Below are 144,179 nucleotides of genomic sequence, written 5' to 3'. Positions count from 1 at the left end.
AGTTATAAAGGCAGATGGTTGAGATTTTCATTTATTTCTTCTTATTATTCATTTTGGCATAAGTGCCACTTTCTTTGTGGATTTAAAATATCCTCAGAATCTAAAGGATAGGCTAAGCCCTAGAAAGGACATCATTTAGGCTTTGCATACAGAGAGATTTTTTTATTGACCAATTATAATAATCTAAGGTATTTTATATTCATATATTATCATCATTCTCCAAACTTAATTATAATTGTCTGTGCTAAATACTTGTTTAGACCCATGAGGACACAAAGTATACAACTAGTTGGAATTTCAAAAAATAAAACTCAGTCAGAAGACAGGCGCGTGGCCTTCAGACATATGAAAAAATGCTCATCATCTTTAATCATCAGAGAAATGCAAATCAAAACTACTTTGAGATACCATCTAACTCCAGTGAGACTAGCCTATATCACAAAATCCCAAGACCAGAGATGTTGGCGCGGATCTGGAGAAAAGGGAACACTTTTGCACTGCTGGTGGGAATGCAAATGAATACATTCCTTTTGGAAAGAGATATGGAGAACACTTAGAGATCTAAAAACAGATCTGCCATTCAATCCTGTAATCCCTCTACTGGGCATATACCCAGAAGACCAAAAAGCACATCATAACAAAGATATTTGTACCAGAATGTTTATTGCAGCTCAATTCATAATTGCTAAGTCATGGAAGAAGCCCAAGTGCCCATTGATCCACGAATGGATTAATAAATTGTGGTACATGTACACCATGGAATATTATGCAGCCTTAAAGAAATATGGAAACTTTACCTCTTTCATGTTTACATGGATGGAGCTGGAACATATTCTTCTTAGTAAAGTATCTCAAGAATGGAAGAAAAAGTACCCAATGTACTCAGCCCTACTATGAAACTAATTTAGGGTTTTCACATGAAAGCCATAACCCGGTTACAACCTAAGAATAGGGGGAAGGGGGAAAGGGAGGGGAGGGAGGGGGGAGGTGGGTAGAGGGAAGGGGATTGGTGGGATTACACCAGGGGTGCATCTTACAAGGGTATATGTGAAACTTGGTAAACGGTCTGTAAAGCTAGTGAATGATGCCCCATGATCATATCAATGTACACAGCTATGATTTAATAAAAAAAATAAATAAATAAAATAAAATAAATAAAAAATAAAATAAAACTCAGTCAGCCAAACTGGAAATCCAGCATTTTGTTTTTTTCTGTAGTGAGTTAAACACACCATCCACAAATGAAATGCTTTGTAACAGGTAAACTCTTACGATATGTGACAGAAAAATATTGTATAATTTTTTAAATAAAGTTGATTTTTACAGTATTTGTGGAGTATTTGTCTTACATTAGGCATTGGGTTTATAAAAACACAGACTTAAAAATTCTAAAAGGGTACTTGCTTCTAAAAGACAGAAGTTCTTTAGGAAGGATAGGTCCATAGACTTGAAAAAGAAACTAAGATTAAGAAACTGGGGAAGCATGAAAATGCCAAATAAGTAAAAAACAGTAATTCAGGTGAAAAAATAATAATTAATTGAGAGCGAGGTAGCTGTAAAACTGATATCTTAAAGAAAATTAAATTCCATATGGACCTTAAAGGATGAAAAATATCTGGCAAAATAATAGGCATACAGCATTTCAACCAGGGGTAATTACTCAGAAAGATGCAAAGATAAGTTTCCACAGCTTCAAGTAGGAGCAGTGGGAGATCTGCATGGGGCTGCTTGGCAGACAATGGATTTCCATCATTAAATCCCCTGTCTCGAAAAATCATTGAAATGCTGGGGAAAAAAAGAAATTACAAAATTAAAACCACAAAGAAAAAGGTATCAGCAGTTGACCAAAAATGTTCAGGGATTTCTGTAAATAGAAAGTAGATGGGATAAGAATGACAGAGAGACCAAAAGAGAGAAACCCACAATCTATAGAAAAACGAACAAACAAACAAAAAAAAAACCCTGCTGAAGTGAGAGCTCTCTTCCCAGTGGAGATGAGAAAAAATTCCAAGCTCAAATTGAATGAGCACAGGGATGAAAAATGAATTGAAAGTTATTATCCAATCAATCATATTAATTTATAACATGTTATACTACATGTTTGTATATTAACTAATTAATTAGCTAAAGTAAATAACTGAAGATAATTTAATTAAAGATTAATTTATAAGGTAGCTGGAACAAAGATATTTTTCCCCATTCCCTTATGTTGGCTATCATATATAGTTGTTTGCATCTAGAATAAAGTTTGAAATATGCTCTAAAAACAAAATGCAAGATCTTTTCAGAGTGGATTCATAACTGTCAAGAGCTGAGAGGGCAATCCTGAAAAAAACTGAGAAAGTTCGCAACAGAAAAAGAGGAAGTTATTTTAAAAATGAAAGACAACATTGCTTGATAGTAATACATACTGAAGTTCTCTACCTTTAGTGTAAAGTCCTGGCTTGTCTTTCTTCTTTTTTTATACTAAGTGTGAAAACCCTTAAACTGCCTGTCTACCCTATGCCTACTAATCCCAAGAGGAAGTCTGTGAGGCAATACACTTCCCTCACAAAGTGCACACATTAGCTCCCCACCATGTAGGTATTTCCACATATTGGGGAAATATGTAACTGTGGAGGAAATTCATGCCATCTGACTACCAGTCTTCTTTGTCACTCAATGAGGAATTTGAAGACATCACCAACGACCACAGAATATTTGAGAAAAAACAAGAGCATGCAAAAGAAAGCTCAGGATAAATACATCAAACATCTGAACATCTAAATTTGGAGGGAACATATAATGAATAAAAAAGAAGCAACCTTTCAAACTTTTAAAATCACTGTCCACACAAAGATTAAAAAGAGCGTTACATCCACAAAACAAGAGCTAGCTTCTCCAAGAAAGAAAAAATCAGAATATTTACATATTAAAAGCATGATGAATAAAATAAAACATTTAATGTAAATGCTGAATCATAGATTGAACTATTAACCCAGAAAATAGAATGAAATATTTTTCCAAAGGATAAAACAAAAGGACAAAGAAGTAGATAATATGAAAAGAAACAACAAGCGATATGGATAACTGACATATGCCCAAAGGCATTCGACTGAAGTTCCTGATGGAGAGGACAGAAAAAAAATGTGATAGAAAAAAATAATAGAAGAAATAATGGAAAAATATTTCTCTGAATTGAGGGGTATGTCATTGGGCTTTTCTTTAGGGAACATAGACAGAATTAATCAGACAACAAGGGATTCCCCCAAGAATATTCAAGAAAGAACAAGAGAAGGTTTACTGTGGGATGGAGTCTTTATTAACTTTCTCTGTGAGGCTTGTGGTTCTCAACCTGGGAAGATGGGGCGGCTGGGGGGCAGGTAGATTCCTTCCCAAGCAAGGTCTGGAGATATTTTTAGTTGTCACAATTGATGGGGGAAGAGAAAACAATTAGCTTCTAGTGGGTACAAGCCAAAAATGTTACTCATGCACAGGATTACCTTCTGCAACAGAACATCTTTCATCCCAAAATATCAATAGTGCAGACATTGAAAAACTCTTGCTATTAATAAATGATTTCTCCCTCTACCCCTGAGAGTTCCCCAGCCCCAACAACACATGTTCTAGAAGCTCCTCCTTCTTTTTCCAACCTCAGGAGATTCTCATTATTTTTATAAAGCTATTTTTGCAGAACTTTGAGAATATCCTAAGAGTAAACAACATGTTCTGCTTGTTGTTTATGAGATAAGAATTTTTCCAGGAGGCACAGGAGGAAAATCACTCACTTTTCTTTTCCTTTGCCTTGATTGTGACTCCCAGAGGATGGTTTAACTTATGTGTTTCTTCTGGTGTCTCTTAGAGACTAAATGGAAATTCTTTCTAATTTCCAGAAATTCTTCACTATTGGCTATCTATCATGTCCTAGAGTTATGGGTTTATTCTTCTGTTTGTATATTTTTCATCATATCAATGAACTTTATGGAAACAAGAGAGGTAAGCACATATACTCAGATTGCCATCTTCAACTAAAAGTTACTGATTAGTTTTAAAAACTTACATCCACAAGATTTAGACAAGAAAGAATCACCAGTAACTGAAATTTGTGAATATTTATATTTTTTCAGGGTTTTTTGCTACAAAAATGATTAAATATGTTCCCTATATATTTACCAAAATTTAAATTTGACATTGACATTTTTCTGAGAGAAAATTTTTCTTCGTAGGATCAGTTCTTAAAGTGAAAACGTATTTTAAAGCTAGATATTAATAAATATTATCACAGTAATATTTTATAGTCCTTCAGGTATGAAGCACATTATCCTGTTTGAAACTCACAACCAGAGAAGTATTATGACCTTTTAATTGTGAGGAAGCTGAAGCTTTAAAAGACTAAGTGACTTTTGAGTGGTCTTCTAATTCTGTATATAACATAACTGCTGGTCTATCATACTGCTTTCTTCATTAGAAGAAGCAGAGTGTTTTTTTGTGTTTTGTTTGTTTGTTTTTTGACCTGTCCCAGTTGCTCCATTCCAGGATGGGAAGATAGACACACAATGATCCAAGCCGAGGGTCTTGTTCAGATTTTCTGTCTTGATTTGACTCAGTAGATGCCCCCTGCAGAGCCCGCTGCCCCTGAGTCCGTCACTAGTTCATTATAAACAAAATTAAAAATTAATAAATAAATCACAATGCTCATGATTTAGAAAAACTTTTAAGGAGCGTGAGGCATAAGAAGAAAAAACAAGCGTCAGACCAAAGAAAGAAAATAGTTTTTATTTATTGCACCCAGATGATGTCATCTTGGGTGCAATCCCTCCCAGTGTACATAACCTCACTTTTGTGCCTTGTGATTCGTTGTTGTCTTGCTTCTACCTTCATTCAGTATTGAGAAGTCAGAAAAAGACTTTTATTCTCAGTTCTTCTACTCCCTTAGCAATCCAAAGCTTTGCTCATTTAAGGACCGATTTCTAATAGACTAAAACTATGAGTTAACCATAACCCTATTTTTGCTTGAAAATCCAAGAATGTAGACTAAGAAAAGTCTTTTCTTGCTCTCCCTTACTAGAACTAGTCCTTGCATTTAACCCAAAGGGAAATACCTCTTTTTGTTGCTGACCGCGCAGAGTGTTGCTTGGTGAGAGGAGCTTTGCCACAAACTAACAAACGTCCACACTCAGAAGCCTGCAGGAACAAGAGAAATACTGCCTGTGTGAGCCTCCCATGAGAGAACAAAGATTCCTGCCTTCACTTTTCCTTAAACTGCTATCAGGAATAACAAAGAATAGTTTCAAATGTCTTCAATGTTTAATATATAAAGCAGTGGTTTAAAAAATACGTGCTTTGCATTATTGCGGTCTTCACAGAGCACCACAGAGTACAGATCAGATCCTCTGATCTTCTAGATAAAAGGAAAAGAAAAGCTCTAGTTCATCAACCAAGTAACGAAGTCTAGATTCAAATCCAGTTTGTGCAACTATGGAGTTTGCTCCTTAACAGTTTTTCAGGAATATAGGAGTTTCTTCAATACATTTTTCACATTCATGTTTTCCACCTCTGACATGTAAGCAGAGATGCCACTGACTTTTTCCACCATGTAGGTCAGAGCTGTAGATAAAAACATCGACATGGCTTAAATAAAACTGTTACTTTATTTGTTAATAACTTTTTTCTTTTGTACATTCCAGATTCATTGAGTTTTGTAGTGTAGACAAAGAGCTTGCATCTTCTGAGTAGTTCTTGACAGCAGATTGTAACGTAGATACATAATGATTTTCATTACCAGTCCTTTCCTTTTCAATTACTTTGTTCCTGGTAAAATTCCTTTCGTGTTCTCTTAGGGACCCAAAGCTCCTCTCTTCACACTGTCTTCTAGATCATTACTCTCCTCTCATGGCATTTCATGGGCAACTTGAGGCCATTCAATAGGCACGTCTTCAGAGCCTTTATTCTGCTAATACGGTGTATCATATTTATTGACTTACTGATGCTGAACTAGCATCATATCCCAGTAATAAATGCAACTTGATCATTGTGAATGATCTTTTTAAACTGCTGTTCAATTCAGTCTGCATTTGAACAACCTGGTTTGAACTGTATGGGTGCCCTTCTATGAAGATTTTCTTTGGCCTCTGCCACCCTTGAGACAGTAAGATGAACGCCACCTCTTCCTCCCTCTCCTTAGCCCAAGCAACATGAAGACAATGAGGGTGAAGACCTTTCTAATGAACCACTTCTATTTAAATAATAGCAAATATATTTTCTTATAACAGTTCTCTAGCTTACTTAATTGTAAGAATGCAGTATATAATACATTTAACATACAGAATATGTGTTAATTGACCTTGAGGTTATCAGTAAGGCTTCCACCAACATTAAAATACTTGTGGTCAAGTTTTGAAGGAGTCAAAAGTTATACAAAGGTTTTCAACCTGTGTGGGGGTTTGGCACCCCTAACTCCTGTGTTGTACATTCAGCTTGTGCAATCATCACCACTACCTTCTCCAAAATTCTTTTATTAGTCTTGCAGAACTGAAACTCTGTAACCCATTAAAGAATAACTCTCCGTTCTCCCTTCCCTCAGCCCCGGGCAGCCACCTTTCTACTTTCTGTCATTGTGACTTTGCTACTGTAAGTACCTCATATTCGGAGAATCATACTGTATTTGTCTTTCTCTGCCTGGTTTATTTCACTTAGCAGAATGGCCTCCAGGTACTTCCATATTGTCACAAATGGCAAGATTTTTCCTCCCTTTTATGGCTGAATAATATTATTTGCGTGTGCACACACACACACATACAAGGCACATTTTACTTATCCACTGATCCACTGATAAACATTTGGGTTGCCTCTATATTTTATTTCACATTTGAGCTATTACAAATAATGCTGCTATGAATACGAGTCTGTAAATACTTCTTTGATAACCTGCTTCCATTTCCTTTGGGTATATACCCAGAAATGGAATTGCTGAATCATATGATACTTCTATATTTAATTTTTTGAGGAACTGCCATACTGTTTTCCAAAGCAATGCTACCAATTTACATTCCCACCAACAGTGCGTAAGGGGTCTAATTTCTCTAGCGCCTCGCCAACACTTGTTATTTTCTGGTTTGTTAACGTAGCATCCTAATGAGTGTCAAGTGGTATCTCACTGTAGTCCTAATGATGAGTTACACTGAGCATTGTTTCTGTGCTTTTGGCTGTTGTATTTCTTCTTCAGAGAAATGTCTGTTCAAGTCCTCTATTTTTTATTCATGTTTTTTGGTTGTTGTTGAGTTTTAGAAGTTCTCTGTACATACTGGATATTAATCTTTTATCAGATGCATGATTTACAAATATTTTCTCCCATTCTGTAGCTTTCTTTTTTACCCTGTTGATAGTAAATTTTGATGCACAACTTTGAAAAATTTTTACAAAGTCCAGTCTGTCTATTTTTTTTGCCTATGCCTTTTGTATCATATCCAAGAAATTATTGCCAAATCAAATGGTGCCAACTTTTGGCCTATGTTTTCTTCTACGGGAATGTATAATTTTAGGTCATTTTGAATTAACGTTTATATATATGGTGTAAAGTAAGGGACCAACTTCATTTGCATGTGGATATTCAGTTTTCCTATCACCATTTGCTAAAAAAGCTATCATTTCCCCATTGCATAGTCTTGACCGCCTGTCAAAAATTCTTTGACCACATACAGGGTGGCCATAAAGTTCAAGTGCTATTTAAGGCAAAAACATTTAAATGATACAGGAACTGTATGGCCACCTATGTACAGATTTATTTGGGAGCTCTCTTTTCTATTCACTTCATGTGTATGCTTGTCTTCATACCAGTACCACACTCTTTTTTATTACTGTACCTTTGTAGTAAATTTTGAGAAGAGAAGTAGGAGTCCTCAATTTTGCTCATTTTCAAGATTATTTTGGCTACGCAGGGTATCCTGAGATTCCATGTGAATTTTAAAATAGATATTTCTGTTTGGGCCAAACATGTCATTTGGATTTTGATTGAGACTGTCTTGAATCTGTAGATCGCTTTGAGTAACACTGTCAAATTAACAAAACAAAATCTTCTAATCCATAAACTTGGGGCATCTTTCCATTCGTTTATGCCTTCTTTAATTTCTTTCAGTAATGTTCAGTAATTTTCACTGCATAAGTCATTCACTTACTTGGTTAAATTAATTCTTAAGTAATTTATTCTTTTCAATGTATGTCAATTGTTAACTTGATGTTATTGTTTTCTTTGCCATTTAAAACTTTCCTTTCTGAATTGTTCATTGTGACCATAAAGAAAGGTTATTTTCATGTGTTTCCTTCATGTTGTGCTACTTTGCTGAATTTATTTGTTACATCTAATGATTTTTAAGGAATCTTTTTGGATTTTCATATAAAATTATGTAACTTTAAACAGATAATTTTCTGTTATATTCCTTTTCAGTTCTTTTTAAAGCTTCCTTTTTAATTGTGATGCTTTTTATGTATTTTTCTTGCCTAATTACTCTGGCTAGAACTGCTATGATGACTAGAAGTGAAGACAGCAAGGATCCCTGCCTCGTTTCTTATCTTAGAGGAAAGGTTCAAGGTTTCACTACTGATATGGTGTTTCCTATGAGTTTTCACATATGATTTCCATTATGTTGAGACAGTGTTCTTCTATTCCTACTTTGTTGAATATTTTTGTCATAAAATGTGGTTTTATCAAATAATTTTGCTGCATCTATTGAAATGATACGAGATTTTCCTTTGCTTTCTTTGGAATTTCAAAGAAAATTGAAATTCTGGAGCTTCAGAATTTCTTTGTACTTTCTCTTCAGATTTTATACATCTTTATTTATATTTCCATTTTGTTCTTATGTCAATTTTCTTTGTTTTCCTTTAGTTCTTTGAGTATCTTTAAGACAAACGTTTTTAAAAAGTTTTTGTATAGTAGCTATGCATCAGTTTTTTCTGCTTGCCTATTTTTTCCTCTGAGTGTAAAATACTTTCCTGTTCCTCAATATGCCTTGAAATTTTTTGAATAAAAACTGCACATTTGAATCTAGCAACATGTTGATTCTGAAAATCAAACTCTTGCCTTTCCTCAGAGTTTGCTGGGGTTTTGGTTTTATATTGATTGCTATAGGCTGTCTATGCTAAAGTCATCCTTGATGTATAAACTTAAGGTCTTTTCAGGTCTTTTTTGAGCCTCTTCTTGTCCCTGGCCTTATGACCAGCTTGCTTTTGAATAGCCTACTGTTTTGTGGTTTTTGGCCGGGGCTGGGTTTGAACCCGCCACCTCCGGCATACAGGACCGGCGCCCTACTCCTTGAGCCACAGGCGCCGCCCATTGAATAGCCTACTGTTTTACACCTGGCTCTCAAAAGGGTAAAAGGAGAATAGTGAATGGGAAGAGGGTGCTAATCCTGCAGATCTCTAGGAAGCCCTCTCTTCTGAAAGGAAAGAGGCTCAAACTATGCAGAGAGGTGCAGCAGAAAGGATGCCTGCCCCTGTCCCGACCTCCATTATCAGAAGCAGGAGTCTGTGATAGAACACGGGTCTCCAGTTTGGGGGAAGTGGGATCCTTACTGTTCCCCTGGCTCCTATAAGCTGAGCATAGTTACTCCAAGAACACAAGCACTGGCTACGGGGCTGATGTGGGCGGGGGATGCACGGTACTGCCAAGCTAACAACTGACACTGAATAAAACTAACCACAGTTTACCATCCAAACCTTCTGGAAGTGGCAAACTTTCAATGGATTCCAGACTTCCAGAACAGTTCCATTAGACTGATGCTGCCAGTGTCTGGATGGTGAGATGAATTCCTGGTGCTTTTTACTCTGCCATCTTTCCAGATGAATTGTAATGAATACAAAGTACTTATAATAAATACAAAGACTTAGTGAAATGAGAATAGAATTTTCATCAAAATTCTTTCTAAATTGGAGACAAAATATGATATAGAACTGTTGTCTCACTTTCTTCACATCTATATAATTTTAGGTTATTTTCCTCCATGGACCCAAAATATGCCCATATATATTTGTGAATAAGTAGTGAAGAAAATTTCCATTTTCCGCATTAGTCCTTATGGGGCCTTCTATTTGGTGACTTTCCATCCCAAACAGTAGGAGTATGCTTCCCCTTTGGGGTTCGATAAATGCTTATGGACAGAAACGATTTTCCTTATCTGGAAATATTATCTGTACTGTACAAAGCATTTGCTCTCCCTATTTAGATTTTGGGGAAAAGCAAGAAGTAAAAAACAAGAAGCAAATATTATCAGAGTCACATCTGAAAAAGAAATGATATGTCCACAGAACTCTCTAAAAGAATCATAACCTGTCAGGTAGGAAGGAAATCAATGGACAAAATTGCAAAACTGGATGCAGTATCTGAAATGACTGGGTGTGTGTTCTGGTGGAAGGGACAAAACACATGCTCTGACCTGAGGGATTTTGTCCTCTGGTTATGATTATGAACAATGGTGGGGCAGAGAAAGGGGATTCTTCTCTCTTCTGGAAAATACCAGTTTCTTCCCTCTTAGAACTGAAAGGGTTTCTCTCCTTGTTCTGAGACTGCTGGGGAATTTCAGCTAACTCCTGTGGGGAAAGAGATGGAAACAAGCGCTCCGCAGCAATCCCACTAATCAACTGTGGGTTTCTAATGAGCGTCTATAGGATTCCCGTGGGTCCTACCCAGGCATAAGTGGCCAAAATAGAATAACCACATTTACTCACACTTACTCTACTGGCTGTTACTAACTGTAACAACTATTCATTTCTCTGAAGTCTGGTTCCCAACTGGCACGTGCTAGAGGGTAAGCAGCAGCAGGAGATCTTAGTGGCCAGGTGGCTTCCTTCCATGCTGGGCCAGTTCAGTAGCCACACAGGAGACCCATGAAATCAGATAACTGGAGACTTAAATGTAAGTCACTAGCAAACTTATTTGAAATCTCATCTATGTCACATCTGTCTAACCCATAACTCCCTCCCTCTCTAGCCCCTTCAGTCACCAAAACCAAGCTCTGTAGCCCTGGCTTCCCACCTTCCCTCTGCTCCTTCCCCTTCAAGTGCTTCTAATTCTGCTCTCTTTCCGGACCCTTCCACAGGTCTTTGGAATCTTCCATTCTGAAAAAAAAAAAGCAACCCCAAACCTCCTACATCCTTAAATTCCTGACCTGTTCCAGAGCTTGTCCTACACGCCTCTTAAAAGAAAAAAAAGTCATAAACCTAAATTTGACCCAAGACCATTCTTCTCATGCTCCCTCCTTTAATGGGGGCTGCAAGTCCTTCCGCAGCAGCATTTCAGGGCTGTGATCCTCGGGGCTCCCTACTGCCACTTCCTGCTCACGCACACTTACTTTTGTGCAAGAAGCCCCTTCTTTTAAGCTGATACTGTCTGGCATTATAACCCTTACCCCACACTTGCTGCCTCATCTTCTAACCATCAGACAATTCCCTGACAATTAATGAAAACACTGTCATCTGACCCACAGCCTTCATCCTCACCTATCCAGCATCCTGCCCTACACCTGGGTCCCCAGCTGACCTCCTCTAGGCCAAAAGTCCCTACCACATTCAACTGCTGCAGTTTACTTACAAAGTCACACCACGGGACTAGTCAACCCCTGGTATTAATTCCCTTCCAGAATCTTAAACTCTTGATGACAAATAACTATCGTAACATTTTTGTCCCATCAAAAAGAAAAAAAGAAAGAAAGAAAGACGTACAAAAGAAAAATCCCTCCACCCCCTCTATACCATTTCCTTTTCTTTTCTTTCAGAGCTCCATTCCTTAAAAGAATGTCTGTCCCCCACTTCACATTCTTTCTCCAGTCTGCTGCAGCTTCTGCCCCAACTAGTGAAACTATTCTCACTAAGGCCACATTGTCTTCCTAAACACCTGTCACTACTTCGTCTTTGCAATGTTTTCCTCGGTTGGCCATTTTGACTGCTTTTACTTCTCCTTTACTTACAGTTTTTCTCTCATTTCTCCAATCATTCTCTTAAAAATCAGTGGCAACCAGAGCTCCATTTGTGCTTACTACTGTACACTCTTCTAAAATGGCCTGTCCACCACCCATGTGGTGTACAAGGACTGCCCCATCTACATGAGGTTGGACACGTAAGTTCATTGAACTCATCCTAGCAAAAATGCTGCATATCTCACTGCTGAGTATCACAGGTCACCTTTAAGATACACCCCTTGGGAAGCTATGAATCAATGCCAGTGTCTAGTCCACCCTTCAAAGCAATTTTGGAACTCTTTTTCTGGAATTTTGGAATTCTTTTTCTGGAATGGAAATCACAGCTGACATCACACAAGATCTAATAATGAATTTCACAAACTCATCCTAGAAAAAGTGCTACATACCTCATTGCTGAACATTACTACAGTCATCAGATAGACAAGGGGAGTACTTCAAAGATGACCATAGTGATATTCAGCAAAGAGGTATGTTGCATTTTATCTGGGATGAATCCACAAACTTATTTGTCTGACCTCATACATCAACTCCATGACATTTTCTTGTGTTCCAACCAAGACTTTTCTTTGCCACTCCAACACTTCGGCTGGAATGTATGACAAATACATCAACATCAGCATGCTCGTTCTCCAGTTATTTATATTATAGATTATGCCACACAAGCAAGATACAGATGAGGCTTTCTAGACTAAATATCAGAGAAGTCAAAGTTTGCTTTTCCATTTCTATAGCTGCTTACTCAAGTATTAATCACATCTCACCTGGATTATCATGATTGCCACCCCATGGTGTAGTAAATATTGCCACTTTATGCCTTTATTTTTTTATACTTAAGCCCTTTCCTTCTGAGTATTCAAACTACTTAATATACACGAAACTTCTCAGGATTGGGAAAACAAATAATGATACCACCTAATATAAATTTAAACAGAATCTTTTTAAAACTGAAAATAAATCTTAGTATTGCTCTTATTGTTTAGTAAAAATTGTGTCTCTGCTTGTGACAAAAACCTCTTTATGTTATTCTAGCCTAAAGAGAAGCCATATCAATGCAGGTTATTTGAAAATAATTTTACAAACCACTGAGTTATTAGCATAATTTATAAAACATAAATTCATGAGTTTGTCACAATATTGCTCAACCCAACCAAACTGGAATTCTAACAATAAAAAGGGCATTTCCAAATGAATGGCGAAATCTTTGATAAATGAGTAAGTAGTATGTGCGGGACATCTTCCATTTTTCCCTGCAGGTCCTACATCCATTCCTCTCTGTCAGTTCCGTCCTGGGGCCTATTAGCCAAAGGAAGCAGAGAGAGAAGGGGGAGTTGCACTAGCTTTTCTCAGCTCCCTCCTTATATGGTGATTATTTTCATATGTCAACTTTGATGGGCTATACTGCCTAGATATGGAGTAAAACATTATTATGGATGTTTCTATGAGCATGTTTCAGATGAGACTTAGCATTTTAATTGCTGAACTTTGGGTAAAATAGGTTGCCCTCAATAATGTAGGTGGGTCTCATCTAGTCAATTGAAAGCCTGAGAATAATATAAGACTGACCAGCTCAAAGAGCAAGAGGAAATAATGGTTAATAAATGGCCTTCAAACTTTAGACTTCAATTATAAATTATAGTATTGGCTGTTCCTGGGTCTCTAGCCTGCAGTCCTTTCCTGAAGGGATTTTGAACTTGCCAGCCTCTATCATTACATAAGCCTTAAAAAAAAAAGCACGTGCACATGCACATATCCTATTAGGTCTGTTCCTGAGAAGAACCCTAAAACACCCTGACACATCTCTGAGTGTGTGGAACTAGGTGCATTCTCCCAACACCAATATTATAGATCAAAAAGAACAGCTCTTTCTCCACTGGTCCAGTTTTCTCTGGGTCCATCTATTGTCTCCTTTGTTACTTGGCCATAAGGGTGATCATAGTACCTGCTGTAGCTATTTGCTGGTGGCTAACCACCCCTCAATTCTCAACACTGCCCATTCCTCTGAGAGCAGTGTTTTCATGAAAGCTGTGGTTCTTCACTCAGGCTGCGTATTAGAGTCAGCTGGGAAGCTTTAATAAAAATCCTAATGGCCAAGCCACAAACAAGACCAACTGGAGCAAGCCTCTGGGGATAGACCACAGGCACCAGTATTATTCAAAGCTCCCCAAGCATGTCTAACATCCAGCCAAGGCTGAGAACCACTGTGGCAATGTCTCTTCATTGAACCATTTGAGATGAATTTTGTTTCAGCCAGAAGTTTGACCATTACACTGTCATCATCTAACATCTCCTTTAATAATTCCTCTGAAAGTTTAAAGAAAAAAAAATTTTCTTAAAATACAACAAGCATTTGTTACCAAGATTTTTCATATGACTATTTTCTATACTGCCACAGATTGCTATTTCACTTTTAAGAACTGTGACTCCTTTTTTTCTGTTTTTCTCCAAATGTTTTAACTCATGGCCCTATTCAAAACCTTGTCTCCCAGAGCTACCATTCTCATCCTCTTTAAAATATATATTTGTGTGTGCATATATATCCATCCCTCTTTCTAAAACAAGGCTGACCATATTGGCCCATATGGTGCAAATTTCAAATTTCTGTCAATGAATGTCTATGACCTATATGATAAGTAGAAACTCCTGGTTACATCTCTATGTCCATCACAATCTGACATTCATTATTCTTAGCAATCCTCACCTCCAGCCCCTTTCCAACATCATACATTCTAGCAACTATTATCTGTTCCTTGGACTCTCCTTGTCCCCTCACACATCCTCTTCATGGTGACAGACATCAATTCTCCTTCCTGAAACTCTTGTCTCTAGCAGCCTGACCCTTTGGTCTTTCAAAACTCAACTCAGATATCCCCTCCTCAATGAAAACATCTCCAAATCCTCTAATAAAGTTCATTAAAGGCAAACTATTACTATTTCTCTTGAGGACTCAGGGCTATTTCCTGAAGGATGAGATTTATAAACTGGGACTGATGAGTAAAGTATAAAGAGGGAGGGAGATGGGGAAGGAAGCTTAAGGCAGGTTACAGGAAAACCCAAAGATGTAGCATGCACCTGTGCTGTGTAATGTAGCACAGGTGTGATGAGCTGAGACTGTGTCTGCAGGAACAAACAAGGAAGACTGATGGGCATGGAGCCTTGAAAAGCCTTGTGAGGAGTTTTTCAAGGTGAGGAAAAGCCTCTCAGTCCTAACAGCAGTGGAGTGCACAGCTTTACAAACATCACTCAGCGCTATGGAGAATACATTGGAGAAAAGAGAGAAAAATCAGAAACACAGAGACCAGTAGTTGGCTGTCACAGAAATCCAAGTTCCTGGCCTGAACTAGATCTGTAGCAGTGAGAAAGAAGGTGTGCTGTTTTCTAGAAATTATGCCTTTGTCATGTGGAACTGTTAAGATTCAGGGTAAAAATCCAACACTTCTAGGGTTCTTTTGATTTATTTTGGTATTATATGAGAATGCACATTTCTTTAAAAATTAGTCAAATATTATAGAAAATCCTTCAAGAACTCAAATTGGACCTCCCATTTGATCCTGCAATCCCATTACAAGCCATCTACTCAGAAGAAAAAAAAAAACAAAAACATCATTTTCTCATAAGGACGTTTGTACTACACTGTTTATTGTGTTCAATTTATAATCACCAAAATTTGGAAAAAACCTGAATGCCCCCCAACCCAGGAATGATTAACAAGCAGTGGTATATGTATACCATGGAATACTATTCAGCCACAAAAAAGATGGAGACTTTCCATCTTTTGTATTAACCTGGTTGGAGTTGGAACACATTCTTCTTAGTAAAGTATCCCAAGAACAGAGAAACAAGAATCCAATGTACTCAACTCTAATACGAAGCCAGTAGATGAGCTAATACACGCCCACATGAGAGAAAAACTCAGATCAATTCAAGGTGGAGGCAGGGGAACATGGAAGAGGGGAGGGAGGAAGAGGGAGGGGGATGGCATCTAAGGGCTACAATGTTAGGGTGTGTGCAACAATTCTTGGGGGTAGGACACCATTATAAAAGGGACTTTACCTAACAAATAAAAACATTATAACCTAATTCTTTATACCCTCAATAAAATTATAAAAAATATTAGTCAGATATCTTCTTTTTTGTTTGTTTGTTTGTTTTTGTAGCAACAGAGTCTCACTGTACCGCCCTTGGGTAATGTGCCATGACGTCACACGGCTCACAGCAACCTCTAACTCTTGGGCTTATGCGATTCTCTTGCCTCAGCCTTCCAAGCAGCTGGGACTACAGGCGCCCGCCACAACGCCCGGCTAATAGTCAGATATATTTAATGACATATCAAACCAACTGTCATCAGCTGTGGTACTGAAAATAAAATTTCTTTGTTCTTGTCCAAAGCCCCTGTTCATAACAGCTTTTAATCACTCTACCCCCTTAATTTTCTTTCCACTCGGCAGGTTTTTCAGTCTTTGTCTTTATAGGCAGATATGTAAGCCTTGATAAATCTTTTGTGACTTTTATGTCAGTGTATAGAGTTGACATTTATTTATTTATTTATTAGAATTTATTTTTCACAATTACACCAAGGATGATTATTGTTAAAATGTTGGTGATAAAGAACAAGGGGAGATCTCTGCTTTTTGTCATGATAGGAAAACACAATTTGACCTTAATATCACTCAGAATTAGAAATCTGTCAAAGGATTTTGCTTTTATTCATTTAATATATGGAAAAATATTTACTATGAAAAATGTAAGTACTGAACATTTCTATTTTAAAATTGGCCCCTGAGGGTGTTACTTCCTAGAGTGTCATACATGTGGTAATGTAAACTATAACACTCAAACTAATGACATCATGTGACCATTTATAATGCAAATGTCATATAAGACCTTTACTCTCTGAGATCTACCTGAATGTCACTCAAACCATCAAATTGGGTTTGATGCTCCCAATCCTCCCTCTGAGGTCTGTAAATTTCCTTTTGAGGTTCCCATTGCTTCCTATTAAAATCTGTGTTGTCTGTTAGCCTGGCAGGGACTGAGACATGAAACTGTCACCTTTCTGATATCCACAAGAACCTGCTCACAACAAACATTCTATCAGTCTAGTAACTTCCAGGGCCCTGGGAAATTAACATTATCTGCAGAACAGGTTTCTTCCAACTCCTGTTCTCTCTGTTTTGTTCCATTCTCATCCTTCTGATCTCTTAATTCTGTCCTTCTCTGCTCCCTCATTTGACAACAACCATATTGGGATGGCACACACAATGACTGCTGACCCCCCAGTTAGGCCCATACTGTACCTGCAAGGACTTGCCTCATCTGAGAAATTCACCAAGAGTTTTCCATATAAATTCTGTTCTCCATCTACTAAGCAAACAAAATTATTGTACTGCATCACCTGTGGAATAAATGTGAATACAGAAAACAGCCTTGCTGAATGGACACTGATCCCTTACCCGGATCACTGTCTGTTTGGTGTTTGTCATTATCTCTCACCATGCACTCAAACACGTATCTGTCAGGCATCTTCTTGGGGAGAACTTATCTTCCATCAGGAAATGGATGACACTGAACAGAAAACCATGTTCTCTGTCTTTCAAGAAAGAAAAGATAAGAGGAGGGGGATGGATTGGGAAACTTTGAAACAATCAATAACTACCTGTTGGTGACATCCTAGGCATTTTACAATTATTACCACATTTAATGTGCTTTTAAGTTTAAGTCTTCACAACACATAAATACAAAAAATATTACAATCTCTCTTTTACAGCTGGGAAACCTGAGGCTGAAAGGGACGGAGGAACTATTGAATAAGCTAACTTGGAGCCTACATTTATTCTGCTAAAATTCTGAATTTAAGATTGGCATAAATTAATGGACTTATTTTCCATCCCTTCTGTCATAGCTATGATATCACTTTTCAACATAAATCCTTCTTGCATGTGCAAATCAACCAAAATTAAGCAATAATAGTTTGCCTTACTAAGAACTTAAGTTTATTATTGACCTAAAGATCAGAGTTTCAAAGTTCGAGTTTTGGGGAATATGGCTTATTTCTACCAGAGATAATAACTGGTGAAACTGTTAAATGTCTACCTACCAAGTCAGTTGTTTCTTTTTTTTTTTTTTGGAAAAATAATAAAATTTTATTTTAATGTAAATATATTGTGCATTTTTACTGAAGGCCTAGATTTTATAAAGTTTGTGGAATGTTAAATGTTTACTAGCTGGCAAAAGAAACTTTTCCAAATGGCAACTTCATCAATATACTTTTAAGTAGAAGCAAAAAGAGGCAGAAAGAAAGAAAATGCCTTAATTAACTTATTGTAATGTCATTAATTACAAGATGAACTTAGAAACTGAATGTAGATCCTGTATGCTAACAAATTTCTGTGACCTTCACATATGTACCCAGACTTTTACCACTCATAGTCAGCCCCAGACAGAGGAAATGACTCATCCTTTTTAAAAAATGGAAGTGTTAAAACTAACATAAAATATTCCATGACAAACATATTTATTTATATATAATATAGGAAGTGTGAATTTGTGTTTTTATAAATATAATCCATTTTCATCCCTTTGCTTCTTAAGTTTCTTTGTCAAAATTTCAGTAAAATATGCCCTTAACCTGGAAAATAAGTAGAAACATCTATTCTCAGGTTTAGTAAGAAGGTTTTGTGTGAAATTTTAAAACTTTACTTATTAAACATGGGCACCTCTTACAACACTGCAACTCCAAATGCAGCAAAATTCTCAAAACTGGTGAAAAGGAAAACCATGAGGTTTGATTACAAATAAAGTGTAACTAATTGAAAATCTTCAATTTTTATACTGGAAGATTTAGCTATTCTAAGACTAAATTTGAAGGGCTCACTTAAAATTATTAAACGGCAGACTGACCTCCCCCTGTGCATTAAGCGGGAAAAAGCCATTTTCAAGGAGATGGTACTCAGGACCCAGTTTCTATTTTTTGGTATGATAAAGCCCAGCATCACAGAAGACAGGAAGAATAGCTTCAGATGCATGCTTCAGAAAATAGCCCAAAAGGAAAAGAAATCTACTTCAAATGAAAGACACAAATGTTGGTATTGCTCCAAAAGAAGAATATGCTGTAAACAATTTCAAAAACAAGGAGAACAATGGGCTGATATTCAAAAAGAATCCTTCGACTTTTCTGACCTCTGATATTTTAATGCATGACACATAAAAAGCCATACAAAGCCATACATTATACAGTCATAGTTAATAAGCCCCCATGCAGGACGGGGAACCATCCTTCGAGAGAGACAAGGCGTGTATCAGCCTGCTTGTTACTGAAGGAACACGTGTACCAGGATCTGTGACACAAAGATCTTCAAAGCTTAGCTGACTACAGAATTCCAGAAGCACCCAGGTGTGGTGGCTCACGCCTATCATCCCAGCACTCTGGGAGACTGAGGCGGGTGGATTGCCTGAGCTCAGGAGCTGGAGACCAGCCTGAGCCAGAGAAGACTCCATCTCTAAAAATAGCCAGACGTAGTCGCAGGTGCCTGTAGTCCCAGTTACTCAGGAGCCTGAGGCAAGAAGCTCTCTTGAGCCCAAGAGTTTGAGGTTGCTGTGAGCTGTGATACCATATCACTCTACCAAGGGCAACAAAGTAAGACTCTATCTCAAAAAAAAAAAAAAAAAAAAAAAATTCCAGAAGTGAAAACAGTACAGTAAGGACCAAAGAAAGCTAAATTGCAAGCTGGGTTCTGTGGTTCATGATGGTAATCCCAGAATTCTGGGAGGCCCAAGCAGGAGGATCACTTCAGCTCAGGAGTTGGAGAAAATAGAAATATTTATTAGTCAGGTATCCGGGGGTGGCACCACTTAAGTCCCAGCTAGTGAGAAGAGGCTGAGGAAGGAGGATGACCTGAGCCCAGGATTTAATTTGAGGTTGCAGTGAGTTAATGATGCCACTGTTACTGTACCACAGGCAAAAGAGCTAGACTTTGCCTCAAAAAAAAAGGAAAAAGAAAAGAAAGAAAGAAAAGAAAAGGCAAGAAAACCACTAAATTTTACTAAAAACCAAAAGTATTACCCAGGGTAAGTGCCTGGAAGAAAAAGTAGTCACCTGAGGATGTTGGAGGTGAAGCAAGGCTGAGAAAAGGCAGGTCGTGCAAATGACAAGGTGCTTTGATTGGCCACGGTAGAGAGAATGCGAGGGTGTATTGGCTATGTCCCTGGAGTTATGGGATCTTAGTTTAAATAACTTTGTTGCATAGCCAGTAACAATAGGCAAGGTATTTCTTATTCTTGGTTCCTATTTTCCTTTCCTCTGTTCCGGCTCTTTTCCTGTAACTCCTATCTCAGTAGTGACATCACCTCTCCCAGTTTTAAGCAAGCCACAAACAAGAAAGTCATCGTGATTCTTCCTCCCAGCACCACACTTAATGTCTGCTTTGAAATAGTTGGAAGAAAGCTTCATGTTATTTATTGAAATGGAAAGTGATTATCAGTTACTACAGGGAAAAAAATCAATTTTATAAAAATTAATGAAAGTAAAGTAAATGTCATTAAATTTTAACAGAAAACTTTGTCTAAAAGGATGCTTATTTAGCAAATACCATTTGAGATAAAGACCAGCATCAACCTGAGACTTTCTCCTTAAATTAATTAGAGGGACTGATAATTGAAAGGAAAATGTTTTTGTTTTTTTTAAGCATGTGACCTAATATGATTTAATGCTTCATCTTTGTCCCACCAAAATGATATTCAGAGACGAGTCCGACATTTTTAAGCACAAGACTGTGGGATAAAATCCAAAGTCGATAGCCTGATGCTACCTCACACCAGACTGCCTGTCTGTATCATTTCCTGCCAGCCTTCAGGTCCCGTGCCCTGACTACATTCCTGCCATAGATGTAGCATTTGCCCCCCCTCCCCGCCATATTTCTTCATTGTGTCTTCTGGGAAAACTCCTATGTCTTTCTCAAGAGGTTTCACATGTGAAGTCTTCAGAGACCCACCCAGGCACCCTTCTCCTTAGCGTGGACAAGGTTGGCTCCCGGACCAAACACTAGTTAGGCTCTTCCAAGCTGGCTTCTCGACTAGGCCTTGGGTTAGGTTGGACAAACACTAATACAGTTTCTAACAGCTCAATGCGCCTTCCTTAGGATATTTCTATTCCTCCACCCCTTAAGAAAACTCAAGGCTTCCAAAAGAAATTATGGTTGTTCCAGCCAATATCCAAAGATAAAACTCCACTCTTCCAGTCTCTGGGATCAGCACGAGTTAGCAAACCTGGATGAGTTTTGCATGGACCAATCTCCCTTCTTGCTTCTTGTAATTTTTCATTTGCACAAAACTCTACTGCACCCCACCTACCTTTCTCCCTTCTCCTTCATTCTCCCTTTAAAACACTGAGCCACCTCTGTGCATGTTGAAGTTGCGTGAAGTTCACACGGGGCTCTTTCCCTATTGCACTAGTAATTATGAATTAAAATCAATCCTTGCCACTTTCATCAGCGTCCAGCTTGGTTAACCTTTGACAGCCTTCATACTGGCTTCTCATGCACTGCGTTTCGTTATTCATTTAACCCTTGCTCTCATTCACTCTGTTGTGCTTTCTGTGTTCCGGGAGCCCAGATCTTTCCCTCTGTACTGCCTTCTGTATTACAAATGGCAAAGTTCCTTTCACTCACAGGTTAATAAAGTAAAACAATTAAATCATATTTTGTCAGAAAGATACTCATTTACCACTGCGGTGGCATTTTCTTAAGAGCAATCTTTAAGTTTAGATACTTGTGTGAGCAGAAAGGGGCACCAAGTTGTCTGACTACCATGAACAGGGTCATGGGGAGTGGATCTGACACACTGCTTTAGTTTTGGTCTTAATTTCTAAATCGTAAGAGGAGCGTCACACATTGTGTTACATTGATAATGTACAAATAACATAAAAACCTTCATCAGTTTACTTTCCTTCTTTCTACGTTTTTTCTGTATTATTTTTCTTTTTTTTTTTTTTGTAGAGACAGAGTCTCACTGTACCACCCTCGGGTAGAGTGCCGTGGCGTCACACGGCTCACAGCGACCTCTAACTCTTGGGCTTACGCCATTCTCTTGCCTCAGCCTCCCGAGCAGCTGGGACTACAGGCGCCCGCCACAACGCCCGGCTATTTTTCTGTTGCATTTTGGCCGGGGCTGGGTTTGAACCAGCCACTCTCGGCATATGGGGCCGGCGCCCTACTCACTGAGCCACAGGCGCCGCCATTCTGTATTATTTTTCATTCCAGTGTTTTTGTTAAACCTCATGTCTTTCTCTTTGGGATTTCTACTTCCTTTTAAAATAACAATTGCCAATTATTTTTCAGATCTTTTGTTTCATATTAGTAAGAACGTTTCTATAATTTTAGCGTGAGGAATTTATAGGTAAGTTATGGGAGAGACTGGGTGTTCACTTTGAACTTAGTTTTGTTTTGTTTCTAACTTACAGGTAGAACTGCTATTTTACATAGAGGCCTGTTTTAACCCATAAAATTAAATGAACCATAACCCAGCAGTGCAAGAAGACACACGCAGCATGACCACATTATTTCTGAAAGCTGAAGAGTTGCCAGTCCGTTGATCTCAGACTTCACAAACCACACAGTTCAGTTCAAATTGGTTCCCTGCAGTAGCAGCTTTGAGCTTCTGCCAAACAGCCACTGCAGGACTTAAAAACACAAGATAAGGAGATGGCACATACGCGCAATTTTTTATAATGTCAATTTTACTGAAGTTTATTTCACTGCTTTTATTAAAGAGGTTGGTGTCATATTAGGCATTCTCTCACTTAAAGGCAGCACACAATAATTGCCAGAATAGCACACTATTAATACAAATAAAGCAAAATCAAATGTGAGGCCTGCGTGGGGGTTCCTCCTTTGCCAGTGAATTGCAAATGCTTCTTTCGATGTACAAGTCTCCTTGTGGGTTGATCTCTGGCAAATCAGAACTCCGTTTTGTTTTCAATTACAGCCTGTGCCAGCACTATCCACACTCAGAGTCAGTCCTAACACAACCTGGCAATATATTCAGAGCTTTAGCCACAGACATTAGCTGGAGTCTGGAATTACCCAAGCATATCTGGGCCCAGGATCCAGAGTGCCTGTGGAGTGTCCACCAAGCTGTAGCCACTTTCCTACACAAAACACGTTGTTACCTAAACCTCACTTTTGGGTGACTGTTTTTGTTTTTGTTTTATTAAATCATAGCTGTGTACATTAGTATGATCATTGGGCACCATACACTTGGTTCATAGACCGTTTGACACATTTTCATCACACTAGTTAACATAGCCTTCCTGGCATTTTCTTATTATTTTGCTAAGACCTTTACATTCCACATTTACTAAGATTCACATATACCCTTGTAAAATGCACCGCAGGTGTAATCCCATCAATCCCCCTCCCTCCACCTCCCCCCCTTTCCCCCTTCCCCCTATCCTTAGGTTGTAACTGTGTTATAGCTTTCATGTGAAGGTCCTAAATTAGTTTCATAATAGGGTGAGTACATTGGGTACTTTTTCTTCCATTCTTCAGACACTTTACTAAGAAGAATATGTTCCAGCTCCATCCATGTAAACATGAAAGAGGTAAAGTCTCCATCTTTCTTTAAGGCTGCATAGTATTCCATGGTGTACATATACCACAATTTATTAATCCATTCGTGGATTGATGGGCATTTGGGCTTATTCCATGACTTAGCAATTATGAATAGGGCTGCAATAAACATTCTGGTACAAATATCTTTATTACGATTTGATTTTTGGTCTTCTAGGTATATGCCCAGTAGAGGAATTACAGGATTGAATGGCAGGACTATTTTTAGATCTCTAAGTGTTCTCCATATATCTTTCCAAAAGCAATGTATTAATTTGCAATCCCACCAGCAGTGCAAAATTAGGCAACTGTTCTTGCAGACACTGCAGGCGGCCTTCACTTCTGATGCTGCAGCAGGTGCTGTAAGCTAAACCACCACCTGTGGAACAGGAACTCTGCTCCCAGACTAACATCTGGCCTTGAACTTCACGCCCTATTTCCTAGACACTGTCAGGAGTTATTCTTACAACTGACTAAGCCTTTTTCTTCTCTTGCCTGGAGGTAAAACCCCAGGATTGCCGGGAATTACTATTATCACAGTCTCCCCAGATTCCAATCCCTTCTAAATCATTCCTGGCCTAGAAATCCAATTCCACTACCCTGGGATATTGTGATTTGGAATGCTAATGACTCACCCCACTTTTGGACTTTTAATTTTAACCACCATTTTCCTCCTTATTTCTTTTCCTTGACAGATGTGGTATGTAAGACAATGTCAGCTTGAAAAAAGCACTCAATCCATACAGGAAATCTTGAATATAACTTTTTAATGTAAATTATCACCACAATTAATCTGTTTTGTGGTTTCTAAATTTTTTTTAATAAAAAAACTTTGCATTTTCTCTACCGAGGAAATAGTATAGTTTCCTTCCGTTTTGTTTTTCCAAAATGTGATAAGACACAGAGCAAGTTAATCTTTTTGAGAAGCCACAATATGCTACGTAGTGGAATGCCCAGCTAACACGTACATTGTGCAATTAACGTTGCATTATGAACTTGATTCTTTCTATAAACCTTTGTATTCTCTATATTATGTACTCCCCAGTTTCCATGGTAATGTGTTTGTTACCATGGAGAAACAAAAATGAATAACCAGAGTTGGACTTGAAGATATAAAACTTCCCTCAGTGAATAGTTTGCTCAACAGACCTTTAAAGAGGAAAAAGAGGAGACAGAAAATATATCTAGGTTTCAAGTTCTAGCTCGATGTTAAGAAATTGCTTCTGATCTTTCTTTCTTGACCTGCTAAGTAATAAGTCATTCTTTGTGTCATTAATATCAACTGTAAGTAGACTTTTTTCCCCAAAAGCAATTTTTAAAGTTAAATAAATGCCGTTTTTTTTTTTTTTGTTTGTTTGTTTGTTTCTTAGACAGTCTCTCTTGACAGTCTCTCGTTTATAGTTCCATGGTGTCGAGCTCACAGTAACCTCAAACTCTTAGACTGGAACAATCCTCCTGCCTCAGACTCCGGAGTAGCTGGAACTACAGGCTTCTGCAACAACGCCCCCAGGGATTGACAAGAGCCCTTTTGGGAGATGGTTTGATGGTTTGTTTTATTTTAGCAATTTGGTCCTTCTAGTAGCAATTTGTATTTTCCTGTTTTGAGAAGTTTTGAAATTTTGTGAAACTGTCTAAATCTAAGTAGACTTGATTTAAAAATATACTATGAGCTAAAACAGTAAGACCGTTTTAGCGTAAGGATTTTTTAAAATAAAAACAGATTTCTTTTCTCTCCCTCCCTTCCTTCCTTTCTTTCTTTCTTTTCTTCTCAGAATTTTCCTAGTGTACCTAATGCCAGTTTATGTCATTTGAAAAAAGGTTGCAAGCTGGAAAAGAATGTAAATTCAGCAGCTTTGGCATAACGCGAAGGAAAGTTAGTTAAGGCTAACACTGCGTGTCAAATTCCAAAGAACATTATGGTGGGACTTCGAACACCAGGAAAACACTTCACATCTACCTGCAAGCTCCCTTCAAGTGGCACCAACTTGACTTGTAAAGTGTCTGGGCTGCACAGCTCGTTGCCGAGCTGTCAGCCTCTCCCTGGCTGCTTACGTGGCCCCCTAAGCCGTTCACACGCTTTATAACTTAGATTCCTGCTCCCTCTCCGTTTGCTGCTATTTCTTTGTTGGCTGGTCTCTCACTTGGCCCCTGTGTTCCGCTGTTCCTGTTCTACAGTTTGTCATTTTTCTCAGGCCTCACCCTCGTGCATTACTCTCTTCAGAGTCTTTAGTATTTTTTGTACCACCCTTACTTGCAGCCTTCTTCTCTGTCTCTATTTTCATTCTTTCCACCTTTTCTTCTTCTCTTTACAACCCCCCTGCTAGAGGTCAGTGCCTTTGTTCTGCTTTTTTTTTTAAGGTATTGTTTCTGGGTGACTTCCTTTTCTTGCTCTGTTCATGTATTATTTTCTCCTAATTGTTTAAATCCCAGGCCCACTGACCATACCCCCCAGAGGATTGTGATTAAAGCAGTTTTCAGTATTTCTTTAATACCTTGAAAGAAGAAGAAAGAGTTGCCTTAGACAATACCATCCTAAGGATCAGACTGCTAAAAGAAAAAAAAAAAAAAACCATTCTCTTTGTTCCCTCTATAGGTTCCTAGGGAATAAAACCAATGAGAGCTGCTATTTCCTACACTTCTACATCCGGCCTTATTCTCCCTCTCAATCAAGTAGTGAAGAGTGGGACGCAAATTAGCCTATGTCACCCCTGCTGACTTGTGCTACTCAAGACGAAATAATTTTCACACATTGTATAGTAGGCCAGCAAATGGCAGGATAAAGATATGGCCTGGATTGATGGTAGTTTTGGGAGCACTAGTTTTATAAGGAAACAAGACATAAAGGTTTTTCCTCATAATTTTGTATGGCATTGGGAGCAGCAGGAGTTTCCATCATTTTATGTTAGTTATTCACATGAAAAATAGAGTAAAGTTTCTACAATACAGAGTTTATTTCTGACCTTCTCTTATCAAATGCCTATACACTGAATGGATTTCTAGTTTTTTTTAAGTTTTGGGAATTGGATGTCTACCTTCCTTTTATAGACTTTCACCTACCTTCAAAAATATGCGAAAGTGCACAGTAATGACCATGTGCAGGAGCTCATGGTCTAATTCTAGCACTCTGGGAGATGAGGTGGAAGCCTGAGCTCAAGAGTTCAAGAACAGCATGAGCAAGACAGAGGCCTTGTCTCTACAAACAGAAAACCTAGCTGGCATCATGGTAGGTAGATGAACCTTGTAGATTTGCTTGAATCCAGGAGCCTGAGGTTGCCATGTGCTATGTTGACTCCACAGCACTCTAGCCTGGGGCAACACAGTGAGACTCTGTCTCAAAAAAAAAAAAAGTGTGCAGTAATAGATTGCACATGAAGGTAAATGGTCCACTGAGGTTTACATGGATTGCACTGAACAAAAGAGATATGTATTTGTATATCTGAATTCTTCCTGGATGTATGTATATATATAAGTCCTTTTGTATAGATGCAGGTTCTTTATGCTTTTGGTATACTTGAAGTTAAATTTTAATATAGATTACATTTATTAAGTACCTAAAAGGGACATTCATCCAATATTTTAAAATCTATAAGTTCTCAGTCTTTTAAATTTATGGAAAAAGATTGATGCCCCATAATATATACTGTTTCATAATACTCAGAACCTTAGGCAATTAATTTAACCTACCATAGGTGGGAAATCTGTTTTGTTTTTTTCTCAGTTCATTGCTTCTGCATTTAATAGTGTTTATCTTGCTTAAAGATCCGAGGTTCAGGGGGTGGGGAGTGATTTAGAAATTAAATTACTATTATATAAAATTTTAGCTGAAAGAAATTGTCCGCATTTTCTTTGTTTATTGGTATAATTATAAAGCCAACACACACAGTCATGTGGGTTGAGTACGGCACGGCACTAACGAGTCATTCTCAAGCTGTGTAGGGGCTCATATGCAGTTCCATTTTGCAGCTTTCACTGAAACTATGTGGTGAGTTTATTCATCAGATGGAAAAAAAGTTTCTACTCTGATAACATTGAGTTAAACTTGGCTTTACTCTTTAAAAATCATGACATGTAACATTGAGATAAAATCCAGAGAAAACTTAAGAGAGCATCTAGTTCTCCTCTTCCATTTTACAAATAAACAAGATACTTCCAGAGAATAATGGATCCTGACCACAATTTTACCATCATATACACCCAAAGAGTCAAGATGAAAGCTGGTTTTCCTGACTCCTAGTATCAGGGGTATCACTTTGAGGACACCTTGGTGATTTAGAAAGTACTGCGTCTGTACCACACATATCCTACAGGTATGCATGTCTTCTAGGTTTTTTTGCCTAATTTTATTCTTAGACATTTATCTTGCAAACTACTAAAGGACTGAAATAATTTCTGGATAACTCTCTGTGTGCAGCTTTCTGTGTAATCTAATAACCTGCTAAATCTAGTAGAACCTCTGTAAGTTGACCACCTAAGGAACTCTAAGAAACTGGTCAATATACTAGGTGGTCAACACAAGGAACCAGGCTTACTGTACTGATACATACGTGTGGTACATGTCCAGTCTATGAAAATTAAGTCAACTTCAGGAGCTGGTCAAAATAAGGAGGGGGTCAGCTATGGAGGTTCAACTGCAATTTTTTGAAAGAGGATATCACCATTTTCATTGTCTAATGTAGCGGAAAATATTTAGAAAAGGAAATGTCCAATGCTTCTATGGCATCTGTATTACTACAATATAATTTTGGAACATTGACACTAAGTGATAGAAATAGGGTTTCTTAGGAACTAAAATGTCTACTTTCCCAGTATTGGAAAAGTTCACCAGCTTACTCATCTTCTCTATGGAGCTATTCTTCATTCATATCAAACCCACATTTTTCTTTCTGTTCTTTTTTTGTTACTCAATACCAATGTTTGGTTTTCGCTGTAGTATTTTATTTGTTTCTCTTCCCTTGCTGCATCTAAGAGTTTATCAACTCCTTGCATACTAAGTTTGTCATTTCCTCGTTTTCTTTTCTCCCTGATGCTGGCTGTGTGTACAGCTGATATGAATTGTATACCATGAGTTTAAATGTTAACAGAATTAATCATTAATGAGAAAATCTTTGAATAAAAATTACTATAAAACAATGTCTAGTAGTGATGGTTAATTTTTTTCTGCTAGAGTAATACATATTGATAGGAAGAACAATCTTGGGGTTAAAAGAAGTGCATTCCATCACAAAATCATGATACCTAATTTTAAATGTTTTATCCTTTATTTTTTTCTAGAACTAAAAGGACAGATGTGATCATAAACTTTCACGTAAGAGAACAATGAAAGAAGAGAGGAAGAACACACTGGTACTCCAAGAAGCTTCTGCCAGATGTTGCAAGAATGAATGAGATAATTAACCTTTTCTCTGAGGCTTTGTGTCAATTTTGACTGCAGTTTGCAGTTGCACAATGAGCATCTGGACAGTTGACATCTTTGTTATACTCTTTGAGCTCCTAAAAAGCAACCATTTTGTTTAAAGATTATTTACTTAATGATTAAAACAATTATGTAAGTGCTAAGACTAATTTATCCCATAACTTAATACCAATCCTATTATCTTCATAGATCTGGTTCTTTAACTAATATTCATGTCACCAATGACCAAATCAATCAAAATTAAGATTTGATTATTTGCTGGTATTAACATTCGAATCCATTTCTTTCCCAGGCCTAATTTTGTTTCTTGTATTTGCTTTGCACTGAACTTATTGTGCTTTAAATAGCCTGTTTTACGTAACAACTTTCAAACAAGATCATAAATTCTCATAAATACAGACTAAAGAATTCATAATCATAGCTCTTGGCCGCCACCTAAAGGTTTCTTTCTTGTTTTATTTTACATAAGACCTACTATGCATTCCTTTTGTAGTAAAATTGTTACCTTGTATTACTGCATGTTTCTATGTGAGTGCAGGATAAAGAGACTTAGGTCAGCACATTTACTTCACTTTTATGTATTTGAATTAGCAGAATATATAATTATATTGACTTTGTAATTTATTTGATACAAAAGAGCAATTTAATATAGGTCTTCCAGGTTGTCTGAATTTTTCATTTACTCAAAAATACTTCGTGTGTCCTTATTATGTACCACTCTATTCCTAGGCCAGTCTTGGAAATAGAAAAATACTCAAGTCACGGTGTCTGACTACAAGAAGCAGTGACTGATACAAGTAGCTGGCTTCTCTTCTGTCATCATCTATACTAGAATTACCATTAATTGGATGCACTGAATAAATGTAGGGAAACTCTGAACAAAGGTAAGTGTTTTTAATTTCCAACTTTCTAAGGTGAATTTCATGAAACACATATTTACTGAGCCATTGTTGAGTGTAATGTTTATGTTAAACTCCTCACATAAAGAACATTAATAACAGATGGAATTTCTTGATTATGCTGAAAAGTAAATGGGATATCAGAATTAGTGATATTCTGCTCTGTATCTTATTCTCACTCCATTTATTCTCCTCTTAAGAAACACTTGATTGACTCAAGTCAAATATCTCCAACCTCCTAGTGAGACTCTAAGTCCTATTTGGTGAATGGACTCAGTTCATTTATGAAACCATAGTAAAAAGTTAGTTATGAACTCTACAAACTTCTCATTTCAAAACTCATATGGATACAGCATCCATTAATCACCCAAATTCTTGTTAAACATATAGACATGCTGTCTTAGGACATGCACTTGCCACTGTAGACTCCATGGATTTAGTCCTTTTTTTATTTATAGAACACCATTCACCATTTCATTAATCCAAAAAGAATTTAATTGGCACCTACTATGTGCCAGATACCTGCTATTGTCAGTATTCAATAAAGTTAACTAGTCTTTGCCCTCATAGAACTTGTGAAGAGGACAGAAACAAATAATCAAAACATATTAAGATACTAGTTACAAAGGAACTGTGCACTGCATAACACTGGGAGCAGCAGACCCACTCCTAGGAAGCAGTTTGAAACTGAGACCTGGGGAATAAGAAATCAGGTCTGCCAAGAATGCAGAGAACGAGGTGGAGGGAATTGTGCATGTGAATCCCACATGCTCAAAAAGGGCCAAAGGAACTAGAACAGACTGAGCAGAGGGAGGGTCACTGGAAGGGATTAGAGAAGTAAGAAGGAATCAACTCATGCAGGGCCTTGAAAACCATGGCAAGGACTTGGGGTTTCATTTGAAAGGTGATGGAAAGCTGTGGTAGTGGGTTAAAGAAAGAAGTCACTTGATCTGATGGCTGAATGGAGAAGCCATTGGAGGTAGCCACAAGAAGAGGAAGACAAAAATCTATCCCAGAGGGCGGTGCCTGTGGCTCAGTCGGTAGGGCGCCGGCCCCATATACCGAGGGTGGCGGGTTCAAACCCAGCCCTGGCCAAACTGCAACCAAAAAATAGCCGGGCGTTGTGGCGGGCACCTGTAGTCCCAGCTACTCGGGAGGCTGAGGCAGGAGAATCGCCTAAGCCCAGGAGTTGGAGGTTGCTGTGAGCTGTGTGAGGCCACGGCACTCTACCGAGGGCCATAAAGTGAGACTCTGTCTCTACAAAAAAAAAAAAAAAAAATCTATCCCAGAGATACAGATGAGAGAGATGAGGATAATGGTACATGGATAGTGGCAAAGAGAAGTGGACACATTCATAATATATTTTGGAGCTAGACCCATTGGGAGGTGGAGGTAGATCAGATGGCCCCTTGGTTCCACTGTTTCTTCCCAGTTTGTTAGCATCTGCTGATATTACTTCTGAAATGCTGACAGTTTTCCATATTGAAGTTTCCACATTACATTTTATGTCACACTTAAGCTTTAAATTTAAAAATTTTTAAAGAAATTATTTCAATAGGATCATCAATTTGGACATCAAGAATAAAACATTTTTCATTTGGTATCTTCTATAAATAAAGTAGCCCACAAAAAATATTATAAATAATGACAGTTTATCTACACAAGCATCAAAGCTTATTTTATTTTAACTATTTTGAATGGTTTTTAATTGCTCAACACTCCCCTGATCTTTTCAACAGAATATATTTAAAATAAATTCGGCTTTTCAAAAGTTAAGGCTTATAATGTTTAAAAATACTGTTCCTCTGTAGCATAGTGGTACCCCTAATAATGGTAAGATATAAAGGCAGATTCCCCAACTCTGAAAACCTGAAAACTACCCTGCTATGAAATAGCAAAATATTTATTTTGTTGCTTCAGTTTTCCTTCGTTCTCATTGTGCCTAACTGTAGCATAAACTTCTGACCCATTCTAACTTGTTTTTCCTTTGCTGAAAGCTGGGAACCATTCTATGAGAATTTCATGCATGTTAATGTAAGTAGACTCCAAGTGAAGAGGGTATGAACTTTTACATTCTATTTTGATTGCACAAAGGTCTTTTTTACATGCCGATTTTTCAAGTATATTTTAGGTTGCTGAAGTTGCTCGATCAGCAACATTCAAGTCAGGGAAATGTCCCTGTACTAGCATTTTATTTCCCACATTTTCATAATCCTCCTAGAAAATGGAATTCATATCGCTATACACATTCTAATTTTAACTTTTTATAAATGATCTTTATGATACAACTTTAGCTACGTCATTATAAATGTTGATTTTTCTTTTGATGTCTAAAGTATACTTTTCCAAGGCAGCATAAAAGCATACAAAATTTAACAATAAAGCTAGACTAAAAAAAGATCCAAAGTTTTTGTCTTGGACTATAATGGTATCTCTTTTCTTTTTTCATTTTGACAAGGCGTGGAAACTAAAACAAATCAAATGTCCACAAAACCCCAAATCAGCAACACTATTTTCAAAGTGTCTTTTGACAAATAACATGTGCATGTTACAAACCCAAAGGCAATGTTTGAAATAGCTTTTCCAAATAACTACATTACTCAAAGCAATCTCTTTATCACCACCTTGATTCATGAAAGAAAATGTGGACATATGTGACAAAAATGTGCCAATGATTAAAGCATTAGTATAAAGACAAAAACATTCTTATCGTGAATAAAAATTTTGAGAGATTATTAAAAAACCAAATGCCAGATGCTCTTGCCTGACTTGCCAAATGAAAATCCTTGAGAGAAGAGTCAAGAAATTGGCATTTGAAGCAAGTATTCTCCAGTTGATTGTTACAAGTGTTCCTTTGAACAATCTTTAGATTGCATTGTGGTAGACTCCACGTAAATCATCTAAATGATCTGCTTTTTCAACTTTGCGATAGATTGGATTTTTCAAAGATGACTGACTATCCCTGTACATACCACCCCATACGCTCTTCCTGTTAGATGACATTGACAGATCTCCATCAAATACTGGGACTTACATTATCTCTTCTAGGATCTGGGAACACTTTTGATTACCATGGAAATAATGTTTTGTGACTTCTAAGACCAACTCATAAAATGTGAACCAGCTTCCACCTGGCTGACTTGGGATACTCGCCCTAGGATTCTAGCCACCACACTGTGGGTAAGCCAGGCAGCCGCATGAAAAGGCCACGTGTTGGGCTTTCAGTCTTAACTCCAGTTGAAACACCCATTGACAGCCGGTCATGAGCCAACAGACATGTGAGTGAATGAGCCTTTAGATAATTCCAGCCCCCAGCTTTTAGACCATCCCGGAGACCAAAGACAAGCTCTTTCACTCAATCTTGGTCAAGTTTTAAATTTGAGAATAAAATTAATGCTGTCACTGTTCTAAGCCGCTAAGTTTTACAGTGGTTTATTATGCAGCAATAGATAACCAGAACAAATTCCAAACACTTTGACAACCTCTTCAGATAAAATGTAAGGTCCCACATAAACCTTCATGCATTTCATTTTGTATTTAAGGATTTCTTATTCTGTCCATCCATATCCACCCATAGCCAAGACCAAGTTGCTGGGTCCTGCTTTAGGTAATTGCTCAGATCTGCGGTTTTCAATCAGGGATTATTTTGCTCCCCACAGAACCTCTGGCAAAGTCTGGAGACATGTAATGGTTGTCTCACCTGGGGGGAGGGGACCAACTGTTATCTAGTGGGTAGAGACTAGGGATGCTGATTAACATCCTACAGTTCACAGCACAGCCCCTCCCCAACACCAAAAAATTATCAAACCTAAGTATGCCATGATTGAGACACTCTAACCCAGATCTGGTCTATAGCAGTAGGGTACTCAGTTCTTACCCGGGACTTTCTTTGTCATCATGTAGGTCAAGGGTTCCAAACCAGGAATTGAAGACATAGTGTGTGTTGAGGGTAAAGGAGAGGATTAAGAATATCAGGATTATCCATGAGGACTTCCGGCTTGCCTGGTGTTAAATTCTGAATGTTTGTGTCCCTCTGAAATTCCTATGTTGAAATCTAATCCCCAATGTGATCGTATTAAGAGGTGGGGCCTTTGGCAGATGGTTAGGTCATGAGGGTTCCCATGAATGGGATAAGCACCCTTAGACAAGAGGCTCGAGGGAGCCCTTTTTTTGCCCCACCACCCTGTGAGGGCAGGGTAAGAGTGTGCCATCTATGAGAAATGAGCCCTCACCAGACACCAAATCTGCTAGCACCTTCATCATGCATTCATTAGGCTCCATAACTGTGGGAAGTAAATTTCTGTTGTTTGTAAATTATATAGTCTAAGGATTTTTGTTATAACAGCCTGAATAGACTAAAACAATTGGGCAGGTAGTGCTCAACTATGGCTACAAACCATAATACCATGGCAAGTTTCTTTTTTTCAAATACCAATCCTCAATCGCCAACTCTAGCGATTCTGATTTTAAGATTATGATTATTTTTCTATAGATTAGGCTTTTAAAATGTGTAGTTAAGACTCATAAGAGCAATGGTCCTTGCTGTACAATAGTATCAGCTGTGAGCTTGTATTTTTCTAATTTCAGGTTAATATAAGGTTATAAATGATTCGGTTACATTATTTCTGTTTGTTAGGTAAAGTCCCTGTTGTAGTTGTGTCACTTCCCCAGGGGGTGTGCCATGTACCCTTACATTGTGCCTGGTAGGTGAGAGCACACCAATTCCCCACTCTCTTCCCCTCTTCCCCCACTTTCCCCAACTTCTATTAATTGAGTTTTTCTCCTGTATGGGCTTGTATTTGTCTACCGACTTCATGTTAGTATTAAGTACATTGGATACTTGCTTTTATTTTTTTGTGATACTTTACTAAGAAGAATGCTCTCCAACTCTACCCAGATAAATAAAAAAGATGTACAGCCTCCATCTTTTTATGGCTGAATGGTATTCCATGGATATATACATATACCACAGTTTATTAATCCATTCATGGGATGATGGACACTTGGGTTGATTCCACATCTTGCTGATTGAGCTGCAATAAACAATCTAGTACAAATATCCTTATGATAAAACTATTTTTTTTTCCTTCTGGGTAGATGCCTAGCAATGAATTTGCAGTATGAAATGGAAGGTCTATTTTGAGTTCCTTGAGGATTCTACATACTTCTTTCTAAAGAGCCTGTATTAGTTTGCAATCCTACCAACTGTAGAAAAGTGTCCCCTTTTTTCCACAACTGTGCCAGCATCCGCAGCTTTGGGACTCTGTGATGCTCATTATCTCTAATCATCAGAGAAATGCAAATCAAAACTACCTTGAGATATCGCCTAATCCCAGTGAGAATAACCCACATTACAAAACTGTGATTTTTGCAAGCATTAGGACCAACGGCTTCAGTTCCTTCACCTGAAGATTATGACTCCTAACACATCCCAGGCTAGAGAAGGGCATTGGGGAAGTCTAGAGGGTGAAGCTGAAAAATCCTGATGGGTGATTCTGCTGACCCTGCATTCCACCTCACCCATGGGAAACTTTTGCCCTACAGGCTCCCCTGCATTTAGTCTGCCATATTCTGGTAAGAAAATGATGTGAGCCAGAGTTTTTCTTCATTCCTTTGCACTTACTGGGCGGTAGAAGCAAACTCTAAGAGTTAACTTATTCTTGTTAAGCCAGTAAGTGGTACCATTTAGTGAATGCAAAACAACCAATTCTGGCATGATGGGCTTGGTCTGCTGTGTACCTCTCCATCAATAAAATTGGCTCTGTTTACTAGAATTTCTATTAATTAACTGGGACAGATATTAAAAGTCACTCAAAATTTTAGACTTTTTCTATTGGAGTGTCAACCTAAACCGAGTAATTTATGTAGATATACATTTTTTAAGATGATGACAAAAGATGCCTAGTCTTATAGCCTGAGTTTAAATCCTAAGTCCTCCATTGCAATGTGATCTGTGCATGTGATTTTATATCTTGAGCTCCATTTCCTCCTCTAAAATAATGATGATAATGATAGGACAGAGGTCCGATTGAAGACTACAAGACAAAATAAATAATAAATGCCTAGCATGGACCATGGCACATAAGATGTACCTAAGGAATGGCCATTCAAGAGGTGTCCCATATTTTCACTCTAAAATCTAGAATAACAGTGCATACTTTCCTTTTTATATTTCAGACCTGTATTTCCACCTGTCTTTTAGATCTCTTCATCTGAAATTCCTCATGCCATTTCTAAATTATTTTCTGCAGAATATATTATTTTTTCTCCTGTACTACTAAACTGATCACTAATGCCATTTTACCAAAATGGAGTAAGGTTTTTGGAGTGGTTTTTCAAGCTCTGATATCCTTCTGAAGAAAGGTTGTAGGACATTAATGCTTCAAGTTGTCATTTTTCTCCCTTCTGTAGAGAAATAATTTTTGCTATCAAACTGAATATCTAATATATTTTAAAGAAGCCCTCTTGTTACCTTCTAACATTTATAATCTCCTAAAGAGTATTTTTAATAGTTTCTCAAAGGTACTAGACCTAATGTCTTGCTGAACAATTTCTGAAAATAACAAAATTTTCTTTGGATCGACTGTATGTACATCATCTCTTAAGCATGTAATACGGACCTCAGGGTCCAGAATGGAGAACTATATTATTATTATTTGGTTTCAAGACCTAAAAGCAACTGGAAAAGTCTAGGACTACAGGACTTCTTTTGATAAAAAATAGGGATGGTAGGTAATGAGCATCAGCCATTGCTAGATGAGGAGAAGCAGTAAATTAAAAACAGGTGTCATAAGAGGATTTAGTGAAATTTATTCACAAACAGAAATGAAAGGTTTTTCCTCAGGAGAATCAATAATTCAATTAAAGAATACATTTTGAAAATCAGAAAATATCAGTCTGATCAAAGTACAATAGCGAAAAATGTATTCTGATGGATTCAAGGTTAATTGAACATCAAGAAAAAGAGAGCTCTCAAATGAAAGGAAACTTTCAGCTTTATAAAAATAAATCCACTTTAGCAGGAAAGAAGCTGTTATAATTTGAAGCTCCTTCCTACAAGCCAAGTAAAATACAGAGAAAAGAGGACTAATGGAAAGAGGTAAGGGCTGGGACACGGAAAAGGTAACAGGCAGTCACTCTGAAGGAAAAAGAATTACGGAGAAATTGTTAGTGATTTTAATTATGCCATGTCCTGTTGGCCATAATGTAGTTCCCACTGCATAGATGTTAAATTCTGAGTTGGTCCTAAGGAAATGAAGAATCAAACTGGGCACTCCTCCCTTTGTCCATAAGACACCAGTGCCCGGGAGGGAACCTAGCCTGGGTATATGAAAAGCAGTAACAATGGAAAAACAGTAACTAACTCTTGAGGAGACAACAGAGAGTGGTGAGGACTGTGGAAAACTGGAAAGCCTCTTTTTCAGAGGGTGGAAGATAAACAGCTCCAGCTCTTTACCTTGCAGAAATGCAGCCCATTTGTGCCCCATATCCTGATTGTTTATGAAAACCTGAAACTAGGATTTTATAAAATCTGATTTTATTAGCAACTTAGCAAACAATACATTAATTATTTTAAAGCACTTCATGGGTGGATACTATAAGGGTCTAAAAAGAGCATACTGGCCACATTTGGCCTATTGGCTGCTAATTTGCTAGTCTTCACCACGATATTTCAGAACCACATAGTAGGGTCTCTCTTTTTTTCTCTTTCTTCGTATTCTTTCTTAATATTTGATTCTGAGACTTGTGTTTCCCAGGCAACCAAGAAGATTCAGCAAGTCTGAGCAAAAAAATTAGATGTATATTTGGGAGGAAAGGGACATTAGTTACCAACAATATAAACACTTCATAATTAGTCAGATATGTGAAATTTAGACTAAGGAGCAATTTTAACGTTTCTTTTGCTAACCTTGTCAGGATAGATTATGGCTATCTTGATAAAGCCAATCTCCTCTCCCTTGCCTATTTGATCTCCTTTTAAAAGCTAAACACTGAACACCGCTATCCTTTTAGAAATCTAAGCAATAACATTTAATACTTATTAAATATTCATTTACCCTTTTAACTATGTATGTTTAAACATGCTTGATTTAAAATAAAAGGCAGTAGTAAGCATACAGGCTACATTAAGGATATTTTCCATTTTCCCTGCTAGTTCCCCTCTCCCCTCTCGGTGCTCTGGTCTGCTCAGTGTAGATTGCATTAAAGGTGGACTTTGCCTCTGGCTTCCGCTGGGTTTTGGAGCTTGAAGGATAAGAAGACATGGAAACAGGGCATGTATTTGCCCTGCTTTCTCCGTGCTATTCTACCCATTGACTCCCTTTTTCCTATTTGGAGGCCCTCTTTACACAGTCCCCCATCCCTTTGTGTCTGTGCATATGTACATGTCTCCTGAAACACTGCCTCTGTTATTTGTCTATTCAAACCGGAGTACGAAAGGCTCCCACTGTTACAAGTCCCAGAGGACCGAACTGTCACTTGTTCCCTTCCTTAAAACCTACCCTGCAGACCTCAATTACTCACCTTGATTCTGCTTTCTGTTTCCTCCTGGGAGCCTAAAAGCTATTTAAAAGTACACAATGAACCCCAGTATTGGGATCTTAACTGGGCAAAGCCTCCCATCAAGTCCTTTAATTCTTATTTCTTTGAGTTTTTTGGCTTTTTCTGCCTTCTACTTCTAGACTGGCAACTCTCCTCCCAGCCAAACCAACCACACTCACCCTTTCCTTCATACTAGTTGTCAGAAAGCTTTTTCTGAATATCACATTCCCCCAGGGTTTAGGATATAATGAAAGAGATGCTTTCATAGTTTTCTGGTTGGAGGATGAATGTGTACAATCTTTTGGAGAAGCAAAGCATTTGATAGTGTTAGCTCTCTTAAGAATGTTTCTAACCCTTGGCCCAGTAACTTTACTTTGGAGATTTTTCCTAAGGAAAGAATCCTAAATATTCAAGATTTGGATAAAGATTTATGCAAATATGTACATTAATAAAATGCAAAACACAACAAATAAGCAGTAGCCCATCACTGAGACATGCCAGCTGTCTTCTGTTTGCTCCCCGACCCCGGCTTCTCTCCAGTACCTCAGACTGGCTATGACTCTTACATAAAGGTGAAAGAGCTTGTCAGGTGAGCCCCTACATATATATCATAGAACAATACATGTGTTCATGAAGAATACAACAAAATACGTTGAGTCCATGTGAACACAGGTACATAAATGCAAAGCAAATAAAATTCATCATAAAAATGCAGTAAATGTTCCTAGTTTTCTATAACAAAAGCTTATAACTATTTTAATAAAATATGTAGTGGCTTAAAAGCATAGAACATTGTAGGTCATGGATCTGGAAAGACTTTGCAGAAATGATCAAGTAGGACAAATGAGAAGAGAAAGGGGAAAAACACATGTGGCTGAGAATAAAGCCTCTGAAAATACAAGTGAAAGTGCCACGGAAAACCAGGATTCTGTTCTGCAGAACACTGGGTGGATGGAGTTGGGAAGGGGTAGGGGATTTTGTAGCCAAAGGTACGGGGAAGGTGATTTGGGGCAGAATGTCCAAGGTTTCGTAGTTCATGCTAAAGGTCTCTTCATGGCCTGGGAGAGAAGTTGGGAACTGGCCTAAAATGGACCACACAAGAATTTAAGAAGAGTGTATTAAGTGTAGATTTCAGTTTCAGAAGGAAAATTCTCATAGCACTGTAGAAAATGGATGGCTGAGAGTTCCAGAAATAAATAACAAAAAAACAAACAATGAAGCCTGAACTAAGGCTTTATTGAGGAGGAAAGACTGTAAAGAGTGAAGAATGCAGATACTTAATTAGGGTAAAATTAATATAATTTTTAAACTAATGAAAGAAGGATGTTATAATACCTAGGGTACACTTTAAAACTTGACAATCTTCTCTGCTACTATAGCTTGAAAAGGGTTTAAATGACAAAAAGTATTGTTTCCATTTTTTGTTGCAATTGTATATTATATTGAAATGTATATCTGTATAAGTAAATTTCTTATATTTATAAATCTCTTCAGAATTAAATTCCAGGATATGGGATTAGCATTATAAATATTTTAAAGATTTTGGCCACCACCTGGCACTATGAGGTCTGCAGACACCCAAGGCTCTGCTCTGGCCAGACCCTTTCCCTGCAGCCCCAGGCATGTGTCTGGCCCCAGGGCACTGGAGGAAGGCTGGGGCTGTGGTAGGCAGGTGGTCCCTCAGTGGGAGGTGGCCAGGGCTAGAGTCCAGTAGCATCATCACAGTTCACTGCAGCCCCAAACACCTCAGCTCAAGCAATCCTCCTGCTTCAGCTTCCCCAGCAGCTGGGACTACAGGTGCCCACCACAGCACCTGGCCAAGTCTTGCTGACCTTGCTGGTATTACAGAGCTTGTGTGTTCATGAAGATGAATAGCTGTTGAATAGTTTACTTCAGGATGCTCAAGAGAACAATGGACAATTTTGGCTTCCTCCAAATAATTCCTGAGAGCGCATGTCTGGTGCCTCAGTGGGAGGACATTGTCACCTGTGTCAACAGCTTTGAGGCTTCAGCTAAACTTGTGAAAGAAACGGTGCTCTGATGAGATTCTACTGTGTCAGACAGGGTCCCCTCAAGATCCATATCCACCTAGAACCTCAGAATGTGATCTTATTTAGAAATAGGGTCTTTGCCAATGTAATTGATGTAGCTAAGTTTAGGTGAACATCCTAAATTAGGATGGGCTCTAAATCCAATACCTCTGTCCTTAGAAGAGGAGAGAACACAGAGGGAACACAGTTATCACCATGTGCCTACAGAGGTGGATGTGGGAGTGATGCAACCACAAGCCAAGGAATGCCAAGGTTTGTCAGCAGCTGCCAGAACAGAGAGGCAAGAACAGGTTCGCCCCTAGAGCCTTTAGAGGGAACCTAGGCCTGCTGACACCGTGATGTAAGACTTCTGAACAGTGAGGGAATACACTTCTGTTATATTAAGATACCTACTTTATAGAGTTTTGCTAAGCCCTTGGAACTAATACTGACGGTCTCTACTGAGTGTTCTGTCTGAATTTCAGGCATCTCTGGAGTCCCTGGGAGGGATGACATTTTAAACTTGCATTCTGCCTTACTGGGAGTTGTGTGTAACACAGACCCTGAAAGTATATAGGGAGAATAGAAAAAACTAGCCAAGATACAACGATACAGAGAAGATTAGCATGGCCCCTGCGCAAGGATGACACGCAAATTCGTGAAGCGTTCCATATTTAAAAAAAAAAAAAAAAACTAGCCAAGATACTTGTGCCAAGAGTAGAGGGGAAGAGTTAGCTAAGAGGTGATAGGGGACCTAAAATAGCTTCTCTTTGCTTCCCAAGTTTGCCAGCATTTAATAAATGAAGTGAATACTCTTACAGACAAGTGCTTTGATTTCAGGACTAGGGCATACTCTTTAAGAAATTTCTTATTAATACTGCTTAAAATAGAAGCATTGAGAATGTAGGAGATTTATTAGTCAGGGGGTCTGCTTCCCACTGTGTGATCTGGAGAAGTCACTGACTTCCTTGGAATTTTGACTTTATCAATGAATAAAGTCAAAATAATATATTTGAATATAAATAATATATTCAATTGATAAAGTCAATGACAATAGTACCTACTCTGCACACCTCACTGGTGTTGTAAAAATCCACTGAGATTGCTGGAAGTAAAATTCTCTATAATTGAGACAAATTTACTGCTTACAGTTGGTGCTGGTGTAGAAAGGATGGTGCTTGGAAGCTCTGCCACTTGGTGTCATTGGAGTCTCTTGATGGTACAAAAAATAATAAATGTTGTTGCTTAAGTCTCTTGTTCCTTCACATTTTTAAGGAGCTTCCACCAGATTCAGAAAAGGAATCTGATCAGCCTTTGGGGAAAAGCATTTTTATGGAAATTTCTTGTAGGTTTTAACTCTAGGAGCACATAGGCTTGCAATGACATCTAGCCCAGGAATGCTATTTTACAGAGAAAAGCTGTTATCTTCTCCATAAGGACAGGACAAGCACAGAGACAGGTAAAGAAAGAACAGACAGAAAGTGCTGCTCAAAGACCAGGACAGGTTTATTCAGATAATCCTGGGTCCAAAGGCAGCTTCCCTTATAATCTATCTGCTTATAAGCTTGTTAGGCGGGAAAACCTGTTTGGGCCTGAGTTTAGCATGCTAGGGCAGGAAAGCCCATTGGGGATGAAGTTTTTTTCTTCTGGGGCCTAACAGGGCCAATCTTCAAGAAAGGCCTTTCTTCTACAAATCAAAATGCAAGTACTGTGGGGAAGGCCCCCACCTTGGGTGCCATCTTGCAGTAATCTGGCTCCACCATTTTAGTAGTCTGCCTCCCACATTCTCAATTATTGATTCATATCAGAAAACTGGGGAGGGCAGACGTTCAAGGATGCTTTGCTAAGGAGCATGATATGTCTGAGCAGTTGGGACCCACAGTATCTGATTTGTTCCAGAGGTCATCTGACAGTTACAAATGCTGGGCATGGGGAACCTCTGCTCTGCCTTTGTATGGCTCTTGAACTATGTGGGACTTAATACTAAAACTGCATTATGAGGCCAAGTACAGAGTCCCCAACATACAGATGTTTGTGGGTCCTACTTTCTAGGGTTAAATATTTATTAATGAAGACGTGATTTAGGATGCCTATCAAAGAGTGGGGAAAAGCGGCTGCTCTTAGAAGATTGTATTCTCAAGGCAAGTGACCTGCTCCTGCATAACTGCAGGAAGATCCTGCCAGGCTTGAAGGCTGTCTCTCCCCTTCCAGAGAGATGGAGCCACAGTGATGGCCCACAGGTGTCAAATAAAGGGCTGCACAGTTTAAGGACAGATAGTTCAAAGGACAGCTGTCATCTGATAAAGAGTTTGGAGAAGGTGTATGTGGGTAGGTGCCGGGTATTGAAAGTATTTAAACCTGACAAGAAGAGGCTGAACAAAGCGTGACACATCATTAGTTTTGTGTGTATGGCAAGACATTAGGAAAAGATCACATTTATCTGGGCCATGGGATAATCAGACGAGACTGCTCAAGACCAGATTCTGCCCTAAGGCTCTGACGCTCCTAGGTCCTACCCCGCCACAAGAACTGAGGGAGTTAAGAGCTTCCCACACTGTGACCTGTGCCTGGCTTGGGGGAGTCACAGGCCTATCATGAAATTGATGTAGAGGGCCAGGACTATCTGCATTTCAGGAAGCATTAGCAAAAGTATGGTCAACATAATGAAAGAAAGATTTAAATAAAAGGAGGAAATGATGAAAAATAAAAATATTTTAAAGATGTTTATTACATATTGCTCAATGACTGCAAAAATGTTAGGGCTAATTTACAATTCCACCATAAGTGAGTGCCTTTTTCCAAATGTCTATTTCTAGCTTTAAGTACTACCATTTTAAAAAGTCCATGAATAGTTTACGAGTAAAACTGGAATTTCATTTATTAAGATTTTTTTGATAACTTAGATAACGATAAGTGTGTAAAGTAGATAAGTATATACACACTTAAAGACATATGGAATATTTCATTCATTATATTGACCATACTTTTGCTAACACTTCCTAAAATACGTAGTCCTGGCCCTCTACATCAATTTCATAATAGGCCTGTGACTCCCCCAAGCCGGGCACAGGTCACAATGCGGTAAGCTCTTAACTCCCTCAGTTCTTGTGGCAGGGTAGGACCCAGGAGTGTCAGAGCCTTAGGGCAGAATCTGGTCTTGAGCAGTCTCATCAGATCATCCCATGGCCCAAGAATTTTCCCATATGTCTGTGAGTGTGTGTATATACCTATCAACTGTAGACTAAATGTCTTTTTTATCTATTTGTAAGAGCATACCCAATGAGATACATTTTTACCCTTTTCTGAAATATTTATAAATTCTTAAAATTCTTAAAAATCATATTTTCTCTTTTGAAATTGGGTAAATTATTTTTACATTTAGAAAGAACATTTTTTGCCAATACATATATAGTCATATAGTTTTACACTAAGTCTTTTTAGCAATCACAAATGAATCTTGGTATGAAGTAAGAGTAGATAAAATATTATTTCCTAAATAGCTAACAATTGTCCCAACATCACTTATTTAATTATGCTCTCTTAATTGATTTTTGAAACATGTCTTACATGATATTAACTTGTTAGTGATGATAGGGTGTACTTCTAAGCTATCCTATTTAACAATTTACCAATCGAGTCATCTTTTTGCTATTATTACATATTATTTCCAAATAAGATGATCATATTTTGAGCAAAGAGATTGGGTTTTATGGAAGCTTGCATTTTCCATTGAGCCTATCACTTTACACATAATAAATGTTCAATTAATATTTATATATTTTTTTAAACAAATGTTTAAATTGAATATCCTGTGCCTGATTTATAAGGAATTTCCTTACTATGTTAAAAGGTCACATTCTTCAAGGTGAAACATGAAGTAATTTTGAAATTGGAGAAGGGGGCTGAGAATGGCAGTATTCCAAGTATAAAAATTCCATGTGAATTTGATTAGAATAATTTAAATTTTGTAGTGACTTCACTCTCCAGAGGCTATGTGATCATGAGAAAATACTGAGAGGAGAATTTTAGTCCTCAGCTCACTCTGAGTTATTGAAGTTCAAAAAGGCCTGTAGCTTTATAATGATGTGCAAATCAGTTCACATACCATAGTGGCTCAACAGATGAACTATGTCAATGGTGAAATGTTGTCTTTATATTGTCTGCTTATACCTCTCTGAGAACCAGCTGTGGGCCCTGAACACTGCTGTCCTTTTAGAAATCTAAGCAATAAAGCAATAACATTTAATACTTATTACATACTCATTTACCTTCCCAACTACTTGTGTTTAAACATGGTAAATTTAAAATAAATGGCAGTATTAAGTATCCATGCCCCTGTCATTTATAAATAAGGGAAGCTTTCATATGGTTGTATATCAAACTGTACAAGGATGACTTCAGGCTGAAAAGATTGCAGAACAATTTTGTTTGATTAAGAAGACATAAAACTAGACTGTCATAAAGAATGCTAGGATTACAGACTTCTATATAAAGACATGCTCACTCCATCTATTAATGTGGGTAAAGAATTGTATAGTTACCAGAAAAGGAAAGCTATGTATTCAACAAAACCAAAGATATTTGATGTTATTTTTATGACAATATGCAAGTCTTTTTTTTTTTCAGTTTTTGGCCAGGGCTGGGTTTAAACCCGCCATCTCCGGCATATGGGGCCAGTGCCCTACTCCTTTCAGCCACGTGCACCACCCCGACAATATGCAAGTCTTTTAAGTATTCATGTATTTTCAATGTTTTTTCTATTATGAAATTAAGATAATTCTAATTACCATTACAAAAATCCTTGGGATAATGCATGATGAATTCTAACATTCATTATCTCTCTTTTGATTTTCACAATTATTTTACTGGATAGTTTTGTGTTGTATATGTTTTATAGACTTTAATTTTTAGAGCAGTTTTAGCTTTACAGCAAAATTGAGGAGAAATTGCAGAGAGTTGTTCTATACCTCCCACCCCCACATATGCACAGCCACGAGCATCCTTCCACACCACAGTACTCATTTGTTAAGGCTCAATGAACCTACACATCATGAACATCCAATGTCCAGAGTTTACATCATGGCTTACTCTTGTCGTACATTCTGTGGATTTGGACCAATGTGCAATGACACGTATCCACCATTGTAGTATCACACGGGATAGTCTGAGTGCCCTACAAACCCTCTGCACTCTGTCTCTTCATCCTGTTTCCCCCAGGCAACCACTGGTCTTTTTCTATCTCCGTAGTTTCGCCTTACCCAGAATGTCAGACGGTTGAAATCATACATCATGTAGCCTTTTCAGGTTGGTTTCTTACACTTAGTAAAAAGCATTTAAGCTTCCTCTATGTCCTTTCATGGCTTTGTAGTTCATTTCTTTTTAGTACTGAATAATATTCCATTGTCTGAATGTATCACTGCTTATTTATCCATTCACCTATGGAGGGACATCCTGGCTGCTTTCAAGTTTGGCCAATTATGAATAAAGCTGCTAGATATATTCATGCACAAGTTTTTGCATGGATATAGTTTTTAACTCCTTTGAGTAAATACTAAGAAACATGATTGTTAGATCATCTAGTCTTGTAAAAACAAAATCAAAAAACCTCCCAAACTGTTTTCCAAAGTGGCCGTACAGGACTGCGTTTCCACCAGTAGTAAAGGACGGCTCCTCTGGCATTCAGTATTGTCAATGTTTTGGCTTTGGGCCATACATGAATAAACCAAGGCTCCAGAACATGAAATAATTTACTCGTGATTCTATAGCTATAAAGTAGCATATTCAAATGCATTCTTTCTGATATCAAAGTCTTTGTGCTTACTCTATGGTTGTGTTAGAGCTAGACAAGAATAGAGCTCAAATTCACACGCGCGTGGAATTAAAGGTTAGTTTCCCATCACATTTATTAACTGGCCTGAGTTTAGATTCCACCAGAAGACCCTGACACAAGGAAATACTAGGATGAAAATAAGGGAGGGGAAATAAAGGAAGAAAAGGCAGCCATGACTGAATGTTTAAATCCGGTTACCACTGTGGACAACTACAGCTCATCCCACAGGGTAACTCAGAGCAGGGGTGCTCCACATTCCTCAAAATGTGACGTGTGGCAGTACCAGCCTTTCTACCATGTGAGACTGATCCCAGGGGAAGAATGTATAAAAATTTAAAGTATAAATACATTTTATAGGAATATGACATTTTTCTGACATTATTTAACAGTTTATTTTATTTATTTATTTTTTGCAGTTTTTGGCCAGGGCTGGGTTTGAACCCACCAACTCCGGCATATGGGGCTGGTGCCCCACTCCTTTGAGCCACATCAATCCATGATAGATTGAAAATAAAAAAGAAAAACTATTTTTAAAAGTGTAGAATACAAAGACCAAATATTTCATACAAGGATCAAGGGAACAGGGGCAGTTATATCCCACTTCCCATCTGGTCAGTACAGTGCTAAAACAATATCCAGGAATATTCATTCCCCAGGCCTCCAAGTACACAGACTTCCAGCTGTGTGCAATAAAGTGGTGATCTGCTAGTGTCACTACTAGTGACTAGAAGGTCACTGCTAGAGTCCGCTACAGACTTGGGTCAATGACGCCTTTCACGAAACTAAGAAATTAATCCAACCATCTCATCTCTATAATCATTCTGTTAATGAGTTAAAGGCTAACTAAGCATGTTTGCTGTATACTACAAAAGGATAGCGGAAGGCTAGAATTAGTCCATGCACAGATAAAATAATACTTTCATTCAAAAGTATCCATGTTTTCTACTGAGAAAGCCTCTGGCTCTTTCTCCATCCCAGGAAGCCAGAGTACTGACATGAAGTACTAAAGTTCAGAAAATAAGATATTCCCACCCAGGATTCTGAATCTTGAGCAAGTGGCCCCAAATGAAGGATGACTACGCTTATTCTTGTGAGTTAGCCGCTTCCTGGGAGGGCGGAAGCCTCCCTTGTTTTCTAGCCTTATCCACTGGGTCTCCCAGCACCCTGCTGATAATGTGAGCCCCCAATGTTTTCCTAATAATTTCCGTTTTTACTTAAGACAGCCAGAATCCCAATATATTAAGTGAAATCAAGAGTTATCGTGATGATACAAAGTATGAGGTGAATAAGTAGAGCTCTGATTCATGCCTATTTGGTAATTCCCTGAAGAAAGAAGGTCAGCCTCTTTGCCAATCTTGGTCTCCATTTTCACAATTGTAAACGTGACTAGTTTAGCACGGTGCCATAAGGAATTAGTCTGTGAGACATTCCCTGAATAAAGACTAATTGCATGTTGGCTTTTTTGAGTTTCTGGAAATTCCTCTAGTTAATGATTTGACTTTCTGAGCTTAATCATGAAAGTCCTGTTTCAGAAAACATTAACATCTCATAGACTTGGTCATCCACAGAACAACTTGGCAAGAGACATTGCCTCTAACAGTTCATTTTTCTTTGAATTTGTATGTACCTGACATTGACCTTTATCAGTAAACACTTGTGAGGCCTTTGAGGAGTCTCTGTATTAACCCTCTGTACGGTATTCTTAAACTTCAGGGTATATGAGAATCACCTGAGGAGCTTGTTGTATAATGTGGGTTGTTAAGTTCCATACAAGGTCGACCAATTCAGAAGCTTCTTGAATAAAGACAAGGAATTAGAGTTCAGAATTACTCCACAGGTGATTATGTAGTAGGCAGTCTTTCTACAGTATGAGAAACACTGTCTTATGTAACATTTCAGTGATAAGTAGATTATGTTTTTCATCATTAGAAAAAGCAAAAAGTCACAGTTATAATAACATATCCTACTGGTCAGCCCAGATGAGGCAAGCTCACAGACAACTTGTTAACATCCTCTCAAAATTTTCTGAATAGCTTTGATCCCAAATTCCGAAATATATAATATTAAAATGTGAATGCAGTTTTAGCTACAACTCTGAGGTCAGTGATTTACACACCATCTAGTTAAAGTCTGAATAGTCACAGGTGGACACTGTGACAGGAGCCTATAGTCCCAGCTACTCCAGAGGCTGAGAAAGGAGGGTTGCTTGAGCCCAGGAGTTTGAGGCCAGCCTAGGCCACATAGTAAGATCTCGTCTCTAAAAAGGAGAAAAAGAAAAACCAAGTACTCTTAAAAAGGAGCAGTCTCTCAGATGTCTCTCTCACGCCTGCTACCCACCTATAGCTTATTCAGCCTCACCATAAACTGACTTAGTGAGAAATCAAGGTTAAAGGAGTAGGGAAGAAATGTAAGTTATCTAATTTTATGACTTATTAGCAACGCAAAGAATCTGATGATAGGAAGACTGGAATGAATAACGAAAATGTTATTTTTAGACCATCTGTGAATTTCATTTGCTGTCATTACCACAAATAGTGAAAAATGAGCTGTCAGAAATTTCAAAGCAAGATAGTAGAAATAATAGAAAAACTGAAATTAATCAAGTCATCGTCTTCTAAAAAATGTTTTTCTGTTAGAATTCTTCAGTAAATAAGATGAAGATAACAATACTTTGTTTATAACCCACTGTACATTTTCCTACCAAAAGAAGGATGAGTTATGGAAATCAATGACATTTACTGGGGACAAGCAAACTTTTTGTTTTGGGGCCACTAGTTATATTTACTGTAAGAAAACCCTGCAGAGGATTCACAGGGTTTCAGGATAATTCACTTTTATCTTTATAGCCCAAATGTATAGACAACTTGTTTGTAAATAACTTGCAGGAAAACAGTCTCACATCTAAGACAGTTGTGTCTTATTTTATTTTGTTAACCAGAGTTATAACCTCTTTACAACAGGGAAGTGCTTATTCTTTGACAATTCCATAAAACTGGCATCCTGGCATATATTTTTGCCGGAGTTTCATGTAACAAAAAGAAATCTTTCTAAAGGTTTTCAAATTTTCCTCAAACAGATTTACAAGCCTCATTTTGTCCCTCTTGCTACACAGTTGTTTTGGCTTAATGTATACAACATATCAACAGCTAAAAACAGAGTGTTACAAAAATGAGTACCATACCTCACCATGTTCACAAAGTTACATCCTTTCTTATTTTCATAAATTTATATTTTACGAATCACTGTAATTACTATTTACAATCCTGCATCAAAAGTTAGATTTTAAAACATGCAATGAAATTCTTATGGATCCTGAAGAAAATCGGGGATGTAATTTTTTTTTTCCTTGCAGTCCTGCACTGTCCCAAGGGTGGCTGCATTCTGAAGTCCGTGACAATCTCTGGAAAAATAACAAGCTACCCAATTGAAGAGTGACTAAGCAGATCTTGATTATGCTATTTTTGTGTTCAAATTTTCGAGTCCTCGTACCCATCCCAACTTTTTTGGGGCCCTTCCGTTACGACTACTAAAACTGTTCAAACTTGGAACTAAGGCAAGAAATTTTAAGATAAAGCTGAGCCGGATTTAATTCCATTCATTTAGAGAACATTGCCTGTAGAATTGTGTTCACAAGTATGTATTAGGATTTGGTTTCTCAGAAGGACCTGCTTTGTAGATCCAGGGTACTTTTAATTTCCCAACTTGGTTCCTGGTTTGCTTAGCTAGCTGCCTCCGTGTGCCATCCACACCTGAAAAAGGGTGGGGTGGGGGGGTTTACAGTGTTGTGGCTTATTAACCAGGTACTTTCCATTCACTCAGTCAACAATTAGAAAACAGAAAGAAAAAAAAGAAAGACAGCCTCCTACTTGTTTTTTTTACTACAAATAAGGAGACGGAGACGGAAACTACTCAACAAATAAGGAGGGAAACTCCCACATATTTCACCTTGACCTAGCTGGACTCGTCTGAACCACTCCTGCCCCTAGAGGAAAAATAGAACCATCACTCGGTATCTGGAACTGGAAACCGAACCTTGTTTCCATTGCGGGGGACTGAGTTCCCTCTCTCGGTTCAGCGTGGTAGTGACAGGACCCGAGGAGGTGAGGAAGCGAGCAGCTTCCCCGACACTGGACCAGCCAACACCCCTCCCCGCTTGCATCTAAATTTCTGAGCTGCTAGCAGGCAGAACTAACTGACCTCCCACCTCCTCTCCCGAGCTGTCTCTCCTCGCTTTGTTGCCATCTGTAACTTCTTTGTTCCGTTTACTAAAAAGGTGACGTTTAAGGTCAAAAGAGTCACAGTAACAAGCAAACGCTCACAGCCACCATCAGACCCAGGGAAAAAGCAGGGCTGTCCAGCCAAGGACTGAGGCTCCGACTGGAGGAGCAGAGAGAAATCTGGGCCGGTAACTCCGGGAATAGCCCCTACAGAGTGGTTCGATTTTCCAAGGGCTGGGAAGACCCCAGACAGCCCTGCGACGAGCCCGAGGAGAGCTCCTTAAGTCTGGAAGCAAAGTGGGCAGCGCGTTCCCCCGGAGCCAAGAGTGTTGGGGGCGGGGAGAGGTCCCTGGACTCCACTTTGTATGCAGCAGCTGCGTGGCAGTGAGTATCTCCGAACAAAGCGCGCAGCGCCGGGGTGAAAGATCGGGGTTTGCTCGCAGCTGCCGCCTGCTCTGAGCGAGTCTCCCACCACACCAGCTAGGCGAGCACTGGGGTACAAGGGTTCGGGGGAGGAGGGGAAAGGGAACGCGGCGTGCCATTCCTGTTGCGCGGCTACGCATCAGTTCTTTTGAACGATGGGAATGGCAACCAGCAGAGCCAAGGGGGAAAAAAGAGCTAGAGTGAGCAAAACAAAGAGCGAGTGTGGGCCGCGGTGACTTCATGCCTCACCAATGTCCCGCCCACGCTGCTCGGAGCTGTTGGTGCTGCTGCTGCGGCCGAGGCCGCCGCCGCGCCTGCGGGGCTCGGGGCGAGGCGCTCTGGAGCGTGGGGCGGTCTCCTAGCAACTAGAGGCCGGGTGTGAGCCCAGCTACCCGCAGGTCCCGAGCCCCCCAGGGGGGCCGGGGCAGGACCACCTCTCCCCCGCCCATCGCCGGCTCGCCTCTGTCGCATCCTCGCCGGGTGCACCCCAGAGCGCGCCAGCTGCCTGGGCTCTGGGTGGCAGGACTCCGGAGCCGCTCACTGGGGCCAAAAGGACAAGGGTAGGAAGCCCTCGCCCCGCCAGGCCCGGCTCCCGCACCGCTCCCGCGCCGGCTCTCCCCTCCCGCGCTCCGACCGAGAGCTCCACTCCACGCCGGGCACGGAGCGGCGATGTCTCGCTGGATGCCTGCGGGTGCCGCCGGCTGCTTCTAGGGCGCCCCCTGAGCCGCCTCCCCCTGCTTCTGGCACCCCGAGCTTCCTCCCTCGCCAGCCAAGACGCTGCCGCCTTGTAGCTGCCCGCTGCTCCGCTGACGAGTCTGCAAAAGTGCAACTAAGTGGAGTTGGCCTCTCAGCCCACCTGTGGACGACGCTCGCGCCCATCGATGCGCCATCGACTTTTTTTCCCCTTCTGCCTCGCCGGCGTCCCCTCCCACAGATGCAGCATCACCCAGTGAATGTACATTAGGGTGGTTTCCCCCCACCCCAGCTTCGGGCTTTGTTTGGGTTTGATTGTGTTTGGCTCCTCGCTAAAGCTGATTTATGCAGCAGAAGCCCCACCGGCCTCAGAGAAACAAAAGCTCTTTTCTTTGTCCCGGAGCAGGCAGCGGAGCCTTCGCTGCCGTCGCCGCCCCGAGCCCTCGGCTGTCGAAGGAGGTGTTTCTCCCGGAGACCGCGGGACCTGCCGTGCCGAGCCGGGAGGGCCGCGGGGCCCCGGCGATGTCAAGCGGCGCCCGGGCCCGCGTACCTGCACCGCTCGCTCGGAGCCGCGGGGTCCGTCTGCCGGGCCTGTGGGAGACGTCCTAGCGACACTCGACCCGCAGGCCCCGAGGTGCGCCCAGGAGGCGCAAGCGCGCGTCCTCCGTCCGGAAAGCAGCCAGGCGGCGGGCGTGGGGCGGGCTGCTTTGCATTATGTGCGGCTCGGCCCTGTCTTTTTTTACCTCTGCGCTGGTCTGCCTGCAAAACTGCTGGCGAGGTTCTGCCTCGTTCCTCCGGGCGGCCTGGGTGTTTTCACTTGTTCTTGGACTGGGCCAAGGTGGTAAGTTGTTTTGTTTTGTCTTGTTTTGTTTTCTTCTCTTCCCCAAAGGTCTTGGGCTGTAGCGAAGACCTGCCCCTCCAGACCATCCGGGCCAGGTAAGTTTTAACGCTGCGTTGCCCGCCCGTCAGCCCTGAGAACTTCCAAAGGGAGGCTATGTGGCCGCATTTTCATCTCAAAGCTCCTTTGGGAGGCCAGGTGTCAAGCATTTCTGCTCGGGAGTGATGGCAGATAACTAATTATTCCAAGAGACTCTGGTGTTGCTCCTGGATGTGAGGAAAGCAATAATAGAATGAAAGTTTGGAAGACGGGAGTTGTCTTTACATAAGCCATTTAGGAGTTTTGGTCCATTCTTGAGGCGTCATCTGTGCAGAATGTGCTCCCCATTTTTCTAGCATTTGGATCTACTCACCTCTCCCTTGCATTTGACTCAAGATTGTGGATAATCTGGTTATAAGAGGAGTGAGTCTTCTATTTTTGAGTCCAGAAAAGAAAAAAGACAGCAACATGCGAATTTCTTCTATCCTAATGCTGAATCTGAATGAATTAAACCCAATATCCGTGCAGAAAGTCGCTGTACTTTCATCTTTGTTAAAAATAAATAAATAAATAAAAAGCTTTCCTAGCTAATTGATCCCTGGGGAGATCAGTCTCTGAGACTGAGAAGCAGAGAGCGCCCTGGGCAGGACTGACAGCTTTCAGTCCAAGCTAGCCACTTACTTAGGAGTTACCTTGAGGTGGAGAGGTTACCTCTTTATAAATTTTATTGTGTTCCTCTATAAAATGAGGATAATAATTCCTGCCTTCTCTAAGTCCAATGAAAATTTCAAGTTAAATAATGCATGAGAGAATGTTTTAGGACTTCTGGTTTTTGTAATCAAAATCAAATATAAGGTGGTAGCATTGGATCGCTACCAAACCATAAAGCTAAGTAGTAGTACTAATCATCAGCATAGAGTGAATTCTTACAGATACCCAATATAGGCCAAACATTTACTTTTGCCAATGCAACGACTATTGCCATACTTTTTTTTTGGCCCGGGCTGGGTTTGAACACCCCACCTCCTGTATATGGAGCCCTACTCCTTGAGCCACAGGCACCGCGCCTACTTTTTTTTTTTAATTTCACTTTTTCTCTGCTTGGTCACCAAGTCTTTATATTCTATTGCCTCCTTTCTCCGACCTCTCAGGCGCAAGGAGAGCTTAATTAATAGCTGTAATTGTTTTGTAGACTAAAATTTACTCCTACGCTTTGGATTGATGTGCCAAGTTTCTGCCTGAAGCTAATTAAAACAGTTAAGTCATAAACATAAGGTTTAGAATGGAAACATCCAGTGAACTTCACTTAATTGTTGCATATATAGTTGTCTAGTATTTGTTTCAGGAAGATTTATTCAGTTATGTGAAATGGGGACAATTAGTGTAAACTTGTGGTTATTTTTTGGCTTATATTTTAATTTCAAAATAAGTGAAACTTAAGGGAAAGGAAAAAGTAACATTCATTACCAGTTGTCTCTTAAATGGAACTTGCATTTTTTCCGCTGAGCCTAATTCCATATTGTTTCATTAAGTAATAAAGTGTTTTTCTATATTTAGTAAACACACACATTAGTAAAATGATCACAATTTGTGTCTGTTAACAGAGTATTTTTTCTCAATGCATAGGCATAGGAAAAAGTCCTACTTGCCTCTAGAATTTACTAATAATAGTATTATTTTTAAATATTCATCATGCCTGTAGAGATTAGTCAAGTTCTTGTGAAATAGCATTTTGTATTTCCATCCAGAGACTGTAACTGTTTTGAAGCAAATATTATGAATGGGCCCCTTTGCACCTGCAGACCTGAAAAGCGAATGTTTATCTGAAGTCAGAACAAGGCATCCTTTTCCCAGTCTTTGTCAATATACAAAGGTTTTCAATGTATACTGATTTGCATGGCAGTTAAAAACATGCAAAAAATTTAAATTATAGTCAATACAACTCAGAAAATTAGAGAACAGCGTAAACTGTTTTACTTTTGTGATATAGCTACAAGTCTCAAATTATATGTCTTTACAGTGCAAATTAGATGCTTAAAGCAGAATAGAAATTTAGGTATCAGTTACAAAGGAAATCTTGTTCCCTCTCACAGTAGTTCACACCAAGAAAATGTTGAGGGCAATAAAGCAATTCAAAAGAGACCATAACATGAGTTGTATAAGAACAACCTAACTTTGGATTAAATTCTTGAATTAGAATTTATAGGTCTAGCCACACTGCTGTTTCCACATTTGCATATTTTAAAAGAACTTTTGTTATATAAATTTTTATATAGCAATATGTGTGACACATTTCAGAAATCTCAATTTCTTTTAAAAAGTGTTATTATTGCAATGAAATGACACCTTCTATTAATATGTATTCAGCTCTCAGCTATTTCTTTTCAATAACAACCAACTGAATTAGCATTGTTTTCCTATAAAACATACTTCATAGCACAAATGTTCTCAGAATTTTTTTATACTTACCTAAAGTAATTGCCTATGTAAGAGAACCAAGGCATGATTTAAAAAATGCTATGTCACAGGCCAGTCTCCCAATGTATTTTCGTAATAAGCATGCAAATTAACTCTATGTTAATGCGGCTGAGACACTTAGTGTTCAGTCAAGAAGTCATGGATTCTTGCCCTGTGTGTGAAAGCAGAGTGGCTGATATGATTTGAAAAATGCTGGAAAGATTCTCATACCCCCAAATACCTGCTTCTCCTGTTAAGAAATTATCTGAGATTTCACCACCTAATTGATTCCTTTGAGTTAAACGTGCAGTTTACTCTATCTTTTTGTTAATTTTTAATATTGTGTTATAAGCATTTTCAAACGTGTAACAGAAGAAGTGAGAATGGAATAAGGAGCTGCCGTATACCCATCACCCAGCTTCTTTAACCGTCAGCTCAAAACTAGCAACCTCTTACTCTTCTCCCACCCCCACCCAGTTCCCTCAAGTAAACATTTGGAAGCAAATCTCTCAGATCATCATACTTAAAAATATTTCAGCAAATCAAAATTACTACTGGAGGAGAAACACACTGTTAATCTGAAAGTGTGGGTTGTTACAGCAGGGATGGGTGCCACAAGAAAGGGAGGGATGACAGAGAAGCGAGAAGGAAAGACAAGGACACTGTTTCAACTATTTACTTTCAATGGTTCTACGATGGTGCCATTGAAAATAGTTTTCATTAAAAAGTATGCAAATGGAACAGTTTTTGATAGAAGGTATGTAAACAAGAAAAAATAACACAAATACACTTTCCAATGAATTGCTTTATCCCGATGGAATCACAGCAGGTATACGTTGAAAGTTTCAGTTTTAAGAATCCACCCCTCCTTGTGTCGTCAGCTTTCCTCTTCTTTACTAGATCATCTGTTCTATAGCAGTATCCATATAGGCTACAATATCTCTCATCTTCCGTTTTTAGCTGCCCTTTTGCTATAAAAGTCTTTGAAAGAATTTTCCGTAACTCTCCTTGTCTCCAATTCTCCTCACCTTCTGTTTGAATCCACTGATGCCAGGCTTTCTTTGTCACCTCGTAGTTTCACCCTGTTAAGATTGGGATGACTTCCTGTTGCCAAATCCAGTGGTTGATTCTTAGTCTTCATCCTGCTTAAGGTATCATTTGTGGGTGGGCTGACACTGTTGACCTTACACTCCTTGGAAACATTTCTTCCTTTGGCTTCCTGGAACCATACTCCCTTAATTTAAACTTCTCTTCCTCTGACTTTCCAACCTTTGAATGTAAGAGAGACCCAAGATTCAGTCCTCAGAATTCCTCTTTTCCACACATATTTTTCACATATTTTCTACTTTTCTCAGTGTTATGAGCCCACTGAGTCAAGTGGCCAATCCAGTCTTTGCTCTGAAACATCATTTCTGTATTGATACCTCTCAACTCCAAATCTGAGGTCAGATATAGTCCTGACCTTTTATCCCATCTCCAGTGGGTACAGCAAATTGTGCAACATTTCCACCGACTATCTAAAGGCAAAATGAACCTTAGTGTATTCAAAACCAAACACCCAACCTTCTCACCTGGGTTTCATCATAACACCAAGAAAAGTAGAAATGCAGTCCTTGTTTTTGAAACGAGAGGACTGAAGCATGTGGGAGATGAATATTTTCCCAGTGTCATTTAACTAGTAAGTGGAAGAGATGGGATTTGAACATAGCAAAGAAAGCCTGAAATATGCTTCATTATCATAGCTTCCTAAAAAGCCTCCTTCATGTCAGACCTTTGTCTGCATTTTCCCTCTCAGAATCTTCCATAGCTTCCCATTGTCTTCAGTTTCCTTAGCACAGCATACAACTCCTTCCCAGCACACGCAGGCCTGAGCACATGCTGCCCTGCTGATGCCCCGGCTCCACCCCGGCCTGTGACCTCCTTGAGTGGAAAAGCTGCACCTATTGTTTTGGTGTCTCCGATGCCTGGCACACAGTAGGTCCTGACCTGATAAGTTATGTGAGTAAATGACTCCATGGATGATGTAAGAACAATAGGGAGCAATTCAAAATTGAGCAGCTCAGCAAATAAGCCCTAATCAACTCTAATCCTCACCAGAATTTGAACTTAGAGAAATAAAGTTTTCTTTTAAAAGTGGGTTACAGCATAAAAGATGTTTGTTTCTGCTTCTCCAGTCCACTTCAGAAAGCAATCTCTTGGCCTTGTAGGCAAAACTGTAGCAAAGATTAAAAGCTGAGACTTAGTACTCTTTAATCTTATTTTTTAAAGTTTATTTTGCTTTCAAAATTTCTGTGACCGTTATTTTTATTGTTGATAATAAAATACAAAAAGAAATCCTGATTCTTCCCCCTCAGTGCCAATTTTATTTTATTTTGTTTTTTAAATTTTTAATTTTTCAACTTGGGAGCATAGATTTCAGTTGCCCTGAATGTACACATCCCTCGATATTAATTTTAACATAGATTTCACACACTGGAATTTGTAGTCATTTTTAACCAAATACTTTAAAAAATAACAAGAAAACAAGTATTGTAACTCATTTAATCACCATCCATCCAGACTTTATTAAAGCACCTTAAAGCTATGTGGACAGATACTATACTGACTTCTGGAATTAAAAGAATGGCAATAGTTTAACTCTGTGCAGTATTTTCAGTAGGCCAGGCACCCTCCTGGACATAAAGTGGGAAAATATATCCTTTAAGGATCACATCTCTCTGAATTGTATACTGTTATTCCTGTTTTATAGGTACGCAAACCAATTACAGAGGCATTGAATGAGTAATTTTTCCAAGATCTCTTAGCTACCCTGTTTCCCCAAAAATACAGTGTCTTATTTTAAGGTGTGCTCCCAAAGATGCTCTAGGTCTTATTTTCAGGGGACGTCTTATCTTTCCTGTATCTTTTCCTTTATTTTCGGAGGATGTCTTATTTTCAGGGAAACGGAGTAATAACTAGTGGACACAAAATTCAGACCTGTGTGGTTTGAGTCAGGATTCCCAGTCACCATTATAATCTCATATACTGCCTCCTATGAGTAAAAGGAATCCCTACCCTGGGCCTTGGAGGGTCCAGTTATGGCACTTCTCTGCCGGTGGCCCCGACTACAGGCACAGACTCCATGGGGCATGCCCTTCCAGTGTGTCACTCCCTGTAGATCAGCTTCACAAGTCTCTGCTGAGACAGCCCCAAGTTATTTTCAGGGTCTGACTTCTGCTGATCAGCTCTGCTCTTTGCAGCCTGTGTGCTAAACTCTAGGTAAGGGTGGGCAAAGGCACATGATGCTGGAGAAGAAAACAGGTTTGGAAATGCAGGGTGGAGTGTCCATGCAGGTGAATGACAGGTTACTAGTGGTGCAGAGCAAATGTAGACATTTGAGAGAAGAGAAGCGGATCACAGCCTGGAGGGGCAATGTTTCCTTCACACACTGCCAGAAATCCAAAGACTTGGAAATGCTAAGCTCAGACCCTAGCCTTCTAGGTCATTATTAATGTGCATTTGTCAAGGAAGGAAGATGCAATTTATTTTGCCTACTGGTTTCTGAGCCTGGTTTGTAACTGTTAAAAATTTAGTTTTGTCCTGCCTGCTGCCAAGTGTCCTCTTGACTCTGAAAAAGTTCAGGGCAGACTTGTCTACTATCTTAACTATTACCGGGGAGAAGGATGAACAACAAATAAAAGCATCAGAGTCCATTGCATAAGGGGAACTACCTGGTGTAAGGTGATTTTTTATTTTGGTAACTAATCCCTTTTGGTAAGTTCCAAGATGTTTACAGATCACACTGAGTTCTCTCTCACAAACAGTGTTATAGTGAGAGTCCTCTGTGTCCATATTTGTAATTTAGTTTTCCTTTTTATTTTCCCCTGTTACAAGAAAAACATTTTACTGACATGAGTAACCTAATTTGGTCACATTACTCAATATTTAACATCTATAAGTAAATGAATATGTAGGGAGGAAAACATAGCCACGCTGCCTTCATCAAATAAGTGGAGTATTTTTTCAATTTAAAATCAATCTTAATGTGACGTTCTTTCTACTTTTGTGGTAAGTAAATTAATATAATTCACACACCAAAATAAATGGAATGGAAGTCAAAATGGCTTTCACTGGGATCTCATAATGTAATGAAAACAGTCCTACCTTTCAACAGAAGTGCTAGGATAAATTCTTGCTAAGAAACTACTCGTATGGAACAGATGTGTTAAAATTGTCTCCTCTGAGTTATTTAAAAAGGCCTCCAACTAATACTAGTTTAGGAAATAGGATTATTAAATTAAAATTGCAAAAGTATAGTGGCATTATCAGATATATATTCTTAAGATGATTTTAAAAGTTGCCCTTATTTTGAGTGCTGTTATCCAAAGTATTAAAAGTTTTTTTTTTTTTGCAGTTTTTGGCCGGGGCCGGGTTTGAACCCACCACCTCTGGTATATGGGCCGGCACCCTACTCCTTTGAACACGGGCGCCACCCCCTGAAAGTTTATATTTTGAAACAGCATATAAGGTCTTTAAATGTGGTCTTTCATGCTGACCGTATCAGTGAGCTAATCGTCATTGTTACAGTGGTTTTAGAAAAGACTTTTCTCTTTGCCAGGTGTTTTTGTTGTTGTTTTGGTGTAGTTTAATGGACAAATACTGTTAGATTTATCAAAGACAGAGTCTGTTACCATTCCAGATGAGTATTGGTGCAGTTCGTTTATTCTAGAGGATTGCCAAAAAATTCTCAGTCCCTAGATAGTTCAGAGTAAGAAACCAGAGTAGCTGTCAAGGGCTAGTTCAAGCCAAAGTCCATGGGAGAGGCTGAGCTCGGAAGCAGGAGGAAGTGCTGGTAATGAGGACAGGAGGTTGGAAGACTGGAAACATTTCAGCATTGAAGAATTACACCAAATATGTCTTATTAAGTATGTGAGATGTGCAGTGGAGTTTGGCCAGGAATGTTTTCATGTTTTCCTGATTTGGGGCCCAACTTCCTTTTAGAATACAAAGTACTGATATTTCAAGATCTTCCAGTGGTCAATGAAACCACAGTTGAAAGTACTGTGGTTCCACGTGTACGTGTGGTTCCAGGGTTCTGCCCTTGGAATTGAGCCACAAGGATTTTCCCTGATTTTTGTGGAAGCCATAAATTTGGTATAATTCCTTAGTAACTATTGGAGGTAAGTGAAGAGAGGGGCTAAGTTGAATGCTTCATCCTCATGGAATGAGAGAATCCCACCATGTAAAGGAGATTTAGAATATAATGAGCTCAAACAAAATAACTAAAGAAAAAAAAAATCAAAACTCTTCAAGGACTGCGCTGAGAAGATATAAGTTGGCAAATGCCAAACTAAAGAATGTCTTTCCTAATTGTCTGCTGGAGAAGGGCTAAGAAGCCAGTCTTGATATGCCTGGTCATGTAAGGTATTCATTGACTGTAGAACAAAGGATGAAAGAAAGTTTAGGGATGGGCTCGGAATTGCTGTAGAACTAGCTGTTCTATTTGGAAACAAAGAAGCCATTGTAGCAGACCTGTTTTGTTGGCAGGAGAATTACAATGACCTGGTTAGGCTGGTCTCTTTCTTAGTACCCTGCATACCTCCCAAGGTAGCTCTCCGTCATCTTTTTGTGCGTTTGGTTTGGATTTTTATGGTGAATTAAAGATAATTTGATCATAATTTATAGACGAGAACCCTTTAGAAAAGACAGATGGAGCCTATCTTCCAAGATAATTTATCTGGCAGGTGACACCACACACACACAAGATCACCTACTCTAGAAGGGAGTCACAGTTTTAAGCATCTAGAGTTTTGGTTAAAATGATTTATTTTGATGAGTGTTTCAATGGTGACCAGCTAGAACAAAAAGCATTAAGGTGAAGGCCAATAGATACAAATTCAATGTCAGTAGAATATCAGAGTAACCTCATATTGCCTCTGGAATTTCTAATAGAAATATGAGGACTAAATGTTATTAGTATAAGAACTTAGCTGAGAGGATTAGGCATGATTGATACCTTGTGAGGAATATAAGGCCACAGGATGCTCAGTGACATCTGATGGGACTGTAATGACATGAAGGGATGGGAAGGGGCTCCTGAGAACATGTCTGTGGCCCCTTGCAAGCAGCACAGTATAGCTGGAGAATGAGGCCCAGAGCACCCTGGTAGGGGCAGATGGTGCTGGTAGACATGTCCAGGGCTAACCACTGGCTATTTAAAGGTCAACGTAGCATTGACGCCATAGCTCACTGTTCTCTGATGTGGGATTATCTGGTGATAGATATATAGGGGGCAGAGATTGACTTATGGTCATTACGAAAGTCAGACATCAGGACTTTATGATTAAATTCTAACTCATATATGAGTTGATTTCAAAGTTAAAAAAAAGACAAGTAGCACTTCTCACTGAACTACTTGGCAGAGCAGAAATGTCAGAGAAATCACTGGACGCATCTTCGCAGGGAAACTTCTCAAATATTGCATGTGATGTTTTTTCCTATACTGCATAATTATCAATTGTTTTGAACTTACTTTTTTTCAACAAAAAAGCCCAAGTGTGGAACAAAGTTATTCTTGGTCTTTTGGACAAACTGGATGCTTCTGTCCCTATGTTAACTTCAAGCTCCAGAATGCACCAGGATTAGGCCTTCAAGTTCTGTAAGGCTGGACCTACCAGAGGACCTACCAGACCTGACACATTTGACAGTCTTTATTAGGGGTCCTTATTGACAAGCAAAGAACTAAATATCCAGTAAATCCCAAGAAATACTGAATTGCCTTGCCTTTTGGAAGCCTACCTTTCAAGCCTAGTGACACAAATTTCCCAGGAAGAATTTGCACTCCCGAACACTTTACACTTACCAGTGCCACCTCACCTTTCCAGATCTTTAAGGATAGTGTACAGTAGATTGCCCAGAATGGTCCAAGTGACTTAGTTATAGAAGTCCAGGGTATTGGATATTGCCCAGATAAACAGGAACCTCTTCCGTCCAAAAGATCACAGGATATGTCACATAAACACTGGAAGACTATTAGGGAGTCTGGGAAGGCATTACCAATAACTTAAATACTCATGGCATATTTGGTAAAAGATTAATCATTCATTTTTTTCCCTAAATTGTTGGTATGCAAAGGTGAAATGTGGTGGAAATCTGGGTGCTTTCAGATTTTGCCAGGAGGCAAAAAATTAAAGGCCACAGGTACTCACGCTGCTCAGGAGAACACAGATGCCTAAAAACAGTTTTTATGAGACTGATTATCAATTGGTTGGGAATCCAGACCAGAAGGGGCAGATAAATTGACTATCTCTGCATACTCAATGGATTGGAATGTGGGTCTGACAAGGTGAGGGGACATTCTATAGTCCCAGACATGGTAAGGGAGGAACTCATCCAAACAAGAGTTGATTGTATATTTTAAAAGGGAGCTTGGGAGTCCTTAGCAGAAGTCTTAGGGTTGACCCTGAAAGGGGTTAAGTGTTGGAAGACAAAAGAGGCCTGAAGGCCAAGGAGAAACTTAGCAGTAAACAGGGGACCTTGGGCTCAGGTGTTTTAGATCGGTCCTGAAGTACTGGATGTTGGGGGACAATTTTGTGTCTCCAAATAGGTTGCTGCTATTTTGCCTCTTTTTGTTGATCCTCTTTTGTTGATCCAACTGATTCTCAGTAGCAACCTAACAATATGGTGTGATTTTTAACAGGCAGCATATATTTGGGAGCCAGACAATGGAGATGCAATCATGCAATAAAGGGCCTGGGAAATGCTTTAAGGAAGTTTTCTCTGCCCCTCCTGTCTCCCCTTGAGGTGACATCCTTCTGTTATCTGCTGCCTGCTCCTTTTTATAGCACACTTGCTAAGGTTCTGCCTTATGTCAGGTTTTGCTTCACACAGGCAGGCCCCCTATCCCTAAACCTGCACAGTGCTGTGACTTAACTACAGGGATTAAATAATTAACAAAAAATTACAGATGGAGGAACGCCATCAAAATCATTACCCCTACTTCAGAAATCCTTCAATTGAAATTATTTTTTCTTTACGCTCAGATGAGAATGTCCTTCCTCTTTTCACTAAATCTTTGCCCGTTTTCTGATTTCTAATCAAGCATCTTTATTGACACTAACAGACCTAGCCATGAGCAGGTGAAAAGCAGTTCCGCTTAAACCCTAGTTACTTAGAATACATGTGAAAAGTAGTATTTTAATGAATTAAATTCTATGGTCATTCATATTCTGACTCCTACTTTTGAAAATCTTTTTAAGAGGTACATATGTACTTCCTTGTCTCGGTAAGTACACCATTTAAACTTGTTGATATTTGAAGACAACGTGGCGGTTATCATTTGAACAGATTTGCATAGCCTCACAGTTACCATTCAATCAATAAAGCAGAAAGTTCTGGTTGCATACCTGTCCCATGCAATTGGCATTGGACTGGTCGCTGAGGGAAGTAAGATAGCTGGCCCTGAGGAACCGTGTGAGCACACAATACAAAACAGTGACGTGGGGCAGAGGTGAGTGGCTTCAGCTGTCGGGCTTTAGACTTCTAATTCAGACGAGCCAACTGTGTCTGCATGCAACACTGACTTCCAAGTCTTTTTAAAATATTGATACTTAGTTTTAATGTTTCCTGTCCTTTATCAAGAAATTAAAATGTGGAGAACTGATTATGTGAAGGTTCCATTTACTTAGATTTTACGATATACACAGTCCACCTTTTTTAGGCAGAGTGAAGAGTGTATTTCCGGAGACAATCTTAAACATACATCAACATAAAGCACAATCCAGGCTGTGTATCCTATATCGTAGTGGCTCATGATTACTTCCATTATTCTTAGCTATTAGTAGAAACTGTTAAATGTGTGTGTAAAGATAGGAAGAACAGAAGTGTGAGTATTGGTTTATTGAATGAATAGACTACAGTATCAACAAGGCAGAGTTCTTGGTCTATAGAGAACAGTCTATAGAGAATAGTGGTGCCCTGTGTGTGCTGGGAGCAGTGCAGAATGCCCAGTGAGGGGAGTGTGTGGCAAGACAAATCTTCCTTAGGGGAGGAATCCGGAGCTGAGTTCCCGAGTTGACTGAGAGAAAGAGACAGAGTTAGGAGATTACCTGAAAGTCACAGAAGGAAGCACGTTGAGTCAGAAAGAGAACAAGGGCAAGCGCATAGGATGCTTTGCTCAGTGCCAGGAAGACACCCTTGTTCATCCTCTCAGCCGACAAGTATGTACTGAGCATTTCCACGATGTCTGGTATTGCTCTGAGCTGCGGGGATATGGTAGGGTATAAAACAGACATAATACCTGCTATCACAGAGATTACCTTCTAATGGGGGGAGACAGATATTAGACAAAATAGAGATGTAGAGTCTATCACACACTAGATAGTGTTGTAAGTTAGCACCTTCTGTAGAGAAAAAGAAAAAAAAAACCCAGCTGGGCAGTCCAGAAAGCTGCATGAGAAGGTGGCATTTTAAATAGGGTGGTTACTGAAGGCTTCACAGAGAAGGTGATTTATCTGGAGGCCTCAGGGTGGGAAATCTTGACGGGATAGTATCTGCCTCAATAATACATCGTTTTAAAGGAGGGAAGGAATTGACATTCTAATCTAATAAATTTTGTAATTTTAACTCAAATCTAATAAGCACTAATTATTATGTATTTTTTTCAACAACAACTGTGTGTCAAGCATTGTTCAAAGTATGAAAAGTAGCATTAGGAAAAAGAAAGACAAAAGTCCTTGTCCTCATGAGTCTTATATTTAGGAGGACAGCAGGCAAAATTAAAAATAAACATGGTTCTAAGTAATTATCTAGTTGGTTTGAAGGTGATAAGTGATATTAAAAAAAGTAGAGTGAAGACGGATGAAATAGGGTAAGCCTTTTTAAGAATGGTGATGTTTGAGCCAAGTCCTGAAGGCAATGAGAGAAAGGGAGAGTGAGCTTTGTGGGTGACAGAGGAAAGATAGAGAGAAGAAAGTTTGTCAAGCAGTATGACAGACACATCATACGTTGGAGGATCAAAGGACTGCAGGGGGCAGGTTGAGTGAAAGACGGGAGGTGATGGATGAAATGGGGATTGCAGAGGTGTTGCCGTTAAAGGTAATTACAAAGTCTAAAGCTCTAACTATGGAAGAGAGTAGCTAATCAGGGTGGAAGACAAAATTATTGGAGAAGAACAGAACAAAAAACTGATACATCCAACATTACAAAGATGATGTGTGCATATACTGACCTTGAGAAGTGACACAAGAGAAGTGTTGCGGAGAATGACAGTGAGCAAGGAGTCAAAATTCTCTAAGAATTGCAAAGCATCCCCTGGGCTTAGTAAATCTGTGTAAATGCCTGCCCAACTCAGGGTAATGGGTGATACAGTTTGAGTTATAAATGTCAAAGCAGATGGTAGGTGGTTAGCAATGAGTGAGACAGAATACTCTGCAGATAACTAGAAATCTGGGAGTCTTGGGCTTCTTGTAGGAACTAACACAAACAGGGATACACGAGATTGGTCTTTAGGAACTCAAGGTAGATTGTGGTGATGATACTATGAGTAGTGGAGGGGAAATGGAGGCTCTGAGGTTTGCTCTTGATGTTTATAGAAGGGAGGGAAGCTGTCTGAGGAAGCCTAACCTAGTTCTGGTGTGGGAAGTTCGCTGTACCCCATCTGCTGCCAAGAGGAAGATGGCCTTTCTTTGGGTGTCTTTGGCCATCTTGACTCTAGATCAGCAGTTCTCAACCTGTGGGTCGTGATCTCTTTGGGGGTCAAACAACCCTTTCACAGGGGTCACCTAAGACCATCCTGCATATCAGATATTTATATTATGCTTCATAATAGTAGCAAAATTACAGTTATGAAAATAATTTTATGGTTGGGGGTCACTGCAACATGAGGAACTGTATTAAAGGGTTGAGGCATTAAGGAGGTTGAGAGCCACTGCTCTAGATGATTAAGGTAATTGCTGGAGGAGATATATTAACAGCTGAAGATTCGAAGATTCTACCTGAAGTTGGTACAGACCAACAATGCTTTGGCAGCGAAGGGCTTTAGAGAAGACTTTCTAAATTATCTAATATGTGAATATCTCCTCCCTGGAGGAATTTGCTTCTTACTAAATGTATACACATATGTGTGATAAATTACACACTCATGCATAATGTAAAACTGGTAAACAAAACAAATAACTAACATATCTACAAAAAAAAACTCTACTGATCATAATGCAAATTTCATAATTATTTAAAGGTGGAGAGATCAGCTACCTCTGAAGGGAGGCTTTGATGGTGGAGATGTTGCGTAAGTGAGACACGTATCTAAATGGGACACTGAGGGACTGGCAGGATTATAACAGAGGCAATGCGCAGGGTGGCTCTGCAGGCAGAAAGGGACATGTATTGACCATGGCATAATGTAGCAGGGGGAGAGGAATGAAAGAGAGCTGTAGAATTAAAAACAGGTAAATTTACTGGAACTTTATGTTATGGTATGCATGTTTGTGTTCCTGCAAAATTTGTTTGTTGGCATCCAGTCCTCAATGTGATGGTATTAATGGTGGGTCCTGGCGGCGCCTGTAGTTCAGTGGAGAGGGCACCAGCCATATACACCATGGCAGGCAGGTTCAAACCCAACCTGGGCCAGCTAAAACAACAATGACAACTGCAACAGAAAAGTAGCTGGGCATTATGGCAGACGCCTATAGTCCCAGCTACTTAGGAGGCTGAGGGAAAAGAATCCCTTGAACCCAAGAGTTTGAGGTTGCTGTGAGCTATGACGCACAGCACTCTACTCCGGATGACAGCTTGAGACTCTGTCTCAAAAATAAATAAGTAAATAAATAAAGGCAGGTTCCTTGTAAGGTGGCTGTGTCATGAGGGTGGAACTGTCATGAATGGTATTATTGCCTTTATGAAAAAGGCCTGAAGGAACTTGCTTGCACCTTTGAGCATGTGAGGACCCAGTGAAGAGCCACAGTCTATGAGGAAGGGGGCCTCACTAGTGGCCAAATCTGTTGGTGCTTCATCTTGGACTTCCCAGCCTCCAGAACTGTAACCAATAAACTCTGTTGTTTACAAATTTCGTGACAGCACCCTGAATGGACTAAGACACATTACCACTCAGATGGTGGAAACCATCCAAGGATCGAAGAGTTTTTTTTAATTTGATTATTTAATATAAGGGCAGTCATGTGATTATAATTTCAAGTAAAGAATCTGGGCAATAGTGTGTGTAGTTATTTCTAGTGATAGATGCTATTTGCAAGAGACTGTAAGAAAGTTGTTACAATAAAACAAATTCTAAACAATGAGGGCCTAACCTAGGATGCAATCAAGGGGACTGGAAGGAGGGAACAAGGGATGCCAGAGATGCGTGAGTAAAAGCAAACGTTCTTGGTGAACTGGCAGGTGGCTGGAACTATGACTACAGTCAAGATCAAACACAAAGATTCAAATCAAAATAAACAGGAAAACAGTATAACTAACAGAAATAGAGCTTTCAGATCAGAAGGAGAAAATAATTATGGAGACTTTCAGATTTTTGAATCTTAAGTGGTGTGTCCAGCAGATTGTTGAAAAGCCAAGACAAAAACTTGGGAAAGAGTTTGGAACTGAAGATACTAAGTTAGTGGTCATGTTTGTTAGGGGAGGTTTAAAGTCTTGCTATCTTATAGAGCCATGAAGGTGTGCAGTTTAGAAAGAGATGTAAAAATAGCTTAAGACATAACAAGAAGAGGGAATGGAAGAAGTGAGGGTGTCTACTCACCATTAATGGAGACATTTAAATATTGCTAAATGCTAATTGTTCATTGTTACTAGGAAATTACTGTTTGCCTTCAAGTGAACAATTCACTAGGCAGGTAGAGGAAAGATCTTGGCAAGGAGAACTCTTTCTGAAAAGAAAATAAAAACAATGTTGATGAAAAGGAATATTCTTAGATATTCTTGGTAATATAAAGTTAGGGTTATATCTTAAGTGGGAGGATTTTGTAGAAGTGCTTAGGAATTTAAGGAGAAAGAATTAGAATAGTAAATGTGAAAAATATGTAGTGGAAAGTCAACAAGAGATGAATAAAAGGGGGTAGGTGAGGTGAGAAAGAAGCTTGGAGGGGACTCAGTCCTTAATAGGTTCATGGCATTGCCCCATAAGGCAGCTTCAGATACTAAGGTTTAAGCTCTTGCTTAGAATAAAATGGAATGGAATGGAATGTGGGTCTGCCCATTTGTATCAGACCTACTTCTGTTTAGTTCAACTCATTTTTAGAGTTCTTGGATCAGAAGCCCACCTCTGTCCCATCCTCTGTCTCCCCTTGAATTTGTGATGTAAGAACTCTTTCGTGGTCCTATGATGTAATGCAGTGGCCCCTGCAGAGGGTTCCCTGCTGCAGTTCCTGGTCCCACAGAGTTATAATGGGGAAGCTGTTTTCCACCTCATGGTGGAAGCTTTGAGGTGTGGAGGTGGTTTGGGTAAAACAAAAACCCCTTGAGCAGCATAACGATTGCATTGTCAAATGTAGAAAAGTGTCTGCTGATGACAACAAAGATAGAGAGGGCATATTAAGACAAAGCTGTGAACTTTGAAAGTATAGAGGTTGATAAGTGTTGGGAGATGAAATTGGGGGGAATCATACAAGTAGCCAGCAAGAGCTAGGAAAATGCTGAAGACCTGTGTAAACATTTCCCCATGAAATGATGAACTCTGGATAAAACTGAGTTTTGATGAAGGGGAAATAGCAGCTAGACAATTTTGGAAAGTAGGGAGAATATAAACAAGAATCTCATAGGACAATATAGTCTAAAGTTCATAACATAGTGTTAGTATTAAATTTTCTGAATTTACCAGCTCTGCTGTGAAATACACACATACACACACACAAAGTCAATGCCAATGAAATTAAACTGACCAAATATTATTTGAGCATTTTTAAGGTAATTTATCATGGATGATCAATCTGTCTAATAAGATGTAGTTAGTTTAAAATATTTTGATTATAATTCAGAATTTCCTTTTGCCTAAGCCTGAAATAAAGTTAATCTTAGAAAAGATACAAATATTTAAATCATCTTTGGCATTGAGAATAGAAGAGAATTTACTATGGGGAATAGAATATAAAGTACAATGTTGATTTATAGTTCAAACTTTATTGGTATTGTTAATGATATTAATACTACTAATTACTAAGATACTTAGTACTATATTGGTATCGCTGCCTCTCTGTTGAGTTTCTTATACTGCTGAGAACAAACAAGAAATTCTCAATAGAACATAAAAAATAAGTTTTGAATTTGAAAAGGTTTTGATTGTCTCGCAACTGAGCTAAAACCATATGGAAGAGCATGAAAATAATCTGAATAGAAGAAATGCAAATCAAATACTGTAAATCAAATACTGTGTAGGAATAGACGACTTTAACCACTAACTGATCTGGAAGTCCAAGTATTTATATAAGCTGGCACGGACTCACTTTCTTAAAACATGTATAATGTAGTCTCATGTTTTTCTACATATTGGCATATAAGAAATGTATGTTTTCTTTCTTTCTTTTTTTTTTTTTTTTTTTTTGCCAACATCTCACTCTGTTCCCCAGACTAGAGGGCAGGGGCATCAGCCTAGCTCACAGCAATGTCAAATTCCTCATTTCAAGCAATTTTGCCTCCGTCTCCCAAGTAACATGGACTACAGGCTAATTTTCTATTTTTAGTAAAGATGGGAGTCTCGCTTTTCCTCAGGCTAATCTTGGACTTCTGAGCTCAAGGGGTCCTCCTGCCTCGGCCTCCCAGAGTGCTAGGATTCCAGGCGCCCACACTAACCAGAAATACATGTTTTCACTGTGCACTGATTGTCCTTTTTATCTAAGAAATTACAATCCTCCTCGATTAATTTACCGTGCTCATTTTTAATAAACCTTATTGATACAATTACATAAAGTGTATTCATTTAAAATGTCAATAGGTGGGTTTTTACAGACATCCAGACCTGTGAAAGTACCTTCGGCTACAGTCTCCTTACAGCGCCCTTCCATCTTGCCAGAAGGTTGCGTGTGCCTCTTTGCTGACAGTGTTAAAATATAAAACAGTGAATAATCATTCTGCCTTACTGGCAGCTGTTGTGTACAGGGATTTTGGTGACCTTTTAAAATAAATCTTCCATATTATAAATTACATCTTAAAACAGTCTCATAAACTGGTAGAATTGTGCATGCTATAAAGCAGATGTTCTCTGCCAGTCATGTCATTTTCACTTGTGCTCTACTTTTTAAAATGTGGTCACAGCTCAGTGGATGAACACAGCAAGGAACAAGGGGGAGCGTTTTCCCTACCTCATCAGCAAGGAAGCAGAGGCTTAGCGAAGCTGATTTATGAAGCCAAGGTCAGAGAATAGGCAGTGGTTGGGAAAAGACCACATTGCCTTCTTCCCTGTTCCAGACTTGGCTTTCAGGGCAGAACTGGAAATTCACAAATGGAAACAGCAACTGTGAACACCATTTCGTGTGCTCCTGCCTGATTAGCGTGCAGCTCAGAGCCGTCCCCTGGCAAGAGGTTGGGGAAACACAGTTGTAAAAGGAGCAGCTCTCCCCTGTGCTGAACAAAGGGCAGCCAATCTGATTCATGCTCAGCGAGGTGCTCAGACTGGGGCTTTCAGGAGAAAACGCAGAGTTCCCCTGTGCGTGAAAATAAAACAAATTGTGCAAACAGCACGCAAGTATTTCAGAGGTCCTTGACTTTGAGCATAGAAAACAATTTTAGTGGGGAGAATCTTACAGCCTCCTCTTCAGAGTGGGGAAAAATCACCTTAGCACTGCTGAAAAAAAAGCGAAGAGTAATGACATCCTTACTTGTACTCAAGCATTATCTTGAGCTACCAGGGAATTATTTTTGAGTCATCACTGAAGGACTAATAATAATACTAATTAGAAAGGGGTTTTAGTCATATTTTGGAATAGTTGTCCTTTTAACATTATTCTCTGTTCCATGAACAACAGTGTTTATGTGTAAAGGCTCTGTGGTCAGTACTTGGTTTAACCTGGTCTCTGTATTTACCTACTGTGTGACTTTGGGATAAGACTAAGCCTTCTAAGCTTTAGTTCTCCCTAATGTGGGTATAGCAGTACTTTCCTCATGACATTTTTATAAAATTTCAATGATGAGTGCTCTGGGAGGCTGAGGCGGGTAGATTGCTTGAGGTCAAGAGTTCGAGACCAGCCTGAGCAAGAGCGAGACCCCCATCTCTAAAAATAGCTGGTCCTTCTGGTGGGCACCTGTAGTCCTAGCTACTCAAGAGGCTGAGGCAAGAGGATCACTTGAGCCCAGGATTTTGAGGTTGCTGTGAGCTATGACATCACAGCACCCTACCTAGGGCAACAGAGCAAGACTCTGTCTCAAAAAAATAAAATAAAATTTCAACAAAATAATACATATAAAGCGCTTGGTATAAGGCCAATACAGAATGATAACTTAATAACCCTTTGCTATTGTTTTAGTTTTCCTAATTTTAGCCTATGGTATTTATTTTGGCAGAGTCAAAAGGTATAAACACTGTTTAAAACTTTCAAATAGAATTACCTAAAAACCAAATTCTAAGTGAACTGAAACTCAGTTTGGATTTTAATTTATTAGTACCTTTTTTTAACCTAGACCTAAATTTTTTACACTGTAGGATTTGGTGCTGTATTCAAGTACATGCCTGCAAGGTGATTTTAGCTTTCAAAGATACAGTGTAGAAAATGCATTCCTGCTATCTTAGAGCATTTTTTAACCTCCTTAACTATAGTGTTTAAACTTTGGACCTGAATTACAGTGTGCTTTTTCTTTTTTTTTTACATGGGAGACAGGAAGCCCATACCTGCCAAAAGTTGGAAAGGAGGATAGGAAGACCCCTGGACCTCTGCTGTGGTAGACTGAAAACGTTATTTAGAGAAACAGAGTGGGAAACCGGTGAATATTTTGGCTTTTATAGAAAGGGAGTGTGCCTCATAAACAGGACAGTTGGAATGTATGGAAAAGTTCCAGTCAAAACAAGACCCAAAGCACATGACTACTATTGCTTTTCCAAGTTAGACAAATGCAGCTCTAACCAGAATTTGCCTCTGAGGGGCCTTTGGAGCCCTCCTCAAATCTTGGGATTGTGATGCTTTTCAAAGTTCCCAGGCGGAGGTAGAAGAGCAGTCCTGGGCGACGCTCTGATTTCAGCTCTTCCTTCCTGAGCGCCTCCCATTTGCTGCTCAGGATTCCACCAGGTGAGAGGCGGACGACTAACTGATGTGCTCAGGGGAACGAGTGGCTGCAGCATAGAAGCTGCTCCTCTTCAGAAACTATCCTTGATGTATACTTGGGCACCACTTGGCTGCCAAGAGGAACTTAACTTGATAGCTTAGGTGATAATGTTGACTGCATTGCCATTTTTAAGTGCCCATGACAAATATGCTTTATGCTCACTCATCTCTTTCCCACATCAAATAATGGATGTCAAGATGTACGTATCATATAATCTTAAAATAATCAGACAACTCTCAACCAGATTGCTCCTTTTTACTTATCCCTCCAAACCAGCTTCCGGTGTGCCTATGTGCGGAGCAAGTCCGTCATCATTAACCGTGGTGTTCTCTTTCTCCCTTCACATTTCTTGTAACCTCAGCATAGATTTCCTTGTTTATTGGTTTCATTTCTTGTTCAGTATCACCAAAATAAATTCGCATTTAGAGGGACCTTGGACTTCAGCTTGCCTGCGGAATTCCAGGATCTACCTGTTGCACAGGTGTAATTAATAGAGCCTCTTTAGAATTAAAAAGCACCCTGATGTAGCTCACAAATGATAGAGTCACCCAGTGTGTGCTGCAATAACAGCTTTCTCAACTCAAAGGTGATTATAATATGGGCGAATGAATCACGGTGAAAAGTTCCCACGTCATTCCATCTGACCAGGCTTCTTGTGATGGCCCATATTTCAACACAAAACAGGATCATCCGTGGCTTCACAGTGGTTCTTCTCGTAAATGCCATCACAAACTGGACTTTTGGCTTAATCCATCCAAGTCCACTTTAAGCTCTGACGCATGCTGGGATTGCCCCAAACAGGGCAGGGCAGACTGATGAAATGTGTATTGCCCTAACATTTCTTAACCTGTGCAAGGTTGAAAGTGCCTCCCCGCACCTGCCATTTTGCTCTCCAAAAATCTTTATGCTAGCATAAAACCCTAGTATAGTCACATGACTTACTTACTGTGTAAAAGGAGAGGTTGGAATTTGTCCCTAAAACATACAGGTTACATGTAAGAAAAGCCTAAAAATCCTGGCTAATGAGTCACAAAGATATTAGTGCTCTTTCGTAACCCTGGCATTATAAGGAAGTTATAAGGAATTACTTAGTTTAGAGGGACAAGAAACTTTTGATGAATTGAAGTTTGGTGTAGTGCTGAGCGATAAGGAAGAACAAGTGAATTTGGTTTTGTTCCGATGATAGTCGCCTTAAAAAGTGCTATTTCATTCAGTATCATTTTATCTTTAAAGTTCTTTAGAAAGAAGCCAGATTTACTTTAATATACATCAGCAGAACTATCCATTAGCAGAAGACCAAATGCAAAATTAAAAATTGTTGTGCTAGGTACTTTTATTTTTTTAAACTTGGAAACATCCAGCTGAATTCATCCAAATGTGTATCATTAAGCAAACATAGTTATTGCCCTTTGCCAGAAATCACTTCTGGAAATGAAGATTGTGTAAAAATGGAAATAGTCGAGCACTATGAAAACTCAGGAATTATATTGTCAAATGAACTTCTACTTAGAATATCATTTATTCATCGTATGTTTGTTGAGTGTGTGCCAGGCACATATGCTTAGTATATAAAGAAAATGTATTGTCTTTAAGCATCTGTCAGGAACTGACAGTCCAGTATTCTGACTGGGGAAACAAAGGCAAAACGTGATGAGTGGAAGCTCTGCTTCACAAATTTTAGGCTTAGCATTTTTTTAAAACATTCTGTGAAAATCTCTTACTTTGTCTTTCAAAACTCAGATGAAAATTTACCAGTTAGGAATTGTGCTTAGCTGGTAGTAAGAGGAACTTTAAAAGCAGTAGATTAAGTAAAATTAAGGAAAGTAAGTAAGGTTACTTATATTTAAGATGAAATAAAAATAAATCTCCCACATCAGCTGCAGTTCTGAGTCAACCTGGAGTGGGCACAGTGACTGCCCTGCACTGTGAGGGGCCTGGGCACTTACTGCTTCCACCTCAGCTGTGGCTTCTGTGGGCCAATTCCCTCAAATCTGATCAAGGCTGCCACAGTTCTAGACACCACATGTGTGTTCCAGGCAGAAAGAAATGGATGAGCATAGGGGAAAATGTCCTCCTTTTTGAGAAACTTTCACAGAAGCCCCAGTTAGCCACTTCTGCATGCATCTATGTCATCAGAACGAGTCATACAACCACGATTAATACCAGAGAGACTGGGAATTGTGGCCCTCTAGTTCCTCTCACTGCCACCTTCAACTAATCTGGGATTCTGTTAGTAAAGAACAGGCCCAGAAATGGCAATCTATGCCACAGTGCTCTTATCATTTACCCCCTCTGGAGAAGACAACTGTGGCAGACATCTCTGGTGCCCTACCCAGACTCTGTCTGTAGGGCTGGTGCACCTACCCTCAGCTGCTCTGAGTTCTGGCTGTTAAGGGCTCTCATCATCAACCTTTCAGAAGAGTTGTCCTCTGTCCAGAGAAGGCGCGGAGATGCCTGGGAAGTCAGCCCACTCCATCCCCCACAGCGTTACCTGCAGCCAGTGACTGCCTGAGACTGGGTATAAAAGACAACGCCCCACACTTGCCTCAAGGTGGGACATAGTTGCTCTGTCATTTGTGTTCGGTGCTGGGGGTGAGATCAGACCAAGGCCAGACTTCAGTCGCACCAACGGGTTTGCTGAGTGCCTTGTCCTCTCCTCACCTTCTGCCCTCACCTCCTTCTCAGTCAGTCCCTTCTAAGGATCTCTATCCCAGCATCTTCCTTGGGGGAACTAAGACAATTATTTTTCCTTATAATGTCCTCATTCTGTCACCTTTCAGCTGAGCTATTGTATAAGAAACAAATATTGTTGTACCCCCTCCTTATCTTCTGAATACACCACCTTCAGATTATCCACCTAATTGCTGGAATAGTTAACATAGAAGACAAGAAAGAAAGAAATCTAAACTGTTTTTCATGAAACTTAAGTGCTATTATATGTTTTTTCAAGTGAAGGGAGAGACAAACTTATTAAAAAGAGGAAAGGAAAAAAAAAGGTTTTCTCCACAAAGATACTCATTTTAATTTCCATGGGTTAAATGCTTATTTGCTACAAGTTTTAACAAATTACACATGATAGAGGCCAAGGAAAGGATTTGTTGATCTAGGCTGAAGTGATATTACTAGGGAGTAAGAGTTTCTGAATGCATCATTTAGGAGCAAACTACCAACATTTAAAGTGACTTTTTCAACCAACTCTATATGAACACAGTTAAGCAATTCTGACATAAAAATTATTTTAGTATTTAAAGTTTTGCCATAAATGCATAATTCTTTTAATTATATCTCCTTGTCTATTTCAACAGTAAAATTATGTTCAGTATGTTTTGAATACTAAATGAAACAAAATGAAAATGCCAATAAATAACATAGTTGTCTATTATGTACAGATGAAGTTCAAGGATAGTTATTTGGGTTATTTCCTTGCTCTCCTGATTTGAGATACTATCTTAGGCACCTCAGAAACTCTCTATTCAGATCTGCCTGTTTCAAAGGGGTATCTATGCTTCCTTCTTTCCCTCCATTCCCCTTACTTAATCTCTTTAAAAATTTAAGCTGACTTTTGCTTACTGTGCCTGATTTTCAAATAAGTAGGTCTAACCACCTACTCTGTCCCTTTGTTTTGTAGGAGCCTTTAGGAAACTTCAAAATATGTAATAAATAGGCAATGGCAAGTGATAAGAACAGTGTTTTTTTGTTTTAATTTTACATCAAACGATAGCATATATCGCATTTCTGTGTAAAAGGGAGCTGCAGTAGTCAGGTAATATATTTTGAAGGTACTTGTAACATTTACATGCCTATGGTGTCTGTGTATGTATAGATACCTGGACAGTTATCATGAACTCATTCTAGAAAAAGTGCTACATACTTCATTGGTGAATATCACTTGATCATCTGGTGACTATCATGTTATTTAGCAATAAGGTATGTAGCACTTTTTCTAGGATGAGTTTGTGAACTTAATTGTCTGACCATATATAAGGAAACCTCAAAGTTGTACTCTAAACTTTAAGTGTGCTCAATTTGTTTGGTTTTGACTGTTATCAAAGTAGAACATTTATTCATAAGAACAGTGTTTACTTTGTTTTTTATAATTGTATAAAGGAAGTAGCTTTATACAATTATTAAATTTTAATTTAATTTGCACAGTAAATGTAATTAGGAAAGGGATACTGCCTGGAAAAAACGCATTGCTCACAAATCATTCTATCTAGGAGTAACAGAAGAATCTAAAACAGTGGTTCTCAACCTTCCTAATGCCACAACCATTTAATACAGTTCCTGTGGGTCGCGACCCACAAGTTGAGAACCACTGATCTAAAATAATTGATCCCGAATATCAAGGACTACAATCTTTATCAGTTTTATTTATTACTTCTTTCAGATACTGTGAATATAGTGTAAACCTTGTGGAGATTTTGGTGTGTAGACTTTGTAGCAGAAGGAAACCAGTTATTTTCTGATAACTTTCATTGATCCACTTGACTCATGGAAAGATCTCAATCTAAATATTGAAACTTCTGTTGCCTTTTTTAGCTTTTCTTTTTTTTTTTTTTTTTTGGTGGGAGGAGAGGACTTTGTTGGTCCATTTTCTTCCCTTCCTCACTTCTGTGGACTAAATGTTTTCAAAATAATATGAATAAATGGCATCATCTAAAACAAAGAATATCTAAGTGGGTGTCATGAATATGTATTTTCCTAATTTTTGAGTACTCCATCCTTCCAATGATTGATATTTATTATGCTTTATGACAGACAGTTGCAGAGTTCATTTCACATGTATCATGAACAATCCTGGGAAATAAATTTTTGATCAGCTTAGGTCAGTATTTAAAGTGTGAATAGAATGAAGGTATTCAAAGAGATTTTCAGTAATCTAACTCATACTCATACCAAAATTGCATTTGTTTTTTTTTGTTTTTTGTTTGTTTGTTTGTTTGTTTGTTCGAGACAGTGTCTCACTGTATCATCCTGGCTAGAGTGCAGTCGCATCATCATAGCTCACAACAACCTCAAATTCCTGGGCTCAAACAATTCTCCTGCTTCAGCCTTCTGAGTAGCAGGGAATATGGGTGTGCACCACCACCCCTGGCTAATTTTTCTATTTTTTATAGAAATGAGATCTTGTTCTCGCTCAGGCTGGTGTCAAGCTCCTGAGCTTAAATGATTCTCCTGCCTCCGTGTCCCAGAGTGCTAGATTACAAGCGTGAACCATGAGCCAGACCTAACTGGCTTTTAAGATTAGTTTTTAAACAACTAATGAAATGCTATAACTTTTTCTTAATTGTTATTTGTATATAGTTTTAAAACTTGGTCTTTACCTGGGTTTTAAAGATAGCAGATTACATTTACAACACAGGTAAAGGCACACTGCACCTTTCTTTTTGATTCTCAAACTTAGAATGAAGTACATTTGTATATGCATGTGCATATGTGTTCATATGTACATGGGTGTGTGTAGGTATACACATATCATTCATCATCATATTAATTATAATAGCATTACAGTAATTCTTGTATTGAATGCCTACGACGCCCTGAGCAGTGTGCGTGCCATGCTTTGCCTTATGCCATTCTCGTATCAATAATTTGATCTGAGTATGATTAGCCCTGTGTTACAGAGGAGGAAGGGGAGGCTTAGGGAGTTTAAGTAATAGCCTAAGGCACATGGTTAGTAAGTAGCAGTGCAATGGAAGGTTGGAAGTTTCTTTCCAGTGACCATTTAACAATGCTACCTTATCACGTCTGTTGCCTCAAGTTGTAACATAATGAGAAAAAGAAGAATTGTAGCACAAGCTCACAGAGCAAGGAATAGAGTTACTTAAAATGTGCCCACTTACTGGCAATATGCTGTTAAATCCTTTACTGAGTTCTGTAGCAGCAGCACAATAGTTAATGCCATGGCTTTCATGGGGCACTGAGGACTAAAACTAAGGGGCATAAAAAAATGACTTGAGGAGCTGTGATTGAAAATGTTACCATGCTGCTTCCACAGGCTTAAGAATTTCCATTAGAATCAGTAACAAAAAAATTATCCTTCAAAAAAATGCAATGCTCTGACATAAGGTACAAGGTGCTCAGTATAACATCGCTAGACAAATAGCTGAATAAAGAGCAACCACAGTGGTGGAGGAGGAAGAAGAACGGCTCGGCACAGCCTCTAATGAGATGTCAGTGCAGGGCAGGGGGCCGCTGGGACAGCACTGCTGGAAAGTGGCCTTCCAGTGACGGTGCCTGAGGGTGGGAGAGCAGAACTGAGAAGACTCAGAGGCTGATGAGAAACTGCCAGTGTCTGTAAACAGCAGTCACGCACTGATGTATATGCAGTGTAAAGAAGATTTCTACTTCTACAGAAGGGTTTGTAAGGGTGTTTGTGTGTGTGAGAGAGAGAGAGAATTCTTAGCACACACTGACTCATAACACTCATAATAATTTGGCCATTCAGTGAAAAGAATTACTATAATTGATGATATTTGCATGTTAAGCATTTTACTCACACATTTTTAAATTAGGAAGAAAATCCTTCAAATGCTGCATGCCAAAGTGTATCTGGCATGTCTTTTCTAAAGTGGAATCGTGACACTCTCCAGAAATAATGTTTGACACTGTTCCCATGCAGCTCAATTTATGGCCTTCCTCCAGTTCTGTGGAACTGTAAGACCCAACTCCTCCAGATCCATTTATAGGATCGTTTTTCCTGTAGTTAAATAGACTCTGAGAAATGTCAGCCCTGGAACCTGGGAAGTATTGACAGGACTTTCTCTCTCTCCGTCATCATCATTAGGTGTCTGAAGTTTGAGAACAGAGGTTGGCACTGGAATGTTTTAAGGAAGAGTCAAGATGCAAGGAAAACAGATTTTTCCTGTGAATTATTATTTACCACATGTGCTGTGGAGGTCGGAGCCTGGCCTGAGCTTGAATCTGGGTTAACTTAGGACAGAGTTAGACAACCACTAAAAATAAAGACCAGAGTCCTAGACTCTGTGGCTTCCCTTCTAGAAGAATATGAGCTTAATTGCCAGGGCAGAATTGTCACCTGCTAAGTGAAAGGCTTGGTCAAATCTGGACTGAAAAAGACTTTATCCCATATTTGTTCCTGTTGGGTCAAGGCTAAAAGTTGATGAAGGTCAAATGAAGTCTGTGTCTTAGTCCACACAACTGCTACAACATAATACCTGAGGCTGATTAACTTGCAAACAACAGAAACTTATTTCTGTGGTTTTGAAGGCTAGGAACCCCAAGATTAAGATGCTAGCATTCGGGTCTTGTGAGCGCATGCCTGCCCTCATGTGACAGAGGACTGGAGGGATGAAGCTATGTGTGGAGCCCCTTTTAATTTTGTAAGGGCCTTCATCCCATTCAGAAAACAGAAACCCTCGTGTCCAAATCACCTCTTAAAGGACCCATCTTTTAATACTATTGCATTGGCAACTAAGATTCAACATAAGAATCTTGAGAATCATATGCAGAATATAACAGTCTACAAATGTGCCTGACTTCTAGATCTAAATTGATTTTCTTTCTGGGAACAAAACTAAAAAGTGAACTAAATACTCACTTTTATGAACATCTGAGGAGTAAGCAGCTTTTACAGTTTTGCAGACTAAGCCGAAAGGAAGATTTTTAGACTGGGGAGTCTTTACGCTTAAGGTAGTCAAGCTGATGGTAAAGGGCACCTGAGAGTTATATTCAGTTCTATGATTTCTAGACCAGATATGGAAAGATCAGGGAAAAAGTTTTAGAGAATGGATACAAAAGTTGGTAAAAAGTCAAAGACAATGGATAGAAAGGGTTATAGTGAGGAGCTAATAGAGCCTTAGGGGCAATGGGGAAGGATGTTTTCTGCTTATTTCATTGGGTTTCTGGGGCAGTAGAGAAAAGGGTGCTCATTACCACCCATTTAGACCCCTCTGCTCTGTTTTCTCCCCTCTTCTTCCATTGCCCTGTCTCTTTTTCCACCACCTCCAGGTGAGAGCAGGTTCAACCCAGAATGTTCAGAGACGTTGAGAGTGAAGAAAAAAAAATTGGAATGCAGGCAACCACAGATTTTATGGTGTCCACCCCTTTAAAACTACGATGTCCACATGTGATTGTGCACGCACACGCACGCATTTTGTTCATGTTTATCACATTTTTTAGAAGATAAAAACACAAGTTAGAAAAGGCACCGTGAGATGGCAAAGAGAAATACCAGATGTCACCTCCCCTAGGCAGCCTTCCTCAAAATGCACCCTCTCTTCCCACCCTTGCCCACCCCCCCAACAGAGAGGGAGAAGCCTCTTGCCTGTGCGCCTGCTGAGATCTCTCTCTCTGTGCCTTTTAGACTGTGTTTTATTATTTGCTTATATGGTTCTCTCCTTGCCTGGACTGGTTGCTACCTGCATGCAAGATGTCGGCCTCATTGATGTGTGCCTGGGAGTGAGGTGGATAGAATCATGCCGTGATGTACAGTGTCATTAGGATATCTCAGAGTATGGGACAGACTGCAGGAAACTAAGATACCATGATAACATTGTGTGTGACTCATTCTTTACTATAGTTTGTGTTTCAGTCTATAATAATAGGCCTTGTTTTAATTGTTTAAGTAGTTAGTAGACAGAGGGATAAAGGTAAATTAATTCCAGGCACACCTGTGTAATTAAAATATCACACTCATGGGCAGGAATCTATAGAAAAGTGAACTGGTCGTGATCTTAACATGATTCAGTCTGAGAAATTATATTGAGTTAACTGAAACAAGTGATTCCATTTAACTAATTTACTTCTAAAATATTGAACCATGACATTAGGTCTGTTTCTAATATTCTTTAAGCCAAAATCATCAATATTAACACAATCAGAATTCCCAAGTTAATTTCTTCATGTGTCTATCAAGGTTGTTTCTCAGAATATTCACTGTGACTCAACATAGTTCACATGTTGAGATTGTATAACTTGTATAACTAAATAATAACTATCCAGATAACTATTAATTGCAATGAGCAAGTTAACTTTTCACAAATAAATTATGCATTTTTATGTCAAGTTTTTGAAACAAAAGGTCATCTGGTTTCAGTTTTCTAAATATACTTTGCTCGAGAATTGTATGTGCTTTCTTTCTAAGGTGAGAGTGAACCATAACACCTTGTTTACCCTCCATTACAGAAGACAACAGATGTACCTCTTCAAATGCCGCATCGTGCACCAAGTGCCTTGCGCTGGGTCCAGAGTGTGGATGGTGTGTTCAAGAGGTGTGCCTTTTTTTTTTTTTTTTTTTTCTGTTCCTCATACTTGACTTTCTCTCTAGCATAATGTCACTGTCCCCATGTTCTGTGCCTTGAAGGTGCATCAGGAAAAAAGAAAGATACTGGTGAGCCTAAGGAAAATTTTACTTGGTATTATGCTTGGAAACAGCCTATCTGGCTGAGTATAAAATGAAGTATAACCTTTTTATTAGGAAAATTATGGTAATTTTGAAATGAAGTGCAAACCATTTTATGTTTTCCATCTGTTCTATAAAGAATATTGGCAAACACAGATAGTAACTTTTGATAGTTCAGTAGGCTCTGAAAAATTCTGTGAATTTCTGTGAAATTCTTGGTCTAGTTTGAGGCATTAGGTAATATATCCAAGTTGAATCATTATCTTATGCTATCTTGTGCTTGCTCATTAAAGAAAAGCGAGCTCATTTCTTTGTTTTTATGTGAAATACTTGAAGGTTAGCAATTTGCTCCATTTCACACACATCGTATGTGTACATCAAGTTATTGGTACTTAACGGAAAATGTGAGCCTGTTCATGAGATACTGTGTACGTTTAAATTTTGTGAAATGAAGAATAATTCAGACAAAGTTTATTTTCAAATATGTGTTGCTTTTCCTACCAAGAGAAATGAATCCTAATAACAAAATTCTTAGTAAAACAATTATAATGCATTTCTTCTTTCTCGGCTCTAAAGTTGTTGTGTAAGGTTTTATCTTTTGTCAATAATCTGCGGTTAAAAATACCTGTAACTTGCACTGAAGAAGCCATCTGCTAATTTGAGTTCCTTTTTTATGAGATTGCCTAGGTAAATTTACGTTTACTAATACAGTTCCTGGGAATTGAAACAAGCAGATCGTTGGTGGGGTTTTTGTGGCACAGAGATAAATCTCCTTTGATTTAACTGAGCTACATCTACCACCCCCCTTCCCCCCTCTTATTACTGCTTGACCTAATGTCTCCCCCAGGAGGAAAAGAAAATTGAAAAGTAAGCACTATTTTCTTCCATGAAGCACATAAGGATAGAAGCAGGGGAGGAGTTCATGAAACAGTAGCTGTTCCTGCAAGTAAGCCTGTCTCACCAGCAGCTTGGCCACACCAGAGGAACACCAGGTGTCCTCTGGCAGGACGTGCTTCGCCAGAACCTGGGGAGCCAGGCAGCGTCCTAGGGAGATGATTCCAGAGTTTCTTGGTCCAATTTCATCACTTCCCATGATCCAAATGACCAGACAGAGTTCACTCTGTTCTCTGAAGTCTCCTTTGCATCATCTCTGTAACCTGGAATTTGGAATTTACTTCTAGGTTTTTCTCTGTCAAGAATATTTAACATACCCTGACCCTAAGCCGGTATGCCATCTTAGATTTTTATTGCATCATTAGGGAAGATCCTTAGAGCCCTGAAGTGTGTGCTGACCTGCCATTAGCTGCTCACTCCTGTAGTGAGGGGAGTTTTCAAGAGCCTTTAAGAAACAGTTCAGAAGCCCAGTTGTCAGCCACATCTAACAGGCCAGCCATGGAATGTCAGGCTACAGAAGGACCCCTTCCTCCTTTCACGTGTCTGACTGGCCCCAAAATATCCAAGAGTCACAGCTCTGGGAATACCAGAGTGTTACCATACTGCCAGTGCTACCACGCGAGGGACTTTGGGCTTTCAGAGGAATGGGTGGTCTGGTGGAAGGAGGTAAGCTAAGGGGACAAAAGATGGCTTCTGGAGGGCAGGAGGCAGACCTCTGTCCACTGTTGGCCACAGCTTTCAGTTGGGATCTCAGGGAAAACAGGAAACTCACTTTGTTGTTCATATCTCCAATAACTCAGTACAGTGCAGTATAGCCCAATTTCCGTATTGAAAGCACAGGCTCCGAAGGGAGACTGAGTTGGGTTCAAAGCCCCGTTCCACTGTCTCTACACAGATAAACTTCAACATGTTCCCTACTCACTTTATACCTCAGTTTTCCATCCCTCTAAAATGGAAAAATTAATTGTCACTGCCTCATACTAACGAGAAGATGAAATGAAGCCATGTGGGAAGCATTTGGCACACAGGCATTGCTTAAGAAACAATGTGATGAAATAGAACTTTGATGTGGCTCTGGAGCACCTAATGCAGGTTTAGGAAATGAAAAGGGCTGCTTTCCTCAGGGAAGTGGCCAGTGTGAAGACTCAGCCTCCATTCACATCATCAACAGAAGGAGCTGTCCATGCCTGCAGGCTGACCTGGCGTCACTGAGAGGAAGAATATGTCATACCTAATTTCGAAAGATCACCCACCATTTGGGCATAGCTGCAACTAATATCAATGATTTCTCAACCAGCAAGGCTGAAGGCAGAGAAAAGAAAGGGGCTGTTTTGTTTTGTTTTTTTCTGTTCATGATTAGAACAGATAAACAGCAAAGAAACAAAGTTAGTTTATATAATTTTCAAAGTTAGTCAAAAGGTTACCAGAAAGTTCTGACAAGATACTCACTGTGCTTGCAAAGCGAGGCTCACTCATCCTTACAGAGCACGTGAATTGGCATTCCATACGCTCTGCCTTCTCTGTGCCTCCACACTACATGAAGGAATTGGAAAATAATTAGGATAGAAAGAACCTCATCAATATCATCTATTTTAATGGCTCCTGTTTCTTCTTAACATCTGTGAAAGACTTGTCAAGTTTTAAAGAATCATCATCTTTTCCTGACTGAAGTGTCTAACTCGGGTGTCATGGCACAGCCAGCGCTACAGGGCAGCCATGGAGCGTGTACTAAAATAGGATATAAAGGACATTCACTGTCAAAAGGAAGTAGAAGAAGGGTTTTTTTTTTCATTTATCTGCAAGTTATCATGTTCAGAAGTCAAAAAGAGTAACAGAAAAGAAAAAAAACTTCTCACATGTATGTCCCCAGAATATTACATCGAAAGGACAAAAGTAACAACTGCTGAAAATCGGCCAGAGTAACTTCAATCTGGGCTTTTCATTCTCAAATAGATTTTAGGTGCAGAAAGTAGGAGCAGGATTTTGCTTGTGTTTTTCTTGTCAAAAAGTAAAACATAAGGATTAGCAGAAATTAAAATGACACAAAATACCCCCAAATTAATCGGGTGTGGTTTCAAATTGCTTTTCTTTTGCACAAAGTGGGAAGTAGGCCACAGTGGGCAGGAGCAGCATTCCATTCTTTATTTTGATACCACAATCTTTTCTTCACTTTTCAAACCTAATTGGCAAATTGGCAGTGTTTTTCTGACTTGGTTTTCACAGTGGGATAAGAACAGTTATGGTGATTCAGACATTGCAAAATAATTAAAAATATTTTGTTGATTTCAGCAAAACTGTTTGCCATGTAATCGTCAAATGGCAAAGCATGCTGTATAGTTACGGGGCACCGACCACACTCTCTTCTCCATCCTGTACACACAAATAACAGATGCTGTGGCTGAAAAGAAAAATTAGAGCTATTTGTACTTTATTTCTTTTTCGTGATTTTGAGACTCGCGTGTGCCCTTTGTTGGTGGCATATCATGTGAGTCATGACCAAGTAAACACGTACCAGCCTTCTGTACCCACGTTAGTCCCCACACTGGGGAGAAGTGGGACTCCCCAGCGAGCACGATACTTTCTGGAGGAACGTGATGCATGCGATAGCAGCCTTTCCACTTTCCCTGAGGAGCTCCGACCTGTTTGTAAATTAAATCTTTCACTCAGTCCCTCCACATTTTATCAGTAGATAGGAAGTTAAGGCTTTGACTATTTTAAACTTAAGGCTAAAATCTACATGTATGGCCAATTGCAAAGCAAATTTAATTTTCCACGTTCATGAAGTCACTTACCAGGTAATACCTGGAAATCCCGATTGGAAAGAAAGGCATATTCCCTTTTGCATCTAGATTACATCTACGTATTACAACTGTGCTCCATAGGCTAATTCAGGGTCAGCGCTGAAAAGAGCCACATAATTTTGGTGGGCCACCTACTGTCCTTTGGCTTATTCTTTTATTGTTTTACAGCCCCTTTAAAATGTAAAAAGCATCTTTTATTTTTTGCACTAACACTATGTAAAAACAGACCATGCGCTACATTTCTTCCACAGTTCCTAGTTTGCCAAGGCTTGCTCTCAATTAAGAGAGGAATTAAAATCCTTGTAAATGTTTTCATATTGCCTATCTCTATCCCATGTAATTACTCCAGTGCCAGGATGTCACTGTTTATAGTTAGTGACCTCTTATTCAATACTCACGTCCATTAAACTTTAATAATCTCCTTATCTCCATAACCCTTTGATATTCTGTGCTTCCCCTAAGTTTAATTCCCATGATGATTTTATTTACTTACCTAATTCACTCATGATCTGTTGACTTTGATGACAGGGACTTTTATCCATCTTGCCCTATTCTGTATCTTTATCATCTAAGAAGATAGTGACCCTGGAGTAAGTATTCAATCAGCACGCTTTCAGTGAGTGATTAATTGATTGGAAATCCAATTCTCTGAATCATCTGAGCTAACTAAAAGAAGAATGATTGAATGCCAAATCAAGATAGCCACTGCCAAGAAGATTGCTGAGCAAAGATTTGGCTCATATGTAAGAAAATATCTCAAATAATTTAGGCCAACATCATAGACACATATAGTAAAACATATTTCCGTATTTGTAAACACATTTTCTGCACTTAGGGAAAAAATCTCAGAAATAATTTTACATGAAAAGTAAAAATATTAATTTTTTCTGAGCCAAAGTAAATTATATCTTAAGCTTAACCATTAGTTCCAAGTTTATTAGGTGACTCTTTGATAACCATCGACTAACCAATGCTGAATGATAGTGAACGTTGTCGATTTAGTTGCAAAATCTGGAGAATTTGAGATGCAATCTTTTGTTTCCCAGCCTCATCATGGACATCTTTCTGGGTTTATTGCATTATTTGTAGGTGCTTGTATATCTAAGAAGTTGGGGTATTTTATGGTGTAAGAAATTCAGATTTCTGATTCCATCTCTTATGAATTTTCAATGCTTAATTAGGCATGTGATTCTAAGTACTTATGCTTATATTCCAAACATAACAGTATATAATAAATATAGAACAGTATACCAGTTGGGTTATTTGAGAACCCAGGCTCACATTTAGAACCACTGAATGGTCTGTTTTGACTGAATTTTCTTTTGGATCAGTCTTTTGAAAGTAAAATATTTAGAAAGAATTAAGTTAGTATAACTTTACAATGATCACCTATCACTATATTAAGTGTTCTGTTGAAATCTCCCCTTTAATAATTTTCATTTTCTTCTTTACAAAGAACATTTAAAAATTAAAGTTTAAATGAAGACAGATTTGCCAGTACTCTCATTGGAAACATGCAGCTATTTTGAACAATCGCATAATTTGTTCTTTATTAGAAGATGGCTTCTTCACAATATCTGCTATGTATTTTGTTGGTGGTGGTGGTGGTTATAATTGAAATGACATGCATTCAAAAATGTCAATGATTTTTCTTCTTTTAAACAGGATTTTATTTCAGGTGGATCAAGAAGTGAACGCTGTGATACAGTTTCCAATTTAATAAGCAAAGGCTGCTCAGTTGATTCAATAGAGTATCCATCCGTGCATGTAACTATACCAACTGAAAATGAAATTAACACCCAGGTGATACCAGGAGAAGTATCGATCCAGCTGCGTCCAGGTTTGGTGATTTTCAAATAAATCTATGGTGATCAGAATTCTAGTTTTGATAGTACCTGCATCCAGCTGTGTATCCTCCACTACTCTCTGCAGATCTGACTGCACCACATTTTAATTACATGTTCTGATCATGTTGTGATGTAATTGAGTTCCTATAGTACTGCCCACTCTGGGAGAAAGGGAGCATGTTTATTTTAATGCTGAGTACTGGCATTATTAAGTACTCCATAAATATTTATTAGATTGATTGACTAGAAGGAGTTGTGAATTAAGCTAAGTCCCTGGAGGCGTTATGAACTTTTAAGCCCAAAGCTGCAATGTCTGATTACCATAATTACTTTGGGCAGCTTTGTGATGGCCCTGAGAGTGACATGCACCTTTCCTCCCATCTTTCTTTTGTAATAATCCTTCCATCTCACTGTATCCCACAGTTTGCCACATTGTAGGCCACTGCAAAGTATTCATTTTCTTCCAGTGCTAGAGAATCCCAGTGTACAAACTACATATAGCAAGAAAAGTCCAGGTCCTCAGGTCTGCACCACTCGGTGAGATGGATTTAGTCTAAAGCAGTGGTTCTCAACCTTCCTAATGCCGCAATGTATTCTCATTGTTAAAAGGGGGTCGCGACGCACAGGTTGAGAACCTGGTCTAAAGCAACATGCAGTTGTCTTTCTTCAAGCCTTCATTATTTCATTGTGTGTGGTCCTGTCCTGTCATTAATTTTTTAAATAACTGTTCTTGACATACTCCCTTCCCCGTTCCAAAGCTATTTCTTCCAGACTCTTTGATTACCAGAAAAACAAAGTCTATTTCTTTCTTGGCCCAAGACATAATCCCAGCTTCCAATTAAAACTGTGCTTTTTACAATCTAAAATAATGATACAGCCCAATATGGACGTATGTAAACAACAGTTGGAAAAGGATATTTAAAAATGAAAGTAATTAGTTTGGTAAGATCATAGCTCTTTTGCAAAAAAAAATGTTTAGCCTAGTTAATGAATTCTTTTTTTAGAAAAAAGGAAAAGAGGGAAAAACAAAAATTATATTCTCTTTTTCACCTAATTCTAATTCAGTTTGTCCGCTGAACTCTGCCCTTGGGTGTTCCTGTAATTACACATGCAGGTCTCTCAGACCTATAGGCCAGTGGTTCTCAGCCTTCCTAATGTCGCGGCCCACAGGTTGAGAACCGCTGCTATAGATGCTTAATGTTATGATTGCCCAACCATCTTTAATGATTTCTGTCATTCTAATAGGTTTTTATTTCAGTTTTCCTGATCTATATGAACCTATCTGTCCTCTGAAACTACTTCCCCCCCCCTTTTTTTTTGAGACAGAGTCTCACCCTGTCACCCTGGGTAGCATGCCTGTGGCATCATCACAGCTCACAGCAACTGCAAACTCTTGGGCCTGAGCAGTCCTCTTGCCTCAGCCTCCTGAGTAGCTGGGACTACAAGCACCCACCACTACTCTAGCTAGTTTTTCTATTTTTAGTAGAGACAGGGTCTTGCTCTTGGTCAGGCTGGTCTTGAACTCCTGAGTTCAAACAATCCACCTGCCTCAGCCTCCCAGAGTGCTAAGATTACAGGTGTGAGCCATCACACCCAGCCTCCAATTTCTTATACATTTCCATACCCTCAGCAATTTGCAGGCTTTCTTCCCCTTGTTCATCTGCGGATTCTTGAGGCTCTCACTTCAGCCGTTGCCTCTTTTGCATCGAACAGCAGCACCTCTGTAACTCATTTATACTGAAGCTTTTTGACTCAAATGAGTTTGGAGATAGTCCTCAAGTTCACACTTAAATTTGAGAGCAATTTGTTCATATCATCTTGGCTACAAATCTTTCTTTCCATATTGTAGACTGTGGCTTCTCTACTCTTCATTTTCTTTCAATAGGATTGTCAGAATTGGTGAATTGAAAAACCTACCCCTTAATATTTACAAATGAAATAAATATTTACAAATGAAGTAAACATTAAGGCTTACTGTGTCCTTACATTGCAAAGTACGCTCTCCAGAATCTTTTCTTAGAAGGGCACTAATTGTATCATGAGCATCCCATGACTTCATCTAAACCTAATTATCTCTTAAAGGCCCCATTTCAAAATACTGTCTCATTGGAGGTTAAGGCTCCAAATTATTAATTTTCAGAGGAACGCAATTAACAATTCAGTTTATAGCTTTGGATATATAAAAATATATTTTCAAAAGCCTATGGAATATTTTTAGAAGTTGATGATGTTTTAGGCAAGTTCAATAAAATTTTAAATTGATTCAAAAAGAAAAACAAATAACAACAAAATTCAGAAAAAGCCTCCCCGAAATGATTCTGTCTCCAAGAATAAATTGAAACTCTAGTAATAAAATAATATTAATAAAATCGCACATCAGAATGTATTGGATATAAGTGAAATTATTCTTAGGAAAATTTCAAGCTTTAAATGTTTTTATTATTAAAGAAGAATAAATAAAGATGCCTTATGCATCCAAAGATACAGGAACAACAAAAATAAGATGACTATAAGGAAACAAGAAGGAGTTTATAAATTTAAAAAAATAATAAAAGGTAAAATAGAAATAAAAGAACAAAATGAACATATGAATTTGAGAATTGGTTCTTAGTAAAATCCAGTGAAACAGATGAATTGGCAAACTTAATTTAAAAAATAGAACAAAAGGCAAATCACCTAAGTTATAAAACTATACTCACAGAAAAAATATTGAAAAAGAAGACAGTAAGAAAATATTAATCAGAAAAATCTATGGTAAAGTGTTTAAATCTTTTTTCGTTGTTATTGTTTCAGGTTAATTTGAGGGTACAAAGAATTAGGTTACAATGTTTGCAAATTTTAGGTAGAGTCCCTCTTATAAGTGTGTCTTGCCCCCCAAGAAATGTACCTACCATATACCATAACATTGTACCTATTATGTGGGAACACACCCTTACTCCTCTCCCTTCCCCTTTCCTTCCTCCCTTGTTCCCTGCCCCCCACCTTGAATAGATTCTATATTTTCTCATATGTGAGCATGTATTAGATCATCTGCTCCCATCATATTAGTATTGAGTCCATTAGATTCTTGCTTCTCCATTCTTGTAATACTTTACTGAGAAGAATGTGTTCCACCTCCATCCAGGTTAATACAAAAGATGTAAAGTCTCCATATTTTTTAGGGGCTGAATAGTATTCCATGGTACACATATCCTATAGTTTGTTAATCCATTCATTCCTGGGTTGGTGGATATTTCCACATTTTGAGGATTGTAAATTGAGCTGCAATAAACAATCTCATGCAAATTTCCTTATGATAAAATGATTTTTTCTTTTAAAATATATAGTTTACTCAAATCTACAGATTTAATGCAATCCCCATTAAAATGCCAACAATATACTTTGAAGAACTGGAAAAAATAGTACTTCATTTTGTATGGAACCAGAAAAAACCCATATAGCCAAGGCTATTCTTAGTAATAAATACAAAGCTAAAGGTATTGCTCTACTAGACTTCAGGCTATATTACAAGACTACAGTAAACAAAACAGCATGGTATTGACACAAAAAAATAGAGACATAGACATATGGAACAGAATAGAAAACCAGGAGATGAAACCAGTCTCTGGTTTCCATCTAATCTTTGATAAACCAAATAAAAGCATACAATGCAGAAAGATATCCTTATTCAACAAATGGTGCTGGAAGAATGGGATAACCACATGAAAAACACTAAATCTTCATAATATAGATAATTTTCTACAAAAATATATATACCTAAAATTGACTAAAGAAGAAGTACATTAGGAAATAGAAAATATTTACAATCTAAAATTTAAATCTAAAAAAATTATGAATGTTTTAGTAATTATAATCCCTTAAATAAATAAGAAATATTCCCCTAAAAGCATTATGTCTAAATGCTTTCATGGGAAGAAATGTTCCATGTTCATTCAAATATTGAAGGAATATATTACTCCTGTGCTACATAAATTCCTACATAGCTTTAAAGAATGTCTAGAAACTACTAAATTATTGCAAGGTTATTATAACCCTACTATCAAATCCTTTTAGCTAATCAAATGAAAATATAAATTACACTTTTTACTGGCATGTTACATATACTTTATACACTTCAGTGAATTTATCGTACATGTTTTTTGTAGATGTGATGATGTTTCAGTGCTCTGATACTATAGGTTAACAGTTCAAAAGTTGGCACCTGTTTCAGTGCCCAAGACAAGTAATGGTAGTGGTAAGGAGGCAGGAGAAAACTGGATGGGCTTGAGAGAATGTGGGGTAGAATCCCCAGGGGATGGTGATCCATGCACCACTGATGGGCTCTGGGGACTGGCTTAAGAAACTTGATGAGAAAGGGAACCTGCTCCCTGTGGAAGGAGCGGTATTGCATTTAATCCAGGACATCTTAAATGGAGGTAGAGACGCATCTAGGTGAAGATGAAACTTGAGGAAGGTTTGGGACTTGGAGCTACAAGAGAAGCAGGGGACATCAGTAGGAGATGGATGGTAAGGGAAGGCAGTAGGGATGAGAACGTGGGGAGTATGAGTGGGAAGAGAGAAATGCTTAATCCATGTCCATCACTATGGGACTTGATGTTATTCAATTTCCCACTACTATTTAAATTGCTATGTGAAAATTAGCATACTTATCTCTTGCGTGTAAGTCATCTTTGTGAGCTACTTTGTGGCAGAACTATGTTTATATCCCTGCTATGTAGCAAATATTTATTAAATTAAATTGATAATAAGTTCTTCTAAAAAATGAATTAGGACACCAAAGCTATACCAGCTTTTGGGCATGATATATAATGCTACACTTTACCAACTCGAGATATTCGTGTATAGAAATCTGACTCCATGTCTTTCCCACCATGAGAGTGTAGGAGTCAAAGGCTGATATAAAGCATACCCAAGGTAAAAATGCTTGATCTCTAACACTGACTATACTTATAGATTATTCCTTTATTCTTATCAGACTTTCAATGTAGTATCTTTTATGAATTTTTCACTTTTCATGGACATTTCTATTATATCATATACTGAACATATTTCTTTCTTTCTTTTTTCTTTTTTTTTTGCGGTTTTGGGCCAGTTTGAACCCTCCACGTCCGGTATAAGGGGCCAGCGCCCTACTCCTTTGAGCCACAAACATTGCCCTGAACGTATTTCTTAAAGGGTATTGATAATGCCTATATTTTAAATTGAATATTTTAAATGAGATTTAAAAATGACTTTTACTTTTCACTTTTTAAATGATACCTTTTTTCCTTACTTTTACCTACCACCTTGTAAAACAATAATGACAGAAGTAGACTACTGATCCTGGTTGATGTTACCTAAAGACACTGAAATACAAAATTTAGGAAGGTAGGGGCAGTGCCTGTGGCTCAGTGGGTAGGGTGCTGGCCCCATATACTGAGGGTGGAGGGTTTGAACCTGGCCCCGGCCAAACTGCAACAAAAAAATAGCCGGGCATTGTGGCGGGTGCCTGTAGTCCCAGCTACTCCAGAGGCTAAGGCAAGAGAATTACATAAGCCCAGGAGCTGGAGGTTGCTGTGAGCTATGACGTCACAGCACTCTACCGAGGGTGATAAAATGAGACTCTGTCTCTAAAAAAAAGAAAAGAAAAAGAAAAAAAATTTTAGGAAGGTAGAAGAGAGAAAAGAATTCTCTAATTCTCATTCAGAAATGATACAAATATATATGATAAAGATTCATTTACTATATACTTTGCTAACTTAAAAAATGTTTCAAACTTGATTTGTTGTAATATTAAAATAAAACTTTCTTTGATTTAGTGTAGATTTAATACAATTTTTCACATATACGTGACTTTTTTTAAAATTTCAAAATGTGAAACAGAATGTAGAAAAACACTGGAAACCTCATTCTTTCCCTCCACCCCGGCATACATTCCCCCATTTTCTTCCCACAGAAATTTAGAATTGTGCTGCAGTTCGTACCTTGCTGTTTTAAACTAGTCTCATTTGCGGGGACCCTCCTCCTTCCCCTGCTTCTCTTTCTTCCTCTCATAGTTGTCCACATTTTCTCTTGGGTTTGCAATTCCATCGTATGCAGACTGTTTCTGGTTATCTTTTCCTGGTGTCCAGTCACGTGTGTGGCGGCAGCGTATCAGAGGTGCTCGTGACATTAGCTGAGTATTTTAAAAACTCATTCTTGCCACTCCTGATTCTGCACTGTGCAGACCAATCCCCAGGAGTGCCTCTAAGAAGGTTGAAGACTCCCCTCCAAGTCCTCTTTCTCATTCTATGTCACAGATTCTCTTCTTCCCTTTAAAGATAGTAAAAGCGAACAAAGATCTGAGTAGTTAGAGTCTCAAAAGGTATGGGGATGAAGCATGTCTAGGGATAAGGAAGTGACCACAGGGACATTTGGAGACCAGATGATAGTCTTTTTTCTTAGAGAAACTCTATGGAAGCTCTCCCTACACTTTTGGAAAGAACTCCCAGATACTGGCTTCTTCCTGTGGTAAACATGTGGGCCTTTTGAAATGCTGTACCAAAATGTGCTTCAAATATAGTTTAGTTATACAACATCTGTGAGGGACTACACACAGGCCAAACACAGAGGCTTCAGGATGAGGAAACCATTCTTACCCTAATGTTGCTTAGAATCTAATAGAACTAATGGGAATAATTACTAATACACATTAATATTTACTGAATCAAATTCCATGGTAAATATTATACATCGATCATCTCATTTAGTAGCTCTCAGCCTCTAAAAAAAGATAAAGATGCCCAGTCTAGAATCTCGTAATTAGATGGTAAACACTGTAATGGCAGTATGTTCCAGTTGCCATGGAAACACAGAGGCGGGACGCTCAACCCAGTTTAGGGAGGGAGGAACAGAACACTGAATCTTGTCTCAAAGTGGTAATTACATGAAGAAGAGGAGGTTGGGACACCGCAAGCAGAGGGAACATAAGCAGGGCATAGGAGTATGTATTTGTGTGGTGTATATGGGGAATTATAAGCAGTTTTGATTTGCTAGAGCTAAAGATGTAGGTAGAGGTCAAGACGATGGGGTCACTTTAATCTGCCATATTTAGCCTGTGGGGGCATTAGCCATCTGATGGAGAAATACTGGCAAATATTAAGCAGGGAGTGACATAAGCAACTTTTGAGTTTTGAAAACATCAACGCAGTGGGTAGGAGTGCAGAAAATGAGACTACAGAGGTAGGCAAATGAAGAGTTTATGGAAATCATCCAGGCAAGAAACAAAAAGGGAACATATCCTGACACTCTGGCATGCTAGAGAAGTTCATGTGAAACTGCTAACTTGGTGAATAATATGCAAAGAAATTGAAGACTAAACAACAGAATTCTCAACTCTTAAACCATCTGACAGGTGAACAGTAAATATTTGAACTACAATGTTAAAATTAACCCAATTCTGCCTTACGTTGGAATTCTGCATCCATAAAGAAGAAAAGGAGGAAATATTATAGTCAACCCCAAATGATAGTCCGTTATAACTTTCTCACGGTTGGCCTTAACCAATCATCACCGATGTTCATGGGTAAGAATTGACTATTCAATGTAGGACGAAAGGCCTACAATTGGTGAGATAATGTGACTTGAGTTCCAGAAAAGAAAGGAAAATTCCGTAGCTCTGCATCCAGGAGAATTGGGTGATGCTTTAAAGATATTCACATAAACATAAATTCTTACCCATAAAATTCGTGTTTACCTGTATTTCATAAATAGAAAGCTGTTGAAAGGAATGAAGTATGTGTACCCGCAGTAAAGTACATAAACAGGAAAACAGCAGGGGCATCCCCCAAATCATTTCCCACTGTAAAAAAGTAACTTAGGTTACTTTCTGAGACTGATAAAAATACCAGAAATGTAAATAATCATTGCCATTTATTTTCAATACCCCAAACCTTGAAAATACAAGGTTTTTTTGTCTACAGACAAGAGCAGCTATAATTAACATGATGTGAAATTTTAAAAGGGCACTTTGACTAATGTCTTTGATTACTATCCACGATAAATATTAACCCATGCTTCCTTACCTGAAAATATTTGGAGAGTACACTCCAACTCACGTTTACTCTTGTCTATATAAACAAATGCAGTTGACTATAATTTAGTTCATATCTGACAGTTGAGATAGCCTAATTTTAAAGTAATAATAGAAATGTATTGAACATGAAAAATAAAATACTTCAGATAAAATTGCTTTGTAAAGTCATATGTTGCCCCCAAGGGTGAGTGAATGTGGAAGGAAGGTTACTCAGTCTAGGAGGACTCATTCTAAATGGGAAACAGGGACAAGAATGAGGAACAATCAGTTCCGTTTTCTTCCCTCTCCGTTGCTGCCACACTCTTTGTTTTAAACCGTTGGATGTTGCCACTTGGTGAGCCTGCAGGTGCTGCCCCCTTGAGGGCACAGATCAGTGGTCTGTCAGGACAGTTCTGTCACTTTCATGCAGGCACATCCAGTGCCAACTGTATTTCCTATGGAAATAATTCTACAACCACTGAGAAGTGAAGAATTGCCAGAAGAAGAAGACACTGAAATGGGTTATAGGCGATTTCCAAGGTTGCTGTAAGCCCACACGTCATACTCTTTGCCATTTCTCACCTTGTCCAATATAGTTTACCAGTGGTCCTACTTTGACATTACATGAAAACTTTCAGTGGGAGTTTTGACTAGGGACACTTTATTCACATTGCCCTGAAAAGGTATTTTGACTTCCTCTTACTATGGAATGCTGATACCAAGAGAAGTTTTCTCTCTTATATATTGTGATACATTCCAAAGCCAACTTGAGAGCATATTATGGAGAACGTCTCAAACTCCGGGCAAGACACAGTAATCCAAGTTGACTCCTTGAGCTTCCTCCTTAGCAAGCAGAGTAGGATTGAGGTCAGCCTATCTAGAATAACCTACTTGAGTTGACTAATTACAGCTAGAGCCACAGAGAAAGGTCTATGGTCTTGCAGTGTAAAAGTAGAAATTGTTATTATTGTTATGACTAAAAGGCCTGTGTGTGGAAAGAGTCTCTTTTCTCCTTTATTGGAAAGCTCTCTACTGACCCAGGTGGTCTGTGCTACCACAAGAATCTGTGTAATCCAAAATCAAGTCGCAGGCACTAACCCTGACCTTTTGGCCAGGCTTACTCATAGTCCTCTTCTCTGCTGATGTGAGACCACAATTTGCCTACGAGGCTCAGAGCAGCTGGTTTCAGCTGAGGACCTCTGTGTGGGTAGCATTCAGTTGGAGCACCCTGAATACCTAGGCCTCCAGGGACTTTGCCTTGGCTGAAGCTGTACAGACTCTGCATGTTTGCTAAGGTCACCAACCCAGACTTTTGTGGGAGCCCCTGCACAATATGCTGAAGTACTATGATCTAGTCCATCTAGCAGCGACTGTATGAAAGGCATTCGTGTTTAGACAAGCCACCATAAACGACAACGATGCACCAAGTTGAAAGCCACGTGGCCAGTGCCAAAGCCCTTTAGCCATAATCCCAAGTCAACAGTTAAAAACAACAACTATACAGTTTATGGGTTTTTTTTTTTTTTATCTTCAATGATAGCAGTGTTTTTCAACAGCAGTTTGCCTAGTGAGGATTGATATTTTGGGTCTGAAAGAAAAAAAAATGCTAATGCCTATTTTAAGTTTAAGCCCCTGCATATGAACCACACTCCCCAGCTGCGCTCTGTTTCTATTTCTCATTGATCTGGCCCTGCATACCAGTTTCTAATGCTCTCCTGAATTTACTTCTCATGCAAATTGCAGACCACTGCCAAATGGTCAGGCTTTCTGTCACCAGAAGCCCAAAAGCAGAGCAGAATAGTACTAGATCTCTGGAGGCAGCCCAGCTTTTGAAGGGAAAGGGTGAGAGAATGGGCCAGTTTCTTCTAACAAACGTGAGCCAGAAAACCAGGAGTGGTGGCCAGGCATGGTGGCTCACACCTGTATCCCTAGCACTCTGGGAGACTGGGTGGGTGGACTGCCTGAACTCAGGAATTCAAGACCAGCCTGAGCATAAGTGAGACCCCATCTCTATAAAAAATAGAAAAATTACCCAGCTGTGGTGGTGCACACCTATAGCTCCTGCTACTTAGGAGGTTGAAGCAGGAGAATTGTTTGAGCCCAAGAATTTGAGGTTGCTGTAAGCTGTGATGCCACCACACTCAACCAAGGGTGACGAAGTGAAACTCTATCTCAAAAAAGAAAAATAAAGGAAAAGAAAACCAAGAATGTTACTAAAGGTGTTTCCTGCACATAAAGGCAAGTTAGGAATGACTAACCCTTTCTCTCTTAATTATTATTATATATCAGTAAAACTTTATTATTTTGCCGATAGCTAAAAAAAACTGATTTGTGAAATAATTTAAAAGAAAATATTGCTATTTTTATGCTCATGAATACAAAAATATTGTTTGATAAATTAGTGGATTTCTTTAATAAGTAGATCAAGCTACCAAGTATATATACACATTAATGTTTATTTAAAAAAAAAATGTTTTCCGCTCAAAATATTCTCTATGGGCAAATAATTAACAGTATACAAATCATTTTCTTTATTGTTTAAAAGAATGAAGCTTACAAGTGATAAATTGCCTTCATTTACACAGATGACTTTTTACCATATACTTAAAAGTAGAACTGCCAGCCCTGTAGAGGTCTGCAGGGATAACCAGGTCCTGGTGTCAATGTTATAGCAGAGAACTAAATGAAACTGCAGTGCAGACAGTTACCCTTAAGGAGGCGCCTTGTGGGGACCTCTTCTTGCCGGTGGGACCCCTCTTCAGTATATGAATGTCCACTGCGTGTTGGACAGATGCTGTCCTCTCCACTCTCCAGGTCCCTTGTGGCATAGCATGGGGTATGCTTTTAGCCCCCTGGCTTGCTCCTTCTCTCGGCTAACTGATAGGAAGCATCTTAACTAACTCATGATGAAGTACTAATTACCATATTTTGAATAGGTTAATCTAGGACTCAGTACCAGACTTCTTCCATCTCATATGTAAATATGCCTTTACGTGAAAGAAGGCATTTATACCTGTATCCAATCAGAGATTATTTTTCTTACAGTACCTTTCTGGTTTTCCTCAACTCATCCAAAAGCATAGCCACCTCCGGTCTCTTGAGAGACTGGACTTATCAAGAGAGACTGCTTATCAAGGTTACACTGTGCTTTTCTAGCTACTAAGGGCAATGTAGGTTCATATGATGGTGCTCTGTTACATTTATATTGAGCTGGTCCATTTATCATCATCTCTGTTTAGCCTGTAGGCGTGAGAAATGCATTATAGAATTTGGACACTAATTAATTGGTATGATTTTTCAAACTGACTTACAATTATATCAGAATATTTCAAATTTTATTCATTATGTCCAAATTGGTGATAATTGTGCTAGACCCTAAGATGCGACTGACTTATTGACAGCTTATCCTGAAATGTTTAAAATGAAGACTGCGTGATGTTTTTCCTTCTTTGAACTAGGAGCTGAAGTGAGTTTTATGCTGAAAATTCATCCTCTGAAGAAATATCCTGTGGATCTGTATTATTTGGTGGATGTCTCAGCATCGATGCACAATAATATAGAAAAATTAAATTCTGTCGGAAATGACTTATCTAGAAAAATGGCATTTTTCTCCCGTGACTTCCGCCTTGGATTTGGCTCATATGTTGATAAAACAGTTTCACCATATATTAGCATTCACCCTGAAAGGATTCATAATCAGTGCAGGTATCTAATGTTTGATGTGGATAATGCTACATGAATTTTTGTGTCATAAAATCTCACTTTGTTTGTATATAAAGAATTTGCCAAACTTTATATTTTTGTCTTGTGCAGTAAGAATTAAAAATATTTGTGGGGTGGCGCCCAGAGCTCAGTGGGTAAGGCGCCGGCCACATACACCGAGGCTGGCGGGTTCAAGCTCCGCCTGGGCCAGCTAAACAGCAAGGACAACTGCAACAAAAAAAATAGCCAGGCGTTGTGGCCAGCGTCTGTATCCCAGCTACTTGGGAGGCTGAAGCAAGAGAATCGCTTAAGCCCAAGATTTGAGGTTGCTGTGAGCTGTGATGCTACAGAACTCCGTTGAGGGTGACATAGTGAGACTCTGTCTCAAAAAAAAAAAAAGAAAAGAAAAAAGAAAAAAATATTTGTGGAGAAGGTGTGTGTTCCCATCTGAAAACTTCTGAGATTATTTGTAGATTGGGCTTTTTATTTTATATTCGTTAAAATATTATTCGTTCAGTTTTTATTAGTAACTTTGGATAAATCTACCATGATTAGGCTGCTGTGTATATTAATACCCCTTTGGAAATTCTGTATTTCTCCTTTTTGATGGCTCCAAATTTGTTGAACTAAGGTTTGACCACATATTAAAGTATTTACTTTGCCAATACAGCCTCTCTCTCCCCATCACTGTATTGTGACTATGTGTAAGTATGTTGCTTATGATGGACTGCAAAGAAATCTCAACCATCACATGGAGAGTGGGTCATATGATAAAAATTTGAGTGCTTAGGAAGAGCCTTTAAAAAAATCAATTTGGAATCCCGATCCTAAGTAGTACATGCCCAATCGTGAAAGAACTAACTATAAAAATACAAGTTTCTCACACAGTATTGTCATTAGCCTGCTGAATTTTCAGAAAAATAAATCTATATAATTCTTTTAACATAAGACATTTTATTTTTAACATCTTTTCCACTTTTGCAAATTGTTCAGATCGCCTTCTGATACATATTCCATTTCATTGAAATACCTCTGTTATCCTCTCTACCAGAATAGGACTGATTATCTCCTAAGGAAGTTTCATGAACCTGCCCTTTGAACACCTGAGGAATGATTCTTACTTGCTAGAATATAATGGAATTCTCAGAATAATTTTAATGAATTTTGATTGTTTATCAATAATTCTATACCAAGCATCGTTTTAAAAATTTATACAATATTTTTTGAAAGAAGTCAAACAATAATATGATATTTCAACTAAATTCTTCCAAAATATTCCCCCCTCACCCAGTGTGTCTTAGTCATCCCAGGGTCATCTGTAATGAGAAATCACTCCAAGTTCTTATAATCCCCTTAAAAACTTACAATGCAGATTAGCATATTGAAAGCCTTTAGTTGTCCCATATTAAACGTGTTTAGTCTTCATTTTTTTTTTTTTTGTAGAGACAGAGTTTCACTTTATTGCCCTTGGTAGAGTGCTATGGCGTCACACAGCTCACAGCAACCTCCAACTCCTGGGCTTACGCGATTCTCCTGCCTCATCCTCCCGAGTAGCTGGGACTACAGGCGCCCGCCACAACGCCAAGCTATTTTTTTGTTGTTGTTGCAGTTTGGCCGGGGCTGGGTTTGAACCCACCACCTTCGGTATATGGGGCCGGCGCCCTGCTCACTGAGCCACAGGCTCCGCCCTTAGTCTTCATTTTTTTCACACTAAATTCTTTTTGTCCTATTTTCTACTTGCAAGAAAATAGTCACCAATACTGAACTTCTTTCTAATTTTATAAGTACTTATAAAACTTCCTCCCTTTTCACACAACTACACAATTTTACTTTAGTATCATTCTGGAATTTTTAAGGAAGTGCAGCAAAAAAGACTTTGCATTTCTTCTTTTTTCATGTAGCGATTACAATTTAGACTGTATGCCTCCCCACGGGTACATTCACGTCCTGTCTTTGACGGAGAACATCACGGAGTTTGAGAAAGCGGTTCACAGACAGAAGATCTCTGGAAACATAGATACACCAGAAGGAGGCTTCGATGCCATGCTGCAGGCGGCAGTCTGTGAGGTAAGAGGGGTCACAGTATGAAGTGTTTGGTCAGATCTGTTATTTTCTTTTTCATATAAAAGTCGAAACATACCAGAGATGAATCCAGTCTTCTCCTATCTCTTACTCTTCACCAAGGTTGTTTTTTTTTTTTGTTTTCATTTGGTATGTGTTTGGGACAGAGGAGCTAATTTGGGAAGGGGATATAAATAGGAAAAGATAAAAGGGAAAGAATAACTTACTCACATGGAAATTCTTTCCAAAAGGCCTGCTTTGTTAATGCACCACACTCCAAGGAAGAGAGTAGACTGTCATCTACTCACATTAGGTCATCCTACTTTGTAACCTGGCTTAATCTTCCTCCAGTTGAATACTAGAAGACTCTGGCCAGGAATGTGTGTGCCCAGATGACTGTGGGAAAATAGAAGATGTTCACATAAAAGTTAATTTAGCATTGTACTTATGCACATTATTCTAGCCTGACATATGTTCACCAACTCGAATGTAATGTTTACTTGAGGTAGAGACCACAGACAGATCTATGTTATTGTACAAAGGCTAATTACATGTTTATTTTAAGAGTCATATTGGATGGCGAAAGGAAGCCAAAAGATTGCTGCTGGTGATGACAGATCAGACATCTCATCTTGCTCTCGATAGCAAATTGGCAGGCATAGTGGTACCCAATGACGGAAACTGCCATCTGAAGAATAATGTCTACGTCAAATCCACAACCATGGTAATGTAGCAATAGCCCTTTCATAGCTACCACTTTTTTGATTAAAGTACAAGTTTGAATTGGCAGTTCAGTTGTTCTAGTACCGAGAAATTGCTTTAAAAATGCAAGATAGAGAACCGGGATAGGCCATGAAAGAGAATTTGTGGAGCAATGCAATCTATAAATGCTGATCATTAAAATATTTGGCTAAGATACTTTGACAACTTTTAGTGGCTTAACCTCTGATGAGCCACAAAACACTGTATGGTTTTTGAAAACAAAAATGATATGAAAGCTGGGTTTCAATGCAACTGATGCAATTCAAGGACCCTGAAAGGAGACACAAGTATGCCTTTGCTTTGTCCCAATAAACATACTAAGGCATCGCTGTAAAAAAGGTGTATTTGACCTGAAAACACCTCACACTACAATAGGTAGAAACTGAATAGAGACTGGGGAGGGGAAAGTGAAATGAGGCAAAGTCTCTACTTTGTAGTTCTGTCTGCAACTTGTCTATGTTTAGCCTCTTTTTAGGTACCTGGGTTGTTTCCTGAGGGTTCAGCTTGTGTAAGCTCTGAATCATACGTTTAAATACAATCTTCTAGAACCTCGTCTTCACTGGCATTAAATGTGAAAAATCAACAGCACAAAGCATCATTTGTTTCTGATGTTGACACCTGCTTATATGTTCTTCCAAATGTCAAAACAGAAGGTCTCGAACTTTCTTAGTTCATGGGACCCTAGTGTTTCAGTGTTGTTTTTTTCCTCACGGCGCCCTAGGCCAAAAGATATACCTGAGTTCTGTTTTTTAAGTAATTAGATGCAAAAACTTACCTACTTATGTCATAACAATCTAGTAGCCAGTTGGAAAAGTAATACCAATAAATCAAATATATAGAGATATATTTGTCAGTTTTAGTAAGTAACTTATTAATGGAAACTCCCTAAACTTTGTAATCAGATTGGCTATGACTACCCTCTTTTTCTGTTCTACGCTGATTTTTGAGTTGACTAACTTGGCAAAGATGTGATGTCACTTAAAGAAACAGAGCCAATTGCGATCTTAAAACTGTGAATTACTTTAAACTAGTAGTTCGTGGGTTCCTGATGTATATTGAGTATCATTGTGTTGTCTTTGAAAATAGGAACTCTTTTGTGCCACTCTTAAGAGTATCTAAAGTACCTCACACACAGTTTGGGAACCATTGTGTGAGAAGCGTATAAGTTATGCTGAAAGTTGTGTCATTCTCATATGTAAATTTTAAATAGACCTTCAGTTAATCTGGAGCACCCCTCCAGACTTGTCTGTCAAAAGTCTGACAAGTCTGGAGGGACAGATGTACCCATATTATCACATAAAACAAGTCCAACCCTTGGTTAGTTCAGTTTTTGAAAGTAGTCTCAAAATAAAGGTAACTAAAGTTTGAATTTAAAAGTTTAAGACTTAGAGTTAGTCCTATGGTGTTTTCATCTTTGCTAATTGTTTTTTACTCAGACTCACTTCACGTTGGCAGACCCACCTGCTTAGTCACGTCTTATCTATTCTTCCTTCTATTTAGCCTCTTTTGGTCAGACATAGAATTCTAATTTATTTATTGTGGAGTGGAGGAGGAAAAAGGAGGAAATATTCTATTGTGAGACAAAGAGATGCTTTTTTTTTTAAGGAAGGAATAACAATGACATTATTCTCAAATTGCGTTATTCTTTTGAAGTTTTGCCAAGTTGCTGAAATCATCTTTCCACAACCGAATGTGAAAGGATGCTGTTGCTCATCTAGGGAGGATTCCCGAGCAAAGATACGCTGTCATAATTTTAGATATATACCATGTCATAAAACTTCACAGAAATAAATTTTAATTCTAGTGGAATGTAGATAGCCCTTAGGTTCTTAGGATATCAGGAAATTGAATAATACATCTAGAACTTTTTTCACCTTCTTGATCATTGTTCCATTTATTTAAAGGAATGACCCTTCCACATGTCACCCGTATGGTGTTTTTGTTGGTATCTGAGAAGAATATTTTTATTTCAATTACCCTATCTCAATTTTTTTTTTTTTTTGAGACAGAGTCACAAGCTGTTGCCCTGGGTAGAGTGCTGTGGCATCACAGCTCACAGCAACCTCCAACTCTTGGGCAACACTTCTTGCACTCAGCCTCCCAAGTAGCTGGGAATACAAGCACCCACCACAATGTCCGGCTATTTTTTGGTTGTAGTTGTTATTGTTTGGCAGGCTGGGCTGGATTCGAACCTGCCAGCCCTCGGTCAATGTTTTAAGTGATCCTCTTCCTAAGAATTTTCATTCCCTTTATTTCTAGGGACACTGCCCTAAAACAAAAGAAGTGGAAAGCATTTTGATTGATCGCTTAGCCATGTGTTTATGTACACAAGATGTGCTTTTGCTGTGAAACCTGTAAGGCTACCTTGACCTTGACACTAAGCATTATTTTTCTGCCCATTTTAAAATGATCTCTATCCCCTTCTCTTTGGCCATTAGGAAGGAATTTTTTTATTTTGTATAACACAAGTAATCCAACACTTTGTTTCTTGGCTTTATCTCCAGCAGCCAAAATGCCAGTAATGTTGAGCAGTATCTGAGCTCCTTGATTCAAGATTCTTTTTCTTTTATTTATAAAAGGAAATAATTGATAAAAGACCTTTTATATGTCTTAAGTTACCTGGAGCAGAGTTATTTCTATTGCTGGTACACATAGTTACTTCCCAAAGGTCATTATGAACCCCGGCTTTTGAGTATATGGTCACTAACAACATTGTAGCAAATTCTTTGCCCACAGTTTCAAGTTTTATCTTTACAACAACTCCATAGGGCAGTCATAATTATCCTTCTTTTTCAAAGAGAAGGACTGAAGGTCAGAAAAGTTAAATCAGTTTACTGCAGAGCTGGGGCCAACCCAACCCAATCTTAAATAAAAATTCTGTATTCTTAACCAGTTTGCCACAGTATTTCAACTGAAAAGTAAAAAATAAAAAATAGAGAATGGATGTTCTTTGTGTAATTTCTACTCTAATGTTCTGGGTACTGCCTGACTCATGGACTACAACCCAGATGACTTGACTTACATAAATTACAAAACAGTATATAATCTAAAATAACTTACATTTGCACATTGTTCGTATTAGCATATGGCCCTTCGCAAATGATGTCACACTGTTGAATAAAATACACTTTCCACTGATTTCTCTTCAAAATCAAGTGCTGGAATAAAAAACTTTGAGTAGTAATGTAGTTTTGTGATTTACCCAGTAAATATGACAATTCAAAGTATGGCATTCTTTCTATAATGATAGATGTTATTACGAAAGTTATTAATGGTGTAGGCAATAGGTTATTAATACCGAAGGCCTGGAATTTCACCCTTTCTCCCCACCCTGCTCCACTAGAGTTATTTCCAACCTCAGTCAGGCCTGCCAGAAACTATTCGCCCCGCCCTTGGCAGAAGCCAAGAATAGCACCAAGATCTTTTGTAAGAATGAAAGGAGACCCAGGAGCAAGGGTGTGGAGGTCACCCGATGAACCTCATCAATGGGATTTTCAGATGGCTGTGTGACTCACAGCTCTGAATAGAGAGATTCAACAGGCAGGATCCTACCGTCCCGTACTGCCTGTGCTGGTACAGGCGATGTATTCTGAGTATTTGCTGGGTCAGGCTTGGTATTTTTCCACACAGCTATTTCTTGGGCCCCATTACAGGATGGTCTTTATCACTCCACCTTGAAATTTCTGCACTACTGTCCTCCTAGTTCACGCCTTTCCCTGAAGCCTCATTTGGGTAGACAGGTTGCCAAATGGATCAGCATTTTAGAGTATTGAGAGAGAAGTGCAGAAGGCATCTTGGGCATTGCTGAAGAGTTTTGCTTCCTTGTGGCTAAAATCAACACAGTACCTCTTTTCAAGAAATTTTAACATGTCCTTGACTTTGAGTATGCCATTTAGGAAGCTCTCTTTTTACCATGAATCTCAACTACATAGAATTATATCCAATTTTTCCAGAACTGCAGATGAAGAGAGCTTAAAAAGACACTAAACTAATTAAATTCATAATTTTACTGCCTAAGTTGACAAACTTTCATAAAGTTAATACATTTATTTTACTGCTCCACTTTGTTTCAGGAAGGAATATTTTCAATGTCTGGAAAGCACTGAAAACTAATGTCAATATTGGACATAATCCCATTTAAGGAGATAAGTGTCATCTTTTAGTTAAGAGACTTGTTAGTATTTTTGCTGCTCTGTGACTAAGAAGTAGCCTCCTCAACTTCAGAAAGCAGTGTGTCTCTTTTTTCTGCTTTTCAGCTTTTTTGTCTAGAGCACATATTAATAAAAATGCTAATTCATTGAACATCTATTTTGTACCAGGCACAGAATGCAACAAAAAGGATTTTAGTCAATTTTCAGTTTTAATAAAAATGTTACAGGCAATCCCTGGGTTACTATCGTAAGTACAAGTTATATGTAAGTCAAATGTTTATAACCTGGGGAATGCCTGTATTACATCTTGTGGGGCTTTTAAAAGTTATTAAAACACCTGATTTCAGCTTGCAATTTGCCAAACTTTCTGTTTTAAATTACAAACATTGTGAGACTATTTCAATAGTCATTTTATGAGAAACCTACTTAGAATGAATCTCATATTCTCAAAAACATGGCCAGGAAACAATATTTAGCTGGAATTTTTTTTTAATTGAAAGCAAAAGTTGCATGTAGAAATCACCTGTGCCAGGCTCAGACTTGTCTGTCTCTGCTTACATAGAGCCTCTGGAATTAGATAAAATGATGGCTTATAAAAATGATGCAATAGAAATCAAATTTGATAAAAGTGTTTATGGAATGGAATGTTCTGATAAATGAGGTGTGTTGGCTAAACTGTATTTTTCTTGTTGCCACTCTTATTGGAAAGCTTTCAAAAATTATCTGTCCATTCCTGCTTCAGTGACTAAAGTATTATGATTATCATGTACACCACGTTTACAGAGGACACAAACGCAAACACATCTGGGGCCAGGGACGAAGGGTAAATAAGTGAGGCAGGTAAAGCAAGGTATATCAAGAGCACATCCAGCCTTTAGTAATGGCCCCTGTGTTTTACTGAGCAGTTTTCTATTAATAACTGTCTTTTCTTAAGCAATCTTATGGGGTCTGTTCCTTTACACTCATGCAGTGCCATCCTGTGTCCCAGTAAGGATGTAGATATTGCTTTACTTCTATTTTATAAATGAGGGTAGAGCAGCAGAAATACGCATATATAAAGGAATCAGACCCTTAGCTGCAGTAACACACACCCACACAGCAGGGCCTGTAGGAGACACCAGGCAGTGTGACCTCAGGACATGAGCCCCTCCTCACCATTAATACAAGCTTAGTACATAGTGATTACAGAAAGGTAGGTCAAAGCCCTCACATCTTTTTTTTTCTTTCTTTTCTTTTTGTTTTTGTTTCAGTTTGGCCAAGGGCTGTGTCTGAACCTGCCACCCTTGGTACAGGGGGCCAGCGCCTCCCCACACCTTTTAACCTATTTGATCTTCATCATAATTCTGAGAAGTAGATACTAGTATTTATACATATGGAAACTTAGATCCCAGAAAGGTTAAGACAGCCCCCAGTGTCACAGAGCGAGTGATTGCAAAGCCATGAGTTGAAGCCCCCAGTGAGAGCCCCTACAGGGGGTGTGGCTCTCAGGTGGAGAGGTTTTGCCCTCCAGGGGACATTTTCATATCTTCAGACATTTTGGTTGTCACTTGTGGAAAGAGTGCTACTGGAAGCTATTGGGTAGAAGCCTGGGGTGCTAATAATCATCCTAAGATGCTCAGGACAGCCCCCTTCCTACAAGAAGCACCCAGCCAAAAATGTCGATGCACCACTGTTAAGAATCCCTGGTCTGTGCAGTTACCATGGTACAACCATGTGGATAGAACATCAGCCACTGAAATAGTGTGGACTGACTTTAAACGCATCATTCAAAGTTTTATCTTAAATGAATCCCAGCTATCTGATTTTTTCCATGCTGTTTTTTTTCCTTAAAAAGAAAAGTCTAAAAGCTAATCCAAATAACTGAACATTTTAGTTAACTAAGTTGCTGGGTTTTTATATCTTGTTAGAATATTAAGTACTGCAGATTTTATTTGTAAAACTTTTTATTTGGAGTTTCACTTTTGAAAAGAAAATCTTAGACGTTTTTGTCTGCCTAGATATATGCATTATTAAAATTCCACCGTACATCTCTACACGGTTTTGTCTTTAACGGAAATTGCTCCCAGTGAATCCCTTAGCTCCTCTTTCTTCTGACACTATAAGTTACTTCCCACGGCCTTAATTGCTTAGCAGCTGCCTGGCCAGATCGCTCTCCTTCTCCCTTATGCCCCTGAAATGCCTGTTACCTTTATTAATTACTTTCAGAGTTTACAGAGATATGTAAGGGGTTAGGGAGAGGGGGAGATAGATTTCAGGAGCAATGATGTCACCAGAAAGGGCCAGCTGGCTGAGAGGGAGTGTGTTCTCCTGTTAGTGAAATAAAAGACATAAAAGATAAAATACTTCAAAGGTAGGGTGCTTCCTGAAGGAGAGGGGAGGGGCTTTGACAACAGCCATCAATCCAAAGGTCTCCTGTCAACAGTGGTTTATTTAAATATCTGTTATACATTTGTGACTTTCAAAAATCTGTCTTGAGGTACTAGGAATTTTCTTTTAAAACAGGCTTTTCTCTAGAACTCAAAAAATATGGTCTTTTAAGCTTAAAAGTTCAACTGACCTTCTTAGTAAGCTTCTGACCAAAGTAAAACTTTCTGTATGTAAATTTTGTGTACTTTTGGTCAGTGTGATTTCCTGTTTGGGGGAAGGAAAGAGATTAGAAAGGCTCCAAAAACTGCTTACATTTCAGGCTGTTCTTTAAATATTGATATTAAGTGAATTAAGTATAAGCTGGTTAAAAATCTCTGGATTAAAACCCCGTATAGCTAAGGCAGTTCTTAGTAATAAAAACAAAGCCGGGGCATCACTGTACCAGATTTTAGGCTGTACTACAAGGCCATAGTATTCAAGACAGCATGGTACTGGCACAAAAATAGAGCATAGATATTTGGAATTGAATAGAAACCCAGGAAATGAAACCAACAACTTATAATCACCTAATCTTCAATAAACCAAACAAGAATGTACTTTGGGGGAAAGACTCCCTATTCTATAAATGGTGCTGGGAGAACTGGATAGCCACATGTAAAAGACTGAAACTGAACCGCACCTTTCTCCAACCAAAAAAAATGATTCAAGATGGATAAAGAACCTAAATTTAAGGCATAGAACAATAAAAATCCTCAAAGAAAGCATAGGAAAATCACTAGAAGATATTGGCCTGGGGAAAGACTTTATGAAGAAATTTGCTATGGCAATTGCAACAACAACAAAAATGGGACTTCATTAAACTGAAAATCTTCTGTACAGCTAAGGAGACAACAACCAAAGCAAATCGACAACCTACACTATGGGAAAGGATTTTTGCATATTTTGAATCAGACAGAAGCTTAATAACTAGGACCTATAGAGAACTTAAATTAATCCACATGAAAAAAAGCCAACAATCCCATACATTAATGGGGAAGAGAGATGAACAGAACCTTCTCTAAAGAAGACAGATGAATGGCTAGCAAACATATGAAAAAATGCTTATCATCCCTAATTATCAGAGAAATGCAAATCAAAAGCACCGTGAGTTATCATCTAACCCCAGCAGGAATAGTCCATATCACAAAAATCTCAAAACTGCCAATGCTGGTGCGAATGTAGAGATAAAGGAACACTTTTACACTGCTGGTGGGACTGCAAACAAAAACAACCTTTTTGGAAAGAAGTATGGAGAAACCTTAAAGAACTCAACCTAGACTTCCTGGTTGATCCTACAATCCCATTACTGGGCATCTACCCAGAAGGAAAACAAAAAAAACTTCTATTATAAAGACACTTGTACTAGACTGTTTATTGCAGTTCAGTTTATAATCACTAAAATGTGAAAACAGCCTAAATGCCCCCAACCCAGGAATGGATTGGCAAGCTGTGGTATATGTATACCATGGAATACTATTCAGCCATTAAAAAAATTGGAGATTTTGTAGCATTTGTATTAACCTGGATGGAGGTGGAACACATTATTCTTAGTGAAGCATCACAGGAATGGAGATGCATGAAGCAAAGTATTCAACTTTGATATGAGGACAATTAATGACATGGTGGCGGTGAGGTAAGAGGAGAGCAGACAGAGAAGGAGGGAGGGAAAGGAAGAAAACAAAGAAAAGAAAAGAAAGTAGTGACTAATTCTCACATAAATTGGATTTACTTTTGACCAAAGTACATTATTTGAACAATAATTTTTAATTCAACTTATTAATATTTTGTTTAGGATATTGCCCTCATTTGTAAGTGAAATATGTTTATAATTTCCCTTTATACTAATATATTATTCCAATTTTAATATCAGGTATATCCAGATGAAGTAGAATGAATTTGAAGTATTTCTTCTTTTTCTATTGTCCATAAGCTTTGGCATGATCTGTTTGTTGAAATTATCTTCTATTTTTATTTATAAAAATAAATATTCTCTATTTTTTGAGAATTTGGAACAAAAAATAAAAAGTTAACTGACGACTCCATACTGAAACTCAGAGTCAAAGCATTCTATGATAGAAATACTTTTATCTGACAATGTGAATGTTACTTTTTTGCATTATTATTATTATTATTGCTCAATGTTTCATTACAGCAATCATCTGATTTCTTTTCCAAATGTATTTATCTTTGTTCCTTCTTTATGAGTTTTTTTGTTTCTAGTCCTTATCTTAAACATTGTTATTGTTATTAAATTTTAAGCCTCTTTGATTTTGTGAAAGCAAAAAGTGGAAACCAAATAAACACATGTATATATAGAGAGAAAATTAAAAAAAAAAACCTATGGATTAAATTGTCTTTAAAATATGAATAGTTGTAAAAATTAAAAAGGGTTGGTGCTTGGCAAGCTGTGATATTTTTGTTTGTACATGCAAAAATGTTTGAAAAGTAATTGTTGCTGTTAAAATAAATTCCCAGTACAGCTAGATTTATCTTACCTTTATTTATTTTTGTTAATTCACTAGCATTGTGCAAACTGTCCTAAACCTATTTTATGATTGTGTATTTTTGTTAGAAATAAGAAATAAGAATTTAGCTGCCAGAATTTATATTTTGGAATTTTTTTTGTATTACTTTAAACTTGCATGCTTAAGCATAGCTCTGGGTAAAACTTTTTCTTACCAAACCCATGTGGTAATATTTTTAAGCCTCATAAATTGGTTTCATATCATATTTAAATGCAACTCACAAAAATTTTTTTTCTATCACAGAAATTATAGCCAATATATAAAGAAAAAGATATTTCTCATGGCTTCTCATGTTAGTGACAATATTTTTAAACACAAGGTATAGCCTTCTCAGATATATATGAGAAGAGATACACATATATATATGAATTAAATATGAGTCACAGAACTTATACTATAAGTAAACTAGTTAATTTAGTTCTTCTACTAAGTTCATATAGTTGCCAAAACACAGAAATATTAATCAAGATGATTTAACTAATTTTTCATTTAAAGAAAACACAATTAGCATTGGAGGGTGCACTGGAAAGCAATAACGATGGCGTAATTTGAACTTGAATCATGTGATACTAATGAGGCTCAGTCACATAGTCTCTGGCTCAGGCAATTAGGTACCAACCAACAGGCAGAGACCACTGCAGATGGAGTTTGACATCTTCTCTCTGATAGGTGTCTACTTATGAACTTGTTTGAGACAATCACTTTAATTTCTAGAAGAGCATATGTAGAAAGAAAATTTACCAATACTATATCTAACCATGTAACTTTAAATAGCAATTTCTGTAATTGTCAGATTTCCCATATTTTCTAAACTAAATTGTGTTTCTGTTTTCCTATTCATAACTAGTTTTCTCACGACCACAAAGGATATCACAACTGGCTCTACATAAGTTTTACTGTTCAAAGTAAAACAGGTTTAAGATTAAGTATAACGATAAGAGAAAGACCCATTCTTTGCATAAGCAGTTGGAAATACAAATGATAATTGCTGTAGTTTTTAGCACCTACTGTATGCGAGAAGCTACATTAAATAGTTCACATACTATTTCTCTACTATCTTTTAATCTTGCCAGTCATCATGGAAGGTTGATATCATTCAAATGTTACAGGGGATGTAACTAAGAATTTTTGTCATAAAGTGACACACTTGAGATTTGAGTAGAGGGTTTTCTGTTTCTAAAGAGAGTTTATGCTATATCATGTTATATGGCAAATATGTATGTGGTTGCATATGTCTGTACATGGGTGTTTATAGGTATATATGTACACATGCATACATTTGCGTTTTAACAGTTGTGACTAAATTTTGTCTCAGAATGTGATTGTCATTAATGTGTCTCTATTGGTGAATTTTAAATTATATTTCAATGATATCACTTTGAGTCCAACATTAATTTAAAGAGATGCTGATCACTCTTCATACTATGTTCAATTCAGCCCTCTTCATTTTCCTAAGTTACAAGTTTTTATGGTCATTGTTTCATAAAATATCCTTAATACATTGACACTGATATTATTTTTGCAAAGATTTAAAATGTCTCTTGTTAAATCTACAATTCCTTCCAAGGAATTTTTATGTAAGTCATACAACTTACTTCATAATAGATGTTTGCATATGTGTGGGGCTGAGCTACTAAATTTCACTCCCTTGTTTGTTTCATTTTCCATTACAGGAACATCCCTCACTAGGCCAACTTTCAGAAAAATTAATAGACAACAATATTAATGTCATTTTTGCAGTTCAAGGGAAACAATTTCATTGGTATAAGGTACGTTAATCCTCAAAATATAAAAATAAAGTATTGCATTGATAGTTGAAATAAGGATACTTTTTAGAGATGAAGATTAGGATTCTGGAATTATACTTTATACCATCTTACTAGCTAAAGTATACTTTATACTATATTAATTTAAAAGTTATATGTAAATTCTATTTAGGTTTGTAACACCTAGAACCAAGTGTGGACACTAAATGATGTTTGAGAATTGTATTCAATACATGTGGGACAGCCTAATATTTACGGTAATGCAAAAGTTGAGAATAATGAAGACTTTTATCGGGTGAAAGGCAAATCATGTTCCAACTCTACCTTTGATGTCCAGAGTCCTGCTTATATTCTGGTACATAGGCACATCCTTATAGTAGATTAAAGTTAGAGGCCAAGGCAGGAAGAAAGCTTGAGACCAGGAATTTGAGACCAGCCTGGACAATGTAGTGAGACCCCCATTTCCATAAAACATGTTAAAAAGTAGCCAGGCGTGGTGATGCACACACCATGTGGTTGTAGGTACACTGGAGGCTGAAGGGGAAGGATCACTTGAGCTCAGAAGTCCAAGGCTACAGTGAGCTATGATTGTGGCACTGCACTCTAGCCTGAGCAACACAGTGATACCCTTTCTCGGAAAAACAAAACAAAACAAAAAAAGTTGGAGATATCAGCTTAATCTCCAATAGCACCGACACATCAAGCTTTGGTCTAGGTCATCCAATAAAAGGACCAAAAGGAGCCACAGAGATGCCAAGCCAGTCAGCCTTCATGTGCAGGATCTACAATCTTGGTGAAGTCTGGAGTCCTTTGGGACAGATGGGACCCACTAGCAGAGCAGGCTTTTGGCCACTGTGTCATTCTGGAGTGTCAGGGATCCACCAGCATGGAACTGCACCTCTGAGACCCTCCTGCAGCTTTCTTTGTAGTCTTGTAGGCTCTCTGTGCCCAGAAACTCTCTTTTCAACAGAAATAGGGCTAACGCCCAAATTAAATGGCCAAAACCACTTTATTAACAATAGTAACAGCTTCTACTTTTTGGATACTCAACTCTTGTCAGGCACTGAATGAACTAATCCTCTTAGCAACTCATCATAACGAGGGCAGTCTTATTAATATGTGCCCATGTTAGAGATAAGGAACCACATTGTGGGAGGTTGAATACTTATCCAAAGTTTTCTAACAGCCAAAATTCTGTGCTCCGAATTTCTGAGCTTCATGGCTGACTTTTAAATACTGTGCTTCTTTTTATAGTATTTGCTTCTTTTTTTGTCTACTGTTTATCATTTCTTGATAGTGTTGTTGGTTCTAGAAGATTCTCTCTATTTCTTTTAAAATTTGCCACTGACTGAGAAACCCTTTGACCAGGTTTATTAGTAATTGAATTATGCACAAAGTAAGAATCAACAGGCTCTGAAACCTGGTGAGCTCAGGCGTGAGACCCCTGGGTGCTCTTGTATTCATTTGCAGGAATCTTTGTTATTAGTCACCTTCTGTCAGGATGTGACAGCCTCATAGATGATTTCCCAAATTCATTCATTCTCCACCTGGCTGCCAGGATGATCCATTGAAATCACAAGCGTGACCACAGAACTCCCTTGAGCAAAGTGTTCCAGTGACACCCTGTAAATTGGAGGACTGAGTCTCCAAGCAGCACCTGAGGACATCTGGTCTCTGCTTGCCTCTCTGGTCTCACTCCGCACTGCTTCCTGCTTGGCATCTGTTCCTCCAGCATGCTTCTAATCCTCCTGTGCACATGCTCACCAGGCTGTTTCTTTCCTCTGTGTCTTTGCTCTGACTTCCTACCCCCATGCCTGGGAGCCCTTCTCTCTCATTGCTTGATTAACTCTTACACATTCTTTGAGCGGGAGTTCATAAGTCACCTCCTCCAGGATAACAGCCCTTGATGACCTTCCTCACCTTTCATTCCAATGCTTGCCAAGTACCCCTCTCATTCAGGTCTGTGCCTATCTCTGTTGATTCACTTGTACAGTGTTTTGTGAAATTGTCATTTATATGGTATGTGATACTCAAAGATGGAACTATGTGGCCTAGTGATTTAGTATCTCTAAAATGGTATACAGTAGGTATTCAATAAAAGTTTTGATATATGAATTTTAAAAATCCTTAAGCAATACATTTTCCCTAAGGCTTGAGGTACCAAGTTGTCTAATAGTGGCTGGTGTACAATAGGAACTTAATTATAACTGTGAATAGGAAAATGTGTGAACAATGGATTTCAAGACTTTTCATAATCTGATTCCTTATAAATATTCACTCTTCATTCTAGTCAGACTAGCTTCTTCTCTGTTAATTGCATCATCTACAAGTTGGTTAGACCTTTAAGCCTTTTCTCCTTCTCATTTTCTCCCCAGGAATATGTAGTCTTCTCCATAATTATTAAGCGCCATTCATCAGGAACATCTTCTACTTGTTAACTATGATTTTTCCCCCTCAGGCTGGCCCTGCATGCTTTAAAGTTCATTCTATGGAACAGCAGTTCTGTAGAATATTTATAAATGTTACATGAGAAAAAAGTTTGGTAACTGAAGAAGTACTGGGAAATGTTACATTAAGTAAAGTTAAATCCTTTGCAAATTACAGGCCTACTCTGAACCTTTTAATTTGCAAATGTGCCTTTTGAGTCTCTAAGTGGAAGAAACCATATGCAAGACTTCCCAAGCTTATTTTGGAAACCTTTTCAGGTTCTAAATTTCTGGGGGCTGTGTTCCATAGAAGATACTTCCAGAGATCTAAATTTTGATTGTTTTTTTAAGTCATTGTGTACAGTAAATTCAAGATGCGCGGGCACACACGCACACATCAACATATGTGCACATGCTACCATTTCAGGCATAGGAACCTGCCCTATTAGGTCGCTTATCCTTTAAACACAGAAATGTTTAATCTGTTGATTATGAAACCATTGTCTACTATTGTCATAATTTAAATGATTTATTATTTAAATTGCTACTAATATGTTTTGTAGGACCTTCTACCCCTTTTGCCGGGTACCATTGCTCGTGAAATAGAATCAAAGGCTGCAAATCTCAATAATTTGGTAGTAGAAGCCTATCAGGTATGTATATATTATGCAAATTTTTTTTTAGAGACAGAGTCTCTCACTTTGTCACCTTCAGTAGAGTACTGTGGCATCACAGCTCACAGCAACCTCCAGCTCTTGGGCTTAGGTGATTCTCTTGACTCAGTCTCCTAAGTAGCTAGTACTACAGGTGCCCGCCACAACGCCCAGCTATTTTTTTTGTTGCAGTTTGGCCAGGGCCAAACCCCCCACCACCTTTAGTATATGGGGCTGGCGCCCTACTCACTGAGCCACAGATGCCACCCTATACAAATTGTTTAAAAGAAACTTTTAACCACAATTTCTATGGCAAGGTACAAGCTAGTGCCATATCATGTTGAGAAGAGGGGCACAAAGAGCATTAGGTTAGCAATAAGGAACTGTGAGTTTAGCTGGCTCTATCACTAAATAGCCATGGTATCTTGAGAAAGTCACTTTCCATGCCTCACTTGTCTCTAAGAATAAACTAAGATTGGGCTAGAAGCTATCGAAATTTTCTTCCAAATCCAATGCTCAGAAAGTCATCAAATCATGGCTATACTTTATTACCAAAAAATTTTATAAGTTCCTGTGCCATAAAGTAAGAAATCCACCATTATTTAAAGCAATAATCTGCCAGGGACAATGAACTATCTAGGACAGAAGGATTAGTAAGAGACCTCTATTGGGAGTATCACTTGATTGTTCAACCAGTTATTTTACCACTTTTATCAAAATAGTCTGATTAAAAGAATCATCTTAATGTACATATGATTTTGTTGAACTGATGACTTTTTGTCAGTCCTGTGAAAAGTGGATGTGTAAGTGCAAGGCATTTAAGAAAACACCTGCTTTCTCACCTGGTTCGTTTCTAGATATGATAATCTCTGTTTATACATTGCAGGAATCGTGACTTTTAACTTTCGTACCACTAAGATCCATCACTTTCCATACATGACCTCATTTAATCCTCACACCTGACCTAGAAGGCAGGTGTTAGTACTCTCGTTATATGAGACTCAGAGAAGTTAAATTAACCAAAGATTGCCCAGCTAATCATCAGGAAAAGCAGGATCAGAAGCCAGGTGTTCTCAATTCTAGGCCCCAGGTGCTTCCTCCTATTTGATACCACCTGTTTTTCATTTTGTACATGGTGTCAAAAGATATGCTTTATTCTACCTCGCATTTATGGGTCAATTATAAAGTCTCACTTTCCCAGATTCTCCGACTCCCTTCCCGACATGTAATGTTTAGTAGTGTAAGTTGTAGCCACAGCATTGTGAAAAACCTCAGACTTGTGTTATAATTTACCCAAGGCAGCACCTGCCTCAACCTTGGACATAAAAGGGAAAGACAGGAAGTAGACACAGGATATAAAATGAAGAACTTGTTTAAACTTTCTTCTTTTAAAAGGAAAAGAAATCTTGCTAGATTTGTTTTTGAAGAGGATTTTTTTCTATGTCTGGAAAGTATGTTGTGTAAGATAAGGAAGAAAGTCTTAAATTATATCTTTTTCTCACTGTTACAAAAGAACATTAGGCCTAGGGGCGCTTCGTTGCAAAGAAAATCAACCATCTGTATAATTCATTTTTGTCAGTAGTTTGTTCCCCAGAATAATCAAAATAAAAAAAGAACCATATGCTATTAGGAATCATCCTCCATTCCATAGTATGAACCCATTTATTACTCAATACATGGTAGAGGAGTTAACAAATTTTTATCTGTGGGTCTGTTAGTCTGCACCAGAGACTAAGAAGATAGCTGCATTTGGTCTCAAGTTCTTTATTTGCCTAAGATAGGTGTGGATGCTTTACATCCTTATATTTCTGATTAATCTTAAACAGTGAAAAATATTTGTAATGCCAACAAAAACTTACTCTGGCTAACTAATCTCCTTAAGCTGGGATTCCTCTATGATTTTATGTATGTCTATATTTTCAATATTCTTCTGAAATTTCATTTTCACAGTCCAACAGAAACAATTCACAATTCATTAAAGAATTGTATGTCAGTAAAAAAATAGATTCTGCCTCTGTACCCATGAGGTATCAAAAGGGAATGGGAGGATTGTGCCTGGAGATTAATTTCTAAATCCTAAAACTGGGCAGAATTTTAGAGATTTATATTCACCCTGTGCTTGAAAAACATTGACCTAATTAGCTTCAGGTCTTAAGAGAAGTAAATGTCAGGACAGATTGACAGTGTCCATTGTGCTAGGCATTTCCATGTATCTGTCAGACTGTTTGCAAATCAACATTTGTTTGTATGTCACTGGAACTTTCTATCAGTTTGCTAAAATTATTCAATTATTGGTCGCAAACTATGAGCTCTCTAGGGGGATAAAAATGTAGCTGACATAGTCTCCCTTAATGCAAATAATATTTACAGCAAGGAAAGTGCCATGTTCTAAAGAGATACTGCCGGAATTCCATGCTCAATTATCAGTCGTGATATATCATGCATGTTTCTTTATCAATGAATTATACCACTGAAGAAGAAAAATTAAGTAAAGAAAGAATTAGAAGCCATTGGAAATTATTTTCCTTCTTCATATCCTTTCAATCTCTTCAATCTCTTTCAATCCTTCAATCTCTTTCCTTAGGAACATACTTGATTTTTCCCTTTCTTTTGCTTACAAGTATAGACTAAGGATTTTTACAGGTGGTAAACTCTGCAGTTACATGGGACAAAGTGTACATATATACCTAACGTTCATATTTAAGGTAGCTAGGTTCTTTGGAAATTAGATATTGTGATGGAAGAAATTAACATGTGCCTGCTGTATGATAGACATTAAATAGGTGTTTATTGATTATATAATAAGTGAATAAATCAACAAATTGTTTTCTATTGAGGCCCTATTTGAGTGTTAGGGATTAGAGCAAACTTGTCTGACACAGCAGGGACTTGGCAAAATTCCTAAGCCGTTCTTAGAGAACGTTATAGGACTATATATTTCAGATAAATATTATGCCTATGGTAGAGAAATGATCTCCCCCAAAATGTACCTTTCAATTCTACAGTAATAAGGCATTTTAGCTTTTGTAATAGTCTCAAGTATTTGGGGAAACCCAAATGGTTTCTTCAGCAGCTGTGTATGTGAGAAGCATGTTCCACATTTGTTAAGCTGGCAAGATTTACCCTTTGTGATGATATATGTGTTCTCAATGTTTTATTTAAATTTGATCAGAAAAATAAGTATCGACTGCATTTAAAAAATGACTGTTTTGGTAACAGGCTGAGTGAGAAATAGCTTTGAAGAGATCAAAATGCACGGTCATGGAAATACATTTAAAAACACAATATGTAGCTTTTTCAGATTCATTACTTCCACTTTGTGATAGGCATTTATGTTTACTCCCTGTCTGTACATGACTTGATAGCTCATTTCTTCTTAGTGGTGAATATAATCCATTGTTTAAACTTAACATAGTTTATCCATAAACCCACTCAATGACAATCATGGTTGTTCCCTAGTTTTGCCAGTGGGAACGAATAAAGCTACTATAAAAATCTAAAAAAATAAATAAATAAATAAATAAATAAACAACAATTTAAATGCAGATGATCTAATCCTTCAGTATTTCTTATGTATTTCAAACACAATTGGGTCATTAGGTGGAAGCCCTGTTTTTATTTTATACTTTCATACAGATTTTTTATTTAGTTAAAAATTAGATGTGTAAGGATTTAATTAGCTTGACTTTACTCTGTTGCTTAGATTTAAAACTACTAAAGTAGGTAATTCAAAAACGATGTCTCTCCAGAAACTCATTTCGGAAGTGAAAGTCCAGGTGGAAAACCAGGTTCCAGGCATCTATTTTAACATCACCACCATCTGTCCAGATGGGACCAGAAAGCCAGGCACAGAGGGGTGCGGAAACGTGACGAGCGATGATGAAGTATGTGGATGCATGTTTTTCCCATTTAAAATCACTCAGTTGTTTGGGGTACTTTCCCGCAGAAAAATCAAACCGTTCTGGAAAGCTTTACTTCCTATCAACCCCAATAATGTCATTTATATTTCAAAGTGACTATCATTGTCTCTCTTCTAACTTTCTACTTGTAACCCCCATTGATAGTTCTCAAAAACTCTCAAGTTAAAATAAATAAATAAATAAATCTTATATGAAATATTTGTTTAATAACAGTAGCTTCAAACTTAGGCTTCACAACCACTATAGACTAGGAAATCACAGCTTCCCAAATGAGTACTGTCTATACTTATGATGATGATAATGCTTTTTTTGGTTTCAAATTCACAAATTCTTAAGAGTAAATGTGAAATTGAAAGTAATAAGTCACAGAAATGAATGGGCGTAATGGAACCGCTGTTAAAGGTTAAGAATTCCAAAATGTTTCACTTTGTGATTGCTCAAGTCCACTCCTAATGATCTGGAAAGAGTTAGGGAAATGTGACAGGCACGTTGAGAAAGGAGTCATGACATCTTCTGAAAAGGCTGGAGATACAAAGCAGAGAGGTACAGACTACAGCAGCATTGGGAGGCAGGACTGGAGGAGAGAGGGACTGTCCAAGGACCAGCCCAGGACAGCATGACACACACAGATGCGCTTTAGCGAGTCCTTGCAGGGTGAAGTGATTTACAGGGAGTCATTTACCTGAGGAGGTCTGGAGGCCTCAACTGCCTCAGTTTTAAATAAATGAGTAGGACTAGAAGATTTTCTAATCCCTCTTCCTTCCACCTCTAAGATTCTTTGATGGTTGATTATTTAATGTCATGCTATAGAGAAAAAAAAAAGAGTTATTAAGATAGAAAGTTCTAAGTCAGAATAAAAGAAAACATTGTTTCTCTTTGGTTAGAATATATTTAATCCCTGTAGGAAATTTTAGAAACTGTGGGTAGTATAATTGTTCTTACAGGCTGTATATTTTACATTAATTATTACAAGTTTCTAATTCTGTAGTTCCCTCTGCAATCACTCTTTGGATTTTGTTCAAAAGACATCATTTACCAGTTTGCAAAATACACATTTGATTTCCATTAAATGCAGAGAAAAGTTTTTACTAGCAAAAGATAGCACTAAATTACTTTCTGAAAAATGGTTACCTTTTTAGAAATAGCTTCTTCCCTTCAAATTCTCAATTTTGAAAGAATGGTTTTCGGGCTTTTTACATTTTTTTTCTTTTTCTTTGCCTAATCTTTTTCCTTTCACTTTCAACCAAGTAGTATAAATAGTTTGACTCTCAGGAATAGTCATATGACCTCTTAATTCTATAAATCCCATGTTTTGCTCTATTGCTAGTAATGGCAGTGACCACATCATCTCACACATCTGTTAATCCTAAACATTCTTAAAGACAATGCCAGTTCAAGTATAATACCAACTATATTGATTTTAATAATAGGAGACTAACTCTAATTCCTAATGCTTATATAAACCTAAATTTAGTTCTTTTATATCTTTATACGCGTTTTGCATCTCAGAAAGCAAAAAGATATATGCATATATGTGAGAAACCTTCTTATTTGCCAGAGTACTTAAAGATGGTAAGGTGAATTCAACAAATAAAAAGATACATTAAATCAGTCCCGTGTAAAAAGAAAAAGTATAGAAAAATAAGAAAATTATCAGGAGAAAGAAACTGTAGTTTCGTGGAGAAAATCAATTTCTGCCAGCCCAGCTCCTTAGTTCTGGGCTAATATCCTTTGTGAGAGATCTCAAGATCTAAGAATGGGAGTCCTAAACCTTTTTCCCTTGAGTAACTTTAGAGAAAGCCTCAATGACAACTGCTTAAACTAAAATTTAACTCTCAAACTCTACTTGGGCTCCTAGAAAATAGGAGCAAAATTAAAACTTCTCATTTTCGGAAGCCCTTTACTTTGGTTTATCTGATATTTCCCTAGAATCACGTATTCAGGAACCCCACATTTAAGGATTGAACACTGGAAATGGCCAATTCTTTCTCAAGTTTGCTAAGATATTAATCATCTAGGTAGAGTAAGTAGGTACTTGAAATAAGCCCACACCTAGGTCTGTTTAGTAGTCCAATAAAGGCAATTGGCAGACCTTGGACCTTTAATTAGAAAATAAATGACATTGAAAAGGGATATTGCATACACATTGAAAGAGATTGCATATGTACATTTAAACCATTGTTAATTTCTCTCAGATGGGTTATTATTGATTCAAATACTAACAGATATAATATTGGTAATAAAAATAGTCAAGCCATATAAATGTATTTCCTTTTTCCTCCTAAATTTAGGTTCTTTTCAATGTAACAGTTACAATGAAAAAATGTGATGTCACAGGAGGAAAAAATTATGCAATCATCAAACCTATTGGTTTCAATGAAACCACTAAAATTCATATACACAGAAATTGCAGCTGTCAGTGTGAGGACAACAGCAGACCTAAAGGAAAGTACGTAGATGAAACGTCTCTGGATTCCAAGTGTTTCCAGTGTGATGAGAATAAATGTCATTTTGAAGAAGATCAACTTTCTTCTGAGAGCTGCAAGTCACACAGAGATCAGCCCGTTTGCAGCGGTCAAGGTGTTTGTGTTTGTGGTAAATGTGTATGTCATCAGATGAAGTTTGGAAAAGTATATGGAAAATACTGTGAAAAAGATGACTTTTCTTGTCCATATTACCATGGAAATCTGTGTGCTGGTAAGGATAAATATACACAGGCAGCTTTTGCTAATCACTATTATACTAGCATCTGTGTTAAAATACCTGTAAATCACACCTTTATAAATTAACAACACTGAATCCTAATTTGTCATTCAGAGTTTCATGATCTATGAAACTAGGGCATGACAACAGATTTATAGCACATGATTTTAGTAGTTACATTTTAACTTATTTTCTACAGGAAGTACTTCAAAATAAAAACCTGACATTAATTGCTATTCTTACATATTCCTTCATCTTGGAAAGAAATATAGCAGAAATGGAAATCACTGATAATGTCCGATACATTTCTTAAAAGAATCTGATTCATTCTCATAAATTTCCTCAAGCTTTCTCACAGGGCTTTATTCCTGTCAGATTGATAAGAAGTGAGCTTTAAAAATGTTCTTTTCATTTATTGGAAAATTCTTAATGCATTATTATAGATATTACAAGGTTGTAACTTAAATCTCTCTGGTGTGTTTTTTGAATAATTATAGCAACACAGTTGTCAAAAGACAGCATTTTTTAAGAAAATAATGCATTACTAAGTATATAAAAGATAATCTTGAGCCCACATACAGGCAAAATTTTAAAAAATGAAATGAATTAAAATAAAAATGTCAAGATTATTTTGGTTAATTCAGTTTACTGCCACCTAGAGGTTAGATTTCAGAAAATCTGTTCAACATTTAAAAATTAAAACAAAATAGTTTTTAAATGAATTTAATAAACTACCTGTCATTTGAGTTCTGTGATAATTTTTCTTTGACAAGGTACTAAATCCAATTTTTGTAAATGTGTAAAAACACATTTTTAATATTTGTATTTTTGTCAATATTTGTAAAATTATTGAGAAATGTCATAAGCATATGGAAAATAACAAGTCAAAAAAAATTTTCTATTCTTTTCTAAGCGAAAAATTTAACCTGTATTCCCTAAATTTGTAATGGAAAATTGTCCTTTTTATTATAAAATATTTTATGTTTCAAATTTTTATTCAGCTGTAAAGGCATTATAGACTTTAGAAAGAGCTAGCAGTTGTCTACTATATTTTAGAGAGAAGAGAAAAATTATTTCACAGGGAAAAGATAGAATTTTCTGAGCTCATTTTCTACAGCTATCAGTCTGTTGAAGAAATTTCAAATACATCAAGTATTTGCCCCAGTTTCTGTTTGCAGTGAAATGTGTGTATCAAAACTGTCCAGGCAATTGAGAATCTTCTCTGAATTCTTCGTGTATAAATATGAACTGTAGGGCAGACTTGGATTTTCTTCACTAGTCTCCTTTGGGAATAAAAACACATGTTCTCAGGCCACTTGGCTGGGATTCAGCGTGCACCGTGGAGCAGGTCTGGCAGAAGTTTGTTTGGCCTGAATCTCATTAGTTTTATGCGCAGCAAATTGGGCTGATCCTACAGTACACTCTATGCACATTTACTCCGAGCTCAGCAATAAAAGAAGTGAGAGAGGAAGCGAGGAAAAGAAAGGCAAGAGAGTAAAAGGAAGGAAGGAAAGAAGGACGGCAGGGAAGCACGAAATGTACCCCTTCTTGAAGATTTCTGGTTCATATTGGCATAGTAAATTACGGGCACTTTTTACACTCTAAAATTCTTGTAACTGTGTATGACCAGTGTTTCCTTATCTTATTTGTCTGCATAAATGCCCCCCCCACACACACACATATCATCTTTTCTTTTATCTATTTACCACCTACTAACAGCTCACAACATAGATTAGGACATGCCCCACTAACTTAATGAATAATGTTCTGAGGGTATGAAAACTTTAGTTCCACTTCCCGGGAGACTTTATCTTAAATATGGTACCAGCAGCTCTGAAGCCGTAGATTTAACTCACAGCCCTTCAAAGTTACCCCCAGGCCTTTAGCAATAATGAAAGACTGAGAGAATAGCTTTTGGAAGCCATCAATCAAATAACCATTATTTTTCCGATTTCAAGTCAGAAAGTTAACATTACTTCAGCCTTTGCAGCATCTTTATATTTGTGTGTTTTTAATTTACAGCTGAATGTACCATGACATTCAAGCAGTGAGGCAACCCCTAGGGCAGGGGCGCCCTTCACACTTGTTAGCACAATGTATCGGCATGTAGAGATTATCCACAATAGAACAGCTTTGGAAATAGACTCTCCTAAATTGTGGCATTGTTTACATCAGACCAATAAAAAACAACGCTGTTTCTATTCACTGGGCTGTCGGTGTGTTTCCGTGGAGATGGGAAGGGGATTCATGGTTGGGGACTCTTCACAGAGTCAGTGGTCTCAATAACGGAGATCCTGGGGTGTCTTTGTTGCAGGCCACGGAGAGTGTGAAGCGGGCAGGTGCCAATGCTTCAGTGGCTGGGAAGGGGACCGGTGCCAGTGCCCATCAGCATCAGTCCAGCAGTGTGTCAACTCAAAGGGCCAAGTGTGCAGCGGAAGAGGCACATGTGTGTGTGGCAGGTGTGAGTGCACCGACCCCAGGAGCATCGGCCGCTTCTGTGAACATTGCCCCACCTGCCATACAGCCTGCAAGGGAAACTGGTAGGATTCCTCTGTCTCCAGACATGCATACAGCAGTCCTCTGTGAGAGCTGCTTCTGTCCTTCATTGTTCTGCTGTCCTTTCCTTTTTTTTTTTTTTTTGTAGAGACAGAGTCTCACTTTATGGCCCACGGTAGAGTGCCGTGGCATCACACAGCTCACAGCAACCTCCAACTCCTGGGCTTAAGCGATTCTCTTGCCTCAGCCTCCCAAGTAGCTGGGACTACAGGCGTCCACCACAACGCCCATCTATTTTTTGGTTGCAGTTCAGCCGAGGCCAGGTTCGAACCGCCAACCTCGGTATATGGGGCCGGCGCCTTACTGACTGAGCCACAGGCGCCGCCCTGCTTTCCTTTCCTTAATCTTAAAAGTTACCAGATATATTGTTACTATCATGCTGGAAAAGAATTTAATAAGAAATATTAGAAATCAGTAGATTTAGATTCTAATCTTTGGCCATGAGGTAGCTGCAGAAGCATCAAGACATTCACTAGTTGCTGCTATCCTGTTTATTATTAGAATTAGTGTGATCTAGGACAAGTGATTACAGTTCTCTGTGCCTTGGTTTCCTATTATCAAAACTTAGGATGTTAATAATAATACCATCTTATAGTTTTATGAAAGAATTAAATGAAATGATTCATGTCAAAAAACTCCTTTGTGTTCAGTATATGGTAATCATAGAATAAATATTAGCCATGAAGTTATTCCTATCATCTTTAATATTTTAATGATAAAGAATGATGGTAACTGTGAAGCACTCAAGAAATAAGTGATATGTAAGAGAAAGGTGATATGTTAAATAACAATGATATTATTGTCTTGAGTCAAGTTAGTTTCCAATGACAATTTGAGATCTGTTTAAAGAACACTAATCTGGACACCACTGTCCCTTCCAATTTGTTTCATTTTTAAAATTTTAAAACGCGCTATCTCAGACCAGTAGATAAAGTAAGTTGCTTAGAATTATGTATATTACTTATACATTACTTATGTATAAGTAATGGTAATTTACTTATATCATTTTGAAAACCAATATTTTAATGCCAGAGTTATTTTAAAGGAACCCAATCAAAACTTGAACTACCTGTTGATTGTTATTTTGTCATCTTATTTTTTGCAGAAAATATTACAATTTACTATCTTTTTTTAAAAAAATGAAGATTTTCTTTTCCCCCCGTACAGGAATTGTGTGCAATGCCTTCACCCTCACAACCTGTCCCAGGCTATTCTTGATCAGTGTAAATCATCCTGTGCCCTCATGGAGCAGCAGTATGTGGACCAAACCTCAGGTAAACCAGAGCACAGTAAAGCAGGCGCTGAGGGTACCTGTAGAGGGTAATACTCTCCACAGGGCCCATCATTAACCATGCTAAAGAAAGTACTAATGGAGTCATTTTTTTATGATGAAACATTGCCTTATTATTTAGAATAGTATTTATTGAATCATTGATACACAAAAAACTGTTCGTTTTAATATACACAGTGTAATGAGTTTGTGATTCAGTTTTTTTAAATCTCCCAGAGATTTCACTCCTAGTCAGTGAAGCACTGGAGCAGGCTTGCCATGATGTAGTTAAGCGGTTAGATTTTTCATCTCATCTGCACAGCTCAATTTTTGGACTGTGTACCAGAAAGGCATCAAATAAATTATCTAGAGAGGCCTTGATGACCTAAAGGTATGAATTCCCCGTGTAGACTTATTTCAATAAGAGATAAGGTCTCTGGAGTCATCATTTTTCTTCATCACTCAAATTTGCTTCCAGTTCTAAACTTCTTCACATTTAAGCAACATTTACTTTCTGGTGTCAGGAGAAGCCAAGAATTTCTAAAATTCTGCTTTTGCAAAATACATAACTTCAAAAGGCCATTCTTTCCTGGTACTTTTCATTCTGATATAAATATAGTTTAGGGTGAATGATTATCAATGCAGCACACTGGAAAGGGTATGACACTTTTAGTCTACAGACCTAGGCCTAAAGCATGTCCCTTACCATTATTGGTTAAGGGACTAATGATATTAGGCTGATATTAGGCTGATAGCCTACCTACAAAATTTCTCTGAGCCTCAGTTTTACCATTCGTAAAATGGAGATAAAAATCAACCTCAAAGACTTGACATTAAATGAGCCAGTGGACCTGGAACAAGTATCCGATGTAAACAATAACACAGAAATGAGAGAAAAACATGAGAACTATTTTTTTTTTCCTAAAGATTATTTTTTTTTTCCAGAGAAGGGTCTCTCTCTGCCATGATGGGTGGAATGCAGTGGTGCTATCATAGATTACTATAACTGTGAATTACTGTACTCAAGCAATCCTCTCACTTAGTCTCCCAAGTAGCTGGGACTATAGGCATGCATCACTGTACCTGGCTAATATTTTCTGGGGGGCGGAGAGTTAGAGATGGGGTCTGGCTGTGTTACCCAGGCTGGTCTCTTGAGGCTCCTGACCTCAAGAAAACCTCTCACCTTGGCCTCCCAAAGTGCTGGGTCCACACATGTAAGCCACTGTGCCCAGCCCTCAAAGATTTTTTTTTATTTTAAGAGAAAGGGCCAGACTTTGTTGCCTAGGCCAGAGTGCAATGGCCAGTCATAACTCAGTCCATAACCTTGGACTCCTGGTCTCAAGTGATCCTGCTGCCTCAGCCTCTTGGGTAACTGAGACTACAGGGGCACCAGCACACCCAGCTAATTTTGTGTGTGTATGTGTGTGTGTCTGTGTGTTTTTAAGAGATAGGATCTCACTGTGTTGTCCAGGTTGGTCTAGAGCTCCTGGCCTCAAGGGATCCTTTCACCTCTACCTCCCAAAATTGAAGGATATTTATTTATTTATTTTTAACTTTTAAATAAGTTTATGAGAACCTGAAAACCCAGAAACCTGCTTTGTCCTGGTGTAAGGTGTGGGACAACACATGAGTTAGCAATTAAGCTTGAAATTATGTCTTCATTGAAAACATTCCTATTGCTACTATTATTTCAAATTTTTCCTCCAACCTATAAGAAAAGTTTTAGCTCTTAGGGAGACTATGTAGTAGAATAAACTTTCTGCAAAGTTTGTTTCCTTTTTCCTTCACATCCACACTGAGTTTAGCCTGTAATGAATTTGGCTCTGAAAAAGAGTCCATGTGCTACCAGCTGGGGCTGTAGTAATCTCTCCAGAAAGCCAAGTGCCTTTTCTAATAAATACCGAGATGTCATTTATTATGTTAAGTAAATACGCACTACTCTGCCTTAAGTGTTGTTACAAAAAGTGTTCCCTTAAAGCTTCTTAGGAAAAGCCCTGGCCTGACCTAACCTATGAAAGGCATGAGCCGGGGGTAGATGTTCTACTATCCATAACAACATGTAAAAATGCGTGCCCTGAAAGTGTCCTCTGTCCTACCCTATTAGAGATATTTCTAAGATGTGTCAGTAGCTAGGGGGCTCCCCTCCCCTTCACAACTGCTGTGTAAGGAGAGGAAAGAGCATTCCTTAGGCACCTCTATCATCTCTCCACTCAATCACACTTACAGTCTGTTCTTTAGTCTCCGGCTGCTCTTCTACAGGCAAGAAGCCAGTGAATGGGTCAAGCGCCAAGGCCCCTCTAAGGATCTGCCTTGACTGATTGAGTAGTCCTAAATCAGCCAAGGGAAATGACAGCCCGTCAGAACAAAAGGCACGTGTTGTCTGAGCCTGAGTGTCCTTGCGGAGGACTCCAAGAGCACTACCTTGAAACACAGCCCTCTGGATTCTCCCTCTGAGCTGTACTGACTGGAGACTTTCACTGGCATTTTATGTTTTCCATCCAATGTATAGCCTTTGACCTTTCTTTCAAGGTATCTTATCAATGACCAAAAGAAAATAGAGCTCCATTCCTGGAGAGGAATTCTTGTTTTCTATCACACAGTTCTTGCCTTATCAAGAGCTCATTTGGTCATCACTGGGAATTCAAAAATAAATCACTCATAATTGGGGGATGCACAGTTCTAAACTTTGGCAGATTTCCTCCAGTGGCCCCCTCAGGGAGCCCTTGGACATTTGGGTGAGGTCCCCAAAGTCTGGAGAATGGATGGAGAAATGCATAGTTCGTTAGGCCAGGAAGTAATTTTATGAATCTAGGGCAGCAAGTGAATTCTGTGGAATACTGGCCTATTGTGCAACCATGTTCCTCCAAGATTAGGGTAATACCACTGGCAGCAACAGAGCCTGTAGACTTTCTAGCGAGAGTTTGGCAAGGATCTGCTGCTAAAATGGAGCGTGTCCCTTCTCTTAACATGGCTTTTTTTTTTTTTTTTCCAGCTAGTAATTATTTGTTCTTGGAAAAATAACAGTGAATTTTTAGAGGCAAATAGGATAGCTTTTGTTCACAGACATGTAAAAAGCAAATTAGTGAAAAGTAAGGACAGAGATTTTCGTATTGTCCCAAATCGGACACTCCTATTTCCTGGAGAAGCTATGGGTAATAATAATGAAAACTTGCACTATAATTTCAGGGGAAATATTTATTTATCTACTCTAGAGAAGTACTGATTTTAGCTTCTGCAGATGTTTATTTTCCATTACTGGCGTGCAACAAACGATAATAAGAGAAACAAACATATGTTAATGCCCAAAGCTGTTAAATATTTTAAATCTTATTTTCTACTTAGGGGCCAACAGCACAAACCATGAAAATGGTCCCTTTCTCTGTCAAGGAGTAGATTGTGATTAAAGGACTTGGACAAGTCCAGTTAATACAATTAAAGAATCAAGCTGCAAAGAAATAATGTTATTGAATACATTAATTGGTGCTATTTTCCAAAAGAGTTTTCTGTTGAAAATACCTCAGTGATAAATACTCAATAAAAAGTAGAGAGCTGTCCTTTTCGAGTCAACAGTAATTTAAGTTCCCTGTTTTGAAAATGTGGATCACAAATATGTCTGGTCCTCTTAGTTAAGACATGATCATCTTTTAATTGACAGAATCCTTTGGTTTCCTCATTCCCGTTTTTAATCCACTTATTTGTTCGCTTCATTACAGAATGTTTCTCTAGCCCAAGCTACTTGAGAATATTTTTCATCATATTCATAGTTACATTCTTGATTGGGTTGCTTAAAGTCCTCATCATTAGACAGGTGATACTACAATGGAATAGCAATAAAATTAAGTCCTCATCAGATTACAGAGTGTCAGCCTCAAAAAAGGTCAGTGAATTAATTCTAAGAAAGAATTACTGGGGGGAGAGGATGGGGATTGGGGTGCTCTCACTGAATGGGCACAATGTGGGGGTGTTGGTATACTTTTGTGTGGGGGACATAACCACATAACTCAACAAAAGCAAATTATTTTGACCTGGTTGTTTGGATCCTCATATTAACCTGAAATGAAATTACTTTTCAAAAAGAATTTTAAAAATAAAAATTCAGACTGTAAAACAGAAAGAAAAAGAATTATTATCAGTATGTTATTGTCTGCTTACAATATTTAGATCATTAATTAATAATAATATTTCTTCTCCATCAAGGATAAGTTGATTCTGCAAAGCGTTTGCACGAGAGCAGTAACCTACCGACGTGAGAAACCCGAAGAAATAAAAATGGATATCAGCAAATTAAATGCTCATGAAACTTTCGGGTGCAACTTCTAAAAAACGATCTTAAAATACTTTCTGCAAAACTGGATTTTTTAAAATAATTGCTCCTAAAATTTATAATTGTAAAAGTCACAGGAGGAGACAAATTGCTCCAGATCATGCCAGGGGCTGGTTGGGCCCTGGAATGAAGACTGACAGGCATCTTCATCATCATGTGACTCACACAGCTGCTGAATTTTCCAGAGAAAAATGTGTCTTACTACTGTTTGAGACTAGTGTCTTTGTAGCACTTTACTGTATTATATAACTTATTTAGATCAGCATAGAATGTAGATCATCTGACGAGCACTGATTACACTTTACAGGTACCTGTCATCCCTACGCTTCCCAGAGAGAGACAATGCCGTGAGACACTGGCATTGTGTCACTACAAGGGTACAAGTCATCCCTGCACTGAACATGTGGATGAGAAGAATAATTCAGCAGTGATATACTAACGCTGCCAAACACTGCAACCACTGGTAGGTGAATAGACAAGAACAGCCAGATGAAGAAATGGTTAGCAAGTCACTCAGCCAAGAGGTGAACAGCTAGACCCTTAATTAAGAATATTGCTTTTGAAACTAATTTCATGCATGTATGTTTACGTTTCTCTTCTTTTTACAAGATGGATATTAATCCCAGCATTCTCTCCTGAGTTTATGTTTTGTTTTTCTTCCTTACAGGATACGTTAATATTTATCACAGATGACTGGATTAAATAAGTGCTAAGTTACTACTGCCATAGAAACCTAATAATTCAAGGTCACTTTATTAGAATACTGGTTTGAAAAGTTGAATGTTAATAAGGGATACTGTAAAGTATCATCCACACCTGAACAGCTTCATTATTTTCAAATGCAGAGTTTTTTTTATCTTATCTAGTAAACTGGAAGGATTGTTTGGCTATTTCATTTGTCTAATCATTGATTCACAAGATACTTATAAACTCTGCCTCAGGCAAAGTACCAGCTAGATTTTAACTCCCAGTAAATATCAGCATTTTTCAAATGAAAAGCATATTACTTTTTTACTTTTGCCCTTGAATGTAGCCAAAGGACATCTTTTCCTGAATCACCCCAAGCCTACTCACCAGAATTCATAAAACTATAAAATAGGAAAATGGTAGGTGAAACCTACCATTAAAATGGAACCTTTTAATGAGTCAGAGTACTGAAGCTCAGAAATTTTAAAGGATTTCTTACTACACACCCAAGTGATGAAGTGGCAACGTTAGAAAAGAGTTTTCATGTTCTTATTCCCAGGCATGTGTCGCGCTACCTCTTGAATCTTTAAAATATTTCAATTGGCAAATATTTATAAATGTGATTTACTGAAATCTCGATTATTTGAACATGAGAAACTTCCAAAGCAACTAAATTGTCCCTAATTAACTTCTAGTCTTTCCTGCTAATCAGCTTCTAATTGCAGCACGGCCTAACTACAGGGGACTCACTTCTCACTGTAACCTATATGAACAGTGTCCCCTGGAGTTGTTCAGCGCTGAACTGCTCCACCCAAGATCTCCAAACAGGGGCTGTGAGCTCTGTCCTCCCCAATGGGAACCTCTTTATAATTACCCTACTCTTGCGATTTAGTCTGATGGTATTGGCCAGGAGTCCAATAGTCCTGTTATGCAGTACAGAGTTTTGCCTAGGATAACAAAAGGATTTATTTAAAATATCTTCTTACACATATCATTAACTCTAAAGATGTACTGTCTTCCAGCACTTGGGTTAAAGTACTAGATACTTGCATTTTGGTGAAGACTAACTTCCATCCTGTACTGTATCTCAAAGAGACTTGAAAAACGTGCAGCAAGTTGTTCTGGAACCAGCAAACACAGGACTGTATTAGATGTCCCCCACTGTAAGCAATTAGGATGCTAACTTGAACTAACTTTACTTCCCCAAATGAGGACTGGTATAATCCAGTACTGAGACCCACTTGTGGAGGAAACCTTTAATTACTAAAAATTGCATAAAAACCGTGCTCTATAGCCTCTCACACATGGCATCGTTTTAAAAAATGGCAAATGAAGCATGAATGTTTTACAAACCCCCAAAGGGAAAAAAGGAGAAGATACCCATGAATGAAAATGCTGACAATTTTTTAAATGAATGTTACAATGTTCATAAACAATAACTTAATTTCCATACAAAATAGCAAACAAAATGAAATCCTTCGATCCTTATAACCTCGCTCGTTTGCACTAACTTTATAGTGGACCAAGGCTGTAATCACAGGAAGGAGCAGATTCCCTTGCCAGCAATTCAGCACTAGATGGGGATTGTGATGATGCTTGTGATGTCTTGTGCTTTCTATTTTTTACTCAGAGAGCTAATTCTTAAAAACTTTAGGCTTACATTTTACTTGAATAATTGATATATTCTTGTGTAATGGTTTGTGAGAAGAGAATTAATATCTGACTAGTTAGAATTAATTAAAAGATAAGAAAAACAGGGTATCTTAGATTAAATAGTTTAGAGCCTATTTTCAACTAATATGGCCCCAAGAGCCTTTTGAGATTCATTGGTATTAGACACGATTAATGAATTTTAAATTGTTAACAAAATTAAGAAGTTGAACAACAGTTTTAGTACCATAGCATTTTTGTGCCCTAAAATATGTAATGATTTAGAAATGTGCCATCCATACACTACAGCATAACTGTGCGTTTTACTTCTCTGGGGACGCCTTTACACGGCAGCGTACACGTATTTATAAGCATTTGATGTATTTTTGGAAATTTTCTAATATTTATTATGCCATAGACATCCTCTGGAAGACTTCAAAGTTCACTAAAACTTTGGTTATGTCCTAAATGTTCAGTATAACTTTGATTTATAAAAATAGCAAACAAACAAACAAACAAAAAAACTAAGGTTAAATAGAAAAGATATCTCTGGAGGCAAATTCTTCAAAAGCTCAAAATTAAAATCAGTAGATACATCAGCTACAACACTTAACCAAAGAATAAATCCCAAATATTTCATAATATTTACTTAACTCCCTTGAAGGTAATCTTAAGTATGATAACAGGCATCCAGGAGACATGTATGAAAAAATTTCCCTAAGGATTTTTTTTTTTCTGGTACTGGGCAGATTATACTCAAAGTTTTTTCTTCCTTTTCCTATACATGTTTTCCTCACTCACTTTACCCAAAAGATTGCCTTAAAGCTTCAAGATCAATAGCCTAATTGTGGAAAATAACTAAATTTAATGGTAAAATGAAGTTCTTTATTTCCCAATGTCTCTGATTGATTTTATAGCTTCTGAACAAAGACCGATCCATTCAAAACAAAGAATTTTAAATTTCCAAAACTGAGCTTCTTTCCATTTGGAAGGATTTGTGATATATATTTTTATAAAAGTATCAAGTGAAACACAATTACTTGAGAGCTCAATCGTGTGCATATAGTATGCTGATTTGTTTACTCCCAATATTTAATTTATGACTGTCTTTTATTTATATTGAACTAAAGAACTCCATTTCATGCAATGCAAGTTGAGGTGTATTTTTCAAAGAAATACAGAACTAGCATTCTTTCCAATAACAACCATTTTCTTATATAATTACTCTACAAAAATTTATTATGTTTTCCTGATTACACATATCCATATTTATATTTTATTGATTCTCAGACACGACCTTTTCAATTTGACATCTCTGAAATTATGAAGTATGTTACAATTGCTAGCATTTTAGATGCAATGTTTAAAATTGTGCTTGAATAAATATTACACTAACTCAACTTTAAATGTTCATGGGTGTAGGTGCATTCCTTTTCTTACAGATATTGGAGAGCCCATTTGTGATAACCTATGAAGGCAATTTCCAGAACAACCAAATGACGAGTCTAACTGTAGTTATTAGCTCAGGTTCTGCACATCTTTAGGTTATGAAACTCTTTTGGGCCCCTGCTTATACTTTATGCTCATGTCTACACTTTTCAGCAAACCCTACCTTAATGTAAAAGTGTTGGTGGATTTCGCGCTGTTTGGTTAACACATTCTTATTCTTTCTAAGAGACCCTTTTATGTGATCATCTCACTTTTAAACAGAATTAACTGGAAAAAATATACATGAAACCATCATAATTAGATTATACAGCCCTGGTAGGTCTTATGTCAGTGGCAGAGGAAAACTTTGATAAAACTAACCAGTGCTGTGAAAAATAGCTTTCCTCTAGGGTCCTCCTACTTTTATCATTTCTATTCTTTCTACTTTTTACTTGGCTCTGTTCAATTTACCTTCAAGCTCATTATAATGACTGTTGTAAACTGCATATTTAAATTATTTGAACTTTATGAAACAATTGTTTGGCTATCTGGGCAGCTGTTAATGTAATACCTGAAAATAGAAACACTACTCTTTCATCTACCTGGAATATTTTTCTGAATAAAATTTATCTTTGTAAGCTAACTCTATTAATCAGGTTTCTAGCCTCTACAGTCTACTTCAGTTAAAACTGTGTAACACAACAATGTAAAAAAAACCACTGCTCTCATCAAGAATAGAAAATGTGTGATGATTCGTGTAAAGAACTTTTACCAACTTTACATTGTACACACGGAAATATGATTTTGATAAAAATACTACAAAATGACAAGTATGGTACATGGTACATAGATTTTATTAAGAATGTTTGAGTATAAAATATTTTAATTCTAAATTATAATAAAATATAAATTTGCACACATTAATATAGAAATTCATTTTGTGTATATTTAACATAGCTTTAAAACGATTTTACATCTACTAGCTACTTTGTTATGGTTTTTTAAACCTCAGCAAAAACCTTAGAATTGTTTTTAAATTATCAGTAACATAATCTTATTTTGTTTCACTTAATATGTATTGCATTTGTAAAAATAAATTTAATATAAGATATATTTTTAAATTAAAATATTTGAATATTCTAAAATAGTTCTAAGAAAGAACCAAATTCTCATGAACATGTTTCTACTATTTCTAGCTTTTAAATATAAAGTTAAATTGCCTTAAATAATACAGAAGATTGGAGAATATAATTTCACATACTATACTATGAACCTGTTCATATAATTCTGATTGACTACTAACTTCAGTTTTATGTATTTATTAAAGAGCTGACACTGTAGTTTATTGTGAGATGTTTATTTTTCTAACAGAGCCTATAACAATAAGGACAAGGCATTTAATTAATGCATCATTCTGTCTGAAAAGTAGGTGTTAATCAATATGAAATTTTCTGTTTTAAAATAAAAATGTACAAGTTTAAGAATACACAGAATGCTTCTTTATTTTCCATGTGCTACATGACCCTCAAAACTTCCAGACAGTACGATGTCACATGAAGAAATGTAATAACATTCACACAAAATCATTGGCAGAAAACATTACACGATCCCAAAAAGCGGCTACTTCTCAAAAATTAGAGGCCTGATGGTGAAAAGGTGAGGTCATCCTAATTGCCCTTTTTCTTTTTGATAGCTGTTTGCAGTAGAAACAGAGGGAATATCCTAATGACAAAAAAAAGAAAACCCAAAAGAAATAGCTAGAAGTTAAAACAGGTATTTTCTATTCACCATAGGCTTCTACAATCACTTGCTCCAAGTATAACGTATTCCTAAACTTCAATTGCACGTTCTCAAGAGTCATACTTCAACAAACTGAAATGTATTGAATACAATACAATCCCAATGTGTATTGGGATTTTCCTTTATTTACCCTAGGGGAGAGAATAAAGCTGAAGGTGGGAGATACATTCAAAATTAAACAAAACATATGGACACATTCTCTGTCCTGAAGGAGCTTTTAATAGTCTGAAGTCAAACGTGTGTGTAACTCCCCTTTCTGTGGCAGGTTTGTGGGAGAGAACAGACAGGACCTATGAGCAGGTCTACCAAGGCTTTAATGTTTGAGAACTCATCCCAATTGTGTTTGGACGACAGTCTTTCAGGCTGCTAATCCCGACTTGGTATAGGTGTTCTTTGATACCATTTTTCCCTTCGCCCTTGAATAATAGGTCCCATCTCCTGAGTTTCATCAGAGCACACAGAGGACATTGAAATTCCCAGACTCTTTGCAATCACATGTGGTTACAGACTAAATGTTGGTCAGTGGGATAAGGGGGGAAGAGAGGTGGCAACCCTAGCACTCACTTCCTCTTTCTCCCTTTCTGGGGCAACTGGAGCAGCTATTGTGGCAAAGGAAGCCCTGTGCTGGAGTCGGTGGCATTTCCTCTTAGGCGTTGACTGTTCACCTCAAGACTGATTCCTGGTAAAGAAACAATCTTAGCTAAGCCACTATCTGTATTTGGTGTTGTAACAGATAATCAGTACTCTAACTAGTGATGTTTGCTTTGTTTCACTGAGTCCTCAGAGGTTAAGGATCGTATATAAATGCATGCAGCTAACACATGGCTCACCTGCTGCAGGATTCGTACCCAGGTCTGTTTCTCTTTCCATAAATGATTGTATGTACATGAGGATAGCTTTTACCACTTCAACTGTCAGAGGTTAACCTTTGTCCCCATGCCCTATAAAGCTTATGCCATCAACACAGTTGAGAAGCTGGTATATGTATACAAATACTACACAGGAGAAAGTGAATAGGCTTCAGAAATGACAAACGCAATGCAAAGTGCCCTAAGATGCCAGAGTGAGGAAAGCAGGAGAACAGGAAAAGATCCTGGAGGATAGCATTTGATCTAGGCCTTGTGGGAAAGGTTGAAGTGGACACAGAGAGTGGAGGTAAGGAAGAGAACGAGGGAATGGTGAAGCATGACCAAAGATGAAAAGAGACTGCATCCAAAAGCGTTGAAATCTTGTTGATAAGGACGGGCAGTAACCAATAGGTCCTATGTTGTGAAGTTTGATTTCTAGGCCAAAAATTTTAAGCTTTGATTACCAGGAAAGAACTAAAGTTTTTACATACAGAAGTAAGTTTCTTGGAATTAAACATGGTTGGAAAACACATAAACTAAATCAAATTTTTAAACGATCATTTTTATATTCTTTAACACTTACGAAACATTAAGTTCTTAATGCTATTTAATACTAAATTGAAATATTACTTAATAGTAGTATAAAAACATTGAAAGTATAGAAAAGCCAAAAAAAAAAAAATTTAAACTCCAACTCCCTAGTGACAATCCCTTCCATATATAGGCATATTTTCATTTTATTTTTTTATGTCTTTTATAGCTATTGTTATGTATACAATACATATTCATTATAAAACACTAAAAATGGGCCAGGCGTGGTGGCTCGTGCCTGTAATCCTAGCCCTCTGGGAGGCCAATGCAGGTGGATTGCTTGAGCTCAGGAGTTCGAGACCAGCCTGAGCAAGAGTGAAACTCCATTTCTAAAAAGTAGCCAGGCATAGTGTAGTCCCAGCTACTACACAGTCCCAGCTGGGACTGTAGTCCCAGCTACTCAGGAGGCTGAGACAAGAGGATCACTTAAGCCCAAGGATTTGAGGTTGCTGTGAGTGTGACACCACAGCATTCTGCCAAGAGCAACAAAGTGAGACTATGTTTCAAAAACAAATAAAATACCAAAAATACCTAGATATTAAAATAGAAATAAATTTTATTCTAATTCAACCACCTAGACTTTATCATTGCCATATATTTTCCAGAAAATGATATATATTTAGAAGTTGCCAATTAAATGTATACACACTTTTAAGAAAGGAAAAAATTGTATTAAATTTGTTATACTGAAGTCACATTTAACGTCTGCAATCACAAGAGGTGCTCAACACGATTTGTACTTATCTTTTATTATCAGTATATATTGAGTATTACCATTTTAATACAGTTCTTTTTCCCTTTCTTAAAATATGCATGCAGTTTTTATCATCTTCTGTATATACGATATATGTACACACACACTTATGGCAACTTTTAACTAAGAAATATGCTATAGTCTGGTACAAAGAGCCTTTTTTTTTCCAAAAACAAATCAAACATTTTTCCATGTCAAAATTTACAGCTGTTTTAATAGCTAACTATTATCCCATCCATGAATGTGCCACAATCAAAGCTCCTATAGTCACTGAGAAAAGAATGAGCAGGCTATGACACCAAACATATAACATTGAGAGCAACATTAGCATTAACAAGAAGGGATGGTTACATAAATAGTTTTAGAATAGAATCGACTCACACATTTGTCACACAGAGGGGAAGCAGCCATTGTAGAAGGAAACATTGATGTGGTTGGGAAGGTAGATGGGTTCAAGGAACAACAGGGCACGTTTCAAATCATGACAAAGTAGAGTCAGTGAAATGACCATAACAACTCTTCATGAAGAAAGGGAGGGAACGGAGCTGCTGCTGAAAGGAAGATAGGAGAGACCCTGGGACTGCCTAGGTACAGGTGATAAGGAAAGGAGTTATCCAGAGAGAATTCCAGTGCCAACTCCGAAGGTAACTAAAGGCTTCTATCCAAACTGGACAGAACTCCCAATCTGGTCTCACAAACCACATTGTTCTGCCAATTCATGTCTTTCAGACTAAATTCTAACTTTATCAAAATATTTGACCAGACAAAACTAAAGCTGGGAATTTTTAAATCATGTCAATGATCTTGCTTTCAAATATTATCAAAATAAACCTATTTGAAAGATAAACATATCCCTTTTAATGTAATAATTTATATGTGAATTTTTTATAATGAGAAGCCAGTGTAAGACTGTATGAGAAAAATAATGGTACCTTGGCTTTCAACACAATCCTTTAGTACTGATCCCGGCTGGCATGTGATTTAGGGCGTAAAGCTCAGTGCTCCTCTGACTTCCTCCAGTGAGTTGCTTTCCTTAAGATATAAAATAATTTTCAGAGTTTTTGAGAGGAAATCTTTTTCTTTATTGGGCTTTGGCATGCTCTGTGCCTTTTTTATTATTTGTATAACAAACTTCATCCTAACCATCATTATAGTCATGCAAGATAATTACCTGCTTAAGAAAAGTTTTAATTTACATAAACAACGTTGTATGTTACGTTTTCCTCTGTTAAACACAGAATAATCTATAGGTCCATTGCTCTCAATGTTTAGCTCCCAGACCAGTAGTATGGGGCATTACCACTAAACTTGTTAGAAATGCAGTGTTTGGGTCTCTACGCCAGACCTTCTCAATGAGAAACTCAGGGAACAGAGCACAGCAATGTGTTTTAACACGTTCTCTAAGTGAGTCTAATACCCATCAAAGTTTGAAAACCACTTTGACAGTGAAAACTAGTATACGAAGACCATAAGGTATAGATTATGTTCACCCTAGACAAAGTTTTATCTGATCCTAAGAAAAAAGAATTGTTCTACAACCATATGTCCATTTTTCTCTATTCCACTAAATTTGGCTCAGAGTCTAGTAATATTTCTGTTTTAGTATGGGTTTGGAAAAGAGAAGAATATCCCTTAGTGCCAGTGAATAGCTAAAGTGAAATGAAATACCTTTACATGTGTGGAAGAGTCAATTAGACCCAAAGTATAAATGAACCACTGGGACAAAAGAACAGTGTGTTTCTCAACATTGGAAAAAGTAGGCCAGTACAAAAGCTGGAAGGTCATCTGTCAAAAATTTGGGATGAAGGTCTTGTGTTGATGGAAAGTATAAATTTGTGGAACTTAATTTGCCATACTACTCCAACTTGATAAGTAGCTAGGCACCCGCTATGTGAGATGTCTTTCTGCAAGATGTCTGTGTGTGTTTCATTTTTCTAGCAACATACTAAATGCAAATAGGTCAGAGCATAGTTGAGGATATAAATTGTTTTAGTCCATCTTCTCCTACAAGTGTTTACTATTTAGCTAGAGAGAAGAACTGGCTCTCATTTTGGACAAGTGTCTACATAAGAAAGAGTTGACGTCAGCCCAGGACTCCCAGCAAAGAATGTTATGGACAGAAGACTCACGGACTAGGAATACTGTTCTAACAACTGTCAATTAATAAGCCACAAATGATTTTTTTTCATTGTTGGGGATTCATTGAAGGTATAAGAAACCAGGTTACACTGAATGCATTTGTTAGGTAAAGTCCCTCTTAAAATCATGTCTTGTCCCCAAAAGGTGAATAAGCCACAAATGATTTAAGGAGTAGGTGCTTTCTGTTTCTTCTCCAGAGTACTGAGTTTTATAGAGGATAATAGATTCATATTCGTGGGAATTAAAGTTTCCCCCTTTATTTATGTTTATGCTTATTTCGATGTTACCTTGTTCATTTGTTAACTTGTTTGGTCCAGTTCAGAACATTAATTAGCAAGAAACAAATGTTTTTGTCTAAAGTTTCTCACAAAGGTCTCTTTTTTTTCTGAAAATATAATTTTTTACCTTTTTTTTTAAGATAGAGTCTCACTTTGTCACACTCAGTAGAGCGCTATGGCATCATAGCTCACAGCAACCTCAAACTCTTGGGCTCAAGAGATCCTTTGGTCTCTGTGTCACAGCCCCTAGTGGCCTCTAGGGCCCTGGACTCGATCCGCCACAGGAAGGAACCAGATGTGATGCGGATTAGAAGTACAAGCTTATAGGAGGCGGGCTAACCTTATTTGCAGGATAGCCCCGAGCAACCTCTGCAGTAGCCTTTTATTGAAACAGCACTAGACAGGCAAGCGGAGTGTTAGTGACTGTGTGCCTAAGGATTGCCATGGCTCCGGCTCTTTCTCCACAAGGAGCACCTGCGGACGAATCACAGCAAGTCCGTCCCCCGGCTGTAAATCATCTTGCTCAGAGGTCATCTGGCTCTTGGCATCCTCTACATCTCTGCCTCCCAAGTAGCTAGTACTACAGGTGCCTGCCAAAACAACCAGCCTTTTTTTTTTTTTTGGCAGTTTTTGGCCAGGGCTGGGTTTGAACCCACCACCTCTGGCATATGGGGCTGGCGCCCTACCCCTTTGAGCCACAGGCGCCACCCAACAACCACCTATTTTTAGAGACAAGGTCTCACTCTGGCTCAGGCTGATCTTGAACTTCTGAGCTCAAGCAATCCACCCACCTTGGCCTCTCAGAATGCTAGGATTACAGGCATTAGCCACTATGCCAGACCCTAATTTCTTACTTATTTTTGGATAGGGCATTTAATGGGCCAGAAAAAGTTTAGCAAAGTAGCAGGTAGCCATAAAAAGTCACTTTTAGTTCCTTCAAGAAGTGGAAGTCAGGCAGGCAAACAAAGGCACAGCATGTTAGTATGGCCATCTTTAGATAAACCATCTGCCCGTGTCAATTTCAATGGGGGCTAATTGTTACCAGGGTGCCAAAGGGAGGTGAGAAGTCTCTCACACACTTTAAAATTTGTAAAAGAAATGGTATTAAGCACCTGTCCTGAAACTCTGGAACACATCAGCCATGGAGGATATAAAGGGAGATAAGAGAGAGAAGAAAAAGAAAGTTATAAAAAAAAAAAAACATGAGAGCTCTCTACTATGAGTTCCTATGCCACCTGTCTTTGGGGATAGGGTGGCAGATGTTGCCTCTAACCTCCAGCCTAGTGGGATTTTAAGGAAAGTACCTAGAGCTTTGAAATGCACTTTCTACATTTAAGAGATAGAATGGTCTGATGCCTGGCTCAGCCAGAAAGAGTCTTTATTATAGATTAACGCTAATAACACGTAAGCCTATGGCCTGGGTCCTATCTCCTTTCAGGAAAATGAAAGGGGATAAATGTCTAGTACTAGTTTCAGTATGTTTATCCTAATCCTAATTACACGTCTATTCTCACTCTATAGGTTAGAGTATAATTTGAAAAATAACAAATAAGTACTATTTCCTTTCAAATATCAAAACAATAATACCAAACTCTTTTCAGGAATGATTTTTGATATAATTTATAACTTCTCCTCTTATGACCAGAGAATCTAAAAAATACAAAAAAAAAATTTTTTAACAATATTTTCAATAAAGCTAATTATTGAAAATAGTAGTTATGAGTTTTTTAACTCATCAGAGTTTATATTTTGGTGCATTTCAAATTTATGAGATTACTTTGCATAAAGTATAGAGATTCACTTTAATCTATAGATTGATTTTCAAATATAACCATCCCTTGCTATTCATGGGGTATTATTTCTGAGTTACCACATCTACAGATGCTCAAATCTCTCATATAAAATGTATACTGTTTGCATATAACCTATGCACATCCTCCCAGAGAGCTTACGTCATCTCTAAAATGCTTATGCTTAATACACTATAATTTTATGTAAGCTGTTGTACTGTATTGTCTATTTGTATTATTATTTATTGTTGTTATTTTTATTTTGTTTTGAATATTTTCCATCTTTAGTTATTCATGTTAGTTGAATTTGAAGATATGCAACCCGGGAATTCAAAGGGCCAACTATTAATTACTTCTCATTTGGCAATTTCCTAGGATTGCTTTTACTTGACAAAAAGCTTTGTTTTAAAAAAAAAATAGAGATACTGAATGTTTTTCCATGTTTAAAACAACCATCATGCTTTCCTTTTGCCCTTAGATAAACCATAAACAGAGCAGTTGCTAAGCTTCAAGGTTTCTTTGCCTTGTCCTCTGATGACATTGACTTAAATTTGGAAAAAAAAAAAAAAGTATATAGAACTCTTTGAGTCAAAATTAGATGGCGAGATGACTAGAATGCTAGCTACATATGCTATCTTTTCAATTTCCTCTTTTAATAAGTGATAAATATGCAATTTCGGTTTCTTCTTAGCTCCTTAGTCATTTGGTAAGAATAAGCACATATCTTATCTCTCTGTTCTGGTAATGAGAGATAATGGTCTAATTAGTCAGTAACCACTTGAAAACAAAAGGACAGTAGAAGAAAACCCACACACTTGCAAAGAATTAGAGAGAAAGTGGGCCTTACAAATGCTGGTGCGTGAGGGTGTCACTGAGTTTTTTTGACTGGTGTGGGTGGTTTAAGAAAAAGGGATAGGTGAAAGGGGAAATGTTACACCAGGAAAACCCTCCATCACTTATCCATCAGCTTAAAACACACACACACACACACACATACACACACACACACACGCACACACACGCTCTGTCCAGGGCCTCTTTAGGGTTTGTCATTGTATTTAATTTACATAATACTCCAATCTTAAATATAGAACTTCATAAGTCTTCATAAATGTCTACACCCCTGTAACCACCATCCCAATTAAAGGTATAGAACATTTCTGCCATTTTAGAAGGTTCTTTATGCACCTTTCCAGTCAATCAGTCCCCTCTTGGGATGACTGATGTGTCTACTTAATGGGCACTCAGTTTATTAGTCAAACATTATTCTGGATGTTTCTGTGAGAGTGTTTTTGGATGAGGTTTACATTTGAATCCGTGGACTTTGCACAAGCAAATTGCCCTCCATGACATGGGTAGGCTTCGTCCAATAAGTTGAAGGCCTGCACAGAACAAGAGCTGAGCTTGCAGAGCAAGAGGGGATTCTCTAGGCGACTGCCTTCGCGCTTCTTCTGCGCTGTTGGCTCTTGCTGCTTTTCCAGCCCACTGCCTTCAGGCTTCATTGGCAATGTCAGCTCATCCTGGTTCTCCAGCACATTGCCTTTGAACTCAAACCACAACTTCTCCTACTGGCCTTCTCCATCAGATTTTGGACATGCCAAGACTCTACAATCACATGAGAAAATTTTTTTTTAAATATTCTCTTTCTATATTGATACACATCCTATTAGTTCAGTTTCTCTGAAGAACCCTAACTAATAATACCTCCCCTTCCATGCAACCTCTGACAGCCAAACAGCTTCTCACTTAATGCTCTACAATAATAGCCTCTCACCCGACATTTACCCAAACCTAATCTTCTCATAGTAACAGGAGCACATGGAAGTTAGCATAAGATTTCAATTACATTTGCTTTCTTTTAAAGGTTTATGTTACTATAATT

The 144,179-nt window shown here is 38.2% G+C and overlaps 1 protein-coding gene and 2 non-coding genes across 4 annotated transcripts; all 3 read left to right on the top strand.

Moving 5' to 3' along the window:
* Nucleotides 1-41,004: 41,004 nt before the first annotated feature.
* On the top strand, nt 41,005-41,112 carry LOC128560547 (U6 spliceosomal RNA). Its single transcript, XR_008373043.1, has one exon. It is a non-coding gene; the product is annotated as a U6 spliceosomal RNA (small nuclear RNA).
* A 9,450-nt stretch (nt 41,113-50,562) lies between these two features.
* ITGB8 (integrin subunit beta 8) lies at nt 50,563-135,572 on the top strand. 2 transcript variants are annotated; one of them, XM_053553606.1, is made up of 15 exons: nt 50,563-50,865; nt 52,487-52,533; nt 81,317-81,402; nt 86,894-87,068; nt 98,566-98,812; nt 100,711-100,876; nt 101,436-101,594; nt 112,388-112,483; nt 115,470-115,559; nt 119,309-119,443; nt 121,771-122,176; nt 124,497-124,722; nt 125,906-126,012; nt 129,722-129,885; nt 130,206-135,572. In XM_053553606.1, exons 5-15 carry the CDS (start codon nt 98,583-98,585, stop codon nt 130,326-130,328), a joined length of 1,902 nt encoding a protein of 633 aa, XP_053409581.1. In that variant the 5' UTR covers nt 50,563-50,865; nt 52,487-52,533; nt 81,317-81,402; nt 86,894-87,068; nt 98,566-98,582; the 3' UTR covers nt 130,329-135,572. The 2 variants fall into 2 exon arrangements, with proteins under 2 accessions (XP_053409581.1, XP_053409579.1); XM_053553604.1 differs by lacking the exons at nt 50,563-50,865; nt 52,487-52,533 and adding an exon at nt 52,108-52,438.
* Nucleotides 96,636-96,703, top strand: LOC128560597 (small nucleolar RNA SNORD56). Its single transcript, XR_008373078.1, has one exon. It is a non-coding gene; the product is annotated as a small nucleolar RNA SNORD56 (small nucleolar RNA).
* Nucleotides 135,573-144,179: the final 8,607 nt, after the last annotated feature.

This window comes from Nycticebus coucang, chromosome 11 (genome assembly GCF_027406575.1).
Source record: "Nycticebus coucang isolate mNycCou1 chromosome 11, mNycCou1.pri, whole genome shotgun sequence".
Classification (NCBI taxonomy): Eukaryota; Metazoa; Chordata; class Mammalia; order Primates; family Lorisidae; genus Nycticebus; species Nycticebus coucang.
Note: the sequence above shows the minus strand (reverse complement) of the source record. Positions and strands in the feature narration are given on the sequence as shown.

Bases quoted from the DNA above. Each gene is read 5' to 3' on its own strand.
- ITGB8 (XM_053553604.1), top strand. From the start codon at position 52,312: ATGTGCGGCTCGGCCCTGTCTTTTTTTACCTCTGCGCTGGTCTGCCTG. The intron at 122,177-124,496 runs GTAAGGATAAAT...TCTTTGTTGCAG, and splicing joins CCATGGAAATCTGTGTGCTG to GCCACGGAGAGTGTGAAGCG. The intron at 129,886-130,205 runs GTCAGTGAATTA...TTCTCCATCAAG, and splicing joins GAGTGTCAGCCTCAAAAAAG to GATAAGTTGATTCTGCAAAG.